The sequence below is a fragment of the Schistocerca serialis genome, chromosome 2 (genome assembly GCF_023864345.2).
Source record: "Schistocerca serialis cubense isolate TAMUIC-IGC-003099 chromosome 2, iqSchSeri2.2, whole genome shotgun sequence".
Lineage (NCBI taxonomy): Eukaryota > Metazoa > Arthropoda > Insecta > Orthoptera > Acrididae > Schistocerca > Schistocerca serialis.
This window is the reverse complement of record NC_064639.1, coordinates 873,926,248-874,070,426: the sequence shown is the minus strand read 5'-3', so window position 1 is coordinate 874,070,426 and position 144,179 is coordinate 873,926,248. Positions and strand designations below refer to the sequence as shown.

Genomic DNA, 144,179 nt, shown 5'->3' with positions numbered 1-144,179 from the left:
CGTGGTAGGGAAACTAGAAAATCTGAAAAGGGAAATGCAAAGGCTCAATCTAGATATAGTAGGAGTCAGTGAAGTGAAGTGGAAGGAAGACAAGGATTTCTGGTCAGATGAGTATCGGGTAATATCAACAGCAGCAGAAAATGGTATAACAGGTGTAGGATTCGTTATGAATAGGAAGGTAGGGCAGAGGGTGTGTTACTGTGAACAGTTCAGTGACCGGGTTGTTCTAATCAGAATCGACAGCAGACCAACACCGACAACGATAGTTCAGGTATACATGCCGACGTCGCAAGATGAAGATGAACAGATAGAGAAAGTGTATGAGGATATTGAAAGGGTAATGCAGTATGTAAAGGGGGACAAAAATCTAATAGTCATGGGCGACTAGAATGCAGTTGTAGGGGAAGGAGTAGAAGAAAAGGTTACAGGAGAATATGGGCTTGGGACAAGGAATGAAAGAGGAGAAAGACTAATTGAGTTCTGTAACAAGTTTCAGCTAGTAATAGCGAATACCCTGTTCAAGAATCACAAGAGGAGGAGGTATACTTGGAAAAGGCCGGGAGATACGGGAAGATTTCAATTAGATTACATCATGGTCAGACAGAGATTCCGAAATCAGATACTGGATTGTAAGGCGTACCCAGGAGCAGATATAGACTCAGATCACAATATAGTAGTGATGAAGAGTAGGCTGAAGTTCAAGACATTAGTCAGGAAGAATCTATACGCAAAGAAGTAGGATACGGAAGTACTAAGGAATGACGAGATACGTTTGAAGTTCTCTAACGCTATAGATACAGCAATAGCGAATAGCGCAGTAGGCAGTACAGTTGAAGAGGAATGGACATCTCTAAAAAGGGCCATCACAGAAGTTGGGTAAGAAAAGATAGGTACAGAGAAGGTAGCTGCGAAGAAACCATGGGTAACAGAAGAAATACTTCAGGTGATAGATGAAAGGAGGAAGTACAAACATGTTCCGGGAAAATCAGGAATTCAGAAATACAAGTCGCTGAGGAATGAATTAATAGGAAGTGTAGGGAAGCTAAGACGAAATGGCTGCAGGAAAAATGTGAAGACATCGAAAAAGATATGATTGTCCGAAGGACAGACTCAGCATACAGGAAAGTCAAAACAACCTTTGGTGACATTAAAAGCAACGGTGGTGACATTAAGAGTGCAACGGGAATTCCACTGTCAAATGCAGAGGAGAGAGCAGATAGGTGGAAAGAATACATTCAAAGCCTCTATGAGGGTGAAGATTTGTCTGATGTGATAGAAGAAGAAACAGGAGTCGATTTAGAAGAGAGAGGGGATCCAGTATTAGAATCGGAATTTAAAAGAGCTTTGGAGGACTTACGGTCAAATACGGCAGAAGGGATAGATAACATTCCATCAGAATTTCTAAAATCATTGGGGGAAGTGGCAACAAAACGACTATTCACGTTGGTGTGTAGAATATATGAGTCTGGCGATATACCATCTGACTTTCGGAAAAGCATCATCCACACAATTCCGAAGACGGCAAGAGCTGACAAGTGCGAGAAGTATCGCACAATCAGCTTAAGAGCTCATGCATCGAAGCTGCTTACAAGAATAATATACAGAAGAATGGAAAAGAAAATTGAGAATGCGCTAGGTGACGATCAGTTTGGCTTTAGGAAAAGTAAAGGGACGAGAGAGGCAATTCTGACGTTACGGCTAATAATGGAAGCAAGGCTAAAGAGAAATAATGTCACTTTCATAGGATTTGTCGACCTGGAAAAAGCGTTCGACAATATAAATTGGCGCAAGCTGTTCGAGATTCAGAAAAAAGTAGGGGTAAGCTATAGGGAGAGACGGGTCATTTACAATAAGTACAACAACCATGAGGGAATAATAAGAGTGGACGATCAAGAACGAAGTGCTCGTATTAAGAAGGGTGTAAGACAAGGCTGTAGCCTTTCGCCCCTACTCTTCAATCTGTACATCGAGGAAGCAATGATGGAAATAAAAGAAAGGTTCAGGAGTGGAATTAAAATACAAGGTGAAAGGATATCAATGATACGATTCGCTGATGACATTGCTATCCTGAGTGAAAGGGAAGAAGAATTAAATGATCTGGTGAACGGAATGAACAGTCTAATGAGTACACAGTACGGTTTGAGAGTAAATCGGAGAAAGACGAAGGTAATGAGAAGTAGTAGAAATGAGAATAGCGAGAAACTTAACATCAGGATTGATGGTCACGAAGCCAATGAAGTTAAGGAATTCTGCTACCTAGGCAGTAAAATAACCAATGACGGACGGAGCAAGGAGGACATCAAAAGCAGACTCGCTATGGCAAAAAAGGCATTTCTGGCCAAGAGAAGTCTACTAATATAAAATACCGGCCTTAATTTGAGGAAGAAATTTCTGAGGATGTACGTCTGGAGAACAGCATTGTATGGTAGTGAAACATGGACTGTGGGAAAACCGGAACAGAAGAGAATCGAAGCATTTGAGATGTGGTGCTATAGATGAATGTTGAAAATTAGGTGGACTGATAAGGTAAGGAATGAGGAGGTTCTACGCAGAATCGGAGAGGAAAGGAATATGTGGAAAACACTGATAAGGAGAAGGGACAGGATGATAGGACATCTGCTAAGACATGAGGGAATGACTTCCATGGTACTAGAGGGAGCTGTAGAGGGCAAAAACTGTAGAGGAAGACAGAGATTGGAACACGTCAAGCAAATAATTGAGGACGTAGGTTGCAAGTGCTACTCTGAGATGAAGAGGTTAGCACAGGAAAGGAATTCGTGGCGGGCCGCATCAAATCAGGCAGTAGACTGATGGGAAAAAAAAAAATTCTTTGAGGAAATCAGCCCTGCAGTTCGCAAGGAACTAACACAGCACTTGCATGGTGCGATTTAGGGAAATTGTAGAAAACCTAAATCATGACGGGGGGACTTAGACAGTCAGCGTCTCGAAGGCGAGTCCAGTGTGCTAACCACAGAAATACCTCGCTCGGTTCTCAGATCCAGTAGCAATAGAGGACTCTCGTATCCTGTGTATCAATAATACCAACCGGTTTAAGCATTGATTTTAACTGACTCCAATCCCCAATCAAGGTTACGTTGTCCGTAACTATAAATAGCACTCAAGGTCAGAGAGAGCGGGAAAGAAGAGGTGGACAGAGAGTTTGAGGAGGAGGAGGTGAACAGGGGGAACGGATAGAGAGACCAAGACTATCCAGACACCCCCAAAAGCGCGCAGCCGGCCGCGGCGGTCTCGCGGTTCTAGGCGCTCAGTCCGGAACCGCGCGACTGCTACGGTCGCAGGTTCGAATCCTGCCTCGGGCATGGATGTGTGTGATGTCCTTAGGTTAGTTAGGTTTAAGTAGTTCTAAGTTCTAGGGGACGCGTGACCTCAGATGTTAAGTCCCATAGTGCTCAGAGCCATTTGAACCAAAAGCCCACAAGCCACACAGCACCCCGGTAAATGCCAAACGACGCATAGCTTGGTGTAAGGAGAGTAAACACGGGGCGATTACAGTGGAAAAATGTTGTGTGGAGTGACGAATCACGTGGCGATCCGATGGCAGAGTGTGGATATGGCGGATGTTCAAAAATGGTTCAAATGGCTCTGAGCACTATGGGACTCAACTGCTGAGGTCATTAGTCCCCTAGAACTTAGAACTACTTAAACCTAACTAACCTAAGGACATCACAAACATCCATGCCCGAGGCAGGATTCGAACCTGCGACCGTAGCGGTCTTGCGGTTCCAGACTGCAGCGCCTTTAACCGCACGGCCACTTCGGCCGGCAATATGGCGGATGTCCGTTGAACGTTATCTGGCAGCTTGTGTAGTGCCAACAGTAAAATTCGGAGGCGGTGGTGTTTGACGTGGCCGTGTTTTTCATGGAGGATGCTTGTGCCCGTTGTTTTACGTGGCACTATCACAGCACAGATCTATATTGATGTTTTAAGCACCTTCTTGCTTCCCACCATTGAACAGCAATTCGGGGATGGCGAGTGCATCTTTCAACACGATCGAGAACCTGTTCATAATGCACGACCTGTGGCGGAATGGTTACACGACAATTAAATCCCTGTAATGGACTGGCCTGCACAGAGTGCTGACCTGAATCCTACAGAAAACCTTTGGGATGTTTCGGAACGCCGACTTCGTGCCAGGCCTCACCGACAGACATCGATACCTCTCCTCAGTGCAGCACTCCGTGAAGAATGGGTTCCCATTCCCCGAGAAACCATGCAGCACATGATTGAACGTATGCCTACGAGAGTGGAAGGGTAAAGTTAGCCCAACATCATATTGAATTCCAGCGTTACCGCCACGAACTTGTAAGTCATTTTCAGCCAGGTGTCCGGTTTCTTTTGATCATATAATGTATTTAACCATTTTAAGGCATTTTTAAATGTCGGGGTGCGGTAGGAAAAAGTTTTACGAGAAAATGCTGTATTGTTTATTATAAATCGCAATGCTTAGAAGGAGTCGTGTGGACGGCGTGTTTCTACATCTGGAAGCTGACGTCTATTCAGATTTCGCGCCAGTCGCATAAGAGAGCTCCAGTAGCCCCACTAGGAGGATGGAAATCAAGTTTGCCTTATATACACGCTGTAAAGGTAGCGAACGTCAATTATCTTTGAGATTGGACGTTGTGAGTTAACGTTCGTCAAGAATGGCTTCAACGCGACAAAGACGCCATTATCAACCCCTCGCTGTAGCCACTGTACATAACTGCTGGTGGTGGTGGTGAGAATATATCGTTTCTAGAATACCGCCCTCCGGACGGCCACGTGCCACTAGCAAGACATCAGTGGAGTCAGGAAGAGCTGACTGGAGGGCAGGGTGGAGGTCTGTTGTGTTCTTCGATGAAAGCTGGTTCTGCCTCGGTGCCAGTGATGACAGTGTATTGGTTTGAAGGATTCCGGTTGAGGGCCTGCAACCGACCTGTCTGCGTGTTAGACACACCGGTCCTGTAACTGGAGCTATGGTCTGGGGTGCGATTTCAAATGGCAGAAGGAGCACTCTCGTGGTAGTCCGTCGCACCCTGACACCAAATTTGTACGCCAGTCTGGTGATTCGACCTGTTGTGCTGCCATTCATGAACAGCATTCCAAAAGGATAACACTCGCCCACATCACACTGTTGCATCCCAACATCCTATACAGAATGTCAACCTGTTCCTCTGGCATTCTCGATCACCAGATCTGTCTCCAGTTGAGCACGTATGGGACATCGTCGGACGACAACTCCATCGTCGGCTACAGACAACAGTAACCGTCCCTGTGTTGACCGACTAGGTGTTAGAGGCATGGAACCCCATCCCACAAACTGACATCCGGAATCTGTACAACGCTATGCATGCACGTTTGCATGCATCACAACCATAGGTGGAAGCACAAGCGGCCAAAGACACTACTAGCTAGGGCATATCCACCTGTGGTAAACTAACATACACAAACAAGCGACAAACGTCGGCAAGCCCCTGCATATCAGCAACACTGACTGGTAACTGCCAGCTGCTGTCAGAGCCGACAAGCAGGCCACAGTAGGGACACCGACGAGCTCGCCCACTGACGCACAAACAAACCGCGAACATTACCTTACACTGTGCATCCGATATATGACCTATCGGACACAAAAACAATAATGAACCTAACTGCTGCAGGTTGCTGACGCTGAACGAGAGCTCTACACCGCCACCCAGCGCCAGGCTCCGAGCAACACAACCGCACAACGTCAAAGGTATCGACATGCATGATATCCACTAGTAACAAAGCCTACCCTTGCACGACCTATCGCAGGCAGCAAGACATCCGCTACTGTTCTTACCACCCGACCTAACTATCGCAGAGCTTTTTCCCTTTGGCTCTTGGCACTTTTTTTCCTCTGCCCTTCAAACCGCTACCCTTCGTTCGACTTCGACCCAATCTATCTCCAGATGAGCGCGTATTAATGGTTAACCTGAACCAGACGTACGCAAACACCGCAGTACCCACATCCTGCGACACCTCACTTTAGTGAATACTAACCCTCATGCAAAGATGGCAGCAGACCTATTGAGTTGGCCATCATGCCGGTGTGGGCGTGGAGGGGCTCCACCTCTTTTTAAAAAAAATTAAAAAGCGTTTGCATGCTTGTATTCAACATTCTGGCGCGTACACTTGTTGTTAATGTACCAGCATTTCACATTTGCAATGGGTTATGTTGAGATTACATTGACCTGTGATCTTGTAATGTTAATCACTTAAATATGTTACCTAGATAAATGTGTTTCCAAAATTTCATTATTCTACATTAATAATTTCTTGGTGCTGCAATTTTTTCCATCAGTGTATATATTTCATACACTATTATTCACAATCGTAAAAAAAGTTATTCTCTCTCTATACAGCACGCGGACTGCAGTATTTCACCAATATCTCTTTTATATTGACGATGTATCGCAGTCAAAAAAATGGGCACAACAATTAAAATTCAGTGTTTTCGTCTGTAACTTCAGCTTGTATGGATTTAACACTTACGTTGTAGTAGTTGCTGACGTTGTTACTGCGTGGACACATAAGTTTGTACTTTGTTTTAAGTCATTCACATTTGTACTATGCTCACACAGAGAGCTTATAAAGTCATTTAATCCAGTTTTAGCATACAGTTTCCAACCAGTCTGTCGAAGTACATAACGCATCATATAGACCACATGGATTCATAACACTCGAAAAAAGTAGAGAAATGGATGAGTCACCAGACGTTGCGTTGAGTGTTGTGCCCTCGTACTGTTCGATGTGGATGCCTTAATGCCAAAGAGACAGATGTCGAAAGGAGTATGAGACAAATCATACACAGTCGTCATCTGGACGTTGATGTACTACATGTACCGCATAGCTCGTCTCGTATAGTCTTCGTAAACCCTGCTTTAGCATCGTATTTGATATTCTCGATTTCTGTTAGTCCTACATCACAGTCACTATCTACTTCTATACCTATATTTACAAGTTTGGATCAGCTGGAAGTCAAATTATATGTAGTAGACTGCGCCTATGTAGCTGTGGATTGGCGGGTTGTGTGTCCTGCTCGGAAATATCAAGTAACTCATCTGCATGCTGCTGTGGCTTCACGGTTCGTTGTGCAGCAAACAGTTGTATCTCCTTCTCCAGCATAGCAGCTAGTGATGCATCAGAGGGCTGTTTCGCTGTTGGAAAAAAGTAAGTATTTGTGAAATTACACCCATAGCAGAGGATAATGAGAGAGGACTGTGGTAATGTACTAGTAGTAGTACTAGTTGTAGATCTCAATGGAAATAATTACGTCTCCTGCTCATAAATAACAGGTACTCCATCCATGCACTGCAGCTTGAATAGAGTTAGTGAAAGCTCGAATTATTTCATGCCTTGTTCCAATATACCAAGTAGTGCACCCTCAAGATCCTGTTGAAAAGGAAAGCTTAAATGTTACTGAAAACGTAAGGGCTGATAATAGGGAGTGAGAGAGAGGTATGGCTTAATGATACCTACATGTCAGATTCTTCTTCTTCTTCTGTCTTGGGGCAGTGATGGTAGATGTGTTTGGAAACAATAGCGTCTCCTGCTCACAAACATCAGTTAGTCCACTCACATACCGCGGCTCGATGAGCGGTGGTGGTGCAGACAACAGCCTTTTGAGTAGTTCTGTTTTCTGCTCCAATATGTCAGCTAGTGCTGCATCAAGGGAGGGTTACGATGTTGGAAAGAAAAATCGTAAGCATTTGCGAAAACATAAAGAATAATAATCTACAATGAGTGAATGCCTAATAATTATTACATTTAGTTACCTTCTTTTTATTCTGTCTAGATTGGGTGGTAGATCTTCTGTTACTGTTGCCAACACTTCGCAATGCGCTCGCTACACTGTACAGAGCGCGAATGTCGGATGATTAGTAGATCAGAATTCAGTTGGTGAGTGGCAGAGGTAAGTATTTTGGACTGGAGGCAGCGGTGTTGTGTGTGTGTGTGCCTGGGGGGGGGGGACTGGGGGGGAGGGGGAGTCTGTCCCTTCGTCCCTTCAGCGCCATGTAAACTGGTAGGAAATTCTTGACTATCCATTTTTAGACATAAATCTTTATAAATGGACAATAAATTATGCAAAGGCGCGATGAGTAATATCTGCTTGCTGCACTCATTTCCTCAGCCAATAGGGCAACGTCTCTTTCAATGTCTTGCCATTTAAACGTAATGCAGTGCGTCCTAAATCCTAGACAAGCAATTAAATCATTATAATTTTTAAGTCAATAACGGTGATATAAGTGCCATGTCATTAATTACAGTAAATGGGCAATAAATTACACTAACTGGACAATAAATTATAGCAGTAACACGATAGATCATTAATAAAAATGATGGAGGTAAGGAGGCTAGGCCAGGTAGTTGACTTGTATAGAACAATAGACCCCTTTACCTTGGAAATAAGTTACACAAAACTGCGGAGACCATAGTCTCTGGAGGACAGTGGCCTTTGACCTTGCTGGTTAGGAGAACAGCGTGCTCTTTGTCTTAGGAGCGGAACTTATCCACTGCTGGCACACACAAGTGTAACTTATTGCATATAAACAGGCAAATGGGCCCCACTACTGTTATATTACAATATTGACGATAAATCGCTGCCCAGCGTTAACAATTGTAAAGTATCAAGAAGCAACCGTCCGAACCGAAGTGGAGAGTATGGAACGCATGAGTCAAACAGTAGGAAATGTGAGCGCTACGTGGATAGGAATCTTTTACACAAAAATAGCGGTTTACAGACATTTATTCTACAGATACTTCTGACTAGCACAATTTGTCGTGGGATCGTTGTGGAGATGCTCGATGGACTCCAATGGTGGTTGCTACCCGAGAGGCGTTCCATATCATGGAGAAGTTTACAGTTGCAAAAATCTGAGGGAGTACGTTCTGAGGAATATATTGCTTTCTCCCACAATGAGAAATTAGAGAGAGAGTTTGGTTTACACGGACAGTTTTTCTATCAACGTGAATCTAGCAATATTGCTTTCTCCCACAATGAGAAATTAGAGAGAGTGTTTGGTTTACACGGACAGTTTTTCTATCAACGTGAATCTAGCATGGACACAGGTTAAATGTCAGATGTACTCGTTAGATGGCAGCCCTGACGCCGGCTACGAGCGCTTTTCGCTTGCTGTGTTAGAAGATAAGTAATTTAGCTAGTAATTAATCGTTTTTGCTGTCTCTTCTATAGTATTTACGTGCATTAGCGTCAGATACATGTGATAAATTAAAGGTTTCAGTTTTTATTTCCGTCTGAATAAGATAAGCGAAGTTTCTATTTATGACAGTTCCGGGTGTACGCAAACTTTGTTTACATTCTTAACTGACGTTAAATGCGCGGGATCATCAATTAATTCAGTGCACAATATGCAGTATTTGCGATTATTAGTGTCATTTAGGCTTGATACATTGACGGTAGCAGTTTTTATACGTTTTATTAGGTTCTTTTTTGCGTGAACGTAAACGTTTGTTTACAGTATCGATACGAGGGTTAATCAGTTTAAGTTAGTATACAATACTCACTATTCACGTTTATTAGTGTCATTTAGACTCGATACATCGAAGGTAGCAGTTTTTATATGTTTTATTAGGCATAGTGATACTGACAGTGATTTCTAACCTCACTTGTATACGTTTGACTAGCGCAACCTGTGACCAGTAACAGTTAATCAAACGTAACGTACGTGATAAATTAGTATTACACAACAATATCTGAGTAAATCAGTGTTACAACACAACTTCTGAGTCCTTCCTACAGACGGTTTAGGTAGCAGAAAGTTAAAACTCACCTCGCCGTCTTCTTAAATTCCTTAGCTTGTTGTGGGCTTTAGTGATCGTGTAAGCCCATCGGTTCCTATGAAGCAGAATTTGTATTTGTGCTTTACATTCTGAACTCTTATTGTTAGCTAAAGGTTTTGTTTTGTACCTGCATCTGTCAGTGTACAATACCCAGTGTTTACGTTTATTAGTGTCATTTAGACTCTGTACATTTAAGGTAGCACTTGGTACGACAAACATATTAGGAAGTTGCTGAGAAAGCAGAGAATTCTGCACAGTCGTTTTAAACGTAGTCACTACCCCGCTGACAAACAGAAATTATGCGAAATGAAAGCAGCTGTCAGAAAGACAATGAGAGATTCTTTTAACGAATTTGAAAGGAACATTTTATCTGCAGATTCTAAAAATAACTCCAAAAAATTTTGGTCGTATGTAAAATCTATGAACGTTACAAATAATTCAATACCTTCTCTTGCTGACGGTACGGATAATGTAACTGCTGATGATAAACAGAAGGCCGAAATTCTAAACCTACCTTTCAAAAAGTCCTTTACGATAGAGGACTGCAGCACCATTCCCCCTTTCAATTATCGAACAAACGAAAGGATGGCTGACATAGTGTTAAGTTCCCTAGACGCCAGGAAGGTATCTGGCCCAGACGGTAACCCCATAAGATTTTATGTTGACTATGCTGCAAATATAGCACCATTCTTATCCGTCATCTGTCAGAGATCATTGGAACGGCGGAAACATCCACGGGACTGGAAGAAGGCCCAGGTCATAGCAATCTATAAAAAGGGTAGAAAATCGGATGCACATAATAACCGGCCAATTTCACTGACATCGATTTGTTGTAGAATCATGGAAGACATTTGTTTTCAGACACAATGACCTTTCTAGACTCTGAGAAGCTGATCTGCAGAAAACAGTACGGTTTTAGGAAACAGCGGTCATGCGAGACACAGCTGGCCCTCTTTGTACATGATATACAACAGGCTCTAGATGCCAGCTCCCAGGCTGATGCCATATTTCTCATCTTTCGAAAGGTGTTCGACTCAGTTCCGCACTCTCCCCCGCTATAAAAAGTGCGCACTTACGGTCTATCTGATGACATATGCGGTTGGATAGAAAGTTTTCTAACAGACAGGGAGCAGTTTGTCGTCCTGAACGGGGTGACTTCAACGGAAACAAGCGTAACCCCAGGGCAGAGTAATAGGTCCTCTGCTTTTTATGATTTACATAATAGATCTGGTTGATGGTATTGATAGCGGCCTTAGGCTGTTTGCCGATGATGCTGTAGTCTACAAGAAAGTAGTATCACAGGAAAGTTGTGAACAAATCAATGAGGATTCGAAGAGAATGAATGCGTGGTGTAATGACTGGCTGTTATCTCTCAATATTAGTAAGTGTAACCTACTGCGTATAGCAAGGCGAAAATCCCCATTAATGTACGAGTACAAAATAAATGCCCAGTCTTTGGAAGCGGTAACGTCCGTCAAGTATCTGGGTGTGACTGTTCGAAATGATCTCAAATGGAATGATCAGATTACACAAGTAACGGGTAAGGCGAACTCTAGATTGCGGTTTAGTGGTAGAATCCTGAAGCGATGCAGTCCTTCAAAAAAGGAAGTAGCTTACAATACGTTAGTTCGTCCAGTCTTGGAGTATTGTTCGTCTGTATGGGACCCTTACCAGTTGGGTCTGATTCAAGAGGTTGAGAAGGTCCAAAGAAGAGCGGTAACATTCGTGACTAGTACATTTAGCCATCGCGAGAGCGTTATAAATCTCATAGAAAGTTTGAAGTGGGAAACACTTTCAGATAGACGGAGCGCTAAACAGAAGGGGCTGCTCACTAAATTCCGAAATCCGATCTTCACCGAGGGTGTAGAGCTTATATGATTACCACCACCTATCAAATCGCGCAATGATCACGATGCAAGCATAAGGGACATAAGAGCTCGTACTGAGGCGTTCAGAGAATAGTTTTTCCCTCGCGCGATCCGCGAGTGTAACAGAGGGCGCGAAATGTACCTTCCGTCACACACCTCTTGGTGGCTAGCGGAGTATATACACTCCTGGAAATTGAAATAAGAACACCGTGAATTCATTGTCCCAGGAAGGAGAAACTTTATTGACACATTCCTGGGGTCAGATACATCACATGATCACACTGACAGAACCACAGGCACATAGACACAGGCAACAGAGCATGCACAATGTCGGCACTAGTACAGTGTATATCCACCTTTGGCAGCAATGCAGGCTGCTATTCTCCCATGGAGACGATCGTAGAGATGCTGGATGTAGTCCTGTGGAACGGCTTGCCATGCCATTTCCACCTGGCGCCTCAGTTGGACCAGCGTTCGTGCTGGACGTGCAGACCGCGTGAGACGACGCTTCATCCAGTCCCAAACATGCTCAATGTGGGACAGATCCGGAGATCTTGCTGGCCAGGGTAGTTGACTTACACCTTCTAGAGCACGTTGGGTGGCACGGGATACATGCGGACGTGCATTGTCCTGTTGGAACAGCAAGTTCCCTTGCCGGTCTAGGAATGGTAGAACGATGGGTTCGATGACGGTTTGGATGTACCGTGCACTATTCAGTGTCCCCTCGACGATCACCAGTGGTGTACGGCCAGTGTAGGAGATCGCTCCCCACACCATGATGCCGGGTGTTGGCCCCGTGTGCCTCGGTCGTATGCAGTCCTGATTGTGGCGCTCACCTGCACGGCGCCAAACACGCATACGACCATCATCGGCACCAAGGCAGAAGCGACTCTCATCGCTGAAGACGACACGTCTCCATTCGTCCCTCCATTCACGCCTGTCGCGACACCACTGGAGGCGGGCTGCACGATGTTGGGGCGTGAGCGGAAGACGGCCTAACGGTGTGCGGGACCGTAGCCCAGCTTCATGGAGACGGTTGCGAATGGTCCTCGCCGATACCCCAGGAGCAACAGTGTCCCTAATTTGCTGGGAAGTGGCGGTGCGGTCCCCTACGGCACTGCGTAGGATCCTACGGTCTTGGCATGCATCCGTGCGTCGCTGCGGTCCGGTCCCAGGTCGACGGGCACGTGCACCTACCGCCGACCACTGGCGACAACATCGATGTACTGTGGAGACCTCACGCCCCACGTGTTGAGCAATTCGGCGGTACGTCCACCCGGCCTCCCGCATGCCCACTATACGCCCTCGCTCAAAGTCCGTCAACTGCACATACGGTTCACGTCCACGCTGTCACGGCATGCTACCAGTGTTAAAGACTGCGATGGAGCTCCGTATGCCACGGCAAACTTGCTGACACTGACGGCGGCGGTGCACAAATGCTGCGCAGCTAGCGCCATTCGACGGCCAACACCGCGGTTCCTGGTGTGTCCGCTGTGCCGTGCGTGTGATCATTGCTTGTACAGCCCTCTCGCAGTGTCCGGAGCAAGTATGGTGGGTCTGACACACCGGTGTCAATGTGTTCTTTTTTCCATTCCCAGGAGTGTATGTCGATGTAGACATGTTGGTGCGTTCCGCCTGTGTGTCCGGCAATCCATTTGGCACGACAAATTCGCGGGTTGCCTACATGGCATGGACCCGCTCTGCACCAGGAGACAATCTTGCAGCAGTTCCACTAGGCAGCCCCAGCCGCTCCTCCAGGGGTAGCGGACAGAGAGGAACCTATTTGCATCCGTGCCCCAAATGACATAGATATCTTGCCGCGTGGCGATATTAAGGCCCGCACGCAGCAGGCAGTTCACGTCGAGCCAGAGCTACAGACGCTCATCCGTTCCACTACGTTGCCTGCTGCCGACCAGCTTCCTCTTCGACAGACACTGCCTGGCCTCTGCAGCTCCATCACCAGTCAGGACTTCGTTGTATGTTGTCGTAACCTGGATCACGAACTCTGTTAGAACATTGACTGTCTTCTGTTTTTCCAAGGATGTATATCACTGAGCACGTACTAAAACTAAACTCTTGCAGAACTTGGTTACCGTATGCAGTAGTAGAACTTCGTAAATATTCGTTGGTGGAAACTTGACCAAGTACGAGACTTTGAGTTGCTGGACTAAGGCCTTCAGCCTGTCAGTCATTTTTGGATGTTAATTTGTGTGTTTGGTTAGTCGCAGCAGACTAGCATACTATCTTTCCCAATAGCTATATTTGCGAAAACTAGTGACTTTAGTTCCAGTTGCGGCAGATTCTTTAGTACTCTCCATCACATACTGTAAGGTTGTGTGCAGGTGGTATACATATGATTTTCGATATAGTCAATGTCGTCCACTGGGCAAAAGCTGTGTATGTTGAATAACTCTCAGGTCAACGTATTAGTAGCGAGCAAACAGCTACAATGTCATCTGCGTGTCACCTAGAGGCTTCATTAACTATACGAAATATTGTACATTAAATGTTTTTGCCTCTCGAAATCGTCAGGTAGGCAAACCTGCAACTGGTGTTGGGTCAGTACTATAGAGTACTAGTTTTTCGACCCGGCTTCTTGGTTTAGTGGCTTCATTGGTGTAGTAGCAACATACTTACTCAAACCTTCGTCGTGTAGCAGTCTGTCCATTAACAAACACTGTACGGAAATCGGTATACTAGCTCCACAAACAGACATAAAAGCGCAGCACATGACTTTATACAGGGTATTTCAAAAATGACCGGTATACTTGAAACGGCAATAAAAACTAAACGAGCAGCGATAGAAATACACCGTTTGTTGCAATATGCTTGGGACAACAGTACATTTTCAGGCAGACAAACTTTCGAAATTACAGTCGTTACAATTTTCAACAACAGATGGCGCTGCAAGTAATGTGAAAGATATAGAAGACAACGCAGTCTGTGGGTGCGCCATTCTGTACGTCGTCTTTCTGCTGTAAGCGTGTGCTGTTCACAACGTGCAAGTGTGCTGTAGACAACATGGTTTATTGCTTAGAACAGAGGATTTACCTGGTGTTGGAATTCCACCGCCTAGAACACAGTGTTGTTGCAACAAGACGAAGTTTTCAACGGAGGTTTAATGTAACCAAAGGACCGAAAAGCGATACAATAAAGGAGCTGTTTGAAAAATTTCAACGGACTGGGAACGTGACGGATGAACGTGCTGGAAAGGCAGGGCGACCGCGTACGGCAACCACAGAGGGCAACGCGCAGCTAGTGCAGCAGGTGATCCAACAGCGGCCTCGGGTTTCCGTTCGCCGTGTTGCAGCTGCGGTCCAAATGACGCCAACGTCCACGTATCGTCTCATGCGCCAGAGTTTACACCTCTATCCATACAAAATTCAAACGCGGCAACCCCTCAGCGCCGCTACCATTGCTGCACGAGAGACATTCGCTAACGATATAGTGCACAGGATTGATGACGGCGATATGCATGTAGGCAGCATTTGGTTTACTGACGAAGCTTATTTTTACCTGGACGGCTTCGTCAATAAACAGAACTGGCGCATATGGGGAACCGAAAAGCCCCATGTTGCAGTCCCATCGTCCCTGCATCCTCAAAAAGTACTGGTCTGGGCCGCCATTTCTTCCAAAGGAATCATTGGCCCGTTTTTCAGATCCGAAATGATTACTGCATCACGCTATCTGGACATTCTTCGTGAATTTGTGGCGGTACAAACTGCCTTAGACGACACTGCGAACACCTCGTGGTTTATGCAAGATGGTGCCCGGCCACATCGCACGGCCGACGTCTTTAATTTCCTGAATGAATATTTCGATGATCGTGTGATTGCTTTGGCCTATCCGAAACATACAGGAGGCGGCGTGGATTGGCCTCCCTATTCGCCAGACATGAACCCCTGTGACTTCTTTCTGTGGGGACACTTGAACGACCAGGTGTACCGCCAGAATCCAGAAACAACTGAACAGCTGAAGCAGTACATCTCATCTGCATGTGAAGCCATTCCGCCAGACACGTTGTCAAAGGTTTCGGGTAATTTCATTCAGAGACTACGCCATATTATTGCTACGCATGGTGGATATGTGGAAAATATCGTACTATAGAGTTTCCCAGACCGCAGCACCATCTGTTGTTGAAAATTGTAACGACTGTAATTTCGAAAGTTTGTCTGCCCGAAAATGTACTGTTGTCCCAAGCATATTGCAACAAACGGTGTATTTCTATCGCTGCTCGTTTAGTTTTTATTGCCGTTTCAAATATACCGGTCATTTTTGAAACACCCTGTATATATCCTGGATAATGCAGCTACCCCTACCGATCGGATTTATGCAACACGCAATGCCTTCAAAAACCATATGCGAGACTTCCATATTCTTATGCTCACGACATGCAAACTATTAGTCAAACATAAAAATCGACAGGACTTTTTTGCAGGAAATTTAATGTAGTTAAAATGTATGGTGGGATACGTTTCCCCTAGAGGTCGCAGTATTCGAATATTGAAGAAAAATCTACAAAAGTGACGCATTTTTCTCGAATAACTCGAAAACCATGTCCTCCAGCGAAAACGTATTCCAGTACAAAACTTAAATACATTAAATTTCCTACAAAAAGGCCCCGTTCATTTTTTTTGTTGGATTACTAGTTTGCATGTAGCAAGCGAGGAAATATGAAATTCTTGCACGTGGTTTTTAAAGGAACTTGGCGTTGCATAAAATCCATCGATAGGGGCAGGTGACTCAACCTGTGTGTATAGATTGTCATTATACACTCTTCGTGTACTATGCATATTGGGATATAACCTACTAAGATCGTCTGGTTAAATGTAGCGAAGAATCTGATGGACCTAACATTGTGAGATGAAATACATGCATGAAAAATAAACAAACAAATAAATAAATAAATATATGCCATATCACTCCGAACCAGGCTGGAGGTGCACCCCGGTAAAGTTGCAAATGAGGCAACAGTGACCCACTGTAGTCAAATGATGCTGAAAGAGCGACGCTATGCCCACAATAGCATAGCTATGCTATTGTCGTTGAATGAAAAGCAAGGATGTAAATACAGAGCTGTTCCTCTCGCAGGCGTTTTCGCAGACAACCGACGTAACGTCATTTGTCGAGCCCACACCTAGCTGTCTGTCTGTAGAGGTTCCGCACGCCTCATTTCGTGGCAGACTGCGGCCTTACACCTCAACGGCCGCCGAGTTCCGAGTGACGGCGGGATTTGCATGAGAAAGCAGACCCGAGATCCCTTACAATCCACCTGCCACTGCGTCTATGCTTCTGCTGTAAGCGCCTTGTAGCGGAAACAAACACCATAAATCACTTGCTGTTCTCCTAATTCATTCCTGTTATCGGATACACACAAGCAAACTCATGAACACAAGCACAAACACACACACACACACACACACATACTGGTACACATGGGCACGTCGCCTGTGTCATAACATCCACATTATTTAATGAAATGTCCTTTCAACAAGGTTTTTCACACATCATGTCGAAGCTGTAGAGCCTGATTTAAAAAGGATTTTATTTACATCCAGAATTCTAGAAAGCATGACGTCAGAAACTGTTATGGTTAACCAAAGTATCCAATAAATTGCAGAGAACTGTCAAGGTAGCAATATTAATTTCCTTTATTACTTGAAGACTAGTTTTGAAACCAAACTGACCATAAAATCATCAATTATAGCGTAGATTATTGGATAATTTGATAATAAGTTTAGATTCGAAACTGCTCATCATGTAAGAAAGAAAATTGATATTGCAACTTCGACGGTTCTCGGTAATTTATTACAGAATTTGGTTACAGAAGATTTTTTGGACTTTGCATCACCAGATTGCAACGTACTTGGGGGTTCGGGGTAACAGATAATTTTGAAAGATCAGTCGTCAGTGGAAACCAATCTGTTGCAGCCTAACCACCAGCGGGCTAGAACACAATCTTAAACCTGTTTATGACCTGTTTGCTAACATAGCGGTTCTGATATGCAGTGTTATTTTGTGCCCTTAAAGAAGCATTATTTTTATAGATAGCCTAATGACAGGATTATCTGTGTAAGTGTGAAACGGGTACAAAAAGACGTACTGATTGTTCAGTAGTAAATGCCAATTGCAGAAAATGATGACCAATGCGTAGAGGAAACGTAGGAATGACCAATGCGTAGAGGAAACATAGGATATAATAGAGAAAATAAAGGATGATAATCAAGGATACTGCAAAACAGTAGTGAGTGACTGAAATGCCATGGTGGGAGAAGGATTCATGTACGCAATCATGGTCTTGGAAGGAGGAATAACAGAGGTTAACGGCTTATTGACTTCTGGAAGGAAATAGTGCTGGTAGTCGCAAAGACGTGGTTCAAAAATCGCAGAAGACGGTTCTGTACGCTGAACAACTAACTGCTTAGAGAAACAGGGCACACAAGGAAAATGGCTAAAAGAGGACTGCAACAAAATTGAGAAACTAGAGGGGAAGGGAGGACTTGATTTATTGTACAGCAGAGTAAAGACAACAACATGGAGTCAAAGACTAGGAAGTGGCACTACGGAAATTCTCATTAAAGTCTAAACTGTAGTGTACAAACATCGAGATGACGTCCTACGGATATTGGAAGACCATTTAAAAAGCTATATGACATATCACAGAATCCTTAAAGAGTGTGAATGATGAGGATAAAGGATCAGCAATCATAACGGAAGAATTTGAAATAGCTGCAATGAAAAATGGGATATCAGTAAATATGGTACCAGGAGAAATACTGAAATATTTGAACCAAGAAGGGGTAAGAGAAATATTGAGATTATGTAACAAATTATGCAGTGATGGTGACCAGAGGACTATAAGAAACGGCAAGGAACTATGAATGCAGAGAACACGGGACAGATAGCCTCATTTCACTTGCAGCCAAAATTATCTTAAGAATAATAATTAAAACACTGGAGAAGCTACTGAAGGAAAATGTGGCTGCGGAAAATATGTTTTAGACGGAATACAGGCCCAAGAGCTACAATATGGCTCTTGCAAATTTTGGGAGAGAGGTTTTTTTGAAGTGGAATGTGTTTTATAAACCTGGAAAAAGGCATTTGATAATGTGGCTTCGTATAAGTTTGCAACTATAATAACAGAAAGAGGAGTGGACTGATAAACCAGATGACTTATAAACGCATTGTATTTAAATCAGAAAGCTTCAATGTAAGTGAGAGAAAGAAGTACCCACTTAAAAGAACTAGCAAAGTGAGTAAGAGATCGCTGCCGTATGTCTCCTACACTTCTCAATCTCTGTTTAGAAAATGTGAGTGATCACTGTCCACTACGAGACAACAAATAAAAATTGGTGTTTCAGGTTTGCAGACGACGTGGTGCTTCTAGCAGCAGATGGAAAAGAGAGGACGTAGTGGGTGTCACAGAAGTTACAGGAAAGATTTTTGGAATGAAAGTCAATATAAAGAAAACAGAAGTTATGGCACTAACGGGAAATAAAAGCGTAAATATAATTCTGAATGGGAAATATTAAGACATGTGCGAAGATTTAAATACCTCGGACGATGGATATAAATCGACTGGAAGGGCAGCAAAGAAATTAAAACCAGGATAGCACTGGCGAAAGAGACATTTTGTGAGAAAAGGCGAATTTTCTGCAGCAATATGGCCAGAGATATGAGGGAAAGACTAATGAAACGTTTGTTTTGTATAAATTGTCTTCCTGCGTGGTGTTGAAAGATGGACACTGTGGAAGGAAGATGTAGTAAGCATGGAGACTTCAGAGATGTGGACATGGCGGAGGATGGAAAGAATAAGATAAACAGACAGAGCAACACATGAAAAGACATTGAGAAGAGTGGGAGAGCAAAAATAATTACTGCATGTAATAAAAACAAGGATAAGACACTGGACTGCACATACACTCATCACAATAAAAGTTTTGCATCACTCCAGTTCCCAGAACTCCTGAAGATAGACGTTGACTGTGGATATTGTATCACAGACACAGTCGCTTTGAATGTTCAGAGATGTCACTAAACCCACGCAAACATGTAAACCACGATGCGTAAGCAGTGCCCATTAGACGGAGGGGGACCGACAGCCGATCAGTTCCAGTCATTCCATCAGGAAGGAGGTACATGTCTCGTGTTGTCTGTAATCCAACCATGCCTAAACGATCAATACCGCGGTTCGATCGGGTCCGCATTGTTACTTTGTGACAAGGGAAGTGCCCAGGCGTATCGGAGTGAACCAAAGCGATGCTGTCCGGACATGGAGGAGATACAGAGAGACAGGAACTGTCGATGACATGCCTCGCTCAGGGAGCCCAAGGGCTACTACTGCAGTGGATGACGGCTACCTGCCGGCCGAAGTGGCCGCGCGGTTCTGGCGCTGCAGTCTGGAACCGCGAGACCGCTACGGTCGCAGGTTCGAATCCTGCCTCGGGCATGGATGTGTGTGATGTCCTTAGGTTAGTTAGGTTTAACTAGTTCTAAGCTCTAGGGGACTAATGACCTCAGCAGTTGAGTCCCATAGTGCTCAGAGCCATTTTTTTGACGGCTACCTATGGATTATGGCTCGGAGGAACCCTGACAGCAACGCCACCACGTTGAATAATGCAGCCACAGGACGTCGCGTTACGACTCAAAACTGTGCGCAATAGGCTGCATGATGCGCAACTTAACTTCCGACGTCCCTGGCGAGATCCATCTTTGCAACTACGACCCCGTGCACTGCGGTACAGATGGTCCCAACAATATGCCGAATGGACCGCTCAGGATTGGCATCACGTTCTCTTCACCGATGAGTGTCTCATATGCCTTCAGGCAGACAATCGTTGGAGACATGTTTCAAGGCAACCCAGTCAGGCTGCAAGCCTTAGACACACTGTCCAATGAGTGCAGCAAGTTGGAGGTTTCCTGCTGTTTTGGGGTGGCATTATGTGGAGCCGACGTACGCCGTTTGGGGTCATGGAAGGCGCCGTAACGGTTGTACGATACGTGAATGGCATCCTCCAACTGATAGTGCAACCATATCGGCAGCATATTGGCGAGGCATTCGTCATCAAGGACGACAATTCGCGCCCCCATCGTGCACATCTTGTGAATGACTCAGTTCAGGATAACGACATCAAATGTTCAGATGTTCAAATGTGTGTGAATTCCTAAAAGACCAAACTATAGAGGTTATCGGTCCCTAGACTTACACACTACTTAAAAGAACTTCAACTAACTTATTCTAAGAATAACACAAACACCATGGGAGGACTCGAACCTCCGGCGGGAGGGGCCGCGCAATCGGTGACAGAGCGCCTCAAACCACGCCGCCACTCCGATAACGACATAGCTCGATTAGAGTGGGCAGCATGTTCTCCAGACATGAACCCTATCGAACATGCCTCGGATAGATTGAAAATGGCTGTTTATGGACGACGTGACCCTGCAACCACTCTGAGGGATCTACGCCGAATCACCGTTGAGGAGTCTGACAATCTGGACCAACGATGCCTTGGTGAAGTTGTGGATAGTATGCCAGAACGAATACAGGCATGCATCAGTACAGGAGGACGTGCTATTGGGTATTAGATGTACCGGTGTGTACAGCAATCTGGACTGCCACCTCTGAAGTTCTCGCTGTATGGTGGTGTGTGTATGAAATCTTATGGGACTTAACTGCTAATGTCATCAGTCCCTAAGCTACACACACCCATGCCCGAGGGAGGACTCGAACCTCCGCCGGGACCATCCGCACAGTCCATGACTGCAGCGCCTGAGACCGCTCGGCTAATCACACGCGGCACCCTTATGGTGGTACAAAATGCAATGTATGGTTTTCATGAACAATAAAAAGGGCAGAAATGATGTTGATCTCTATCCCAATTTTCTGCATAGGTTCCAGAACTCTAGGAACCGAGGTGATTCAACACTTTTTTTATATGTGTATATTAAAAATGAAGCAGGGACGTAGATAAAATATCTTACAGGTATACGTGTATGCGAAGTGGAGGCGAGGCGAGGGAGGAAAATATTTCAGATCCTGGGTCATGACGTAGAGGTAGATGTGACAGACTGTTGCATAAACAGTAACATTAGACGAAGGTTACATGGGACAGCAATATGCACATATACAGATGGCAGTAGCATCGCATGCACAAGGTATAAAGGGACAGTGCATTGGCGGGGCTGTCATTTGTACTCAAGTGATTCAGATGGAAGGGTTTCCGAGGTGATTATGGCAACACGATGGGAATTAACAGACTTTGAATGCGGATTTGTTGTTGGAGCTAGAAGCATAGAGCATTCCATTTCGGAAATTGACAGGGAATTCAGTATTCCCAGATCCACAGTGTATAGAGTGTGCCGAAAATATCAAATTTCAGCCATTAGCTCTCATCCTGGGCAACGCAGTGGCCGACAGCCTTCACTTAACGACCGAGAACAGTGGCGTTTGCGTAGAGTCGTCAGCGCTAAGAGACAAGCAACACTGCTTGAAATAGCCACAGAAATCAATATGGGGCTTACGAAAAGCATATCCGTTAGGACAGTGCGGCGAAATTTGGTGTTAATAGGCTATGGCAGCAGGGCAGCGACGTGAGTCCCTTTGCTAACAGCATGAAATCGCCTCCAACGCATCTCCTGGGCTCGTGACCATATCGGTTGGACCCTAGACTACTGTAAATCCGTGGTCTGGTCAGAGAATTCCTGATTTCAGTGGGTAAGGAGTCAAGGTAGGGTTCGAGTGTGACGCAGATCCCCAAGAAGCCATGGACCCAAGTTGTCAACAAGGGACAGTTCAAACTGCTAGTGGCTCCATAAAGCCACGGGTCGTAACACATCTGAAATGTAACGTCCACTGTTGAAAGTGCAGTCAATGCAAACGAGAAGTGACAGAGACGTGTAGCCAATGGCACCCCATACCATCAAGCCGGGTGATACGCCAGTATGGCGATGGCGAATACACGCTTCCAATGTGCGTTCACCGCGATGTCGCCAAACACGGATGCGACCAACATGATGCTGTAAACAGAACCTGGATTCATCCGAAAAAAATGACATTTTGCCATTTGTGCACCCAGGTTCGTCGTTGAGTACACCATCGCAGGAGCTCCTGTCTGTGATGTAGCGTCAAGGGTAACCGCAGCCATGGTTTCCGAGCTGATAGTCCATGCTGCTGCAAACGTCGTCGAACTGTTCGTGCAGATGGTTGTTGTGTTGCAAACGTCCCCATCCGTTGACTCAGGGATCGAGACGTGGCTGCACGATCCGTTACAGCCATGCGGATAAGATGCCTGTCATCTCGACTGATAGTGATACTCGGCCGTTGGGATCCAGCACGGCGTTCCGTATTACCCTCCTGAACCCACCGATTCCATATTCTGTTAACAGTCATTGGATCTCGACCAACGCGAGCAGCAATGTCGCGATACGATAAAACGTAATCGCGATAGGCTACAATCCGACCTTTATCAAAGTCGGAAACGTGATGGTACGCATTTCTCCGCCTTTCACGAGGCATCACAACAACGTTTCACCCGGCAACGCCGGTCAGCTGCTGTTTGTGTATGAGAAATCGGTTGGAAACTTTCCTCATGTCAGCACGTTGTAGGTGTCGCCACCGGCGCCAACCTTGTGTGAATGCTCTGAAAAGCTAATCGTTTGCATATCACAGCATCTTCTTCCTGTCGGTTAAATTTCGCGTCTGTAACATGTTATCTTCGTGGTGTAGCAATTTTAAAGGCCAGTAGTGTATACCGACCATTTTTCTGGTAATGATTAATGATTATGTTCGACTACTTTGAGACCATTTGCAGCCATTCATACACTTCATGGTCACAAACAGTGATGGAAATGAAGAACATTCTGGACAATTCTAGGGAATAATTTGGTCATTTAGATTGCCCGACATGAATCTCATCGATCATTTATGGGACATAATCGAGAGATTAGTTTGTGCACAAAATCTTGTAGCAACAACACTTTCACAACTATGGACGCCTGTAAAATGAGCATGGCTCAATATTTGTGCAGGTAACTTCCAACGACTTGCTGAGTCCGTGGTACGTCGAATCGCTGCATTACGCTGGGCAAAAGTAGGTCCGACACGATATTAGGAGGTATCCCATGACTTTTCTGCCTCAATGTAGTAGCCAGTATGTAAGTGGGCTGCTTCTGTTTTGGCATCGCTATGTAGCTCTTTGCATTGGATCTCTGACTGCGCTTTCTTTGTAAGAGACTCTGTGGCTGGTCGGACTAGTTGTTGGAAGTTAATCGCCAGTACTGCTGGGCAGTTGGAAGTTAGTCGCCAGCAGTGATGGAAGTACTGTTGGGCAGTTGGAAGTGAACAGCGAGCAGTAATAGATGTTAAATGTGAGAAGTTAGCATTGATGGAGGGTGGAGGTCTGAAGTGTTAGCGTAGGCTAACGATCTGTACGTGTTCGACTTGGAGACTGAATATAGTACTAGATGTCAATGACGATTTATATTCGTGCTTGAACTGGATGTTACATTATTAAGGTAAAAAATACATTATTCGGTTTGCAACAAAATCTTTCCTTTGCTAACCACGTGCCTATTAGTAGTTAGTGGCTTTAGTAGTTAGAATCTTTTATTTAGCTGGCAATATTGACGCTCGCTGTATTGCAGTAGTTCGCGTAATGAAGATTTTTGAGAGGTAAGTGCTTAATGAAATGTGTAGGTTATTGTTAAGCTTTCATTTTAGTCAGAGCTATTCTTTGGAATTAATTATTTGAAGTCAGGTTGTAATTTTTTTGAGCAGTCAGATTGCGTTGCGCTAGAATATTGTGGGTCAGTGTTGACATGATAAGAAAAAGTAAAGAGAAAGTAGGCTCAATACGTTCAATTTTACTCAGCTGTTTCAGAATCAAATAACGTAGAAGTTTCACCTTCTCAGTTATTCAGCAATTCAACTACAGACACGCTCATTTAAATAAAGAAGTTTCGAATATTTATAGATACGAAATATCCATATCTGGGTATCAACTACGCGGATTAGTGTAATATTGCGCTAAATGATTAATATTTAGAAATCATTTTTTAGTGATGAATAGTATCAATTATAGTGGAAGTAAACATGCGGCATCTAATACTGTAGGCAGAGGAGTCCGCAAAAATTTTTTCGTGGGGGAGAAGATAACTTTGATATAAATGAGATTCACAGTTTCGAGGTGTGTCATGTCACAAGAGCTGATTTTTATAAGAGATACAAAAAACTTATTAAATCCCAGAGAACTGACGGTGCACTCGTAAAGGTGACGTTGACAGAACAGTTTAACGAAAATGACGGCCAAGAAAAACAGAGGATGACGCATGCTAGTACACAGAGGATGGCAAACCGTGCGCCGCAAGTGTTCAGGTGACGGAGCAGAGGGTCGAATTCGCAAAATACCGGTGGACGAAGAGATGAGAGGAATAGGCAAGATGGCGACAGACACCATGTTGTAGTATGGCGAGAGAGAGGGGTGGGGCGGAGGAGGGAAGAGGGAGGGGGAGAGAGGAAGAAAAGAAATTGGAAATTTGTGGAAAGTTCTATGGGACCAAACTGATGAGGTCATCGCTCCCTAGGCTTACACACTACTTAATCTACCTTAAACTTACACTAAGGACAAGGCACACACCCATGCCCAAGGGAGGACTCGAATCTTCGACGGGGAGAGCCGCGCGAACCGTCGCGAGGCGCCTTAGGGAGAGAAGAGAGAAATACAGGGCGTGACAGCAATGTGTGTGCTCCATCGCTGGCCTCGCATAAAGAAGAACTGTGGAAAAGCTCGAAAATACATGACAAAAGGCTATTTTTCCTAGAAGACTTATCACTAGAAAAGGGACATGACGAACTCAGTGTTCTGTACTGGCGGTCGGAAGGGCAAGACGAAATTGACGAATAGACAGTGGCAGTAAAGAGTTGAAGTGACATCATAGATTCATGCGTTTGGAGTGAGAAAGAAACGATGTCTTGATGTCACTGAGAGACGGAATAAGCGTCTTTTTGGTGAAGCCTATTGATATTGGCAGGTTGTCGCTCGCAAGAAAGTTTTTACAGATGGGCCGCAGGAGCTAAAGAGTAATTTATTACATTCAACAGGCGCTCCAGATGAGCTCAATTTACCGTCCGCACCCCTTTCCGACGATGGGGATCTGAGAGACACGTTCTGACTGCCCCTGTGTCACATAGCCACGTAAATGTTTTTATAGGGTTTAGAGGGCTACACGCCATGATACCACACGCCTCCCACGCCAACACCAAGGAGGCCTTGCTAGTGTGCGGCGTGAGGCTGCAACCGAACCGCGCGCTAACGAAACCAACGACAAAAAAAGTTTACGTAGGGCCGCTTCGTTGACACAGAAGCTTATGTGAAGTGAAGAATGCGGCAGATACTGCCCACTTTGAGGTGCACCACGGAACTTTAGGATACGCCCTCAACCATTAGTAGAAAACAATGCTGTTCCGTCCACAGGCGAAAGAGCTACTGCAGTTAGATTGTTGTCGGCCGATCACAAGTGTTTCCATACGCCGAAACGTCGGGAGACAGAAATGACATCTCATTCTGATGCAGATTACTGCACAGTAGATGATGTCGAGTGTACGAGCTATAATTCAGAGGTAGATGAGCAGAGCACCGATCGAGATACTTAGGTTTAGAGACAGGAGCAGAGACAGCAGTTGGTGGAAACGATAATAGAATTCAGACAGACGTTTAATTCCTATGGGTAGACTTTCACGGAGCACTTCACAAATTAACAGTGGCGTGTCATCGTATACAGGCAATGATGGCGTACCTACTTCCCTGGAAACACTGAAAGCCTGCCAGGGAAACGACACAGACGCTGAACGCTGCATGTTCATAACGCGGACCGCTTCGGAATGCGTGAAACCGCCCAAGGTTAACGCTAGAAATGACAATGAGGCAGACGGAGCAAGGTTGGAACCTATTCAGGATAGCCTGTGCGAATTCTGTTTTTCGACTCTCGACTTTACGGCTGGCTTCAGTCGTGTTGAGCTCGATGCATCCTAATCAAAGTACGCTGCTTTCCTGTTCAAGGGTGAACAATCGGTTTACAACAGAGTACCATTTCGCGATAAGGACTCGAGTTTTGTTTTTTTGTGGTACCTGAATAATCGCCACATAAACTAAGGATATTTTGCGTCGCCTCTATCGACATTTCAAGAACGCATATGCCACATAAGGAGACAAAAGAAGCTGCTGGCGGTACTTAAGAGGTATGGTGTGACTCTCACGCCTGACAAAGCGAACCTGTGCATGAATAGGGACCTATCTTTGTATTTAGATCGCGTCAGAGGGCATCCGTCCGGAAATGGGGAAAGTAATGGAATCCAGCATAATGGAACGGTCATCGCATCTACGAGAATCGAGCCAGTTCTTGGTCCTGATTTCACTGTATAGAGGCACTTTGTCAAATTCCCACCGGTGTTGAGTTCCATATGCGCACTGTTGAAGAAGGGCAAGAAATAAGCTTGGGATATAAGGATGAAAATGGATTCATGGAGATAAGGATTGCATTCCATGACAACATATGTCTAGCACATCCTCACTTCTTGGCACCTGTCCAACTCTTCACAGATGTGACAACACGACTCGCCGGAGCCTGCTTGCAACGGAGAATAAAACTGGGAGATTGCACATGGCGCCACATGTAGCGAGAAACTACTAGACATGTGGGCATGGTACTTCACTACAGAACTGGAAATACAGGTTCTAAATCAAAAGACTCGTCTATACACTGACCACTTGTGTTCAGTCATTCCGAAAAACTCTCAGGCACAGGAGTGGCAGAGTGATACAGTGGGCCTTGCCAATACAGGAACAAGATGTCGAGACTGCATATTATCAGGGTAAACACAAAAAACTTGTCGAAGTTGAAATGACATTCGCGCGGGAAGATGGTAATGACCATAGAGATTGTGACAATAATCAGGTAATATTGTCAGTGTTACAGTTCTTGGACCAGTTGTGCATCCAAACCACAGGATGGACTTAGCTGCCGGATAGGATCATAGGAAAATATCCTGAGAGTAACGGAATTTCTGCAGTATAGGCCGGCCGCGGTGGCCGAACGGTTCTAGGCACTTCAGTCCGGAACCGCGTGACTGCTACGGTCGCAGGTTCGAATCCTGCCTCGGGCATGGATGTGCGTGTTGTCCTTAGGTTAGTTAAGTTTAAGTAGTTCTAAGTCTAGGGGACAGATGACCTCAGCTGTTAAGTCCCATAGTGTTCAGAGCCAGAGCAGTATAGGATGGATGGAGAGGATGCATGAACGAGAAATACAGCCTTACTGTGCAAGGTCGAGTGGAGGGCATGTTTTCGGTAACAAATGATCAGAGTGAAGTCCTTTGGGCTTACCACATGAGCACAAATAATCGTCCATCAGTATTTTGATGTAACCTTCTTTTGTGGTGAATTTTATGACTTAAAGCCTGACATATCTTGTGAATGCACGCCCGGCCACAAAAATGGAGAATGATTATGAGCAAATAATAAAAGGACGTGCTGAAAAGTAATGCCTCCAAATTTAATATGTAAGAAGTTTTAAGGTTTTGTAAATAAAACAAAGCTTATTTAACATTCTACATCTTTGTTCTTCAAGTCTGTATATTTATTTCTCAACATAGTCACCCTGGCGACGAATACTTTTCTTCCAACGAGAGACCAGTTTGTTGATACCATCACTGTAGAAAGTTTGACTTTGTTGATGGAGCCACAACCTCACCACTGCTTGCACTACTTCATCACCATAAAAGAGAAGTTCTAGAAGGTTTTTTTTTTTTTTTTTAAGTTTTCGAAACATATTACAATCGGACAGGGCCAAGTGGGCGCTGTATGGAGGATAATCGACTACAGGCGTCGGATTGTTGCAGGTGTTATGACTCGTGTGTGGTCTGGCATTGTCATGCTGAAGCAGAGGGTGCTACGTGTGTTGACGAAGTCTTAGAATTCGAGACTTGACTACAGTGTGCCGTTTCTCACCCACCAATGTAGTTACGTTACACACCGCCATGTTACGCGGTACAACTAGGAGCCCTCTAGGGGTAGAGAGGATGGCAAGTGTGTAGGGACGAAGAATAAAGATGCAGAATCGTAAAGACCATTGTTTTACTTAAAAAAAACTTTAAGAGTTATCACATAAAAAATTCAGAGATATTACATTTCAGCAAACCCTCGTATTTAATTTGACCTATAAACGAAGATTAAAAATATTGTACACAGAAAAACCGGACACGTGCGAGTACGACTTGCACTCTGAGGGTTGCGCACCAACTTCCATTATATATGTAGGTAATATTCACCTCGTGTGGCTCCATAGCGTGGTGCAAGTCGTCCTGTTTGACGCCGCTTCGGCGACTCGCATGTCTTTAACATGTTCCAGATATCCAACTGCAGAAGTGTAGCGTGCAATCCGAACCACGTGTTTTTTTTTTTTTTTTTTTTTTTTTTTTTTTTTTTTTTTTTTTTTTTTTGCGACTCATCACTTGGTTGAATGGTAAAGGATAAGTGAAAACGAAGAGTGGAAAATCCCTGGTCTGACGGCGATTCAATCTTGTGACCTCACTGTCTCCAGGAATGTACTTTACTATAGTCTATTTTTTTCCTTTTTTCCATTTTATTCGGCAGTGATCTCGGCATTTGGTATGGGCAGATGTCGCATGACACCCTTTCAACTTCGTCGTTGAGTACCTCACTCAAATATTTTATTACATTGCGCAGTCACGCTGTGACCTAACACACTGAGCTACCGTGCCGACAGTGCTAGACCACCAATCCCGACACGTATATAGTGAGATCGTCTATAGATTTTGGTGAGTAAATTTGCTAATATCAAAATATGTGACATAAATGGCCGTATGTTTTCACTGCATTGATGTAGATGTTCGAACTTTTCACATCACCAGGGTATCGTAGACTTAAGAATGTGACGTAAATTTCAAACTGATACTTAAACTCGTAACCTGGAAAAAGGGCTTTTAACAGTCGGGCAGACCCCGCCGCAGCCGCAGTGGTACACAACCCCACGAGGACTACCGCAGTCCACTTCACCCCTCCGCCGCCCCAAACCGAACCACTGTTTCAGGGTTACTGTGCGGTTCGGCCCCGGTGGATTCCCCCCCCCCCCCCCCCCACCCCAACCCCCAGGGAACGTCTCACACCAGATGAGTATAACCTCTATGTTTGCGTTGTAGAGTAATGGTGGTGAACGCGTATGTGGAGAACTTGCATGCGCAGCAATCGCCGAAATAGTGTAGCTGAGGCGGAATAAGGGGAACCAGCCGAGACAGATGGAAAACCGCCTAAAAACCATCCACTGACTGGCCGGCTCACCGGATCTCTACACAGGTCCGCCGGGAGGATTCGTGCCGGAGACCAGGTACTCCTTCCCAATCCGGAAAGCCGTGCGTTGGACCGAACGGCTAACCGGGCGGGCTTTCGCTATGACATACTAGGGAACCATTGTACTGTATCGGAACATTATATTTTATTGACATGGAGACTCCAAAAAACTATAAAGTGCAGTGCAACACCCGAAAAAAAAACAGTGTCTCTCTTTTCTTATACTACAATGAAGTGCCGAAGAAATTCGTATAGGCATCTATAATAAAATACAGAGATATGTAAACGGGCAGGCTGCGATCGGCAACGCCTATATAAGACAACAGATACCTGACGCAGTTGTGAGATAGGCTACTGCTGCTGCAATGACAGGTTATCAAGATTTAAGAGAGTTTCAACATGGTGTTATAGTCGGCGCACGAGCGATGGGGCACAACATCCCCGAGGTAGCGATGAAGTGGGGATTTTCCCGTATGATCATTGCACGGGTGTACCGTGATTATCAGGAATTCAGTAAAACATCAAATCTCCGACATCGCTGCAGCCGAAAACAGATACAACAAAAACGGGACCAACTATGACTGAAGAGAATCGTTGAAAATGATAGAAGTGCAACCATTCCGCAAACTGCTGCAGATTTCAAATCTGGGCGATCAACAAGTGTTAGCGTGCAAACTTTCAACAAAACATTATCGATATGGACTTTGGGAGCCGATGGACTACTCGTGTACCCTTGATGACTGCACGACACAAAGCTTTACGCCTCGTCTAGGCCCGTCAAACCGACATCGAACTGTTGATGACTGGAAACATGTTGCCTGGTCGGACGAGTCTCGTTTCAAATTGAATCGAGCGGACGCGTGTGTGCGGGTATGGAGTCAAACTCACGAATCCATGAACACTGCCTGCCGGCAGGGGACTGTTCAAGCTGATCGTGACTCTGTAATGGTGTGGGGTGTGTGCAGTTGGAGTGACATGGGACCCGTCATACGTCATTACTGAGCATATCTGGGACGATTTGCGACGTGCTGTTCAGAAGAGATCTCCACCTCCTTGTACTCTTACGGATTTATGGACAGCCTTGCAGGAATCATGGTGTCAATTCTCTCCAGCACTACTTCAGATTCGTGTCCATTCTATGTCGTCCTGCGGCACTTCTGCATGTTCGCGGGGGTCCTACACGATATTAATCAGGAATACCAGTTTCTTTGGCTCTTCAGTGTATAACATAAAAGACTACAGGGACCTTTTTTACCTTAAGGATCAGCAATATTTCGCTACAGTCTCCTGGCGTAGCTACTTACCAATAGAAATAGTTACAGAACTTCAAAGAAGTGTTGGTTATTTTCGTTATTTGCAGACACCACATATTTAAATAGGGATTACATCTTATATACATGCAGGGAGTATCCCATTTAACAAGAAAAAAGTTTGCAACATGGTAACTTTTGGGGAGATGACTGCGAAAGTAAGTGGATAAGAGTCAACATTGACTTAAGACCTCATTAAGCGTGTGCGAGAGGTGGCTTGTTTCAATTGGAAGTTCGACAGACAGGCACAGCTCAGGTTAGACATGGCGACACACTGCGAAAATGTGCTGACGCCACTGCACCGCTGTAGACAGCTGGTAAACAGTAATATCGCCTATCACGTTCAAAAGTATTTCAGTTTCGCAAAAATTAGCGTCATTTTGAAGGGTATCTGAACGAACTCACCATAAATTGACAGTGTGTTCAGAAGTGTCCAAACGATTTGTTTGATGACTTCATAACTTTACATTATTTATCGTAATCCACAATGAAACCATTTACGTTATGGATACAGGTTAATGATATGGTCGATGTTTCACAAAATAATGCTTGATGTTGCTACAAACCATTTCATTTCGTCACGCAACTCACATTTCTCGTCAGTACATTGTTTTCATCTGGGCGCAATATGACCCGCTACTGATTCCTTTGGATATCGAAGCAGGCAGCAGTCGATATGAATTCAGTGTCAAAACGTTTTTAGTTGTTGGATCGAGTCATAACTTGTCCTGACTTCTGTGAGGAAAGCAAACATGCGTTCTTGTCGTGTCAGCGAAGTATGGCATGCTTGGAGATTACGAAAGAATTGATTCGCTGACTAAACGAAAATGTAGGTAATAAAGCCAGCTAGACTCCATAAGAAATTTGTCGTTTGAAGCTACATGTGTCTTCCAGAGATTTCTGCACATCATCGTACTGTAACGTCTCCATTTTGAAATCTCTTGGTGAAGAAGAGGACAACTGCAGACATTTCAGTAGTCTAAATTATGACAGTTGGTGAGCCAGCTATGAAGCGTGTTAACATTAATGATGTTAATCTATCACGGGTTTGCGTGCATTCAGCTTTCAGAAAGTGAATGTATGCTGTCATAATAGCCAGTCATGATGGGTTCGAGTATAGTTGTTTCAACATCAGAATTCAAAGCACATTGCTAGCAATCATCAATGGTTAACTCTTTAACACAAGGCTGTTTCACACACTTCACTCTGCACATTACACAACGTGATTCTGTCTCGAGTCCATAATTTTACCTCATACCTCACAGACGAACAAATTCAGTAACCTATTAACCATTCAAACCTAAAGTATCATAACCACCTGATATCCTCATAACATAGTTTTACAATGTTTACTGTAAAATTCTTTAGTATGTATTCGAAAGAAATGTGCTTAAGGTGAGTCTTTCAGAAATGTAAGATAGCCATTCCTACTGTTATTGGTTTATGAAACAGATTATCAAGTCTCTTTAAAGCAAAACCAACTAAATTTTCGTTAAAAACGACACTTCTTTAAAAAATTCAGCTTCTCGGTTCCTACCTTACCTGGATATCATTAGTTTTTAGTCTTTTATCTTTCGTATAGTTTGTACGGTTTTACCAAACATACGTCAACTAAAATTCGAAAGAAAAAGCTCTTCCATTTCGCTGAAGAGGAAATATGTATCATACTAGACCATAAAGTGAGCACTGCTATGTGGAGTCATTGCTGTGAGTGCAACAGTTGATTTAACAGTAATCAATAACTTACTGTAATGCAATAAGAAGTTCACATGTTACAATACATATTTGTATTATTTTTTTTTTTCTGTACGACGTCTGTCTTATCCCATTTAACCACTTTACACCATGCTGTGGGTATACGTACGAAAACGAGCACTGTGTGTTCGGGTCAAGGAAACAGGAATGCTTCTGCTTCCACGTGAAGCATCTGGGTAATGGTGAAACAGCAATAGGCACTGGAAGAGTTTGGCACAAGAGAAGGGTAGCGGTACCAAATCTTGAGCGCAAGACATGTCAGCCTCAAATCTGAAGCACCAGTGCTGGTTTATTTGACTGCAGATCAGTGATGATTGAGTTTCTTAACAGCGGCACTGTGAACTTGATTTATTGTGGGAAAGAGAACAACATGGCTACAGATGATACAAACTAAAACTTTTGCCTCAAATGTCACAAGGAGAAAGCTGTGTATGTACAAACGTGTCAGTTCCTATTAGCAAGGTACCATGCAACGGAACTGTAAGAGATACTGGGTGGTTATAACTGTAGTGCAGCCACTCGCAGAGATCCAGTGTGGGCTATAATTGTCGTATGGCAACGAAATTTGACAAATATTACAATGCGCTAATGTGAAGCGATTTCCGACAAAAAATTAATTTTGTATTAATGTTCGCTATCTAAAAGAAGATTACTGTTACTCTTTGTCTCATTCACATGAGTGTTTAGTTCACACATATGAATTCATTGGTTTAGGTTCTGATATGAAACTTTTACAGAAGTCAATGCGAAGATAATATAGACGCTCAAAAAAATTACTTAGTACATTCTGCTCACTTCTGTCTTTTGAAGAATATGACAAGTACGAATGTATTTATCACATCGTAGTGATTTTGTTTCAGTACAACCTACTGATTATTTGCTACATTAGGATCATACACTGAAGAGCCAAAGAAACTGGTACACCAGTCTAATATCGTGCAGGCCCCCGCGAGCACGCAGAAGTGCAGCAACACGACGTGGCATGGACTCACCAATATCTGAAGTAGTGCTAGAGAGAATTAACACCATGAATCAGGCAGGACTGTCAATAAATCCGTAAGAGTACGAGGAGGTGGAGATATCTGCTGAACAGCACGTTACAAGGCATCCCAGATATGCTTAATAATGGTCATGTCTGGGGAGCTGGGTGGCCAACGGAAGTGTTTAAACTCAGAAGAGTGTTCCTGTAGCCACTCTGTAGTAATTCTGAACGTGTGGGTTGTCGCATTGGCTCAAATGGCTCTGAGCACTATGGGACTCAACATCTTAGGTCATAAGTCCCCTAGAACTTAGAACTACTTAAACCTAACTAACCTAAGGACATCACACACACCCATGCCCGAGGAAGGATTCGAACCTGCGACCGTAGCAGTCCCGCGGTTCCGGACTGCAGCGCCAGAACCGCTAGACCACCGCGGCCGGCGGTTGTCGCATTGTCCTGATGGAATTGCCCACCTCCGTCGGAATGCACAATGGATATGAATGGATGCAGGTAATCAGACAGGATGCTTACGTACGAGTCACCTGTCGGAGTTGTATCTAGACGTAGTAGGTGTCCCATATCGGTCCAGCTGCACACGCCGAACATCATTAGAGAGCCTCTACCAGCTTGAACAGTCCCCTGCTGACATGCAGGGTTCATGGATTCATGAGATTGTCTCCATACCCGTACACATCCGTTGGCTCGATTCAATTTGAAACGAAACTCGTCCGACCAGGCATCATGTTTCCGGTCATCAACAGCCAGTGTCGATTTGACGGGTCCAGGCGAGGCGGAAAGCTTTGTGTCGTGTAGTCATCAAGGGTACTCGAGTGGGCCTTCAGCTCCGAAAGCCCATATCGATAATGTTTCATTGAATGGTTAGCACGCTGACACTTGTTGTTGGCCCAGCATTAAAATCTGCAGCAATTTATGGAAGTGTTGCACTTCTGTCACGTTGAACGATTCTCTTCAGTCGTCATTGGTCTCTTTCTTGCAAGACTTTTTCCGATCGGAGCAGTGTCGGAGGTTTTATGTTTTAGCGGATTACTGATATTTACGGTACACTCGTGAAATGGTCGCACGGGAAAATCTCCAGTTCATCGCTACGTCGGAGATGCTGTGTCCCATCGCTCGTACACCGACTATAACACCACGCTGAAACTCATTTAAATCTTGATAATCTGCCTTTGTAGCAGCAGTAACCGATCTAACAACTGCGCCAGACACTTGTTGTCTGATACAGGCGTTGCCGACCGCAGCGCTGTATTCTGCCTGTTCACACATCTCTGTATTTGAACACGCATGCCTATACCTGTTTCTTTGGCGCTTCTTTCGTATTCCAGTTTTCCCACAAAATTAAACTCAGTGTCGTTTAGATTATTGAGGCAGATGAAGGTGTGAAATCGTGGTTATGTCAAATATTTACTCAAACTGTAACAGCGAGAGAAGCAGATTTTTTAGTGATCAGCACATGGAAATGTGTGCTTCCGAATTTACACTGAAAAACAGTTAACATTTAGCTGTAACTGTATACGGATCCCCATTGGGAAACTTTTACCTGTTTACGAGGAATATGGATTCCTTACTGTGCCATGTGTCTAACAGCACCAAGTAGACTTAAATACAGATTATCTAAAGGATTTTGATAGGAAAAATAATATAGTAACCTTATTCTGATCCTACAATTTGACTTTTCCGGAATGGGTGGATAAAGACAGCAGGACCCTGATTGACGTTTTTTTTTAATGAAGTTCAAAGGAAGAAAGTAACTGTTTACTCAGTCAGAAATGCTGTCTCTTACCGTCAGCTGGGATCAATAATATATTACCTTGCAGTATGGATACTCCTCAATGGTAATCAGTTAGAATAATTAATGACTATAGGACAAATGTTTTTAAGAACAGTTTACAAGAGATGACATGGTATGAAATTTATAATGAACCAAATGTCAACATAAAATTTAATCTGTTCCATGATAAATTCATATAATTATTCGTAAACTGGTTTTTGCTTAAAATAATCAGAAAGCACATTAAGCAACTACGAAAAGAACCATGGATCACTAGAGGATTTATAAAGAATCTTGTGAAAGGAAAAGGGAAATTTATCTGTTGGCAAGAAGAAACACAGATCCTGAAGTAATTACAGGCTACAAAAATTACTTAAAATTACTAAGAAAGGTTATTAAAAAATCAAGGAACATGTACATAATATCAGAAGTCAGTAGTTACGACAACAAACATAAAGCTGTAAGGAATGTAGTGAAATGAGTGACGGGACAACCTACCATACAGCAGAATAGTATCATTATTGAACTGAATGGGAGGGGTATAAACGATGTGTCACAGGTAGCAAACGTACTTAGTACTCATTTGCATTTACGTCTACAGGGCTACTCTGCAAAGCACACTTTAGTGCCTGGTAGAGGTTTTATCGAATCACCTTCGCAATAGCTCTCTGTTATTTCACTATCGAACAGCACGCTGAAAAAAAAAACAAAAAAACGAGTACCTATATTTTCCGTGCAAGCTCTATTTCTCTTATTCTATTATTATGATCGTTTCTTTCTATATTAGGCCAGCCGGAGTGGCCGAGCGGTTCTAGGCGCTACAGTCTGGAACCGCGCTACCGCTACGGTGGCAGGTTCGAATCCTGCCTCGGGCATGGATGTGTGTGATGTCATTAGGTTAGTTAGGTTTAAGTAGTTCTAAGTTCTAGGGGACTGATGACCTCAGATGTTAAGTCCCATAGTGCTCAGAGCCATTTGAACCATTTCTATATTAGATCGGGGTCAACACAATATTTTTGCATTCGAAAAGAAAGTTGTTGATTGAAATTTCGTGAGAAGATCCTGCTGCTTCGAGAAATGCCTTTGTTTTAATTACGTCCACCCCATATACTGTATCATGTCCGTGATACACTCTATCCTATCTTAAATATAGCAGAAAGCATAGGAACAAATAATTCAAGAAAAATATCACAGCACTACGTTTAAAAATTAACTATCATACAGTTCAGTCATATTGATATATCACCAACTTCTTCTTCTGAAATGAAGAAAATTATGCATGCTCTTAAAAATAAAAGAACATCTGGTTCTGATGATGTTTTTAAAATAGTACTAAAAATTTATTTTCTTATAATAGGCCCAGTTTTTCCTTAAATATGTAATGCACACTAATTCAAGGTAATTTTCCAGAGAGACTGAAATACGCCATTTTTAAAGACCTATTTAAGAAATGTGATGGAAGAGATGTCATTACTGCAGACCTGTTTCACGGCTGACATAGGGTTTTAAAATTTTTGAGAAGTTGATGTATTTTAGAGTAGTATCTCACCTTAGCAACAATAACATCCTCAGGAAAACACAGTTTTGGTTTCCGAGGAGTTTCCCTACTGGGAATATCATTTAAATGTTCACTCACTAAATGTTACGAGCATTAAATATTAAAATACCGCCGGTTGATATTTTTTTGCGATCTATCTAACGCATTTCACTGTATGAATCACAGTATTCTCCTAGATAAATAGAAGTATATGGAAATGTTGACATAGCCAACCAATGTATAATGAATATCTAACCAAAAGAACGCAGGAGGTACTATTCCGTAATTCAGCCAATACAGTCTGGTGACATAACTCTGACTGAGGAGAAATCATGTATGGAGTTACCCAAGGCTCAGTCTTAGGTCCACTATTGTTCCTCATATATTTAAATGACCTATCGTCTAACATACAACAAGCAGAACTAGTTCTTTCTGCATATGACACTAGTATTGTAATCAATCCAAGCATATATACAGAAACACAAGAAATGGTAAACAATGTCAATAAAAGTATCATTGACTGATTTCATGTGAATGTTCTTACTCTCAAAAGAAGACAACATATTTGGTTCTTTAACCCAAGGGGTACAACACCAATGATAAGTGTAACACATGATGGGAAAATAACAATTATGGTGGAAACATCAAAATTTTGGCATTAATTTGGTGAGCGGTGTTCCGAATCAAGTTGGCTTACATACAGAAACTTGTCACATTACAATATTCCATAGCCACTGTCGGAAGTTGCCTGATTCTGATAATGAGTGTTAATGATTAATCTAGTAAGCGTGAGAGTAGTATCCGGCAAATTCTCGGAACAGTCAAATTTTGTGTATTTTGTTTTTAGTTATTCCAAAGGTACGTAAGACAGATTCTGTACTTAAATCGTTGTGGAGGAGTTAGTTTTCGTCTCCTTTCTTGAAAGTTATTTGCCAGATTTCCCTTTTATCCAACAGACAGATTAAATGTTGTTACATTTTGCGTAAACAAGGTTATTACTAGTGGGAAGATTAATTTGACGGGGACGTCCTCTTTCGCTACATCTCCTCAACATGCTAATGGAATATGAAAGAAAATCAGTAACATTGGTCAGATATGCCCTCCGCCATGCGCTGCGCAGCTTCATGCCGCATATTTATGTAGATGTAGATGGGGAAGGACAATGGTAGTGCTCTCTTGAAAGGAAGCTTAAGCAGTTTAGGAAAAAACCAAATCTTTGTGGACGAATCGGTTTCTGAACTCTAATCCCTGTGACTGCGAGACAGGTTTTTATTAGTGCGACTAATAGCTTCGTTAATTTGCTGTTAATGTTAACTGATGATGATGGCAGTGCTTTTTCCAACTGAGGTAGTGCCTCTCCTCCATCGGCGTTGACGTCACATGGTGATGGAGCGTGACCTTCCTCGTTTCCGTGTCATAGCGAGCGCACTGCTGTAGTTTGTGGTTGCCGGACGTATTTCACCTGAGCCGTCTTCTGCAGGGCACCTTACCTGTCTAATATGGTGACAACACTTCTTTTGCCTCTGAGCTGAAGGACTGAACGAAGAGCTTCTGAATGTGAAGTGCTGAGAAGTCGGTGACGGACGCATTTAACTTGCTTGCTACATCTCCAGCACAGCCGAACGCGAAACAGTTGATTCTTGACTGTGTGAATGGCGTTTAAGGCCTCTTACCTCGCGTACGTCACTGAAGCAAGTGTACAAATGACTTTAGAACTACTGAAAACGTCGTGGTACTAGAACACGATACCTTAGCGTCGCGAAACACTAGATAACGTTCATCTACGTACCAGCTTAAAGCTTACTTCCGGGAAGAGACGCGATTGTAAAACCTCGTTTTTGGTGGAAAATTCTCTTATCTACTGAGCTATTTGACGAAACGCTGTAATGGCTTCAGTTCTGCCAATCCTTCGATCCTGTTCTCTGAACTCCACAGTTCACAGATATTCTCTGGAATACCTAGCTCGACTAGCGCTCCTGCGAGAAAAGGTGTTGCGGAGGAAGCCACTGCCTGGGGGATTGTTTGCCAGAAGTGAAACTGAAAGACTGGATCGTGATCTGCACAACGATAGCTCAGCTGGTTAAGTGCACTGTCCAGGTAAGGTGAGTACGGAGGATAGTCATAAATTCTTAATTATCACACCTAAAGAATAAAATTCATTAAATTTTTCTTGCAGGCGCATATTGTAACGCGATGGCTAGGTGTGCTATATATATTACGACGATGTAGTTCTGTTCTCTCCACTTCAAGGAGTAACTATATATTTGGTTCACTTACTGGTAATTTGAGAAAGAGGACAGCAAACGAAGTAAGCTAAATTCATTCAGTTATGAAGACAGACGAAGTGGACGATGGCGGGTTCGTTTAAGAGCAGCATCGTTAAGAATTACCAATTCTACTATTTGTTACTGAAATTATTACTCATTTCAACCACTTTTAAGGATACACTATTTGAACAACACGTTTTCTGTGTTCCAGCTTCTTTACAAGGCTGTCTCTATCAGACACAAAATGTGTTTAGTGTAGCGAAGACGTTCGAAGGACGGCCATAGTTCTCGCAGTATGGTATGGAAATGAGCGTTTGGCGTCATTGGTCGGGAAACCCCTTACGGGGCAGGTCCGGCCGCATTGGTGCAGGTTTTATTACATACGACGCCACATTGGGCGACCTTCGCGCCGGATGGGGATGAAATGATGATGAAGACAATACAACACCCAGTCCCTGAGCAGAGAAAATCCCTGACCCAGCCGGGAATCGCACCCGGGCCCGTAGGACGGCAATCCGTCATTCTGACCACTCAGCTATCGGGGCGGACTGCAGTATGGTGTCAGCTAGACGGCTGGAAATACAGGTCCGTTTGTGTAGGGTTGCGATAAAGGGGGTATTCCAATAGGCCGCCCACCTTCCTACTGACCAAGACGTCCAAAACGACAGACATCCGCCCTTCTCCATTTCCATCATAAAATTGGATATTCCTGTGAACTCAATTCGGATGTTGCAAAAATCGTGACAGTTCTTCTTTAACCGTTGGTCCGCGCTACAAAAGTGTAATCAGCATATCGCCAAAATACTTCTGGCTTACGATACTGCAGTGGCTGTGCTGTTCAGAAGTATGAGGCCACATTCCTTTGGACATGCGTGTATTGCAACCGCTCGCGATATACAGGAATCCGGTTTCGAGTCCCAATCCGGCACATATCTTCATTGTCGTCATTTCATTATACAGCCAATGGTTGTCCATATTCACAACTGCGAATACATTACAGGTACCTCTTGCTTAAGTTCTGCCGAACCCAGTATCCTCTCCTCAAAATCTTCCATAAAAAAAAGTTTGCTACCAGAGGGGAGAGAGGACCATCAATGGCAACAGCGTCAATTTGCTCAACAAATTGGCTGTTCAATAAAAAGTAGGTTGTGGAAACGGCATGATGAAACAGCGATGTTTAATTCAACGATGACTATTTTGAACAAACTGAAGGTTTTGCCATGTATGGTCTTCTCCCCCCTCTAGTAGCAAACATTTTTAAAGATGATTCAATGGAGAGGGTACTTCATTCGCCAGAACATGAATCAAAAGTCTTCTGCCGATATGTTAGTGATACTTTTCTAGTGTGGTCCCACGGCTGAAGATCAACTGTGACGATTTCTTCAGCATATGAATTCCATTCATGAGAATATCCAGTTTACGATGGAAATGAAGAAGAGCGGCTATCTGCCGTTTCAGGGTGTCTGACTCAATCGGAAAGCATATGGTTCACTGCTGCACTCCGTTTACCGTAAGCCCACACATACAGACCTGCATTTAGAAGCGTCTAGCTATGAGCATCCTTCACAAACTACAGGCGTCCTTCGAGCGCTTGTGCACTGGGAACGGAGCTGCAAAACCACAATACGTAACAGCTTGGCAGATTAATACTTTGTGACGGACCGAGACTCGAACCTTTACCTTTCGGAGGCAGGTGCACTACCTACAGTGTGTTCCCATCAGACCTTTAGGAGGAAGAAGCAATACAATACATAAGGTAAAGAGGAGAAGGAAACGTTCAAGTCTAGGGCATTCCTCCCAGATGTTTGCACTATTTCGTTGAAATTAGACAGAATGATAAGGAAACATTATGTTAATTTTTCGGCCACCTACAAATATTTGCATTCTTCTCTGGTAAAGAGCGAACGGGGAATGCGAAAGTCTGGAATCTATGGATTACAGTGCCAGTATGGCAAAGCCTTCTGTACTGATTGCCCTGGGGAGAACAATATTTATTCGTATGGAATTACGAACAGTACAATGAATTAAGACTTTAATGATTCTTGAAAGAGGTACGTAAAATGAACAGGAAAAACATTTTTCATTCAACGCAATTGTATTTAAACACAATATAGATTTGTCATGTATATTGTCCTTTGTTATATGTCAAAAATATTAATAAATGTGTAATAGTTGACTTATTTTATGTAATTACTTTGTCTGGTCTCTATCTTGGATGAGGGTAGACGTGGGAAACATTGTAAGTGTACTTATGTTGCATTTTGCCTGATTGTATTTGTTTATTTGCTCTTAAAACCTTTATCTTTAGCATCCATACATGTTAGGAAACTAATCACTTAGTTTTTCAGAATGTCAGGATGCGAAATACAGCGCGAGCCTATGAAAGATTGTTGTCGGTCATTTGCACGGTCGCAACATCTTATTTGAATATTGCCAATATTAAATGGGACAGAGCCGCGGCAATAACTTACAAAGTTGACATTTTGATTATGTTATTTAACTTCAGTGTCATTTTAATTTATTTGCAAAAGTTAATAACAGTTTTCATTAAATTTTGTGGTTGCCACTTATCGGCTACCTTTTATCTCAGCTATATAAATTCACAGAAATTAACTTAATCCAAAATGATCAGTGATAAACATGCCACATAATAATATTTCTCTACGCGAACCCATGACATTAAAGCAGTATTAGTTTCAATGAAACAGCAACGCAAAAAGAACCTGAGATCTCTTACTAATATACGAGCTAGTACGATGCTTCACACCGTTCTTTACCTGTGTCATATTGCGGGTAAAACCTTCAAATAATATTTAGATAAAAAAGACTGTAATTTGCGCGTGATAAATTGTGTGGTCACCTTAGTTTGTCTGGCGTCATTTGATGTGTAGCTATACGTATATGTGTCTACAAATGATACAGTTTATGGAACAGCACATGTATACACAATTAAAGCGCACAACTTGACGTACGGAGCAGAACAACATACACAGATATTAGAAAAACAACACACTACGTTGTTCAGACCACACACACAGTACGTGAAAGGTGTGTCGAACATGATCGCCACACCCGCATTTCACAGCCTTTCTAGTGATACTGAGCATTGTATCTTCACAGGACATTCGACGGATTACTCTGCCACTCTTGGCCTCGGCGAGATACTTCTGTGATTCAGTTTTTAAGGAATTTGTGCACATACGGAAGATCTTATTAATCGTGACGGCGGCTTTCAAACCGATAACGCATGGGAGCTGCTGTTCTTCAGAAAGAAAATATTTTATGCCTAATGATATGTTTAGCGACAGTTAATTTTACTACTTATACTTAACTGCGCTTGCCCGGATCTAGACAGGTGTTGTGCACGTAGCATCGCCGTTACACATGTGCCTGCGCGCTATACATGAAACACTATTCGAATACGGCGCCCATGTAGAGGCTGCCTATGCGCGTGCGTCTCCGCGCCAATCTTTGATGTAAAGTTAGTGATTTGAAATAGCTGTCTCCAGTCTAAAACACTCACCTGAAGATGGCGCGCTGGTTGACAGCCGAAATATCGTGGACGTCATCCGACTGCAAACCCAAAATTTCTTGGAATACTATTTACTACGGGGAAACTTCAGGAATCACAAAGTGTGACATATTTTAAAGTTATTTCTTTCACATTTTACTACAAGTACACGTCTCAGTGAAGCGAGAATAGTCAACTGTCAGTTCCAGAAGTTGTTCAAGAACCATCCTCCATGAAGGTTTCCTAAAATTACTGCAACCAGTTTTATCCCATTTCGAACCACCTAGCTGTTCATCATCAGACCACAAACACACACACACACACACACACACACACACACACACACACACACACACACACACACACACACACTCCTCCCACATATCCTGCTTAACATTTCATTATCATAAATAAATAAATCAAAGTGATACTGTGATGTTAATTGTTTATTTCATAAGTGTGGATCAATTTTAGTTGAACAAAAGATAAATGAAATGTCAAACAAAATTTCGTTGCTAAAGTTGTGGATCCATTACCTTCCAAACTCATTGTTTAATACATTTTACAAATATCACATATCAGCTTTGCCATGTAACTACATGCTATTTTTGCAAGAGAGAAATAGATACATACTTGCTGTCGTCAGTGTGTATTACAAGAGCAGAACAAAGCGACTCTATGTCCTAACACGAGCTCTTTGACATAACTTTGGCTGTAGTCCTTGGTTTAATTACGTTTTGTAAAGCATGCGGAAGTTGTTACTTGTGGCTAAGTATGTGAAGTTCAGTACAATTAACGTCACTGGAAAACACTCATTATAGTTTGCAGAATACTGTGTGTAGCAACAGCCGACCAACGGATATTAGTAACTGTAAGTAACGCAACAAAATGGTGCTCATAATGTGATTAATTCTCGCCGCACTCAGTACTTATATGCATCGTTTATACATATTATCACAACTACACGACTCTCACACTCCTGTGGACAATCAATAAATATGTGCCATCTGATGATGGATCGCTAGGCGGTTCGAAACCGGTAAAGGGGTAATAAAAATTGAAGAACAAAACAAAAGGCGACTGGTTGCAGTAATTCCTCGACGCCTTTCTTCATGACAATCGCGGTAATCATCATCAACAATGGATAAAAGTTTCATTACCTGTGATTTCTGCGGCTTAGGAATGAGCTTTCAAAGTCACCAGATGTAACACTTTGAAGCAATGGGTACCCTCCGACGACTCTTTGAAATACTAATGCTCATCCCAAGAGATTGAGTAAATATGTCAGAGTTTATCCCGTTTGCGGTGAGCTCAGCCGCACTGGCAACAAATATTTTACGTTTATACCGTTCTGCGCTCTGGCTCTAGACGGGCAAGTCGGACCCGATCAAGCGCAATGTCATCCTCCGGCAGTGGCGTCACTGGATGTCTTGTGGTCATCACAGCGCTCCCACTGCCGTAGTCAGTTTTCGCGACCTGAAACCGTTACTATTCGCTCGAGTTGGCCTCGGCGAGGTTGAATGCACCCCAGACCAGTCTTCTCACCAATGAAAAATATCTAGCAGCACCAGGAATCAAACCCGGGTCTTCTGCATGGCAGTCAGCCGCGCTGACGACCCAGCTACAGAAGCGGGCTTTTACATTTTTAGCACCCACTTAGAGATTTTAAGAAAAAGTCATTTTGAGAGGTTTCTATTTGACTTGTACGTTCATGAAATGCTCTAAATGCCTAGAACACGTTTGTTCTACAGAAATGAATGTCAGGTCTATCACAGAAGTCACGAAACAACATAGATACAGAAATTCTTCCAATCCATATTTGGCATACAGCAAACCAGTGCTTACAGTATTGGTTAAAAACAGTCTTGGTTGCAATTTTAGCTGGCCGCAGTGGCCGAACGGTTCTAGGCCCTTCAGTCTGGAACCGCGGGACAGCTACGGCCGCAGGTTCGAATCCTGCCTCGGGCATGGATGTTTGTGATGTCCTTAGGTTAGTTAAGTCTAGGAGACTGATGACCTCAGATGTTAAGTCCCATAGTGCTCAGAGTCATTTGAAGCATTTTTGCAATTTTATTTTTTTATTTTTCAACGACGCGTTTCGCCTTATGTAAGCATCTTCAGGTTATCTTTTCAGGTGGACGCGAGTGACACCAAGATCTGCATAACGCATTTCCGTTCACAGGAGCGAGTAACAGAATTTTATGCGTTATGCAGATCTTGGTGTCACTCGCGTCCACCTGAAAAGATAACCTGAAAATGCCTAAATAAGGCGAAACGCGTCGTTGAAAAATAAAAAAAAACTAAAATTGCAACCAAGACTGTTTTTAACCAACACAGATACACTTTAAATACAATTAAATTCACAAATTACTTTCAGTTTCGTTACAGAGTCTGATACCACACATTTGTCGTTAGTGACCAATTTTGTTTTGTAGAGGGTCTGTCTCAAATGTAATAGAACCCAGTATGTTGTCCTCGGCGGCGAGTGATCATCAGAGAGAGGAGTATCGTGAGGAGTGCCCCAGGAATGTATGATAGGACCGCTGTTGTTCTCTCTATACATAAATGATTTGGCGGACACGGTGGGCATCATTCTGCGATTGTTGGTTGATGATGCCGTGGTGTACGACAGGGTGTCAAAGTTGAGTGACTGTAGGGAGATACAAGACGAATTTGACAAAATTTCTAGTTGGTATGACGAAACGCAGATGGCCCTAAATCTAAAACTGTAAGTTAATGTAGATGAGGAGGAAGATAAAACTATTATATTTCATTACAGTGTTACTAGTGTCGTTCTTTCAAAGCCAAGTCGTTTAAATATCTGGGCGTAACGTTGCAAAGCGATATGAGATGGAACGAGCATGCGGGAACTGTGGTAGCTAAGGCGAATGTTCGACTTCGGTTTATTGGGAGAATTTTAGGAAAGATTAGTTCACCTGTAAAGGAAGCAGCATATAGGACGCTGGTGCGACCTATTCTTGAGTACTGCTCCAGTGCTTGGGATCCGCACCAGGTCGGATTGAAAGAAGACACTGAAGCATTTCAGAGGCGGGCTGCTAGATTTGTTACCAGTAGGTTAGCACAACACTTAAGTGTTACGGAGATGCTTTGCAAACTCAAATTGAATCCATGGAGGGATCTATGTTGTTTGTCGTATGTAGCAAGGGAGTATATATATTAGGTGTAAGAATTCATATGTGCTTAGAAGGAAGCAGGTTGCAGTAAACCTATCTAGTGCCCGCCCGGTTGGTCGTGCGGTCTAACGCGCGGCTTTCCGGGCGGGAAGGAGCGCCTGGTGCCCGGTGCGAATACGCCCGACGGATTTGTGTCGAGGTCCGGTCCGGTGAACCGGCCAGTCTGTGGATGGTTTTTAGGCGGTTTTCCATCTGCCTCGGCGAATTCGGGCTGGTTCCCCTTAATCCGCCTCAGTTACACTACGTCGGCGATTGCTGCGCAAACAAGCTCTCCACGTACTCGTACACCACCATTACTCTACAACGCAAACATGGGGGTTACACTCGTCTGGTGTGAGACGTTACCTGGGAGGTGGCCGAACCGCACAATAACCATGAGTTCGGTGTGGGCCGGCGGAGGGTGAAGTGGACTGCGGTAGTCGTCGTGGGGTTGTGGACCACTGCAGCTGCGGAGGGGACGGAGCCTCTTCATCGTTTCTAGGTCCCCGGTTAAAATACAAATACAAATACAAACCTATCTAGTGAATCTTAATTTATGAATTATAGCTTCACCATCATCAACATGGAGCCCACCACCATAGTTTATGGGATCAAGACGCGACCGTAAGTGCCGGAATTGCCGAGATTATAGCGGGAATTCAATTAAAACTCGCCTTCTCGCGGACCAACTTCGTGACGTCACGCGCTCCACCTGCCAGTTGTCGCAAGCTCTGTGTCCCGCAGAACCTCCCACCTCACCTCCGCGGATGGCGCAGCGCCGTATATAAGAGCGGCCCGCTGCGCCTGGAGGCCAGACGACGAGCCGAGACCAGCCCAGACGAGAGCGGAGACCAGAGGGCTGACTGATGGATCGCTGGCGGGGCCGGGTGGCGGTGGTGACTGGCGCCAGCGCGGGCATCGGCGCCGCAGTGGTGCGCGCCCTGCTCCGGCACGGCGTCACCGTCGTGGGCGTCGCCCGGCGCGCCGACAGGGTGCAGGTGGGTGTGGGCCACCCAGTTACAGCTGGAGAGAAGGAAGGGGGTATGCCCTGAAGATGGTCACGCCACTCCGCCAGCTTTTCTAGAGCAGATTACAGGCACCAAGGCCTGGACTTATATCTTGGTCTCCCTCTACGATTTCGCCTCCCCTCCTCACACATACACACACACTTCCCTCCAGTACTAAAGTGGCGATACAATGCTGTACCTGAATGTGTCTTATGGACCGAGCCCGTCTTCTAGCCATTGCGCCATAAATTTCCTTTCTGCCCAATTTTATTCAGTACCTCCTCATAAGTTACGTGATCTACCCATCTAATCTTCAGCATTCTTCTCTAGCACTTCATTTCAAAAGCTTGTACTCTCTTTTTATCTGAACTGTTTATCGCCATTGTTTCGCTTCCATACATGGCTACACACTAGACAAATACTTAAAAAGCTTCCTTACTTAGATCTGCATTCGATGTTAATAATTTTCTCTTCTTCAGAAACGCTTTTCTTGCCATAGCCAATGTACGTTTTCTGTCCTTTCTACTTCAGACATCATCTGTTATTTTACTAACCAAATAGCAAAACTCATGTACTACTTTGAGTGTCTCATTTCCTAATCTAATTTCCTCAGCATCACCTGATTTGATTCGACTACATTTCATTATCCTTGCTTTGCTTTTATGACGTTCATCTTACTCGTATATCCTCCTTTTAAGATCCTGTCCATCACATTCAGCTGCTCTTCCAAGTTCTTTGCTGTCTCTGACAGAATTACAATGTCACTGGCAAACCTCAAAGTTTTTATTTCTTCTCCTTGGACTTTAATTAACACTCCAAATGTTTCTTTTATTTCCTTTGCTACTTGATGCATGTGCAGATTGAATAACAGCGGATACAAGTCTGCCTCACTGCCTTCTCAACCGCTGCATGCATTTCATGCCACTCTCATTACTGCCGTACTAATCGTGCATAGCTTTTCGCTCACTATGTTTTACCACTGCTACCCTCAGAATTTCAGAGGGTGTATTCCAGCCAACGTTGTCAAAGCTTTCTCTAAGTCTCCAAATTCTGTAAATGTGGGTTTGCCTTTCCTTCAACTTATCTTCTAAGATAGGTTGTAGGTTCGGTATCGCCTCTCGTGTTTCTGTACAAATTGTACATAGCTTTTCGCTCACTATGTTTTACCGCTGCTACCCTCAGAATTTTAGAGAGAGTCTTCCAGTCAACGTCGTAAAACGTTTTCTCTAAGTCTGCAAATGCTGTAAACGTAGGTTTGCCCTTCCTTAACCTATCTTCTGAGATATGTCGTAGGTTCAGTATTGCCTCACTTGTTCCAACATTTCTACAGAATCCAAACTGATTGTCCCAGAGGTCGTCGTATGCCTGTTTTTCCATTCTTCTGTAAGGAATTCGTGTTAGTATTTTGCAACCATGACTTATAAAAGTGATAGCTCGGTAATATTCGCAGCTATCAGCACCTGCTTTCTTTGGAATTGGAATTACTACATTCTTCTTGAACTCTGAGGGTATTTCACATGTCTCATACATCTGGCACACAAGATGGAACAGTCTTGACATGGCGTCTCTCCCAAGGCTGTCAGTAGTTCTGATGGAATGTCGTCTACTCCCGGGGGCCTTATTTCGACTTAGGTCTTTCAGTGCTCTGTTAAATTCTTCCCGCAGTATTATATCCGCCTCGATTTCTATAACGTGACCTTTCACTTAATGTCCCTCCTTTCAGCTTTCCCTTCGTTGTTTAAGACTGGTTTGCTGCTGTTTCTCCGGAAGCCTGTTTAGTTTTCATGTAGGCGGTATCTACTTTTCCCGTAGTGAAATATGTTTCTAAATCCTTACATTTGTCCTAGTAATCCAAAACTGAGTTCATGTGAATATGAGCAATCATATCAAACCACCAGGCATGACAGTGTTCAATCAACGTGGATTCTAGCCGTTTGCAATCCAATGGGAATGTGCGCCCAGTTTGTTTCTGTCTTACTCGAAACATAAGACGTCGAATAAAGGCGCTCTCCGTAGAATAAAGGCTTGCTTCTCTGCCAGTTGTACCCCACCTTCTCTACTGAAAAAAAATACCTGCACAGTAATGGAATGTGTAATATACGTCTGTTGCTGACGTGAACTGCAATGAGAGAACAGGAAAATTCTAGTACTTGAGGTAGCCATTCAAGAATTTTAAGATCAACTTATTAAGTTGGCCTAATTCGTTTAAGTAGGAAAATGCATGACGAGGAGAATGAATGTAAAGAACGTGACATGTTGCTTGACTGTGTCAAGTAAATGCATAAATGAAATAGTTCACAACATACCTGTGATTCATACTTGATTTTTTGTTGATTCGCACTACGAAACTGCTATAACTTTCACGTGTTGGACTTGCGTCTGACTTGTAGCTATCGGCTATTTGTGTTTTTGTGAGGCGAGTATGTTTCGAGACTCGGAACAGATCCCACTTGCCGTTACTTCATGCGAATGGTGATATAGTCAGTTTAGACATACTCCCTACTACTGATTCTTTGTAAGTGTCTTGCGATTTATATTTTGATAAATTTCCTTACCGTTTGGCTATGTATTCTCACTGCCTCTGTTACTTGTTCACTTTTCTGAGATCAGTTACATTAAATTACATTTACACGTTCTTTACATTCATTCTCCTCGCCATGCATTTTCCTACTTAAACGAATTAGGCCAGCTTGATAAGTTGATCTAAAACGTCTTGAATGGCTACCTCAAGTACTAGAATTTTCCTGTACTCTCATTGCAGTTCACGTCAGCAACAGTAGAAAACACTACGTATGTTATACATTGCATTACCGTGCAGGTTCTTTTATTTTTCTCAGCAGAGAAGGTGGGGTACAACTGGCAGAGAAGCAAGCCTTTGTTCTACGGGGAGAGCCTTTATTCGACGTCTTATGTACATAGTCGTACGATGTCCAAGGATGCCGTTGTCGATACGCTTACTAAAGACAGCTATTAGCGGGTCATTTCCCGTGGCTGCGATATCAACGGTCTGTATTGTTGAAGGTTCTGGTTGTTGCAGTTGTGTACCAACAGCTGGGAAATCCCAGGCAGAGAGTGCGTGCTTGTGAGACGTTGGAGTGAGTCATTCGGTGGCCAGTGGTCGATAGTGGCGGTTGGGATGCGGTCCAAAAATGCCGACAAGAAGAATAAATAGTTTGAAAGTGATAAGAGGAAAGAGTTGCGACAGTAATGGAATTTTCAGGGTAATCAGTTTGGTCAATCTAAGTATGAAGAATCATAAATTTTGAACAGTCTGAGGATCACAGTGCGATACATGAATGGTAGTTATTAGTAGCAAATTTATTTAATTTAAATATGTAGGTAATTTAAACATACGTAATGAGAAGTAGGTGAAAAAACAGACTTACGGGCTTTGTGGGATGAGCTATGTTAGAGTCAGAGAGACAAAGCAGGGACCATAAGCTTTCTGTACATGATATAATATTCTTCGTTTATGTAGAATGGCTTTAACCATTTCAAAAGAACTGTTAAATATAGTTCCCTATGCGTGTAGGGACCTGTGCGTAAGGTGATTTAAGCGCACGATTCAACTGAGTATCTGCAGAGGTACCTGTTGCAATAACACATATTAGTCGTCCGATTGCCGTGAAATTTGTAACGTCCCGCAATTTCCGATCTGTTAAACCATTTGACCGTCTGATCGCATAGTCGATTTCCGGGAACAGGATTATTTTATTCTAATAGCACCGAATCAAAATGGGGAAACATATAGGGGAGAGTTTTGAACCATGGAACAAATTTCAGACTTTCGTCCCTGATTTAAATGTAATATATTTTCTTAATGCATTTTTAAACAATGACCTTCAGAATCCAGTGTTGCAGTCTTTTTCTGAAAATATCAAAATTACTAATACCATCGTGTACCTAGGAACAAATTTTAAAGCGTTGCAAGCGAGAAAATATTGTCAACACTGTATTTAGTCATCTCTGTGTTAAATTATGACACACCAATAATAAGTGAAATCGAACTAAGCAGAAACATCAGCAAAAACGGTTTCACGTTCAACAAACTTTGAAACTGTAGCTATAAGAAACTAACACAAATTTCCATTTTCATGACAGGTAAGTTTTTAAGGCACTAATTATACAAAATTGATCTGCAAATATCAAATGCTGCATGGTAAAAGGCCTAAGTGATGCATTACCGACAGAGTATGGCTCAGCCGTTCACACATTATATAAATAATGTTAAAAATATATAGAACTGTACTTACTATAAAATTCTATAACTGAAGAATTAACAGCATACTCAAAATAGCACGTAAACATGTATAGCTCGAAACATTTACAAATATCTCACAAAACACAACCTCATGCCTAGCAACAACAAAAACAGTAGAAAATGGCGGAAATTGTTTACTGTGGTCTGTAATGCGCATTCTTTCATGTGATTCTACAGTCAGTGAGTAGACTGAAGTATCGACCAAAAAACATTGTTTGTCACATTTACACTATCCTCTTGTGATATTCGCTATTTTTGACTTCATTAAAACAGCAAACACGAGTAGTTAATACTTTCAGCCAGAAGGCAAATACTTGTTTGTAAAGAATGATTAATATATAATAAGGCGTCGCATGGCGACGGTGGAATTTTCTAGATAATGTAATTAGTCGTCTTTGGGCGGCAATATAAACAGAAAAGTACGGATGGATATGCGATCCTTCACTATTTTGTTCGCTGGAGAACAAATGAAGCCTTCAGCGCTAAAAAGACTTGTACTGTTTTTCTGAAGTAAGACGGACGCAGATTTGTGGCGGTCTGATCTAATTATTTTTACTAAATAAATAAAAACGTGTTCCGTCTAAGTTTTGAGTGAAGTGTAGGAAGAAGAACTGTTGTAACTTACCGTGACGAAGCACGAGCGACTCAAGAGGACAATGGCTATATAAAAGAGCGCTCAATGGACATGATACGGACATAAAAAATCTACCGTCATTGTAGTATTAAGCTTAAGGTACGATATATGTTTTAGTTATAATAAATATTTGTTCTGGGAATACTGAATCATTTAGCAGTGCTCATTCCTATTATCTCCTCAGTATTATTTTCATTTTAATTATGCATTTTGCTAATATTACAGACTCCAAGATCAGCAGTCCAATGTGCGTGTTACATTGATAAAAAGAAAACTGTTTTATCGTCTTCTTGCATCAGCTTTAATATTGAATTTCTCTTTTGTGTGATGTTACAGTTGTTTTTGTGCCCTTAAGAACTTTCTGGTCCCTTAGGAAATTGTTTTGTCATAACAATAACTTCACAACCGGGTATGATCGCATCTACGATCATGAAGTAATTAGAAAGACGATAACGCAATTTCTTATTCAACAGCACGCTAGTTGTGACTGCCTCAAGCCACGCGAAACCGCAAGTAAAAACTATTCACATCTCATAATGCAATATTTTATGACAATGGTCAATCCATGATTCTTACGCCAATTGTGATTGATAAAACAGTTAGTTAAATCTCAATTTCCAACTTTCCATTGAATAGCAACATCACTTCTATTTTGTAACATCACACTTGGCGCCCGAACAGGGACTTGACCAAAAATTAGATCAAATTCTTGGAAAATTTTCTATGTGTTTGTGTTAATAAATGTTCTGTCGTTTCATGTACACATCGTATCTCTGTGAGAATAACGGTCAATAATGCAGTTTAATTACCGAGAGAAAAGAAAAGAAAAGAGACGTGAATTTGCTGAGACAACATAGCGGTATTCAAGCCATCAAAAAGTAAGTCAGAATTTTGCATACGCAGTGTAGTGCTTCAGTAGCAACGTTGCTTTTCCAAGTCGATCCACATCCTTTCTATCTCCTTCCCGCTATAGAAAATCTGCTTTATTTTATCTTTCAAAGTAAAATTCTTCGTAGTCTGATAATAGAAATTATTTCTCCCCATTGTTAGTATAGCTGTATTACATTTTCAACATGGTGGATAGTGTGCGCAATTTGCAGTGAAGAGCATCTTCATTCATTTGTCTGAAACGTTTAGGTTCCATCTTGTCTTCTTGCCAGATAGAATTTCATTTGTTGCTCATGCGAGAGTGGTGCTCTTAGCGGACTCACCACGTCACTGACAAACGACGAAAGCCTTACGTAGCACGTGATTTACTAACGAAAATGGCAGATAGTAAACAGAGACAGGCGACAACAGGAGACGGGAGTGAAGACGTTAATAGTATTCCATACCCTTTACGATCGCGAACGGTAGGTTCCCGTGTGGAAACTGAACTAACCATGTCTGTAACAGGGGAAAGTGACCCTAAAGTCCAAATTCTTCCCGCTGCAGCTACAAATGACCTCGGTGCGTTAATGGAAATGCTGAAACAACAGTTTGACGCAGTAAATGAGACTATAAAAACACAAAATGAGACTGTTAACGCCCGATTAGATGCTGTAAGCGAATCAGTAAAAACACAAAATGAGACTGTTAACGCCCGATTAGATGCTGTAAGCGAATCAGTAAAAACACAAAATGAGACTATAAAAACACAAAATGAGACTGTTAACGCCCGATTAGATGCTGTAAGCGAATCATTAAAAACACAGCTAGGCACAATCAAAACAGATCTGCATAAAGAAATTACGGCTGAATTAAATACCCATTTGGGTGAGGTGCAAACTAAGATCAGTGATCAAATTCAGAAAATGCAGAAACAGGTGAAAAGTGAAATAGCTGAAGTATCTGGAACATTAAACACAAAAATTCAGGCAGCTACCAAAGAAATAAACTCAGTTAGAAATGCAGTATCTGACATTGAAGGTGTAGTGGAGGATCTGTCGAGGCAGATAGACTCAATCAATATTGAAGAACAGGTTAAGAGCACCGTGAAAGCACACGCGGAGGCATTGTCGGAACACTACGGTGAATGGATAAAGGGTAAAGATATTTTTATCGAAAAGAAGGTCAGGGAGGAGCTTAGGGAGACTGTCAAGGATGTAACTTATGAAATCTTAGCTGCCCCTGGTAAGTCGGGAGACACAGTGGTTTCCGAATTGGGACAGATTCGGAGGACACTTACACGGGATCTTCCCGAGTGGAAGCAGCAAGTAGTGGACGAAGTCAGAATGCTGAGAAACTGGGTAGAAAATCCATACACGCATACGCAAACTATAGGGAACAACTCTTTAGACGGTGACGAATTTCAGTCAACTCCTTATCGTTCACCGCCTGATTACATGCAAAACAACAGTCCTGTTGAGTCCCGAGTAGGGAAACTAAATGATCCGCCCACAATTGTGAGTTTAATGCAAGAGGAAAGTGTGATTAAGCATCGCACTTTTCCTGTTTTTCATCCGCAGAAGCGAGAAATACACCCCATCGTGTTCCTAAAGAATTTTTCCGGCATATTTCCCAGGAGCTGGACAGACAGACAGCGTATTCAGTTCGTCACTGGCTTTATTTCTGGTGATGCAGCATTATGGGGAACGGAAATGGTAGACACGTGTAGGAATTATGAAGAGTTTGAGAAAATGTTCTTGGCAAAATTTTGGAGTAATGGGGTACAGCAAAGATTAAGGAAGGAGGTGTATGGTGCGGAAATTTTCAATGAGAAGCATGGAAGTCTCCGGCGATACTTTGAGAAGTATCTAGCAAAAATTAAATTCTGGGATTCTCCGATTTCTTCCAAGGACGTAATTATGATTCTCAAAAGCAAACTCCCTGTGTCTATTAGAGAGAAATTAGTAAATGTGTCCGAAGAAGACACGGATGTATTCCTTTCTGTGCTGGATTCCTTAGATTTAATTAGCGAGGATGTGCGCTCCAAGGTTGGCAGCGGCAAATTCTTCCCTGGCAGCCAGCAGAATGCATCGCACGCGGACAACAATGCGCCCAAGGAGAGAGCGAGCTACTGCGACCGCTGTTACCAACCTGCCAGCGGTTATCAAAACGCAAACGGCAATAACTTTAAACGGAAGCAGAAAACCAATTACAGTAATCAGCAGAGATACCACCCAATTTACAACCACCAGGTACAACATCAGTACGGAAACCCACCCTTTAATTCTGCGCCTGAGCAGTATGGAAATTCTCCACAAACTAGTGGTAATTTTTCAAATGGGCCAGTGTACAATCAAAGTTATAGGTCGAAATATAGCAAGTGGCATGGGCAAGGCGGAGGCCACCCAGCACAACATAAGAACAACTATTCACAGGATAGAGGACCGCGGAACAATTTTCAAATGGCACCAAATGCGAACTTTCCTTCACAAGGAAATGGTTTTGCCGGCAACCAAAAGATCGGGCGACATCAGCCTTCTCAAGTATTCTATTCACAAGTGAATGCACCCAGTGGATTTGACCCCTTTACACCGGCATTTGTACCACATAACCAGCACCAATATGAAACGGAACAAACACTTAAGGCCATGAATGACAAACAGGTTAAACATCCTGCGGAAAATTAGAGGCAGCACCTTTCAGCCTCCTAGAGGTCGCTGCCGGTTCCACTGGTGGGGGTACTAACGAATACTCTGATTCTGAGTATGTTAATGCGATACGGTACGACCATGAGACCGACTTACGAGATGACCTTGCACCTGACCTAGAAGCTCAAGACATTAATGACATTTATGATGAACAGGTCCAAGCTTCGATTAAGATTTATATTGCCAACATTCCTTTCACAGCCATTGTTGATGCAGGAGCAAACATCAATGTGATGTCATCATGTCTCTTCAGACAGGTGTCTTCTGTTTCAAAAGTTTTATCATTGCCGATTCAGGGCTGCTCCATATCGCGAGCGACTGGTCCATTGAAACAGAGAGTTGGTTTACAGACACAGCCTCAACTGCAGATAGAATCTGTTTTGGTTTCTTGCTTCTTACGTACTGGAAATTTCCTTGTGTGAACTGTTAATGATAAGTATTGTGTTGGACAGCGCACTGACTACATGGTAACGGCTACTACATGTAAACTTTAAGTATTAAATGCTATGTATGGAAAAATTGTTTATAGTGATGGACATTGAACTGATATTTCTTCAACAAGCTGAAGCAGGAAATAGGGGTTGCACCAAGAATTTCAATTTAATTTTAAGTTAGTATTAAGAAAAAAAAAATGCTTGCGAGGCGATTGCCCGGAGCTATATAAATATGTAAAGGTGAGAAATGGAGAAGGATGCGTAAATAAGCACTTCTCTCAAGGTACAAGAATATTTATAGATTTATTTTTAGTAATGTAAGTACTTGAAGTTCTGTAGTAAAAGCCCAAATTACCTGCTTAAAAAAAAAAAAGGTACATGGTCAAACAGTCCAGACAGTGGACAGGAGTAGAAGAAATAGCTTAAAGTTCAGTTAAAGCGTGCTGTTAAATGGAAAAACAAGTGGTAACCCGCATGTGTTCACGCAAGGAGACAAAAAGCTGTAGTAAACTAAGTAAGGTGAAATACAGTACAAATGGAGGCAAACCATGAAGCATCAATAATGTAGCGTAAGTACTCCACGAGGCCATTAATTGCTATGAAAGTAAACTATTTCCCTGTGATCGGAGCCCAAGGTAAAGAGTATATGAGGAATGTTAGCTGACGAATTGATTTCAATAGAATCGAGGTACTAAATAACCACACAGCAAGCCACCTGTATCATAAATAAGTCCAAGTAAAGATCTTCAGAAGATCTGTAGTGTAATCTAGCGACCATTCAATACCCTAATTGAAGGCTAATCTAAAGAACAAGCAATGCAGTGATATTTAAACTTAATATTGACTATAACCTGAGTAAGACGTAGAAGTAGCAAAGCATGCTGTAAGGAAGGAGGTTGAAGTTTATATATGTGCCTATGTTTATTAAGATAATTTTATTTACATGCAGATTTTATTGCAAAAATGTCTCCTAAGACACTCCTCTTATGAAATCCATTTTCCTTCTGCCCGTTCCTTTTGATCCTGGTTCATTAACCCAGACCAAGGGTCGACTTGTAAAAGGCACGTGTGCTTCGAAGCAAAGCAGTGCTTATGAGAAATGAGACACGTAGCGTGATGAACTTCGCTAGCTTTGGTAATGTTTGTTATGGACCGGTTGCGTAAACCCAGTGAACTGTCGGTAATTCCATTCATGCAAAAAAAAAAAAAAAAAAATAGTAGACACGCGTTACCCTATTTTTTTTTAACAGAGAACGATTGCTGAGTACATGAAGCGAAGAGGGAGAACTATTGTTATCCAGTCTGCCCTCAAATATAAAAAAAATTTGGCAAGCACAAAGGAAAGCACAAAAATAAAAAAAAAGATTCAGCGTTAAATGTGTACTCGTTAAGTAGTAGATATGCTGCGTGGCAGTAGAAAATGATCTTGGGTGCACTAAAGAATAAATGCAACGAGTGTTGCGAAACCTGTAGTTTTCATAATGAGGAGATGAGCACTTAAAAGAAAGTTTGAAAGAATATTTTTAGGTTCACTAGTGAAAGCAAATCTTGAGATATAAAGAGTCCATTCATAAAGCAGTTGTTCACTGGACTTAACAAAAGGAGTGACCATTAATTGTAAATATTAGCTCGTAAGTGATATTTTGTAAATAGTAGAATATAAGTCTTTCTATACCAGTGGAGGAAACGTGCAAAATTGGTTGTTTTGTAAATGAACTCTATCGGCGAAGGAACTAAGCACGAATGCTGTGTGAAGATGCACACTAAAGTGCGACGTGCATAATAAAAATAACTGTTCACTGTATACTAGTGGTAGTGTTGTACTGCAAGTGTAAAAAAAAGAAGTCAAGGCTACGACAACAGGTGCAACGCAAAGTTCAGTGTTGTTCTAAGTGCAGCGACAGCTAAAACATTCGTCGTCACTTACCTGTGAGCCTCATGGGAGGCAGTTGACAGAGAAGTATGGAGGCAGCTTCAGTGTCTGGCTCCTCCGATGGAAAACGCGCGCGAGGTGTTTGTATCGATGCACTCGTGTGATACGAAGTTCACAAAAAAAAAAAAAGGAGCACTCGACGACCACCAGCTCTGTTACAGCCTGAGCGCGAACGGATACTGAGTGTTGGAGCTCACGCAACACTGTGCAGCCGCTGTGAGTGGCTGACGTGTGGGTGACGAAACAATAAAAACTTTAAACTGCTAACCGCCATGACTTCCATCGTACATACTGGAGGAAAGACATTTGTACACTTGTGTGACTACATTTTCATATGTAAATTATGCAATTTTCTTGAGTTAAAGTTAAGATGAGTGAGAAGTAGATTGTTAGATTACTCAGACCTTAAAGCCATTAATACCGGCACTCCTGAACACTGCTAAAATGAATTATAATCCTGTCTCTTGATGGACAAAGAAAATGAATGTGCACTATAGGAAGACCCTAAACTCCAGACCAGTCCCGATCCTTAATAAATGTATCCAGTAGCTTGTAAGTCATACTAATAATTTTCCACTTCTTCTGTTTCATATTGTAAATAAAAACCCGGGAAGCCACTTGAATTCCTGGCACCACAGTGGAAAGGACAGATGTACTGCATGATGAACGCCGTAGACAGCTAACACAGAAAGTGAAAGCATCACGAAGTGTAGTGCTACGTTATTAAACTGTAATTGAACCACAAGGAGTCAACAGATGCTCGAACATTGTCCACTCTAGTTTAGTGAAAATAAGCACTCACTGTACTCATGTATTAGTTGTTAAGCTCAAGAGAAAGTAATTCCTGAATTCTATCCCCTGAAGTGCGAAATGAACGTTCACTTATTGTTATAAGCAAATATGGACCAAACTTAAATATGCACATAAATGTTAATTTTGGTATTATGGAATGAAGTGACTGATGAACAAAGAATGAAAAACTTTATTTTGAAAAATGATAAATATCTGATATATGTTTATAAATGTGATTTCAATTTATGTACTTTGTACGCCAGTAACGTTATGTAAATGTCACACCAAAAATCACGAATATCTCATGAGGACATGAGGATCGAGGTAATCCTTCGGCATTCCCTCTCTCCTCATGGGAGGCAATGTGATATTCGCTATTTTTGACTTCATTAAAACAGCAAACACGAGTAGTTAATACTTTCAGCCAGAAGGCAAATACTTGTTTGTAAAGAATGATTAATATATAATAAGGCGTCGCATGGCGACGGTGGAATTTTCTAGATAATGTAATTAGTCGTCTTTGGGCGGCAATATAAACAGAAAAGTACGGATGGATATGCGATCCTTCACTATTTTGTTCGCTGGAGAACAAATGAAGCCTTCAGCGCTAAAAAGACTTGTACTGTTTTTCTGAAGTAAGACGGACGCAGATTTGTGGCGGTCTGATCTAATTATTTTTACTAAATAAATAAAAACGTGTTCCGTCTAAGTTTTGAGTGAAGTGTAGGAAGAAGAACTGTTGTAACTTACCGTGACGAAGCACGAGCGACTCAAGAGGACAATGGCTATATAAAAGAGCGCTCAATGGACATGATACGGACATAAAAAATCTACCGTCATTGTAGTATTAAGCTTAAGGTACGATATATGTTTTAGTTATAATAAATATTTGTTCTGGGAATACTGAATCATTTAGCAGTGCTCATTCCTATTATCTCCTCAGTATTATTTTCATTTTAATTATGCATTTTGCTAATATTACAGACTCCAAGATCAGCAGTCCAATGTGCGTGTTACATTGATAAAAAGAAAACTGTTTTATCGTCTTCTTGCATCAGCTTTAATATTGAATTTCTCTTTTGTGTGATGTTACAGTTGTTTTTGTGCCCTTAAGAACTTTCTGGTCCCTTAGGAAATTGTTTTGTCATAACAATAACTTCACAACCGGGTATGATCGCATCTACGATCATGAAGTAATTAGAAAGACGATAACGCAATTTCTTATTCAACAGCACGCTAGTTGTGACTGCCTCAAGCCACGCGAAACCGCAAGTAAAAACTATTCACATCTCATAATGCAATATTTTATGACAATGGTCAATCCATGATTCTTACGCCAATTGTGATTGATAAAACAGTTAGTTAAATCTCAATTTCCAACTTTCCATTGAATAGCAACATCACTTCTATTTTGTAACATCACACTCTGTTCTGTGCAAGCCACTGTCGAGAATGGCAACGACAACTAACTCATACACAACATTTTTGGTATGGAATTATTTATGGATAAAATGATTAAAGTTGGTACTGATCTTTCACGGAAATACACTGACTGAATAATGTAATTGCTTGAAATGAACTACGATAATTTTTAAGTAATACCGTCCCCCGTCCACGCGGACGAACTTCAAAATAGTTTGGTTATTGCAAAGACGCTCATAATCAACTATTGGGGGTACAACTACGACATTTTGAATCATGCCTGCAGATACAAATGTTGCTGCGATTATTGAACATACGGTATCGAAATCAGTATGTCAATAATTCTGACAGAATATTCTTAACGCTACAAAACGTGCTGCGATTACTGTAGCATCGCAATAACCGTGAACCCGACAATACACAGACGTTGCAGCACACTAACACTTACCTTTAAAAAACTATGTTTAGATCAATTAATCAGGTACGAAAATTAAAATCATCGGACTTGTAAAACTCATAATTTTCTTTAACCTCGCTGAACCACTGTACACCAATCGATAAACAACAAAAATATTAAAAAGCTTTGGAAGGCGAATAACCGGCTTGGGTTTATGGAAAGAATTTTCGGGAAGGGTGGTTCATCTGTAAAGGAGACCCTAGTGTGACCTATTCCTGAGTAATGCTCGAGTGTTTCGGTTGCTCACCAGGCCGGGTTAAGGGAATTAACTAAGTGCGAGGCAGGTTACTAGATTTGTTACCGGTAGGTTCGAACAACACAGTGTTAGGAAATACTTCCGGAACCGAAATGGGAATCTCTGGAGGGAAGGCGACGTTCTTTTCGGGGAAAGCTGATGAGATAATTTAAAGAACCAGCATTTGAAGCTGACAAGAACGATTATGTTGTCACAAGCGTATGTTTGGAGTAATGACCGCAAATATAAGTTGAAAGAAATTAGGACTCGTACAAATGCTCATAGATATCCGATTTCCCGCCACTCTATTTGCGAGTGGTACAGGAAATGACACGACTAGCGGTGATACAGGCCATCCTCCGCCACGCAACGTACGGTAGCTTACGGAGAATGTGTAGATGTAGATGTAGATGTACCTACGACATACGAGGCGCGACAATAAAGTAGTGAGACTGATGTGAAAAAAAAAATGTGGCTTACCGTTTTAGTCTAGTGCTGTCTCTGTCAAAGTAGTTCCCTTCTGATTGCACACACTTTTTCCAGCGCTTCTGCCATTGATGGTAACATTTCTGGAACTCATATTCTGTAATATTCTCCAAGACCCTCGTCACAGCTTTTTGGACATCTTGTGTTGTTTGAAAATGGTGTCCCTTGACCGACGTTTTGACTCTTGGAAATAGAAAAAAATCGCACGGAGCGATATCTGGTGAATAAGGTGGCCGTGGTAGTACTGAAATTTATTTTGAGGTTAAAGATTGCTGTACTGACAGAGCAGTATGGGGTGGCGCATTATCGTGATGCAGAATCCAATTATCAGCAATGATGACACGGACACGAAGAACTCTTTTACGAATTCTTTCGAAAATTTCTTTGTAGTAGTATAGGTTAACTGTTTACCCAGGAGGCATCCACTCTTTATGAAAAATTCCCTTGAAATCAAAGAAGCACACAAGTATGCATTTCACTTTTGACTTTGACATGCGAGCTTTTTTTTGGTCTTTGAGCACCAGTGCGAACTTTGCAGTTTCGTCTCTGGTTCGGACTGAAAAAACCAACTTTCATCACCAGTGATAACACGGCTCAACAATTCTAGATTGATTTCTGTTTGCTCTAACAGATCGGCTGCCACATTTTTCCGTGTTTCTAGCTGTTGTGATGTGAGATTTTTGGGGACCATTTTTGCACAAATCTTTCTCATACCAAGTCTTTAATTATTATTAGACGAACAGTTTCTCGATTGATGTTCAGTTCTTCTGCAATCATTTTCAAGGATAATCTTCGGTCAGATCATAAGAGTTCACGCACCCTGGCCAAGTTGACATCGGTCCGTGAGGTTGATGGTCGTCCACTGCGGTCTTCATCTTCAACATTCGTTCTGCCTTCACTAAACATTTTATGCCAACGAAAAACTTGAACTCTTGACATAACCTCCTCTTCAAAAGCCTTTTGAAGCTAACCGTAAGTTGTCGTCGCGTTTTCACCCAGTTTAATGCAAAAAGAAATGGTATAACTTTGCGCAATATTATGCAGTTCCATTTTCGTGACGAGAGACACAAACACGTGTTAACTTATTACAGCACAACTCATGACTGAGCAGTTGCATCGATATGCCACTTGGACTAGAAGCAGCTTATAGACCAAGGTCAAAGATATTGTGCTTACGCAAGCCTGCAGGTTTGCCACATCTTGCAAAGAAAATCAGTCTCAAAACTTTATTGTCGCACCTCATATAGTGTGTTACAGAACTTTTTTATTGTAATTAAGTCATAAAATTGTTTAAGCTTTGTAAATATAAAGACTAGAACCCTATCAGAAGCTGTGCGACTTTGCCAGAAACCGTTAATTTCTATATAAATGAACAATGATCCAAAGGCAGAAAATAAGTCTATTTTGCATAAATAGAGATTGTGGATTCTTTGTGAAGAATATCTACTGTTTTCAAATTTTAAAAACTCTGGTGGTAAATGTGCGATCACTGTGTAACGCAAATGTTTTCAACCCATGGATCGGTTTCAGGCATTCGTTGATTGTAATTTCGCTCAAAGGATCAACCAAGCAAGGAGGCGCTATTGCCAGCACACTGAACATCGGTTCAAATCCTCGTCGGGCTGTCCAGATTTAGATTTTATGTTATTTCCTTATATCGGTTAAGGCAAACTCCGCAATAGCTACTTTCAAAATGACGCGATGCTACTTGTTTCCACACCATTCCCTAATCCGAGCTTGTTCTCAGTCGCTGACGAATAAATTCCGCATTTTAACTACCTAAAAGTCAGCGGAATATGCAAGCATTCATGACGTACAAATTATATAAATATGGCTTTAAACCTAAAATATACCCTCATATAAGTTTATTTATAAACATTTGTTGATTTTTATGTACCATGTAACACGAAACTCATTTTTGAACAAATTGTGAGTATAGTACATACTTTTTGCAGTCTTCGAAACTAGCTGGCTCTTATTTTCGAAATGTCGCTGTGTGTCCAAAAAAAGAAAACAAAGCACCAAGTAAGTGAAAATCATAGAACCTATCCAAATAATAACACCACGTTTTTACTGCCGCATACTAATTGTTTAAAATATTCCAAATCCTGTCAATCTTCAGTTTCTAGCTTTGGTTCACTATCTTTAAATGTTGTGACTGTCCCAGAAAGACTGTCACTAATTTTGTACATTGTAAAATTTCCAGTTTTCCGCTGGAGTACACGTTGCAATTTATAGTTTACTTTGTCAGACACACGACCACGAGCTCGACCCGACTATATCTGCACTTGCTGCACAGTATCCAGGGCGTCACATAGTTCAGTACGAGCAGCTTCCTGTCGTGAAATGGCTTTTGATGCCACTGAAAAGTTAGCGTTGACGTACGCCAATTTCCCATCCAGGGTATCTCTAAAGACCTTTCTCTATCTCTCTCAGTTTTCATAGCACTTGATTCATCTCTATCAAGCTCAGAAAAGATTGTCTTTATTTTGGTGTAGTTGGTGCAATAATACTTAGCAGCATTAAGCCAAGAACCCGACATCTGCATCATTATTCTGCAATTCACAATTAAGTGTCTGTCAGAGGTTTCACGAGACTGCATTTAAGCTGCTTCTCTACCGTTCCACTCTCGAACAGCGCGAGGGTAAAGCGAACACTTAAATCTTTCCGTGCTAGCTGCGATTTCTCTTATTTCATTATGATGATCATTTCACCCTTTCCAGGTGGGTGTTAACAAAATATTTTCACACTCTGAGGAGAAGTCCCTCACCGCACAGCAATACTCCAAAAAAGGACATACAAGCGTAGTACAGACAGTCTCTTTAGTAAACATGTTACATTTTCCAAGTGTTCTACCAATAACTAGTAGTCTTCGGTTTGCTTCCCTCACAACGTTATGTATTTGATCTTTCCGCTTTATGTTATTCATAATTAAAGTTTTAAACATTGCTGCGTGGTCAGCGATCGCTTACAAAGTAAAATTGAAGCAATAACAGCCCTCGGTCGCAAAAATTAAGTCTCTTGACCTGGTTTCGGCACAACTATGAGTGCCTTCATCAGAAGTAAAACGTGAGTCTGATGCTATCTGTTGCTCGACATATGTTAGCAGCCCGTAGCGGCTTGCCTTCCACGTATTCTATTTTAAAAATTTTGTGACTAAAGCTTTATCGCTAGATTTTTGTTTTATACGTGACAAGCCAATTTGAATGTTTTACTTTTGATGAAAGCACTCATAGTAGTGCCGAAACCAGGTCAAGAGACTTAATATTTGCGACCGAGGGCTGTTATTGCTTTAATTTTGTTCCTAATTGTAACCCCTAAGTATTTGGTTGAGTTTAAAGCCTTTAAATTTGTGTGACGTATCGTGTAACTGAAATTTAGCGGGTTCTTTTAGTACTTTGTGCACGACTTCACACTTTTCATTATTTAGAGTCAATTGCCACTTTTTACATCGTACAGATATCTTTAGTAAATCGTTTTGATCATCTGATGACTTTTCAAGACGCTAAATGACAGCACCATCTGCAAACAATCTACGAGGGCTACTCTGTCTCCAAAATTGTTTATTTACATCAGGAACAACAGAGGGCCTGTAACACTTCCTTGGTGAAAGCCAGATATTCGTTCTGTTTCAATCGACGACATTCTGCCAGTTATTACGAACTGTGATCTTTCTGGCAGAAGATCTCGAATCCATTTTCACAACTGAGACGATACTCCATACACACGTAGGTATTCACTCGTACCACTTTCCAGTCTTTGGGTACGGATCTTTCTATGAGCGAGCAGTTGTATATGATTCCTAAAATGGAGCTATTGTATCAACATTTTCTGAAATGACTGACTCGTATACGATCTGTACAGGAGGCTTTGCCTTTCTTGAGAGTTTTAAGCTGCTTCGATACATGGAGGATGTCTACATCTAAGTTACTCGTGTTGGTAGTTGTTCTTCATTCTAATTCTCGAAAATTTACTCCGTCTCCTTTTGTGAAGGAATTTAGGAAAGCCGTTTTTGTGACTCTGTTGCAGTAGTTCTGTCATCACAACACCACCATTGCTATCGTGCAGTGAGAGTACTGATTGCGTCTTGCCACTGGTATACTTTTTATACGAAGAGTATCTCTCTGGATTTCCTGTCAGACTTCGAGAGGTGCTCATGCCTTGAATTTATGCACCCGTAGCATAGCTTTCACATAGATTATCTTAGCACAGGAAATTAATTTGCCCACGTCAGTGTAATTTGATCTCATGTGCCAGGCACGTGACGTACACCATACCGGGATAGAGAATCTGAAGCCCTTTGGCTGCTTTAGCCATGTACGAAGCAGCGACACGTTGTCTGTATTCACACCATCCGGCCACACTAACTTCACGAAGTTACCAAGCAAAATGGCACTTGTCTGGTTGTTTACCCTCGAGGGAGCTTCACGCGTTAGGAGGAACATTTTTCCATGTCCGTCAACTTAAAGAACATTTGCAACGTAACGCTCACCAATGTCGATGGTTTCATCTACGGGCCTCCATACCTTCTGGTCTGCAACGCCGATTCAAATTTTGTTGAGCAACTCCATGCAGCACACGGATAAATATTTCTTTCTCAATGTAGATTGATCTGGAACTCGAGGAGTTGCTTGGATTCCTCAGTTTCTTCGATCTCATGTTGCAAGACACACGAGTCCTTGAAGAACGACTGAAGCGTTGAAGATGGACCCATCTGTTGAAATAACAGCGTTTGTCGGCTGCCATTTTCAGCACTTCACTTCAGACAGTTGCTGCGTTTGTCGTTATTACAGTGTTGGTACTGCTCTAAATTTAGCTTCACACTGTTTACAAAGTAATATTTTTCCGTCAGTGGCTAAGAACTTCTCTCTAAAATCACGAACAAAACCTCGCCACTTCATGAAGTTCTAATACTTTGCTTTCGGCGTGTTGAACCAGACTGAATTTGCATTCAGTCTGAACAGTGTGACCACGAATGCGATGTTTATGACATCGGAAGTCGCCTTTGTTGGCTTCGAGTCCTTGTCTATTATAACCCTGATAAAGAAAACTTTGTACTTGTTTTTGTGTTTATTTGTGACAATATCCCTTTAAACAATCTTGTGCGACCAACATTCGCATTTTTTTTTATTTGTGTGTTCTTAAAGATACAAAAAATATATGTATTTTTGGCAAAAGTTGGCCGAAATATGACGTATTAGTAAAAACGTTGTAAATATGACATCATATGCTCAATGAAAATACGTTTTTCTGCACTTATAACTGAATTAGTGCATGAATTCTTGTAAATTTTGGCCTATAGTTCAGGAGAAAAATATGACCGGGCCGTACTAAAGACGTCGTTGTGTTGTTGCTTGCTTCCCACTGTGATGGGGATGTGTAGAAACTGATCCTTGATCTTAATATCAAATTAAATTGTTTCAAGGTTAACAGATCGCGATGTAGTTGGAACGTCATCCGTCCAGCCTGTGACAGTCTCTCAGAGGTTGTCAACATACGTTTTGTTTTTAAAACTCTTGACTTTGCGCCATATATCCGTCATGTTAGCACAGACATTTACAGAGGCACTGGACCATTTCCAGGCCCAATTTTTGCAATGTTTCTAGAATCGCTTCTCTCTGCCATCGAAGAAGCTGCATTTTATGTACATTTCTCCGTAGGCTGATGTTTGAATTTTTTAATGTTGATATTTTTAAAGTAATAGCGCAGCAGTATTCCAGATTCCACGACATCCTTTGCCAGTTATTACACGGACGGTGAACAGTTGTCCTCGGAAGTAAAGATACCTTTCTGCATGTTCACATCGAGAGCTGACAAGCTCAGAAATGCCATGATTTTTCATTCACTTCCGTCTCTTTCGCAAGCTTTTGTTTCAGTATCTGTTGCGTTTTGAATCGAGTGAAATATTATATCTGTGGAGCCCTATTGTTTACAGAATTCTCACATTTCAGACGTTTTGTGAGACATTTCTAGCTTTCAGGAAATTGCCAAGACCCACTCGTACCCTGGCAAGCTGCACGCAGTCGAAGCGGACCTGAGCAAGGAGGGGGACATACAGGCCGCCTTTCGCTGGCTCAAGGATAACCTTGGCCGCGTCGACATCCTGGTCAACAACGCTGGCGTCTTCTTTGACTCTCAGCTTACAGGTTAGTCAGCTTACCTCGACCAAATGAGTGTCATAGCTAGCAAGTTTAGCTTAGTTTATTTAAGTAGCCTAGATATTTGTATGTTGTCTGCATCATACGATAACCCGCTATGGTGCTGAACAAGCCAGATGATCTACAATTCTGATACCGTTCCTCAGGGACAGTAACGCTACAAGCCGACTTTTCACACAAATGTGATTCCACAACAGTGGAAAATAAACGGCCTCTAGAAAACGGGACTCTTGTCATGTAGCAGGCATATAGTTAGAAAAAATGACTTTGCAACACAGCACTTGTCTGACACACAACATGCGAACAACGGAATAAATGTTAGCCCAAATGGTATCTAACCAGCTCCCAAAATCAAGAACCCACATCAGGAGCCACCATCTCTAGTAAAATCAGCATGTTATGAATCTGTTAGGTAGGGTCCATACAGGGAACGTTTGAAACAATCAACGAGAAGAAAAATGTAGCGAACTCAAACGAAACAGAAGCGAATATTTTGTTGTTGATAATGAAGAAAATCATTCGAAGTCGGATACAAATTTTTTTGAGGGCAAAGCTTCAAGTTTACTATCTGAAGAAAAAGCATATTCTACAGTGATCGTTCATCTGAAGACTAACATAGGCAAATGGGCAGAATGCATGGAATGTTAGCTTAGGGTTTCAGGAGAATTTTAACTTGTTTCGTATGCCCTGACTGCGTTTCGTTTGCACTATATACGCAGAAAATGTTGGGGAAGCAGTAAGGAAAAGAATATTATTATTTTAGGGTTTAATCATCTGAAATGACGTAATGCCATCAATGGTCTACATCCAATTCAGCAAAGGCAAGACTATAAAATTTGTGATCTTCAGAGAAGGTCTGTTTATTAGCAGCCCTATGGGCTCTGAGGCCAACGGCCTTGCTGCAGTGGTTCCCATCGGATCACCGAAATTAAGTGCTGTCGCGCTTTACTTGGATGGATCACAGTCCGGGTTTGCCAAGTCGTGTTGGCAGGTGGGGTGCACTCAGCCCTTGTTAGTCCAATTGAGGAGCTACTTGACTGAGAAGTAACGCCACCCGTCACGAAAACTGACAACAGCTCGAAGAGGGGTGTGCTGAACTCATGCCGTCCGTACCCGCATTTGATGACGCCTAAGGGCTAATGATGACGCGGCGGCTGGTCGGTAACGTTGGGCCTTCAAGGCCTGTTCGGATTACGTTTGTTTTAAGGGCTCTAAGGCCAGCAACCTGCAAGCAGTGGGAAACAGTTTGTGAGCATCCAGAGAAATTGACTCATTCTTGAGTTGGACTGCGATTACAAACGTACTTTCCATACAAATATGAAATAAGAAGTTACCCTGCTGAGGCGTCGACCTCTTTCCTAAGCCCGACCCTCGAACGAGAGTGCGAACTCGCATTCGGGAGGACGACGGTTCAAACCCGGGTCCGGCTTTCCCGATTTAGGTTTTCCGTGTTTTCCCTGAATCGCTTAAGGGAAATAGCAGGACGTTTTCTTCGATAGGACACGGTCGCTTTCCCTAACCCGAGCTTGTGCTCCGTCGCTAATGACCTCGTTGTCGACGGGCCGTTAAATACTATCCTTCTCCTCCTCTCCTTAGACTCTTGAAGCCGGCTAGTTACCCCTGTCCCGCGTTATCTCTGTTTCCACTTCTCTGCACGGTGATGTTGAACGCCGCACCTGCTGCCGCTTCACCACACTGAAACTATCATGCTGGACAAATGCCAGGACGCCGCGTCTCGACGCCTGCGTATGCTGAGACACCCTGGCGGTAAATGACTGTTTGTCATGTACCCATCTGTGGCTCAGTGTGTTACGTTCGGCGTATCCCAGCAGTATTCGAGTTACGCTTGCAACGCAACAACGAACTATACAATGTAAATAGTAAATAGTATTGAGGAGATGCGAACTCTTAATTACTTCAGCGAAATGCCAGAACCTCGGACGCTGCTATCACGTACCTGTACAGTTTTGCACTTACACAGGATGTTTCCGTAAGAGTGTGCAAAAATTTAACAGGACATAGAGAACGCTCCATTGAACAATTTGAAACAGGGAATCTGGGACCAGAGAGGCCACCTTAAGGAAATGTGGAAGTAAACATGTCTACCCCTTTCTTCATATTTTCGCGGCGCAAATACTGATCCATAAAATTTTGGGCGTGCAGCCGCATAAATTTATGCGGCTCCAGGCCCGAAATTTTTATGGATCATGTCTACCGCTTTGTCTAACATTACTGTTTATCAGCTGATTTACAACTAACATCCGTACAAGTTTACACGTACTGAGTTGTTTATTTACATGTACATTCTGTATTTTCTGCAAGGAAACGAGGAGGACGAACCTGATTACAAGGAAGTCATGATGTGAGTTTTGTTTACTTTTGTGCGTGGCCATCTTCCGCAGCAGCTGTAATGTAATTAAAAAGAATTACACCAGACGTGTTTCGCTTTTATTTATAAAACATATTCCGTGGTTACTTGTGTTTCTTACATATTCTGCTCCTTCCCTCCTTGCAAGCAGCGGTTGGTGTCGAAGAACTTCATTCCATATTTTCACTTGGCACTTTTTGCCGGTCTGCAGTATTTCTTGAGCCGCACTGCATTATTTACACTTCACTTTCTTAAACTGTTTCTCATGTTTTTCGACGCCAACTGTTGCTAATAAGGAGCAGAATATGTAAGAAACTGCAACGACCACGGGAGATGCTTTATAAGTAAAAGCGAAACGCGTATGTGTAATTCCTTCAATTAGATTGCAGTCAGCTCAAGACGGATAACCGATAGTAACAGATTTGTTTACTTAACTTGTCCATAAGGTGACTCTGTTGTATCGTATTTATACTATCCGTATGACAGAATGTCCTATGAAGAAACGACAGACCCATTCATTACTCAGTGCTATTCAGAGACGCACAGTGCGATACGACGGAGCAGTATCGGTATTTCCTGATCACTAGATTGGAAGGGGAGGTCCTATTCCATAGCCTGAGAGGTCACGTGACCTGAATCACCTTGATTATTTCCTATGGGACATCTAAAGCTTCTTGTGTATGAGACCCCAGTGGATATGAAGATGGAATTACTTGCCAGAATTGTATCTGATTGTGATGTGATTCGAAACGCAACAGGGATATTTGTCAGGGTGCGTCAGGACCTTGTTCGCCAATGTCACGCTTGCAGTGAGGTTGATGGCCGTCAGCTTTAGCACATTTTGTAAGATACAATATAAATGATACGTTCATTGTGTCAATGATGTGATTTGCAGTTAACTGTAACTAATGTAAATAAAAAAGTACGCTCTAATGTGATTTTATTCTTATTATCTCCTTACGTTGGCTTCTCCGAACCCAGGATCCCGGCCTCAAATTGTAGAGTGGAGCAACCTCTATTTTCCGTTAAGTTTTTGCACTCTCTTACGGAAACCCCCGGGTATATTGGTTATTTGAGTCAGAAGCATCTCAATGTTCAGAAAGGCATATGTTATACAGGGTGGTCCATTGATCGTGACCGGGCCAAATATCTCACGGAATAAACGTCAGACGAAAAAACTACAAAGATCGAAACTCATCTAGCTTGAAGGGGGAAACCAGATGGCGCTATGGTTGGCCCACTAGATGGCGCTGCCATAATCAAACGGATATCAACTGCGTTTTTTAAAAAATAGGAACCCCCATTTTTTATTAGATATTCGTGTAGTACGTAAAGAAATATAATTTATTTAGTTGGACCACTCTTTTCACTTTGTGATAGATGGCGCTGTAATATTCACAAACATAGGGCTCAAAATTTTAGACGAACAGTTGGTAGCAGGTATTTTATTTCGGTTGTTCCAATGTGATACATGTACCTTTGTGAACTTATTATTTCTGAGAACGCATGCTGTTACAGTGTGATTACCTGTAACTACCACATTAATGCAATAAATGCTCAAAATGATGTCCGTCAACCTCAATGCATTTGGCAATACGTGTAACGACATTCCTCTCAACAGCGAGTAGTTCGCCTTCCGTAATGTTCGCACATGCATTGACAATGCGCTGACGCATGTTGCCAGGCGTTGTCGGTGGATCACGATAGCAAATATCCTTCAACTTTCCCCACAGAAGGATTCGAACCAGCGCCCGTAGCAGTCGCGCGGTTCCGGACTGAGCGCCTAGAACCGCTAGACCACCGCGGCCGACCCGCCCGTTGGGCATTTTAATCAGAATAGCCATACATCAACACGATATCGACCTTTTCTGCAACTGGTAAACGGTCCATTTTCACACGGGTAATGTATCACGAAGCAAATACCGTCCGCACAGGTGGAATGTTACGTGATACCACGTACTTATACTTTTGTGAATATTACAGCGCCATCTATCACAAAGCGAAAAAAGTGGTCCAACTAAAACATTCATATTTCTTTACGTACTACACGAATATGTAATAAAAATGGGGGTTTCTGTTTAAAAAAAAACGCCGTTGACATCCATTTGACCTATGGCAGCGCCATCTAGCGGGCCAGCCATAGCGCCATCTGGTTTCCCCCTTCAAGCTAGGCGAGTTTCGTTCTTTGTAGTTTTTTCGTTTGATGCTTATTTCGTGAGATACTTGGCCCGGTCATTATCAATGAACCATCCTGTATATGAAACAACATGTTGTAAATATACGTAATCACAGAAAATCAGAAATGTTTATAAGTAAAATCATTACAATGAGAAGGAAGCAAATAGTCTAAAATTGTGACATACTGTGCTGTCTCCGTTGTCATCGTGTGTTGTTTTACCACTGGTGTGAGCTGCTCAGAACCGAAGGTACCAGCTCTTGTCAGGACGTGCTAAGAGTCTTGGTTTGTCGACTGACCATACGATATTATTTATACACCTACAGAAAATCCCTGTGTGATTAGTAAATTAAATGATTCATAGAACTGGAGCTTTCGTACCATGATATTACGCTAGGTGTTATTAGCAACTTAGAATTAAAATTAACGACAGTCCACATGAGCTCATTAGCTGTTTATTGTAAAATTGTTAATCAAATGTTCTTCCTACCGCACTTAGGTACACTCCTAGATCCATATTCACTCTTACTAAGGTCTACTTCCACTTACATTCTAATTCTAAGCCTGTTGCTATCGACCCCTACAACTGCGGTTCGTTTGATTAATCATTTTAATTACTTTAATGAATGTTTTCCTGGCACTTGATCGACCGCATTTTTTCTTTAAAGGAATTTCCACACCAATATTTACTCGGTTTATGGATTTTATTTAGTACACCGACCATCGCTGTTTAACAGTCTTTTAGTTTGATGATGACCGTTGAGGGATCACTCAGTATTGTTTATAGCTGCAACAACTTGGAACATGGTAATTCTCATCAAGCACGAAGTAATCACTTGTAAGTAATGAATATGAGAATCGATGATCAACAGCACCTACAACATAGTATTTCTAGCAAAAGTTTCTTCAAGTGTTGAGCCAAAACAAGCGTTGTGTCCCTGTAAGAGGTACAGAGGTGAGCGAGTGTGCCGAAATTAACCCCAGTTCACTACCACCAGTACCACGTCATCGTAACGCTCCTTTGTTTAACATACAAAGGATTGCAACATTATCTAAGAGTGAAACTAAATTTAAAATAACTTTTCCTAACTTCTTATGCATACGTATATTAATGTTAACATTGTTAAGTCTCACAACGTGGAAATGACTGTGTTAGGCAAGATATACGATCTTAAGAAAAAATAAATGGCGCTGCATAATAAAAATAGAAAGCTAAAAATTGATCAGAATATGCAAGTGTATGTCGCAATTAAAAGTTACAAGTCTCAATTTGATCTGAGAAATGTTTTGGTCGAAATCAGCGTTTTTATGAAAAATTGAAGGCGCTGAACATTAGAGTCAGAAAGATGAAAATTCATATGTAGCCTCAGTTTCATACAAAAACGTTAACTAAAAATGGTTCAAATGGCTCTGAGCACTATGGGACTTAACTTCTGAGGTCATCAGTCCCCTAGAACTTAGAACTACTTAAACCTAACTAACCTAAGGACATCACAAACATCCATGCCCGATTCAGGATTCGAACCTGCGGGCGCAGCGGTCGCGCGGGTCCATACTGTAGCGTCTAGAACCGCTCGGCCACTCCCGCCGGCAAAACGTTAACTATGTGACAACAATAAGCTACCTCTATTAATTTTCGAGTCATTTCCTAAAAACCAAATTTGGAACGAAAATGTCCATCTTCATGATAGCTCATGTGTTTGGTGCTTGAGGCGCTCAATTTCGCGGTTATCAGCGCCCGTACAAATTTCCAACCTTTGCTCAGACCAATGTCGCCACTTTCATGAATGATGATGAAATGATGAGGACAACACAAAACCCAGTCATTTCGAGGCATGTGAAAATCCCTCACCCCGCCAGGAATCGAACCCAAAACCATGTGCTCTCGAAGCGCGAACGCGACCGCGAGACCACGAGCTGCGGACTCATGGTAGACTATTCTCTGTATTTGTAATGGAAAGTTATAATTACAGCACTCAATTCATCCATGCAATAATAGAGCTGTACCAAGATTAAATACTGTATTGTAAATAACAATGATCACAAGGAAACTTAAAGAGGTTGTTCAGAGGTCATGTTTTACTGTCCGTTCCTTTCTAAAAACACCAGCCAGCAAAGTTTAAATGCAGTGAGCTAAAACTTTTTCAGTAACTTAAGCGAACTTAGCTCTGTTTATATAAAAATTGAGATTGTAAATTATTAAACTACAGAGCTGTCAATTAATATCTGTCCGAGGTAGGGGCCATTAGGTGCTGCGTTTGCAAGTACGGTAGCTCAGCGTGTTCGATCAGAGCGCTGCTCGCCCTCTGTAATAAAAAACTGAGTAAAGGAATCAACGATCACCTTGAACGGATGTCTTGTGACGTTCACCCAGACCAAACGCAACGAACAATACCGAACAAAATGAATAAAAGCGGTTCTAGGCGCTTCACTCCGGAACCGCGCTGCTGCTACTGTCGCAGGTTCGAATCCTGCCTCGGGCATGGATGTGTGTGATGTACTTAGGTTAGTTAGGTTTAACTAGTTCTAAGTCTAGGGGACTGATGACCTCAGATGTTAAGTCCCGTAGAGCGTAGAGCCATTTAGCCCATTTTTGACACTTGGAACAAAGATATCACTCTTTTCGCGTCAGTTCTACTCCTGCGTGCGTATTGCTTCAGAGGACATCAGACCTGGGCAGACTTGAGGGCGTTTTCGCCACAAATAGGAAGCGAACTCGTGAGGACTCTACACTGTCCTCGACCGCTTACACTTCATGGCAGTAAATGTTTGTGTGCCCCCCCCCCCCCCCCCCCCCTCACAATGTTGACGAAACCGTGTCGCAAGTGACGAAATTATTTTCCACTTTTAAGGTGAGCAATTCCCTTTTGGTGATTAGACGTCAGGGCGATAGACCATCTGACCTGGAACTTACTGTAGAGGCCCACTCCGAACTGTTAACAGTGCTTATTCCGATAGGTGTATTATTATTATCATTAGGGATATTATTATATTTTATGCTTTTGAAGTTTTACACAATATACATGCATCAACAAAGTTTTGTATCACCCCAGTCCCCAGAACTGAAGACACATGTTGACTGTGGATATTATATCACTGACACAGTCCCTTTGACTGTTCAGAGATGTCACTAAACCCACCCAAAGATGTAAACAACCATGCATGACCAGCGCCTATCAGGCAGAGGGGGTCCGACAGCCGATCAGTTCCAGTTCCAGTCATTCCACCTAAACGGTCAATACCGCGTTTGATCGTGTCCGAATTGTTACTTTGTGCCAGGAATGGCTCTCAACAAGGGAAGTGTCCAGGCGTCTCGGAGTGAACCAAAGCGATGTTGTTCGGACATGGAGGAGATACAGAGAGACAGGAACTGTCGATGACATGCCTCGCTCAGGCCGCCCAAGGCCTACTGCTGCAGTGGATGACCGCTACCTACGGATTATGGCTCGGAGGAACCCTGACAGCAACGCCATCATGATGAATAATGTTTTTCGTGCAGCCACAGGACGTCGTGTTACGACTCAATCTGTGCACAATAGGCTGCATGACGCGCAACTTCACTCCCGACATCCGAGGCGAGGTCCATCTTTCCAACCATGACACCATGCATCGCGGTACAGATTGGCCCAACAAAATGCCGTATGGACCGCTCAGGATTGGCATCACGTTCTCTTCACCGATGAGTGTCGCATATGCCTTCAACAAGACAATCGTCGGAGACGTGTTTCGAGGCAACCCTGTCAGGAAGAACGCCTTAGACACGCTGTCCAGCGAGTGCAGCAAGTTGGAGGTTCCCTACTGTTTGGGGTGGCATTATGCGGGGCCTGACGTACGTCGCTGGTGGTCATGGAAGGCGCCGTAACGACTGTACGATACGTGAATGGCATCCTCCGACCGCTAGTGCAACCACATCGGCAGCATATTGGCGAGGCATTCGTCTTCATGGAGGACAATTCGCGCTTCCATCGTGCTCATCTTGTGAATGACTTCCTTCAGGATAACGGCATCGTTCGACTAGAGTGGCCAGCATGTTCTCCGGCCTGGGATGGATTGAAAAAGGCTGTATATGGAAGACGTGACCCACCAACCATTGTGAGGGATCTACGCCGATTCGACGTTGACGAGTGGGACAATCTAGACCAACAGTGCCTTGATAAACTTGTGGACAGTGTGCCATGATGAATACAGGCATGCATCAATGGAAGAGGAGGTGCTACTGGGTATTGGAAGTACCGGCATGTGCAGCAATCTAGACCACCACCCTTGAAGGTCTCGCTGTATGGTGGTGCAACATGCAATGGGTGAATTTCATGAGCAATAAAAAGGGCGGAAATGATGTTTATGTTAATCTCCATTCCTATTTTCTGTACAGGTTCCGAAAATCTCGGGGCCGAGGTGATGCAAAAATTTTTTTGATATGTGTATTAAAAAGTTAAAACTCATAAACTTTTGCATTTATGTTAATGGTTCCTGATCCTGCTGAGTAAATAACGAGTAGGAACATTTTCATTCAGTGATCACAAAGAGTAATGTGGCCTTGCAGACTGGAAATTATGGTCAGTATGTTCCCCTTTGCTTTCTGGCTGACAGCAAAATAGTTTTCAGACTCTTTGAAACGCTGAAAGTAGGTGTAAAGCACATATAGGCAGATTACGTGTCTTTCATAACGACATAAAGCATCAAAACAACAGTGTGTTTAAGAATGGCTCTGAGCACTATGGGACTCAACTGCTGAGGTCATTAGTCCCCTAGAACTTAGAACTAGTTAAACCTAACTAACCTATGGACATCACAAACATCCACGCCCGAGGCAGGATTCGAACCTGCGACCGTAGCGGTCTTGCGGTTCCAGACTGCAGCGCCTTTAACCGCACGGCCACTTCGGCCGGCAGTGTGTTTAAGATTACGGCGTTTAGCAGTACCTATACAGAATAGCATTTGTGGTGAAAGTTGTTTAAGGCTTTTTTAAAAAAATCTTCTACGATTTTTTATTATACAAAGAACGTAATTCGTTTATAGAGAAACACACATTAAGATGGACCTTCAAGGTGCGAAACCGATAATGGGTCTTTGAAAGGACTAGTACAGTCATATGGACTTTCATTCATTTTAATTCTAATTTTCTAATAACACCTTGCATAATATTGCAGCCAATGCCATCAATTATGTTTTATGTTAGGTGTTTTTGTCCCACCTATAGAGTAGTTCGCAATAAAGTAAAAGTAAACTTCCACGTTCTGGTCCAAGACAGGCCAAACTGGACCGCCTGATCGCTGTCATTCTCTGCCAATGACGTCATCGAATCTAGTACGGAGGGGAATCTCATCAGCACACCGCCCTCCCCCTGACTATTGGGTTTCCTGACCTTGGTATACAAATCGGTCAAATAGTTCCTGAGTGTACCTCGTACCATTACTCCTACCAAAGAAAAATCCCGGGAATCGAACCAAGATTCTCTGACTGACAGGCAACCACGCTGACCACTCAGCTATTGCGACGGACTGTTTGGTTAATACTTCGATACTTGAAGACGACTTAAGTTAATGGAAGTACCCAAAGTGATTTCGTCACAAAAATCAGGTCACACGGAGGACGTTTTCCACAACAAAAATATCTGAGAGCTATAGAATCGGCAAGAGTTATTATTGACATGCAAATGCAGGAATATTGAACAATCTGATTTGAGAGAGAGAAGAAAAACCTTAGAAATTTTTCACAATGTAACCATATTTGAAAATTAATTTGCAATGCGAATGTAAAATGACTCGTTCCACATTATTACGATCTATCATGTAAAATGAACCGCAGAGCATGTAACGAACTAACAAACTTAATATTATGCCAGACAATCGAGCAGGACTCCAGAATGGGTCGCACCAGTGTTGTATACGAGGCCTTTTTCATACATGAACTACACTTTCTTAAAATTCTCCCAGTAAGCCGAAGACGACAATTCACCATCCCAACTACCGACGTTAGGTGCTCGTTCCGTCTGATGTCGCTTTGCAACGTTACGTTGAAATATTTAATCGACGTGATAGTGTGAACCAGCGCATTACTAATACAGTATTCGAACATTAGGAGATTGTTTTACTTACTCATCTACATAATTATTTTTTCTGTATTTACACTAATTTGTCATCCATCACAAGTAAGATTCTGAATAATCCTGTATCTTACCTTTTTTTTTTTTTTGTCATCAGTCTACTGACTGGTTTGATGCGGCGCGCCACGAATTCCTTTCCTGTGCTAACCTCTTCATCTCAGAATAGCACTTGCAACCTACGTCCCCAATTATTTGCTTGACGTATTCCAATCTCTGTCTTCCTCTACAGTTTTTGCCCTCTACAGCTCCCTCTAGTACCATGGAAGTCATTCCCTCATGTCTTAGCAGATGTCCTATCATCCCCTTTCCTCTCCGATTCTGCGTAGAACCTCCTCATTCCTTACCTTATCAGTCCACCTAATTTTCAACATTCGTCTACAGCACCACATTTCAAATGCTTCGATTCTCTTCTGTTCCGGTTTTCCCACAGTCCATGTTTCACTACCATACAATGCTGTACTCGAGACGTACATCCTCAGAAATTTCTTCCTCAAATTAAGGCCGGTATTTGGTATTAGTAGACTCCTCTTGGCCAGAAATGCCTTTTTTGCCATAGCGAGTCTGCTTTTGATGTCCTCCTTGCTCCGTCCGTCATTGGTTATTTTACTGCCTAGGTAGCAGAATTCCTTAACTTCATAGACTTCGTGACCATCAATCCTGATGTTAAGTTTCTCGCTGTTCTCATTTCTACTACTTCTCATTACCTTCGTCTTTCTCCGATTTACTCTCAAACCATACTGTGTACTCATTAGACTGTTCATTCCGTTCAGCAGATCATTTAATTCTTCTTCACTTTCACTCAGGATAGCAATGTCATCAGCGAATCGTATCATTGATATCCTTTCACCTTGTATTTGAATTCCACTCCTGAACGTTTCTTTTATTTCCATCATTGCTTCCTCGATGTACAGATTGAAGAGTAGGGGTGAAAGGCTACAGCCTTGTCTTACACCCTTCTTAATACGAGCACTTCGTTCTTGATCGTCCATTCTTATTATTACCTCTTGGTTGTTGTACATATTGTATATGACCCGTCTCTCCTTATAGCTTACCCCCACTTTTTTCAGAATTTCGAACAGCTTGCACCATTTTATATTGTCGAACGCTTTTTCCAGGTCGACAAATCCTATGAAAGTGTCTTTGATTCATAATCAAAACGTCTTCGGTCCCGGGTTCGATCCCCGCCACTGCCTAAATTTTGATAAATAATCGGCATTGGCGGCCGAAGACTTCCGGCATAAGAAGTCAGCCTCATTCTGCCTTGTCAAAGAGGGCGGAGGAGCGGATAGAGGTTCAGGGCACTCTCTTGTCCTAGGGGTGGGAAATAGCCCCTAAAGGCGGAAGAATCAGCAATGATCAACGACATGAGGATGCAGAAGGCAATGGAAACCACTGCATTAAAGACACGTAACGTGTATCCACAGGACATGTGGCCTGTAATTGAAGAAGTGTCATGATGATCTCTCCATTGGCAAAAGATTCCGGAATAGTCCCCCATTCGGATCTCCGGGAGGGGACTGCCAAGGGGGAGGTTACCATGAGAAAAAGATTGAATAATCATCGAAAGGATAACGTTCTACGAGTAAGAAGCTTGAACGTGGTAGGGAAACTAGAAAATCTGAAAAGGGAAATGCAAAGGCTCAATCTAGATATAGTAGGGGTCAGTGAAGTGAAGTGGAAGGAAGACAAGGATTTCTGGTCAGATGAGCATCGGGTAATATCAACAGCAGCAGAAAATGGTATAACAGGTGTAGGATTCGTTATGAATAGGAAGGTAGGGCGGAGGGTGTGTTACTGTGAACAGTTCAGTGACCGGGTTGTTCTAATCAGAATCGACAGCAGACCAACACCGACAACGATAGTTCAGGTATACATGCCGACGTCGCAAGCTGAAGATGAACAGATAGAGAAAGTGTACGAGGATATTGAAAGGGTAATGCAGTACGTAAAGGGGGACGAAAATCTAATAGTCATGGGCGTCTGGAATGCAGTTTTAGGGGAAGGAGTAGAAGAAAAGGTTACAGGAGAATATGGGCTTGGGACAAAGAATGAAAGAGGAGAAAGACTAATTGAGTTCTGTAACAAGTTTCAGCTAGTAATAGCGAATACCCTGTTCAAGAATCACAAGAGGAGGAGGTATACTTGGAAAAGGCCGGGAGATACGGGAAGATTTCAATTAGATTACATCATGGTCAGACAGAGATTCCGAAATCAGATACTGGATTGTAAGGCGTACCCAGGAGCAGATATAGACTCAGATCACAATATAATAGTGATGAAGAGTAGGCTGAAGTTCAAGACATTAGTCAGGAAGAATCAATACGCAAAGAAGTGGGATACGGAAGTACTAAGGAATGACGAGATATGTTTGAAGTTCTCTAACGCTATAGATACACCAATAAGGAATAGCGCAGTAGGCAGTACAGTTGAAGAGGAATGGACATCTCTAAAAAGGGCCATCACAGAAGTTGGGAAGGAAAACATAGGTACAAAGAAGGTAGCTGCGAAGAAACCATGGGTAACAGAAGAAATACTACAGTTGATTGATGAAAGGAGGAAGTACAAACATGTTCCGGGAAAATCAGGAATACAGAAATACAAGTCGCTGAGGAATGAAATAAATAGGAAGTGCAGAGAAGCTAAGACGAAATGGCTGCAGGAAAAACGTGAAGACATCGAAAAAGATATGATTGTCGGAAGGACAGACTCAGCATACAGGAAAGTCAAAACAACCTTTGGTGACATTAAAAGCAACTGGAATTCCACTGTTAAATGCAGAGGAGAGAGCAGATAGGTGGAAAGAATACATTGAAAGCCTCTATGAGGGTGAAGATTTGTCTGATGTGATGGAAGAAGAAACAGGAGTCGATTTAGAAGAGATAGGGGATCCAGCATTAGAATCGGAATTTAAAAGAGCTTCGGAGGACTTACGGTCAAATAAGGCAGAAGGGATGGATAACATTCCATCAGAATTTCTAAAATCATTGGGGGAAGTGGCAACAAAACGACTATTCACGTTGGTGTGTAGAATATATGAGTCTGGCGATATACCATCTGACTTTCGGAAAAGCATCATCCACACAATTCCGAAGACGGCAAGAGCTGACAAGTGCGAGAATTATCGCACAATCAGCTTAACAGCTCATGCATCGAAGCTGCTTACAAGAATAATATACAGAAGAATGGAAAAGAAAATTGAGAATGCGGTAGGTGACGATCAGTTTGGCTTTAGGAAAAGTATGGGGACGAGAGAGGCAATTCTGACGTTACGGCTAATTATGGAAGCAAGGCTAAAGAAAAATCTGATTTACATGTTCCCTTTTGATATGCTCTGTTGCCATCCTTGTATGCAGCTGAATGTAATGCTTCTTTTTAAAGAAAGTGATATAACTTTACCAAAAAACTAAACAATATTTTTTGAGATAATTTCTTTTATTCACTCTTTGTTTCTGTGCAACACTACGTAACATCATTACGTTGCTTGTGTTATCAACTAAGGGAACAATTCCTGCTTCCTCAGTTTAGAACAAGAAGTTATTCACTTAAGTCTCCAGGTTTTGCTCACAGCTGTTCTTGATGATAAAACTTTGAGTCGTTTGACCGCAGCACGTTCCTTTTCAGATTTCTTCACTAATCGACGCTTCGACCCCTCTGCTGGAACCTATATTCAGTATTACATTGGTGTCCCAGGATAGCCGAATGCTATCGAGAGACATCATCGTGGTTACTTATAAAAGGCTATTTTCCGGGCCTTTATTGGAGAAGTGGAGTTACGGGGTAAAAATCTCCCAGTTGCTAATCGTGCACCGTCGTCATTGGGTAAATGCTGAAATCACTCACTGACCAAGAGGGGAGGAGACCAAAATACTATTGTTGTGCCGCCTCCATTGCTTCCTGGTAGCTGTTTACTTTCCTCTCTCGCCGTGGCTGTGTGTTTATGTACTGACAGCGCATAGTCACGAAGACGGTGCTATTACACTCATTCTTCGATATTTGGACTGTTCCAAGGACTTTACTTCTGTAAATACTACTTTATGCGACCAGCGCGCGTACGTTCTTAAAATCCGTAACCTCTTACACTCTTCTTGGTGCTCCGCTACCTCTGACGTTAAACTGGTTTACGTCTTCTTTAACGCGTTCTTTTACTATCTTTCCAGTTTCGCCGATGTATGCTTTGCCCGAGAAACATGTCACTTAATACACTTTTCGAGCGGAACGACCTCCTCCGTGCTAACCAGCCTGAATTTCGAAAACACCGATCACATGAAACATAACTTGCGGTTTTCTCACATGACATCCCGAAATCCATGGCTCAAGGCAGTGAAGTGCATGCAGTATTAGTCGATTTCCGAAAAGCATTTGACTCACAAGGAGAGGTCCCCAGCGGTGGGATCGACTTTTTGTAACCATCTATGCGGTGATGTAGGTTAAGATACCAGGTATCAAACCCTTCAGCCATTTATCCTAGTGTGCTCTCGTTTGCGACTAATTTAAAAAAAAATCGGAATTTTGCGTGATGGTCAATGACTTTGAAAATGACACAATTCCAACAGTGGTGTTATGGTGTAGTAGATAGAATAGTAGCTTTTTTTTATGCAGGTGGTTATGGGCTCGAATCTCGTCAGGAGCAGTAATTTTTTTATTGTAAAATCTTTATCGATATGACTTTGATCGTTATTTTATTCTATTAATTGTTTCAAATGTAATTTCTTTCTATTCACTTGTTTCATTTTTTCTTTACGTCATTCTTTTTCCAAACGGAATTTTTGTGAATTTGAATTTAATTATACTTATCTATTATAAATTATTTGAAAATTACGATCTGCCAGTTAAAAAATAAAACACGAAATAATCTATTTATATTGACTGTGCAATGGTGTGAAAAATGTATTTTTCGTTATCAGATGTGCAGTTCTTTCTGCACTGTAATCATCATATTAACATTTATAACATTACCTAAAAATCTATAGCACTATGGACAAAATAACGCAGATGAAGGTTTAAATGAAAGAAGATTGTATAAGTAAAACGAAATTGAAGCAAAATGAGAAATAGATATAGTGAACGCAATAATGTGGACAGAAAAACCAGGACGAGATAACAAAAGAAATTAATTTGAAATTAATACATAAAGTTAATCAAAAATTTCAGGTGGAAAATGAATGATAGGAAGAAAAATGAGAGCAAATGAATAAGTTGATATTATAATTAAAATTATGTGACAAAGGAATGGAAATAAAAATTGCAGTTAAGTCAATTAATTGAATGAAATGATGGTGAAAGTCATGTCTATAAAGATATGCAAGTAAAATACAAAAAAAAGTTCACTGCTCCTCACGAGATTCGTATTCACAACTTCCTGTATGTGAAGCCATTATCCTGTCCATTACACGACACTACAGCACTATTCAGTGCACCTTTTTTGACGCTATTGAGTGACAGAAAAAATTCCAAAGTAAGTTTTCATCAGTTACTCGCAAACGAGGCCCAATCAGGGTGAATTGCTGTAATGTGTGATACCTGGGATCTTAACCTACATAACAGTATAGATGGCTTCAAGAAGTCGATCCCATCGCTGGTGACCTCTCCTTGCCAGTAGCTCACTTCCATTTGTTATCAGAAGTACCATCGTATGGGATATCAGACGAAATTTGGAACAGAAGTGAGGATTTCTTTGTAAGAAGGACGCAGCATGGTTGGAGCACAGTCATCGTATGGTTCAAATGGCTCTGAGCACTATGGGACTTAACATCTGAGGTTAACAGCCCCTAGAACTTAGAACTACTTAAACCTAACTAACCTAAGGACATCACACACATCCATGTCCGAGACAGGATTTGAACCAGCGACCGTAGTGGTCGCGTGGTTCCAGACTGAAGCGCCTAGAACCGCTCGGCCACAACGGCCGGCGGAGACTCATCGACATAAGTAGAATATACTTTGGGCGTATTCCAGCGAACTGTGTTAGAGCCTTTGCTGTTGATGTTGCATGTTAATGACCTTGGGTACAATGCTAACTTCTCGCAGATGGCGCAGTTGTCTTTAAAAAAATGTTCAAATGTGTATGAATTCCTAAGGGACCAAACTGCTGACGTCATTGGTCCCTATACTTACACACTACTTAAAGTAACTTATGGTAAGAACAACATACACGCTCTCGCTGTTTATAAAGTTCCCCCTTTTGCCCCCACCTTCAGAAGAAAACAGAGCACCTTAAACGAATAGAGACAGGACGCTCATATTCACAGGACATGTACATCAGTATGTTCTGTAGAAATGATTAGCTTTCCAATCACCTTGGTTCGGGTAGCCTAGGTGGCACAGGATTCTCCATGGGTCCTGAAAACTTGTTCCATGCGTGATGGCATTGGCACGTGTGAAGGCGCGAATGGCGTCCTGTGGTATAGCCATCCATGCTGCATTTCGTCTGGTTCCAACGTTCATCTGTCGTGGTTGGCGTTGGGTCACAGCACTGCCCCCGTCATTTCACCATATCCCACATATTTTAGATTGACGACAAGTTTGGTGATCTGGAGGGCCAGGACAATAGGCTGACATCCTGCGGCAGCAAGAAGGCACATGTACGTGCAGCAACATGTGGTCGTGCATTCTCTTGTTGATAAATGGCAGCTGCAGAATGGGTTCGGCTGTGGGTCGCAGGATGTCATTCACGTAGGTCAAACTGGTCACGCTACCCTGGACACGCGGCGACTGTGATTTGTGGTTATAGCCAATTGCACCCCACACCATAAGGCCTCGAGTTGGTGTTATATGTCTTGTGTGAATGCAGTCAAATGGTTCAAATGGCTCTTAGAGGACTTAACTTCCGAGGTCATTAGTCGCCTTGAACTTAGAACTACTTCAACCTAACTAACCTAAGGACATCACACACATCCATGCCCGAGGCAGGATTCGAACCTGCGACCGTAGCGGTCGCGCGGTTCAAGACCGTAGCGCCTAGAACCGCTCGGCCACCTCGGCCGTCGTGAATGCAGTCACTGTGATGCGGCGCCTCCCTGTCTGCGGCGACCCAAAATGCGGCCATTATATTCTAACAAACAGAACCTGGATTGTAACGTGCCAACTGGCGGTACTCAAGATCGAAATCACGACGACAACGGGTCGTACTGTACCAGCGACTAGGCGCTAAGTCCGGAACCGCGCGACTGCTACGATCGCCTCGGGCATGGATGTGTGTGATGTCCTTAGGTTAGTTTCGTTTAAGTAGTTCTGAGTTCTAGGGGACTTATGACCACAGATGTTAAGTCCCATAGTGCTCAGAGCCATTTGAACCATTTTTTGTACCAGCGTCGCTATGCCGCAGATGTACGGCTTCCTGCCGCGCAAATTTGGTTGAGCCAACCAATCGACCACCACAGCTTGAATTTCGTAGTTTTTATTTTACAGTCGATGTTATGACTGTGGATCGCTATTAGTTTTCAGAAGATTCCAGTCGTTGCGGAGCGCCTGGCAAATACTCGAAGTCTAGGTCGTACCGTTGTTGCACTCTTAAAAGACAAATTGAAGACAGATCAACCCTTGGGTAATTAGTACTGCAGCAATCATAAACATTGACGAGACGGCAGACTCAAATGTCGAATAAACAACACCTTTACTCTACACAACGTCGTAATCGTGCAGGACACTACTACACCACGAATAGACACGCTAAAACACTCCAATGACACTGACAAACAATATCGAGCAGCTATCACGAGACACAGATTTCGATAACAACTCCCGTTATCTTACTATTGGACAAACAAAATGCCAAACCACTTTAAATACAATACCTGTTTATATTATGTCAAGCTAAATGTTACTTCTAGCTTGCAATTGTTCTCACACACCACAAAATTCTCACAACGCAGCACACTATCTCTGGAAAAGTCTCGGAATCTTTCAATTACTTACAATATTTATATCCAATACATCGTCAAGTTACCACCAATTCACTTTAAGTTGCTTTCACCGATATCCATAAGGATTAAGATAATTGATGTTGCTCTTATATCCCTTTCTGTTTAGTCCCGCGTTGCTATGTAAATAATACGACATAACGTATTCCATAGATTTACCAATCTTTGTTATTAGTATAATCGCTGAGTTTTCCGTGATAACTTTCTACAACTTCAGTTCTAATTGAAGTTACTTAGGACACTCTTTCCATAAATTAAATCGTTTTAACTGTTTAGCGTATCTACCCTCTGAGTATTTAGCGTGGATCAACTCAATTAAGGAACTTTTTGATGAGGCAAGACTTACAAATACCATCGTAAAATTGTCATGCAAAGCGTTACTAATATCTCTGAAAATGAACCTTTGCATTCCTCACGAAATGTAACTACACACAACAGCTACTAATTGAGCACACGTAAAGGTTTCTTTTAACCAAATAAAACTGGTATTTATTGGGTCTATGTATCTCAATACAATATGCCAGCAGAGACTACCACACCCCACAAAAATGGAAATTCAATAATAAAAAATAAACAAAAATCCTAGGCGCCACCGCCTTCTTAACCCTAACCTTAAGTAACAATTTAACTCAATACTGTGCCTCTTCAGGCGTTAGCAAAACGCGATCCGCCAAGTTCCCTAAATTGCAATAAGCCACTCATCACTTTGATTAACAAAGTTTTCGTTTAGTTGCGTGTTGTCTGTAAAATGTTCCTTTTATTCTCGTCGCTTGTCAACTCAACTATTGGTGCGATCTGTCATATTACAGTGAAAAAGTTCGAATCAATACGAGCCAATTCTAGGTCCGCTGTTTGATCGTGGTATTTAAACAGAATGTGTTCGAGGCTTTCCCTTATCGACAAACACCAATCACTACCAAACCACCCCAGCAAAGCAGCTAACAACCCAATTACCTCTGGGTGAGCCGTGACCACTAATCATACCTCACTGACAGGATATCGGTTTCAACGATTCCCAAAAACTCATCAACTGCAGTCTCCTTCTCTCTAACACGGCCCACGCTGTATCTATCACAGCAAACTATTCCTTACTACCTAAATGTCCACAGGACGACAATAAATCGATCGCCCTAGCACATAAATTCGCCAAAACCAGTGTCTCATCCGCGACTATTTATAAAACCTCACGGAGCCTACGTACATTTCATAGCTCAGCTTTGGGAGGAAACTACCGTCACAGCCACGTATATGAACAGGGGCCAAAAAGACAAAGTATCCACGCTGCCTCCGTGAAGTGCACCAAATTAAGATACTGCTTCTACCAGCAAAACTTCTTTCCCTCTCCCAAGCCTTAAACACTAACTGCGATGCTTCAATACACCACGCAAAGGGTCGGTATACTATCCGACCTACACGTACCCAGATATATAGTCGGTAAGAGGTCTACTCGGGAACTAACTACCTTCTTACGTCATACAATAGGAACCATTTACACGAACAAACACCGAGCGAGGTGGCGCAGTGGTTAGACACTGGACTCGCATTCGGGAGGACGACGGTTCAATCCCGCGTCCGGCCATCCTGATTTAGGTTTTCCGTGATTTCCCTAAATCACTCCAGGCAAATGCCGGGATGGTTCCTCTGAAAGGGCACGGCCGACGTCCTTCCCATACTTCCGTAATCCGATGAGACCGATGACCACGCTGTCTGGTCTCCTTCCCCAAAACAACCAACCAACCACGAACAAACACACAGGGCTACGCCAACTTTTGACAATTAATTAATTATTCGTTGATGGTGTCGGTTCTCTACGACGCGTCGCTCAGGCACCATCTCTGGACCCAGCGATGGCGAGTTGTTGCATCGCTGAAGTCGCGCGCGCTCAACACCTGTTTTTTTTTTTTTTTTTCGTAAACGGTCTCGGGTCATCTATAACAAGTCTTGTCGCCCTTAATACATCGTGCACATATATTTATAGTAACCGCCAGGTGTTATTAGTAGTTTATCGGGTCGGATACCCATCAATTTTAAAGGCGAACGTGACCCGTGCGTTTTGACACAGCACAAGATTCGTCCGAAAACACTGAGTCAATTCCTGCTCCAGTGACATCTATCCATACACCACTGCCGTCTAGCATGTTTCTGCTCATTCGTCAACCGTAGAGTAGAAAGTGGACGACGCGGACGTAACCCATGTCGTAATAAACGGCGACAGTCACCCCTGGTCTTGTACGGGGTGTTCCACTGCTGCGCCAGAGACAAGAAGGACGCATATCTGTCCTTTAAAGCTATTCGGATGAATTGTCAGTCTTCTTGGGGAATGATCTGGGTGCTGCGACCTGCCCCATCTCATAACGTTCTACGGCCTACCATGAACCCGTTGCGCTGTCGAAACGTTTCGTCCCACACGATCGGAAATTTCCCTGATGGATGCATCACTTTCTCTCATTCCAATAATGTGCCCTCTTTCAAACACGGTGATTTGACGGTACGGTTCGCGCATACGTCTTCGGTTAAACTTGCATGTCTCCTCAAGTCATACTGACCCATTTCCCTAGGTTTGTAACGACAACGAGCGCCGCAGGCAAATTTTACTATTAGGTAGTGTTGTGGCATGTTATCGATCTGGCCGAGCGGTTCTAGGCGCTACAGTCTGGAACCGCGCGACCGCTACGGTCGCAGGTTCGAGTCCTGACTCGGGCATGGATGTGTGTGATGTCCTTAGGTTAGCTAGGTTTAAGTAGTTCTAAGTTATAGGGGTTCAAAATGGCTCTGAGCACTATGGGACTCAACTGCTGTGGTCATAAGTCCCCTAGAACTTAGAACCACTTAAACCTAACTAACCTAAGGACATCACACAACACCCAGCCATCACGAGGCAGAGAAAATCCCTGACCCCGCCGGGAATCGAACCCGGGAACCCGGGCGTGGGAAGCGAGAACGCTACCGCACAACCACGAGATGCGGGCATAAGTTACAGGGGACTGATGACCTTAGAAGTTAAGTCCCACAGTGCTCAGAGCCATTTGAACCATTTGTTATCAATATTGACCTTGAATCCGCGCACCGACATGGTTCAAATGCTAATCATTTCTGCAGAGCATACTAACGTACACGTCCTGTGAATATGAACGTCCTGTCTCTAGTCGTTCGAGATGTTTTGTTCTTTTTTTCAGAACATGAGTGTATTTACAGTCTAATTTAAGCCTAGTCAAGCTCAACCACAAATATTTTTTCTATTATTCAATTCACTATCTCCTCATTAGTTACTCAACGTATCCTGTCTAACTCTCAACGTTCTCCTGTAGCACAGCATTTTAAAAGCTGTTATTCTCTATTTCTTTGAACTGTTTCTTCTCCACGTTTCGTAAAAGGCTAAACTGTAGATAAATATCTTTGGAAAAGATTTCCTACAATTTAAAAGTGTATTAGATCTTAACAAATGTCCGTTGTTTAGGAACGCATATTATATATCCTCTTTACCTCGGCCATCGTCAGTTTTTTTCTAGACTGATATTATTTCAGTTAAAGAATGTAAGTTATTTATTTCATTCTGTGACCGGTTTCGATCTCTGCTCCATGTAACTGTATCCTGCTCTCATCACGGAGTAAAATGGTCTGATGATGATCCTATAAGAGCTCAAAATCGATTACACAATGAAGTAAGTGACTTACATACCATCTAGACTGCTTTTATTGAAATGATTTTATCAAAGTTTTATCGATAGCTGTTTTTTCCACTGACAATATTCCAAAAAGTTCTTGAGTTATTTTGCTACCCAAATAGTAAACATCTATTTCTTTTACTATCTCATTTCCTAATTTAATTCTCTCAGCATTGCCTGTTATAACTTCACTATGCTCCATTACCCTTGATTCAGTTTTGTTGATGTCCGTTTTGTAAGCATTTTTCACTATACTATCCATTAGTTGAACGAATCATTCAGGTCCTTACCGTATCTTACAGAATTACCATATCATTCGTAAATCTCATTTCTTTTCTCCCTTAAAGTGAATTCCCTTTCCAAATATCTCATTGGTATTCTTTCCTTCTTCCTTAGTGTAGAAGTTGACACAAGATGAGGGTACAACATGTCTGACTCCATTTTCTACTACGGCTTCCCTGTCGTAATTTTAGACCGTTACATGTTTTCATTAATGTGACAACGGCCTATGTTCGACGGAAACCACCCCCGCAGATGACATGTGGCAGCACTAACAGTGGAGAATGGAAAGCGTGTGGGCGGGAGGGGGGGGGGGGGTGGAAAACAATGCAGTCGTTGTCGTAATGCGGAAATGGGAAATGGAGGGATTCGTCTGACATCCAAAAGGGCATGAGCACTGGCTTTCAGGCCAAGGGTGGAATTATTTCCGAAACGGCTAAGTTTGTTAACTGTTGGCGAACCGCCGTGATGAAAGTATACCGTCCATGGCAAAATGGCACTGTCCAAATCTGGCGCCGAGGCAACTAAGGTGCACCACGGGGCATAGATGACAGGGGGGAACGAGGGCAATGGAGAAGTGTACGGGCGAACTGAGCAGCTGACCGCCTACATGAGCCAAGGGTTTCCAACGAACGTTGCTGCGTATGAGTTTCCGCAGCAGGTGGCTGGTTCTTGGAATCTTGCTGACTGCTGCTCATCGGCGACGAAGGCGCCGACACCGCAATTGGACGCCCATTCAGTGGCAACAGGTGGCCTTTTCAGATGAATCACGTTTCATGCCCCATCGGACAGATGGCCATTCTTGAGTAAGGCGTGAATAGTCTGGGAGCAACCAAAGCGGAACGTTCAGATCTAGAGAACATTTTTTTGGCATTCGCTGGGTGATCTCGTCATTCTAGAAAATACAATGGATCAACACAAATTTCCATTTCTCTTTGAGGACCATGTCTACGCCACATGCAGTTTGTTTTCCCTCCGCACAATGTTATTTACCAGCAGGACAACGCAGCGTGTCACAAAGCTCGAAGTGTACATGCGTGGTTCGAAGAGCAGCAGGATGAGTTTATCGTAATCCCCTGGCCACCAGATTCTGGGTTAAATCCCAGTCTAGAATCAGTGGGATTACTTAGATCGTATGTTCGCGCTGTGGGTTCTAAGCCGAGAAACGTAACGCAGCTGGCCACGGCACTGGAGTCGGCATTACTGCACATCCCCGTTTGTACCTTTCCGAATCTCAGTGACTGTTCCTGCACGCCTCGGAGCGAACTGCGCTGGAAAAGGTGGTTACTGAGGCTTTTGACACGTGGTCATATTAATGTGAATGCACATTGTATAAATGCAGTCTGGTTTCTGCTGAAATCGTAGAAAACATGGCGCTTGCTGCTGATTTCAAAAAGATTGCCTTTCAGGCAATGTAGAATAATTTAGATAACTCTGATACGTGATACACACCGTTTAGATAGTAACCGTAGCTGTTTGCGTTTTCGGTATAGTCTACAGTTATCTCTTCCCTGGCTCAGTATCTACCCAATCCTCGATTTTCTTTGCCGAAAATAGTATAGGAAATAATCGGGGGACAACCGTACTGCCAAAATCGGGTCTCCGTAGATAGAAACTGGTGAGCCGAAACATAGGGACCACTGCCAGCGCGAAACTGAATGCCGCTTGCGAGCGTTGTAGATACTCGACGCGCTAAAGGAACAGAGACGAATGGGGAATGACACTAGCGACGTTGCAAGCCGCAAATGTAATTCACTGACGCAAGCGACTGTGACATAGTCAAGCTTATTATGGCCTGGCAACTGGGAACGTGCATCTAGGAAAAAGCTATGCTGGTCGACTGTTGGTGCGCCCACTACTGCCGTGAGGAGCTGTGGAGAACGGTTGAAGGATAGTGACACGGCGAGTCGGTGACAAGGTGTTGGACGTCGACGTCTCATCACGGAACACGGATGCCAGATTTGCCAGCCGTATAAAGCAGGGTAGACAGCTATCTGTGGCAGGTCTGCCGACAGGGTACAATGCTGGTGCAGGCACAAGTCTTTCCGACATCGTCGATGGTAAATGCAGCGCAACCGGAATAAACGGGATTTGACCGTGGATCAATGGAAACGTGTCACATGGTATGGTGAATCACTTTTGTCGTTACAGCAGGTCGTCAGTCGTGTCTGGCTAGGCCGTGATCCAGGTAAACGGCTACTGGAAACATGAACCTTGCCGAGGACGGATGCAAGTGGGGGACAGCATTATGCTATGGGGGACACTCGATGGGTCTTACGTGGGACCTGTGGTACTAACCACAGTCGATTGCATGATCGTTGATGTAGGCCCCGTGTATCCCTTCATGTTTAGTTTGCTACCGATGGAGACGGCATATTCCAGTAAGATAGAGTTCCTTGTGAAAAGGCCAGAATTGTGCTACATTGGTTCAAGGAGCATGATAGTCGACTCACAGTGATGGCTACCAAATTCGCATGATCTGAACGCTGTGAAGCACATCTGGGAAGCTATTAGGTGCCACTTTTGGCCCAAAATCCACTGGCTCGTAACTGGCGTGACCTGGGCGTAGAGATCTGGCGTCCACAAACCTATCAAGGACTTGATGAATTCATTCGACGCTGAATCGGATATGTATTTCGTTCCAAACTTGGACCAGTAGATTATTAAACACGGTAGTCAAGATGTTTCGGGTCATCAGTGCACTGTGGGGAGACTATTGTGTCAGACAAGGCTTACAATGGGTAAAGCTTGTATGTGTGTCTGTGTGTGTGCAGAGGGCAGCACGGAGGAGTTCCGCCGCATGCTGGAGGTGAACGTGCTGGGGCTGACGCTGTGCACCAAGGAGGCCGTTAACCTGATGCGCGCCAAGGGCATCGACGACGGCCACATCGTCAACATCGGCAGGTGACGCTCGCCTGCCTTCTCCCACCGCTTGCTGCTCACGCTAATCATTGCGTCATTACTTATTGTCTGTTGTGTGGTTGCAGCGTGGCGGGCCACTGGCTACCCGTCATGTCGGAGGGCGCCTTCTACTACGGCACCAAGCACGCGGTCAGGGTGCTGTCCGAGGGCCTCCGCCGCGAGTTCCTCCAGCGGGACTCCAGCATGAAGGTCACCGTGAGTACTCCCACCAACCTAGCATCTCTGCTGAAGCAATAGAGCAGACTCCAGTTCTCTGCTGCTCCGCCTGGTGTCTACATGTATATTTTACAAGCAGTTATACTACTGCAGATCATTGTACAACTTTCTGACCCACTCGTAAATAGAACGAGGGAAAAACAAATCTCTATAAGCTTCCGTATCATCTGCTATGAATGACGAGGACATCGACGAAAGACAGTGAACTGTCTCTTTTTCTTATTTTCTGGACAACGATCAGTATTACTATCAGTCCGATGATGTTGCCATGGGAAGCCTGTAAACTCCAGCTGTTGCAAATCCCTTCATGGAGAATTTTGATGATATTGCCTTAGACACAGTGCTATTAAAGCCTAGTTGTTTTTTTCGATTACAATGACGACATTTTCGTCACTTGTCCCCATGTGACAACCTCTACGAGTTCTTAGATAATTTCACCGGTGCTAACAGTAACATCCAGTTAACCACGGAGGTAGGAGAAGACAATGCATTACTCTTCCTCGTGGCCCCGGCGGAGGTTCGAGTCCTCCCTCGGGCATGGGTGTGTGTGTTTGTCCTTAGGATAATTTAGGTTACGTAGTGTGTAAGCTTAGGGACTGATGACCTTAGCAGTTAAGTCCCATAAGATTTCACACACACACACATTACTCTTCCTCGCCTCGTGTCGCGCAAGATATGCTGCCTGCTAAAAAAACACAAGATCAAATCGATTTCAGATATCCGACAAAAATCTGGCAATTTCGGAGACTAGTTAAAGACGCAGCACGTCTCAGAACACATGGGGCCTACAAGAAAACTTGCTATAGTGGGCAGTCTTAGACCGGACAAACACTACGCACTATGGAACAACGCAGGAAGGAGCATGCGAGTTTTTACCGCCTGCGCTACTCCGAGAAAGTCGATTTAATAAGCATGCTTTACAAAACGGTCACCGGATCAAATTTCACGAAACCTCTCTCGTGGCTTGCACTAACAAGTCCTGGGACTGTGTAACAGAAGAAGCCATTGAAATACGTCACCGATAACATCCTTGATAGAGACGAAGGCTTGCAGCTCAGCGCAACGTGGGATACAGGCGATCGCGCGGTTGAAGCGAGTACACCGAGTGCCGAGTCAGCGTATGGATATATATGGCGATGCCGCAGGCACCAGTGACGTCACAGCCGGCAGGTAGGGTGTATCAGGACGTACCATCAGCCCACTGGCAGTCATGTACTTCACAATGGCCAAGGAGCGCTCGGCCGAAAGCTCGTGTAATTTTGAACTCTTGACGCCGCTAAAAACCGAAGAACGTTTTATTCAAGCATTAGCTATGGCCGATTTGTGCTCCGAGCAAAATTCTACCAGGCTGGCTCTGAGCACTGTGGGACTTAACTGATGAGGTCATCAGTGCCCTAGAACTTAGAAGTACTTAAACCTAACTAACCTAAGGACGTCACACACATCCATGCCCAAGGCAGGATTCGAACCTGCGACCGTAGCGGTCGCGCGGTTCCAGACTGTCACGCCTAGAACCGCTCGGCCACCCCGACCGGCTACTCTACCAGGCAACTTCCACTTTCATTCTCGTTCTCCTACTATTTTTCGTTATCTTCCGTTTGCTACTATAGACTTCCAATCTCCAATCTCCAATCACGATTATATTTTCATTTTCCTTATCAGTCTGAATAACTTCTTTTATCTCATCGCATATTGTTTCAACCGTTTCGTGATGTTTGGAGCTAGTTCTCACTACTTAGGGGGTGTTCCCTTCGTGTCTATTTTGGTTAGGATAATGTGTGAGCCGGCCGCTGTGGCCGATCGGTTCTAGGCGCTTCAGTCCGGATCCACGCTGCTGCTACAGTCGCAGGTTCGAATCCTGCCTCGGGCATGGATGTGTGTGATGTCATTACGTTAGTTAGGTTTAAGTAGTTCTAAGTTCTAGGGGCTGATGTCCTCAGATGTTTCGTCCCATAGTGCTTAGAGCCATTTGAACCAGCTAGTATAATTTTTATTATAAATGAAACTCCTCCAGCTGTACTTAAGATTTTATATTTATTTGGCTACTGGTTTCGACGTTGCATCAACGCCATCTTCAGCCCCGTACTAGAAGTCCGCGGTGCGACCAACACGTGCAGTAACTAGTGTCAGACACCAGTTACTGCTCGCCATCCATGTGGAGCACGTGTTGTTCTCACCGTGGACTTCTAGTACTGAGCCACGCACAATTGATTTCATCAAAGTGTACGGGCCTGAAGATGGCGTTGACGCAACGTCGAAACTAGTGGCCCAATAAATATAAAATCTTAAATACAGCTGGAGGAGTTTCATTTTTAATAAAAATTATACCAGGTGTGTCCTACCATCGTCCAATTTAAATATTGATGTACGAAGGTTTGATAATTTCTGCTACTGTGGTTGGTGTTGGCTTCGTGTCCATTTTGGCTAGTACAAAGCATTCAATACGCTGGTCGTAATAGCTTACTGCATTCCTGTTTTCTAATTCATTATTAGATCTTCTACTGTACTACCTCTATTTGATTTTGTTTTGATCACCGCATACTTACCTGACCAGAAGTACCATTCTTCCTGGAACTGTAATTCAGTCATTCTCATTATCTCCAACTTCAACATATCCATTTCTATTTTTATGCTCTCTAATACACCTCCTCCAACATTCCATGCTCCAATGTGTAGAATGAGTTTTGTTTCCCATGATGACAACGTCGTCCAGAGAAGTCACGCCCAGAACTTCGATTAATACAATATTTTACCTCAGGATTATTGTATCCAAGATGATATCGTCATCACTAAGCCAGAGAGTAGGCTGCTTGAGATCAGGCTGTAGTTTCAGCTTGCTTTCAGTTTTTCGCAGTACCAGCACAGCATAACCAAGTTGGCTAATGTAAAAAGCTCATCTCAGTCGATCATCCTGGCTGTTGCCCCTGCAACGTCTGAAGAGACTGCCGCCCCTCTTCAGCAACGACACGTTTGTCTGGACTGTCTGCAAACACTCTTCCATAGTGATTGTACCTGCGGTACAGCTATCTGTATGATTAAAGCACACAAGCCACCTCACCTCGGCAAGGTACATGATTTGTGTAAAGGGCAGGGGGCAGGGGTGTAGTTTTCAATGTGGATCATTATGTGAACCATACAGTTCTACTTTCGCACTGCCTTTGGCTGAAAAAAAAAAAGCCTGTAACTACCATCTCTGTCGCTATAATGATTAACGGCATCTGTGCACAGGTCTTAGAAATTTATACATTGTCATTCATGTATAAAACTTTCTTGGTGTTTAAAAAGCGCAGGTCTGTGTAATGCTTATTTTTCTCCAATATTCACCATGTTTGGTACCTCCAACTTTCACTCGAACGGGAGGCCACTTGCACATTGATGAAATTTGATAGATAATCTCTGCTGCCGAAACAAGAAAGGAAAATATGCGGTTTTTAGCGCAGAGGGTTGAGACATCATCGTTTCCAGTTGGCACCTTTTCATTGCGAGGTATCTGCAGCAGTCTCATCATAATATTCATCCCTCCCCCCTCCAATCTTGCATCCATTGCTGTGTAAAGGTGTCTTCCTAACTTGTCGTGTGTCATGGTCTTCAGCTTTTCTCGACTATGTTCGTGAAGTCGTCGTTTTAATCTTTTATTATCTCCTTGTTAATAACCCTCTTGGATCACCTACCATCAAGTTACCTGGTTCCATGCTACGTCCAACTATCTTTCATGCCCATCACACAGTTATCCTTTCCCTCTAGTATGTTCCCTGATCTGTTTGCTTCTTTTGTTGTTCCTCCTAGTAACTGCCAAAATGCGTCTCAACATTCGTCGTTGAAATACTACTGCCCCAGGTGAAAACACAGTATGTTATCAGCAAAAAGAAAATTGTCCAGTTGTGTTCTATTAACAGTGATCGCTTCATTTCCCAATTTACGGATCTGAAATTATCCTCAAGGACTTCTGAGAATAGTTTTGATGATATAGGCTCTCTTCGCCTAACTCTTCTTTCAATCTCACTGTCCCACTATTCAGCGGTTGTCCAATGCTGCGCCACTCTAGCGGCGTGCTCAGTTACTATGTCATAGGAATTTCGAAGTGTACCAACTATGCAGACGAGTATATGCAAGGAAACGAAAAAGTAATTACATAACTTTACTTGTGGAGGCCGGATAGCAGAGCGCGCTAACGCACCCGCTTCCGGGACACGGGGAGTCGAGCCTCGTGTCGAATTCACCTTGCGGATTAATGACGTGTGCTGGTATATCGGTCAGCCTGGTTGTAGTTTCAAAGTGATTTTTCACACCCAAATAGGTATAAAGGGCGTTCAAAAAGTTTTTCACAGTAGTCTGTAATTTTTTCATTTTTTTGCAGGAGGAGAATGAAGTTTTTGTGAACATTCTTGGAACATTTAGCTATACATTGAGCCTACTCAATGTAGCCTCCACCAGCTGTGACGCATCTGGCCCAACGTTCTCTCCGTGATGTAAATGCACTTTGGTAAAATTCTGGGGATTGACTTTTACACCATCGCTTGACACCGGAAATAAGGTCTTTCTCACTATCTAAGGTTTTACCGCGCAGGTGGGTCTTCAGACGACCAAAGAGGTAAAAATCAGACGGAGCCAAGTCGGGACTATAGGGAGGATGAGGAACAATTTTCCAACCCACTTTCCTGATTTTCTCCTGCTTCATAAGGAAATAAGGTCTTTCTCACTATCTAAGGTTTTACCGCGCAGGTGGGTCTTCAGACGACCAAAGAGGTAAAAATCAGACGGAGCCAAGTCGGGACTGTAGGGAGGATGAGGAACAATTTTCCAACCCACTTTCCTGATTTTCTCCTGCTTCATAAGGGCTGTATGGGGTTTGGTATTGTGATGGTGTAGTCTGATGAGCTGACCCTGAAGCTGTGGTCTGTTGGTCTTGATGGCACGTCGGAGTTACACACAGTAACAGTCCTGGTTAATTGTGGAACCAAATTCCAAAACGTCAATGAAAATGACACCACATTGATCCCAGAAGAAGGAGGCCATCACCTTTCTGCGTGCTGTTCGTGAAAGTCTTGGTTTCTTCTTCCGAGGGGAATCTGGATGACACCACTACATGGATTGGGTTTTGCTCTGTTTCGGACAAAAACAACCATGCTTCATCCTGGCAGAGTCATGGCCGTTCTTGAACAGGAACTCCATCACCGACCGTTGTCGCAACATGACATCTACTTCACGGTCCATTATGGCTCAACTATAAATGAAAGAAAATACTTTTGTATACCACCTTATAGCTAAATGTTGCAAGTATGTTCACAAAAAATTTCATTCTCCTCCTGCAAAAAATAAAAAAATGAGAGACAACTGTGCAAAACTTTTCGAACGCTCTTTGTACTTACTGGGATGGTACCCACTTTCCATCTCAGTTATACTTCAGGCACACGCTGAAAACTTTAATGCACTTGAAAATCAGATCTACACCACACGCCGTGAGATGGGATGGTACATAGATTCCTTCTTGGAGAGAGTGGTGGCGTCAGAAATGACGCCCACCACTGCCAAGATAGCATGGTGGACCAATAGGAAACGAAAAAATAGCAGTGGGAAAAGAAGAATTAAAACTTTATGACGATCTTCACATTTTGTTTATTTTGAAATAAAATCATGTTTATGTACATATAAATTGTACCTTAAGTGCGGGTAGCCGTGGTGCATGGTTTAGTTGACTTCATTTGCCTTGCAGGAGATCAGCCCTGGTGTGGTGGCCACCGACATCTTCGACAAGCAGCAGCTCCTCTCGCGGGACGTTGTCCTGAAGCATCCGCACATCATGCCGGAGGACATCGCCGATGCCGTCATCTATGTCCTGGGAGCTCCGGGTTCTGTGCTAGTACGTACGTGCCAACTCTGGAAACTTTAAACCTATCAGCCAACAACACCAAGTTCAGAGACTGAACAACGTTGTGTATTGATAGGCTCTGTCATTTTCCTCATTTCCCTACTACTCTCTATTGTATAGTAAATAATAAGTCATGATATAAAGACCATTGATTATTAACAGGATAATAATCATATTGGTAGTAGCTGTCTGCGGGAAAGATCAATTTGGGTTCTGGAGAAATGAAACACATGACGGAATAATGACCTTACAAGTTATCTTAGAAGATAGATTGAATGAAGTCTTACCTACATTTTTAGCCTTTGTAGATTCAGAGAAGGTTGTTGACTACTCTGAAACTCTGAAGATATTGTTTTCTGATCTTCAGTACAAAGACTGGTTCTCCAGGGACCGCAACCGTTCGTAAAATTTGTTGACAAATTATTTAATGAAGCAACGTGTTTCGAGGTATAAATATCATGTTCAGGCTACAATGGCAATAAAAAATTTAACAAAAGCACACATTGATACCAAAGTTGTTTTCTGGAGTCTTTGCATGCAGTAGTTAGTTAGTTTCATATTTCAAGGATCATTTTGTCTGGTAAATCGTAATTATATGGAATGAATCATTTTACTTTCACATCACCAATGAATTTGTAAATGTGGCTACATGCTAAACGACTTTTCATTTTTTAAATGTTTTATTTTATTTTTTCCAACATACAGATGTGACTCAGTAATTCCTACACCGCACCTTTTACACGTTACAATAATAGAAATTCTTCTATGGAACAGAAGGAGTTGTAAAGGAGAAACTATTTCATTTTCATTTTCAAATTTTACTTTTCTCTCTCTCAGAAATGTTACATCCCTGGATAAGCGATCGAAATTTTTTGTTGCAGTGTTATGCACCACTTTTGGTGCTAAACACAATCTTAACGTGGAATAATGAATGTCATTATCCCTTCTGCTTTTGCACTGGATTATTTACAACAAACTTAATGAGGGAATAAATACAATGTGAAGCAGTATTCACAAGGCCCAACTCTTTAAACAAGTTGATCGTGGGTGAGCACCACGTATTATTATTTCATAGCTTTTTTGAGCTATGAAGACTTTCTTTCTTAAAGATGAGTTATCGCAGTACATTACTCCATACGATATTATAATGAAAATATGCAAAATATGTCAAATGACATATGTCTCTCCTCAAGATGTGCATTGATCGTAAGTGCAAATGTGGCTGGTGACGAAATAATAAATAGGGTAGAAACTTCAAAACTTGTAGGTGTACCCGTCGAAGATAATGTGAACTGGAGAAGCGCAGTTTACAATATCATCAATGTGAACACCTCAAAATTTTGAAGTTTCCACCCTAATTATTAATTGCTAACCATGTATTACACTAACCACTGGTGTAACACCCCTAAATGTACAGAACTGAATAAATGAGTCTTTTTAAAATTAAGAGTAAGTGCATTCGCAGAAAATCAGTGGTACTGTTAAGAACAGTGTTTAAAAATTCTTATACAGGTCTCACCTAACTCTGCCACCTATCTCTGAAACAACAACAGATATTCAAAAACGGTTTTCACCAGCATGAACGTACGGCGGGGCCTTAGGAAACCAAATACTATGTGAAATTTAAAAACGTAAACAAATGCTATTTTCAACACAAACTTGTGTATTTTTAAATGGACGCCCCCTGTTATTTCGTATGCAATCAATAGCATGAAAAATCACAAAAATAGTGGCGTTGGTTGCATCGCAGTACGTCAGTTCCATCTCGAGAAATTGCGAAGCGAAGTTGGCGCTTTAAATAAAGGAAGCGCACACCTAGCGCACCTCCTGAGACTCAAACGTGCACCTCACGCTGCCAGTGTCGGGTGCTCACACAGTGGGATAGCGAAATGACAACTTGAACTACAATTATAGATAACACATTGGAATTCACTTGCTAAGCACAATTACTAGTGCGCTGTCACCCACAGAAACTGTATTGTTGTGCATTACGTCCAGCATACAAAATACACCCATATCTTGACCAATGAAACTGTGTCACGTCAACATATGTGCGAAGTGCCCTCCGCTTGCATCAATACACGTTTGCAGACGGGTAACGAGAGAGTGTTGCACAGATTGTAGAGTTTCTACAGATTTTGCCGCACACGCCGCAGTAATAGGATGTTGCATATCCTCTACTGTCGTTGGAGGTTCTTGATACGGTCTGTCTCTCACTGCGCCGCAGAGAAAGAAGTCTAATGGCGTCAAGTTGGGGGACCGCCCCATCCTCGTATTTGGAAATGTCGCATCTAGAACGTCTTTGGCAACTTTTGCACTGTGTGCAGGACATCCATTATGTTGGAATCACATTGATAGGCGTGTTTCCAATCCTAGATCCTCCATAAGGAGCTCTAGTATGTGTTGGAGAAATGATGCATATCGCTGTCCATTCACTGATCCACGGTAAAAGTAGGGACCTACAATACAGTTAGTAACAGTACCGCACCAACCATTGACACTCCACTGTCGTTGATGAGCAACTTGGCAAATCCAGTGGGGATTTTGCACGGACCAGTAGTGCGTTTACGCAGATTCACATTAGCATGATCTGTAAATGAAGTCTTGTTTGTAAAGAACGTATTGCTTAGGAATACGGGATTACCTTGAAACTGCTGAAGTGCAACATGACACAATGCAATGCAGATTTCAAAGTCATTCCCGCACAGTTCCTGGTGCAGTGAGTTATGGAACTGATGAAACCGATGCCGATGCAAGATTCTGCACGCACTACTGTGGCTTATTCCTGCACCTCGTGCAATTTCTCTTACACCCACCTGAGAATTGTGCGCTACAGCAGCCACTACAGCAATTTCGTTTCCATTACCAGTCGCTGGCGTTATACGTCGACGTTTTGTGGGAGCTCAGCTTCCAGTTTCCGCGAGTGTCTTGCAGATGTTGCCAATGGTTCGATGTGACGTACACCGCCGATCTGGGTGGCGTTCAGCATGCGGTGTCACAGCTGCAGTTGCATTTCTGTGACATTCGCCATAAACTAAAAGAATATCTAGTTTTTCTTCATTACTGAAGGCCGGCATATCGACTAGATGACGGCAAACGTAACAAGCCACAAGAAAACAGGTTTTAATGTGGAAACTTATGCGAATTACGTTATAGTATGAGAACATTTCAACAGACTGGGTAAGGAGTCCTTGTACACTGACAGGATACAGGCGCCAGTGCAGGCAATCCCTGCTGTGAGCACAGTACTACATGCGATGCATTACGTTAGAAACTGTGACGCCGTTGCTATCCTTTACAAGCCACACATTTCAGAACTTATGAGGTTTAGAAACGTGAAACCAAGTGTGTTACCACTAATTGTACCTCTTGTTGCCATTCCGCAACAATAAACATTATGCGCAATACATCCATCATTCTCATACCACATTACGTGACACATTATAAGAGGTGGACCGGTTCAAGTAAGGTACAGCTCAATAAGGGGCTACACTATCCCCCTTTAGCAGTGCCATCAATGAAATGTGGGGCAATGATGTGTTGTCATACAATACCACACCATACATTAACACTCCACTGACGTAGTACGTCAATCACATCACGATTACCGGCAGCGTGAGGTGCACGCTTGAGTCTCAGGACGTGCGCTAGCTGTGCGCTTCATTTATTTCAAGCGCCAACTTCGCTTCGCAATTTCTCTGGATGGAACTGACGAACTGCGATGTAACAAACGCAGTTATTTGCGTGATTTTTCATGCTATTGACTGCATACGAAATAATGGGGGGTGTCCATTTAAAAATACACAAGTTTGTGTTGAAAATCGTATTTGTTTACGTTTTTAAATTTCAGATAGTATTTGGTTTCCTAAGCCAACACCGTACGTTCATGCTGGTGAAAACCATGTTTCAATATCTGTTGTTGTTCCAGAGATATTTGAGATGGCAGAGTTAGGTGAGACACCCTGTATATATAAAAATGATCCACGAAGATATGCAAATATTTTAATATGTTCCACAAGTAAAACTAAAGAAAAAAGTTGATATAAACATGGATCCGCAAATGTTTAGTTACAGAGTTACAGCTAATGAAAGATTTTGCCTTAAATTTAGCTACTTCGCTAATATGAAGCCATCGAAAAACTGTACGAGGTGAAATTAAAACAAGATTTCCATTTATTTTGTTGTTATTGATCTTGTGAATGCGATTAAACATGTCCCAGACGTGTATTTGCAGTAGTTTTCAAAACATCAAGACAAGCAAATAAGTAATTTCGTAAAATTTTTAATTTATTAATTACTTGGCCTAATTTGTTTTTTTAAATTCCCGACAATTAAACAAATTTTTCAACAGTAGTTGTAGAGAATTCAATTTTGGATAAACTGATGGTAATAACGTTAGCTGAAACTGTATGAATGTGTCAGATAATCTGCTTTTATTAATAGTACAGCACACGTGAATTCATGTTAAATCGGAAAAAACAAAGTTGTGTTAAGGAAGTTGTACAGTGTACATATAATTTCACAATCATTCACAATAAATGTTCAAAAATATCTCCACCGAGTTCAGTGCATTCAGCTGCACGTGTATGAACAGACTTCAGTTTCATACGGTTGTTCTTAATTTCGTCTGTTGCATTCACAATGCGAGCAAGTAATGCCTGACGTGTATTGACTTTGTCCTCAAATTGTCGTTCATCCATCCCCATAAAAAAATATCCATTGGTGTTACATCGAGTGATCTGGGTGGCCACAGACGTGTAGCACCACGACCAATCCATTTTTGGGGAAAATGTAGTTGGTGTAAAGTGGTGGCGCGCCGTCATGTTGCAATTACATTTGCAATCGCGTAGCAACTGGAACGCACTCGAGCAAGCAGAGCATTTCTTCTTGAAGGAATTGTAAATACGTCTCGCCAGTTAGACGTCCTGGGAAAATGAAAGGTCCAATAAAGTGTGTGTTGATTGTAGCACACCCCATATTTAGACTAAATCGCTGCTGGAAATTACGTTGCACTGTTGCATGTGGTTTTGCTTCAGACCATACGTGTTCGTTATGTAAATTTTTTATACAATCTCGAGTAAACTGTATCTCATCAGTAAATAAAAATGTTTCTGTGTAACTGCGGATTAATCTTCAACCAGTTGCACAACTCCAAGCGAAGGGCAGGATCTCCCAGATGCGATTGATGCACTTTTTGCTTATGATAAAGATACCTGTTATTGTACTTCAGTGTACGCCATACCTTAGACTGTGAAATGCCTAATCGTTGAGAGACGCGTCGTGTATTGGTACCCGGGCTGCGTTGAACGGCATCCATAATATACTCATCATAGTCTTCACGTAACGAGCGCTCGTAATGATTATGAACGCTAGGTAGAGAATCTGTTTCCCGTAATATTTGAAATCCTCCACTAATGACTCGTGCATTCGGAATCCTCCGAGATGGATACGTACACGACATTCGTTAACTGCATCCGTAGAATTACCATCACATTTGCCATAAATAAACATCATATCGGCGTATTCCTCTCTCGTAAATTTAAAAGGCATCCCTATTTCATAAATAATCTGCAAACTACGACAGTTACTATGTGGTTTCACATAAATACACTGTTGTTATTATGTTCTTTCACTGAACAATGCAGAAAACTAACTCGTTTCAAGGTTAGGAAACTCACTAACGTTGTCAACAATGAGAAACGTTTCTGCATTCTCAATGGAAAGTAAACAAATTTACTTGTATAATAATCTTTGATTCTCTGGATGTTCTAGAAAACTACTGCAGATACACGTCTGGGACATGCTTTATTAGTTTCACGAGTGGAAATCGTGCTTTACTTAACCTCGTACAGTTTTTCGATGGCTTCATATTAGCGAAGTTGCTAAATTCCAGGCAAAATCTTTTAGTAGCCGTAACTCTGGTGTCATCTAAGAAAAAAATTGCTTTTTATATATTATACGATGGACGAGAGTTTACATATATGAGAAACACAGGTAGATCTAAGATTGAGCCTTGCGGAACCCCATAGATGACTTCTCTTGAGTCAAAATAACATCCGCAGACTATTTTGGTTGAATTACTAAGTACGACTGTCTGCATTCTTTTGGCTAGCTGCGACATTATCCATTGATTCGTCATACCATAAAACTCATAAAAATTCAATTTATGAAAGCGAATGATGTGATTGACACAGTCAAATGCCTTAGGTAGGTCGCTGAAAACACCTACCGGCGTTGTTTTACTATTTAAAGCTTGTAAAATTTGAGGAGTGAACACGTAAATATCATTTTCAGTAGAGTAGCTCTCTGAAATACAAACTGTGATTTACTGAGGATATTAGTTTTGCTCGGTGAGATACTGTTCTAGAATATATCACCTCAAAATTTTTGGAAAATGATATCAGTAGTGAAACAGGTTGTTAGTTACTGACATCTCTCCTATCATCTTTCTTAAATTGGAATTTGAACACGATATATTTCAGTCTCTCTGGAAAAATACCTTGAGTTAATGATGCATTACATATTTCAGATAAGACCAGGCTTATTTCCCGGGTACAAATTTTTAGTAATCTATTGGGAACACCATCAAAACCAGATGAGCTTTTATTCGTTAGTGGAAGGTCTGTTAGAAAAGTATCCGACCTTTTTATTTTGACCTGACCAGATGGATTTGAATCTAGCATGCTTGCAAGTGCCGACCTTCAGCCTTCATGCGAAATCGTCCAGTCTGTCGATAGCGTCAGTTGCTGGTAAGCAGCATTGAGTGAGTCAGTGTGTAGTGCTCGCGTCAATTTTCATTGCAATGGAAACGAGAAACTATTGGAGCAGCGCTACTGCATCATATTTTGTCAGAAACTGGGCGACAGCCAGATGGAGACTGTTCGGAAGATTCAGACAGCCTTCGGTGCTCACACAGGCTTCGGTGCTCACATGACATGCTGGACTCCATAAACAGTGACTCCACAAACAGTGACCCCGACTTCGTTAGCACCATAGTCACTCGTATCGAGTGTTGGGTGTACGGGTACGACGCGGAAACCAAATCCCAGTCATCACAGTGAAAGCATTCCTCATGAAACCAAAGAAGGCCTGTCAAGTGCGCAGCAACCTCAAAGTGATGCTGACTGCTTTCTTTGGCTCCTGCGGTGTGGCTATCCCGTTCTTCCTCAAGAGCCGAGACGAAAGAAAGTAGCGATGTTGGGCTGTGGGATCTGTAGCGATGTAAATGTTGTAACTCATCCCGAACGTGCTCCATTGGGTTGAGATCGGAACTCTGTGCGCGCGAATCCATTTCAGGACTGTTTCCGTCCACAGACCATAGCCTCACAGATGCTGCTTTCTGACTTGGTGCGTTTTCAAGCTGATACCAAAAATCATCGTTTCCGAATTTTTTGTCTATTATGCGCACAACAAAATGCTATAAAATGTGTTCTGGTCCTGCCGCGTTAGGCGCAGGAAGGAGACCACATCCTAACCACGAAAAACACCCCCATGCCTTACTTAACCTACCTTCTTAGTACTTGACATCGGAACTAGACTTGGTAAAAGGTATCGTTTTCCAGGAATTCACCAAATTCAGAATCTTCCATCGTGTTGCCACAAGGTATAGCGTGATTCATCCTTCAAATCGGTTGTTTTCAGTCATCCACTGACCAGTGGCGTCGCTCTCTACAACTGCAAAAGTGTCACTCAGCATTGAACACAGAAATGTGTGGCTAATGAAGAGCTGCCCGACGATTGTACCCTGTTTTTTTGTAACTTCACTGGGCTTGCTGGACTGCCAGTAGCACTTGGGAACTCAGGAGTACTTCCCCTCTCAGATTTCATCTGATTTGTACAACCATTCTCCGCAATGCTCAACGGTCCCTGTCCTCCAGACATGAGGTCTGGCTGATGTTTATTTAGCTGTGGTGGTTCCTTTCCATTTCCTCTTCACAATCACATCACTAGCAGTCGGCTTGGACACCTTTAGGAGGACAGATACGTCTCTGATGGATTTGTTACTCTGCTGAATCCCATATTTAGTTCGCACCAAAAGTTACTGAGCTCCCATGACCTATCCAGTCTGCTGTTACTGCTTCTCTGTTGACTAGAGAAACTCCCCGACTCCTTTCACATTGGGGGTCTACCTCTCGTGACATCATCTGACCAGTTCTGCATTGCATAATGGTGTCCAGATACCACAGATAGTGCGCATGTACGAGCAGGTGACTTCCATATCAAAAGAGAGAGGAGGTACCTGTTGCCCGGAATGTAATTGTAGAGTTAGTTGCTGTACTGCCATCTGTCTACAAGTGTTACAGTCCGGAACAGTCGCTGCCACACCTGTCATCAGCATGTTGTTGGCTACAACGGAAAGGCAGCCACAGTTTTGCGCATATCCAGGTACCCACGGAAAAATTACAAATGAATTAAAAACAGTCTTGACCGCAATAAAAATATTTACAAATGATAGAGCACAGCAATTAGTAGTCCTACATTTGCAGATTTTATTTACCAAATCTAGATTTCGGCTAGCACCTAGCCATTATCAATACACTATATCGTAGTATCATTGCATGTCGGCTCCCGTCTGTCACAATTCTGTAGTCATGAAAGAACTGTGACAGACGACCGAACAACAGCGAACTGACATGCATTGATACTACGAAACGGTGCATTGATAATGGCTGGTACTAGCCAATATCTACACTATTGGCCATTAAAATTGCTACACCAAGAACAAATGCAGATGACAAACGGGTATTCATTGGACAGATATATTATACTAGAACTGACATGTGATTACATTTTCACGCAATTTGGGTGCATAGATCCTGAGAAATCAGTACCCAGAACAACAACCTCTGGCCGTAATAACGGCCTTGATACGCATGGGCATTGAGTCAAACAGAGCTTGGATGGCGTGTAGAGGTACAGCCGCCCATGGAGCTTCAACACGATACCACAGTTCATCAAGAGTAATGACTGGCGTATTGTGACGAGCCAGTTGCTCAGCCACCATAAACCAGACGTTTTCAGTTGGTGAGAGATCTGGAGAATGTGCTGGCCAGGGCAGCAGTCGAACATTTTCTGTATCCAGAAAGGCCCGTAGAGGACCTACAACATGCGGTAGTGCGTTATCCTGCTGAAATGTAGTGTTTCGCAGGGATCGAATGAAGGGTAGAGCCACGGGTCGTAACACATCTGAAATGAAACGTCCACTGTCAAAGTGCCGTCAATGCGAACAAGACGTGACCGATACGTGTGGCCCATACCATCACGCCGGGTGATACGCCAGTATGGCGATGGCGAATACACGTTTCCAATGTGCGTTCACCGCGATGTCGCCAAACACGGATGCGACCATCATGATGCTGTAAACGGATCCTGGATTCATCCGAAAAAATGACGTTTTGCCATTCGTGCACCCAGGTTCGTCGTTGAGTACATCATCGGGGCGCTCCTGTCTGTGATGCAGCGTCAAGGGTAACCGCAGCCATGGTCTCCGAGCTGATAGTCCATTCTGCTGCAATCTGCTGCGAACTATTCGTGCAGATGGTTGTTGTCTTGCAAACGTCCCCGACTCAGAGATCGAGACGTGGCTGCACGATCCGTTACAGCCATGCGGATAAGATGCCTGTCATCTTGACTGCTAGTGATACGATGCCTTTGGGATCCAGCACGGCGTTGCGTATTACCCTCCTGAACCCACCGATTCCATATTCTGTTAACAGTCATTGGATCTCGACCAACGCGTGCAGCAATGTCGCGATACGATAAACCGCAATTGGGACAGGCTACAATCCGACCTTTATCAAAGTCGGGAACGTGATGGTACGCATTTCTCCACCTTACACGAGGCATCACAACAATGTTTCACCAGGCAACGCCGGTCAACTGCTGTTTGTGTGTGAGAAATCGGTTGGAAACTTTCCTCATGTCAACACGTTGTAGGTGTTGCCACCGGCGCCAACCTTGTGTGAATGCTCTAGAAAGCTAATCATTTGCATATCACAGTATCTTCTTCCTGTCGGTTAAATTTCGCGTTTGTAGCACATCATCTTGGTGGTGTAGCAATTTTAATGGCCAGTAGTGTAGATTTGCGAAATAAAATCCGCAAATAAAGGACGACTGATTCCTGTGCTCTATCATTTGTAAGTCGTATCGTAGTCGCTGAGGGCACCCACGTTCCTAATGAAGAGCAATGTAATAAAATCTTTGTTTGCAACGGTTACTTGTTTCTGCCAGAATGTTACCATCTTCAGACTATTCATACCATGCTAGTAGGCTGTGGCGGTGAATGGAGCAGCTGTGAGACTCCATGAACGTCATCTGTTGAGTTGACGTTTGTGGAGGTACGAGTTCCGTTTACCGCCACCGCCTACCAACATGATATAAATAGCCTGAAGATGGTCACATTCTGACCGAAACCGGTAATCATGGAAAACAATTATAATTTTATTACGGTCAAGACTGTTTTTAATCCATTTTTAGACTATTTTAGCCAGACCGTTGCTATTCTCCACGACAAATGTTCTAAAAAATTACCCACGGTACTGCCGGGGGGGGGGGGGGGGGTGGTGGGGGGGGGGAGGGAGGGGGAGGGGGGCATGTCAGAGATGGAGCGTCCCGTCCGCTGGGCAGTCACAATACGGCAGCTCTCAAATGTATTGTCTTGTCCTTCCAGTGCTCCAGTGTCGCTATCAGTGTCATGTAAAGACGTGCCAACATGCCAGTTCTGTTTCTATGCCGGCCGGAGTGGCCGAGCGGTTAAAGGCGCTACAGTCTGGAACCGCACGACCGCTACGGTCGCAGGTTCGAATCCTGCCTCGGGCATGGATGTGTGTGATGTCCTTAGGTTAGTTAGGTTTAAGTAGTTCTAAGTTCTAGGGGACTTATGACCACAGCAGTTGAGTCCCATAGTGCTCAGAGCCATTTGAACCATCTGTTTCTATGATAGATAAATATTTGTATCTGTGATATCACCACGGAGACATTGTGGATCTGGTTCTGGTAACGACGGTGCTGTGTTAATCAAAGGGGAGAGGGGGAAATTCGAATATGTCCCTGTTGCTGATGTTGCCTCTAGCATGCACTGCTTTGTCGTTTTTGCTGCTGATAAACGGCAGTAATTAATACTCAATGTCGATAACGGGGATGGAAATTGTTTGTAAATGAGGGGCGGGCTTGCGTACTGCTCAGCGTCTTACATCCTTAAACCTACGGTTAGAGCTGATTACTTTGCGACAGCTCCTTCATTACGTCAACCACTTACTTACTGGCACTTCACTTCATAGCTGGACCGCGACGTGTTTTGTAACTATTGACCCCTAGCTGTCACTTCCAGTACTCGATGATGACTTTCACACTTTTCCCACACATCCTTCGTTTGACATTACCTCTATAGCTTGTGGGCTTCAGTGCCTGTAAGTTGTTGTTTTTCAATTGTGAATCTACATACGATTCCAACTCCTAACATCCTTGGTCGACCGGTAGAGGCAGGGTGGCACGGGGAACAGATCCTTCACGGCGCTGCCAGAGTGCCTCGTCACGCAAACAAGTTTGGCCTCCACCGGGCGTCGCCATGTGGGTCCAACACGCCTCGTGAAGTCACGTATTTTCAAGTCTTTCGACTTGGGACCCATTAGCGATATCGCTGGCGCAATGGCTAAACGGGATTCGATATTAGAGACGATCAGACTTAATCGCACGGATGGTGGCTTCGCACAGTCAGGTACTCGACCGTCTGCGTGAATAAAATCTTGGATTTAGATTATGTTCTGTTCGCTGCAAGTTATTATTACGAGTCAGATTTCGTTTTAAATAAGAAAACGTTTGTTTGGAATTTTTAATCACTAACAGTTAAGGATCGAGTCATCTTCTTCAGCCGTAAAAAAGTGGAATGTGAGCGCCAATGAAATGGTCGGTGAACGCTGTATCAGTCACCGGATGGATTATTAGCTGATGAGTAACTTCTGATAGTGACCGCATAAGAGAAATGGTGACCCCACATTATGAAGTATTTTCTCTATGTGGCTGTACTCAGTTCAAAAGGCAGAATGTGTTTAACATTGCTGTCATTACAGGTCTTGTGGGGAAATCAAAGTATTCGCCGACAGCGAGAATAAATGAAGGGCTGAGAACCAGAGTGGGCGAAATCCAGTTTTCATGTTTTTGAAGCTCACGGCATCTATGCATTGTTTGCTGAGTTAAGGGGGTTTTCTGCTCTAGAAGCTTCAAAAAATGAATTTTTTATTCCATTTTTCGATACTTTATGATACGGAGAACATCTGGACGAAACCGTTTTACCTGCAAACTGTTGGATATAGTCTAAATACATGATCATCGGACCGGCAGTCCCGCGTCGTCGAGCGCCTACGGACGGCGCTCGGAGGCAATCAGACCTGTATACGAAGACCTATCGAATGACAGTTTACTGGAAAAATGTGTTGGCGCGAACTCTCAAATCTCTGACGAGTCGATAAATTCGCTGACTTGGACGCTTTCCCCAAAACACATATATTCCGGTAAAGAGTTACTTGAAATTGCAAACAGTTTGGCTGCAGCTATCTTCAGCGACAGTTTCATGGGAGTCGCACAGACAATGAATGTCATGGGCATTCATCTTGGCAACACGGCGTTGGAATTTTGCAGAAGGCGCAACGCGGACCGCCTTGTACTCTCAGAGCGCCTGGCGTCTGCGGCCAGTAAAGAAGCCAGATCTGCGGCCCGGGAGGAAGCGGTGCACGCGAACGAGATGTACGAAATCGAGGAAGGCCCACTGTATGCTCCAGGCATCGCAGACTGATGCTATCTCTTTCCAAAACTTCAATTGCGATTTCCTAAAAGTCACATTTTTTTGCTGGGTGTTTAGACTGTCGAAAAACTTTTTAGACAACATAGTCGCGTGGAGATAGCAGCGATTGGTTTACTTATAATCAATCAATCAAAATGACAGACACAATCGCGTTGTTTATTTTGTCGCCAACCGGTTTCAACCCGCGATGGCGTCATATTCAGGGTAATTTACACCATTTGGTCGCTCGCTGGAGTTGTCACCCTGCCTGTGCACGGTTGGTAACTATGCCATCCCAACGCGGGTTGAAACCGGTTGGCGACAAAATAAATAAAGCGATTGTGACTGTCATTTTGATTGACTGTCGAAAAACTACTCTGCCGTTCTTCATACCGCTTGGCTACTTCTGTAGAGAATTGAAATGCTTATGGTCGGGTCCCTAAACTTTAAACAATTTTCAAAATATCTATTTTTATCTACATTTGAAGGCCCAAACAAAGTCGATTTTTCTTGCTTTCATCAAATAACAGCCATTTTGCGAAAAAAGACTTTCACTTTTCGGAGGTTCTGACTATAACTACACTCGTATGTTTTAATAGTTTTTTAGTCTGGTCTGTTTCAGAACACCCAGTTACCAGAATCAGGTCCACCCGCCCACCGGTGCACGACATGCATTATGATCTTCGGCGCCATTTTGTTTAGTAACCCCTCAATATTTTTGGACACAAAATTTGTAAATGCAGATAATAGACAGATGAATAAGAATATATAAGCATTGTTTGACTTATCTTTTGATTTCACCTCACAAAATGTTGAAAACGAGGTAAAAATCGAACCTCTAGAGCAGAAAACTGCTTTAAGCCCTTCGTGAAACGGTTGGGGTGGTTCAAACCCCTCATAATGCGAGATAATGACAGAGTAAAGAAAAGCCTCTCTATGAAATTTCAGTTCCCTTAAGAGCCGTAGTGGGCAATATCCAAGCAGCCAATCAAAACAAACGACTCGTATCATGTGGTGTAAACATTCAAGACGGCCGACATAAGGCAAGAAAGTAGTGAAATAGTTAGAAAAGCAAGGGAACGTATGTGAAATTGTGATCAGTAAATGAAAAATACTTGAAAAAGAAACAAGGGTAAAGAGTACGTTAATTCAAATGGAAAATGTGTATCTGCGAAAACATACACACACAAAGATTGTAAATGCTGCTTGCACTATTTCGAACGTTTGGGCAATACAAATAACCGGGCACATGTGCATGACACGTTCTGGTTCATTGGTGATTCCGAATAGCAAAAGGTATATCGTTCAGGGATGGTTGATGTAATGAATATCAAGGGACGTCGTGAGGATACTAACTCAGAAGACAGTCGTGAACATTCACATGTTTATTACATCAGATTGCGTGTATGTACCATCTCATTGAATTTAACAAGCCAGGCACTGGTTCATAGACATAATTCATTCGTGATTATATTAAACAGCGTTAACAGTATATTATTTAGTTACAGTGGCGTTTTGTTTTTTCTACGGTGACAGTAAAGTCAGACTAAGCAAAATCACATTTCTCAATTTGCATGGCATTAGTTATGGGAGGTTATCACGAATTAAAAGTCTTCCTACGGAGACAAGTCATTACAGTAGTGTAGATAACGTTAAATGTCAGTATTTATCGCAAAAACTATAACAGAGCAAATCTATGAACTTCATTATAATTTGTACAAGGAAATAAATAATTGTTAAAGAATGCTGTTACAGAAGTTCGTTCGGTAATAAGTTCAATTAATTAAAAAAAAGCAAAATATGATACACGCTCTGTTGGCTCTCGAATGAGAGTGAGTGTAAGTCAGGAGGGAGAAACTTCTCAAAAGTTTAAATGGGAGTTGTATAAGGGAGTGCGGAGAAAGCACAAAATGAGATGACAGCAGACATTACGAACTCTAAAAACAGTGATGTTGTGCACAATATAACTTTTGCCATAGAGCAAACAATACGTCTGCCCCTTCTAACTACAAATGTTTAGTTTTATATAAAAACATTTGGATATACAATGTAGAATGCATGATTGTGAACATGATTCAGGACAAATGTGTTTGTGCGGAGAACACACTTCTCAAAGGGGTGCTAATGACTATTATCTTACCTCAAATCAGTAAATACAAAAGCTGACCATTTACTAACATATTCTCACACGTGTGGAGGATGAAACAGGAACCAGCACATATCTCCGCTGTGGACCTATCTTGTCCACCACACTCAATTGAAGATTATAGATAAAAAATTTCTAGAAGCAGGTCATTATTTCCTCCCAAATGTCAGGAACTTCAGTAGTATTGCATCTTGTAAACGCAAAGCCAAATCTTTGTTTTCAGTAGGTGATTATGTGGCTCTCATAAAACATAGCAGGAGAAAGAACTCTTTCACAGTGAAATAAATAAATCAGTTAGACTCTTTGGATATCAAAGATAATACAAAACGTAAATTTTCAAGGCGCTAGGAAACTACAGATGGACAAAAGGGCAATGGTTAAAAATTACGAGTTGGTGGATGAAGTTTAAAACTTATGGAACTGTGAAAATTAAATTCAGCTGTTCATTAAAGGAAATAAACCCGGAAAATTATTGACAATTCGCCAGTGGAAAGGGGCAAAAACACTATGAATGTTACACCTGGCGTTCCTTCCACATGGTATCTGTCACGATCTTATAAAAATAGCTAAAACTAAATATGAAGACCTGGTGTGTTTGTTACTTTATATTCCACCAGTTTCATATCAATTTTTAGAGAATTTAAATGTGGAAAACTAAGCTTCAGGAGGGTGTTTGGAGATGGCCCACAGAAGCTTTTACTAGTTTGACTACAAAAACTTTAGAGCTGTAATGGGCCATCTCCAAGAGTCTGAAGTATGTACTACTATTTTTAGGATAAGATATTTGTTTTTCGGTTTCATATTTCAAGTAAGATTTCATCAATGTCTGCTTTCTATAATAATTTATAGTTTCAAGTAATATGCATTCAATAAATTGTGTGATGTACTAAACTTTAGGTCCGTTTTTCTCAGTTTCAAGGAAGTGGCATTTTACCTACGCTGGCTCTTAGCCCCACAAATAAAACGCTTCGCATCAGATGTTACAAACCACGCTTTCCACAACACGAAATGGTAAATGATGCATCAATTTGACATATAATTAACTGTACCGACATTAAGAAAAAAATTATTCTAACAAACATTTTCTTGCTGGCAAACTGAGCAGCTTCGTGATAGTCATTTAATGACGCAGTTGCCACCTATTAGTTAGATACTAACATCTCTTGCGCCACTCCTATGAAACTGCTAATTGTATTCCAGATGCTACTTTACAAGAATCTGAACACAGTAGTACTTTTATCACTACTTCGAGCAACACTTTGCCACTTGACGCTCCAAAAAGTGATTTTCCATGTCCCTCATCACCCCTCCCCGACCTCAAAGAGGCTCAGATTATTTCGTATTTTGTTTTGACTGAGAATATAAGTTTCTGTCTGGTTCAAGATTATGAAATATCATACTGTGATTGATGTCCTGAAATTGTTAGTTCACCTGTGAAAGGCAATCGTTACGTTTCAGGTGCACGAGATGATGGTGATGCCAGTCAAACAGAAGCACCTGAGCGAACTGTAGCAGACACGCTGCCTACTTGTGGTAGCCTCTTCAGTATACGACAAAGTCGACGTAAATTGCAAACATAATCAAAACTCACAAGTCATTTGCCATATGTTCTTAACCCTTCGGCACTGAAGGAAAAATTTTGAACAATGTTTTTCGAAGCAGTGTGAAGTCCTGAATACAACAAAGAAATTATATATACTTACCTGTATTTATTTAAAATGGCATGCTGCTTGTAAGGTATCAAATCAATTCATTACCTAAAATTTTACTTTATTTTGGTGTACATCAATACAAACACATACACCGAGGGGCCAAAACATTATGACCAGATGTTTAAAGTATGTTGTTCCACTTTTCAAACACAGTACAACAGAGATTCTGCTTGGCATGGATTCTTCAAGTCTTTGACAGGATTCCCAAAGTACATGCAACCAGATTACCCACAGGTCAAGTAGCTCCTGGCAATTACAGGATGATGTTCTACGACCTTGCAGCTTGCTCTCGATATGTGCGCCAGTGGGTACAGATCAGGCACATTTGATGGCCGAGACGTCAACGTGAGTTCACTGCAGTGCCTCTCAAACCACTGTAGCACGATGCTGAACCTGCAACACGGACACTTATCCTGCTGGAAGATGTCATCCCCGTAGGGAGAGACTTCAAACATGAAGCACATAGGTGGTCCACAATAATGTTAACGTAGTTCGCTACTGTCATGATGCCTAACCCTTGTGTACCCCATAGCCTAACTCTGACCTCACCAGCTTGAATCTGTGGCGTGGTGCATGCTCCATGCTATTCTCCTGGAAGACGGCGTGTAAGGATCCAACCATCAACCTAGTGTAACAAGAAATGCGATTCATTCGACAGTTGACATGTTTCTATTGGTCCACTGTGGAAATTCAGTGATGCTGTGTCCACTGCAATCGTAACTGACGATGTCGTTGGGTCAACATACAGGTGACAAGCTTCTATTGGTCCACTGTGAAAATGCAGTGATGCTGTGCTCACTGCAATCATCGCTGACGATGTCGTTGGGTCAGCATAAAGGTGACACATTTCTATTGGTCCATTGTGAAAATTCAGTGATGCTGCGCCCATTGCAATCATAACTGATGATAGCGTTGGGTCAACGTAGGAACACGTAGGGGTCGTGAGATGTGGAGCTCCATGCTCAAGAATGGCCATTGAACCGTGTGCTTTGAGACACTTGTGCCTGCACCAGCATTGTACTCTGTCGTCAGATCTGCCACAGATCTCAGTGGGGAGTCCTCCGACCTCTACCTTGATAAGATTTGGACGTCCAGTACCGTACCGCCTACTCGTTATTTCACCATTTTTAACCACTTTCCGTAAGTGCTCACGACAGTAGTACGCCAACAGGCGATCAGCTCCGCTGTTTCAGAGATTCTCGTTTCCAGCCGAAACGCCACAACAATGTGCCCTTTGTCAAAACCGCTCGTATCAGTGGATTTCCGCATTTGCTGCCCGTATCTTCGCTGTACTGACTGCTCATTCGTCTATCTTCGGCTTACGTTCTTTCCTTACTGCGTCACGTGCCCGCAACACCGCTAGCGAGCATTCAACCTTGCAGTGGGCAGTGGTCATAATGTTTTGGCTCATCAGTGAATATATAGTTTTTTTGTATCTGCCAAAAAATCTCACGTCCAGCGTCTAAGTTAACACGAAACGAACGTCCTACTACAGAAAACTAGTGGTTGTGTAAGGTATTTGGATTTTTTACTCTAGCAAGAGGCGTGATCAGTGGGCGACATAACTAATATCGTAACACAAACTGAAACAAGGAAATAACATTTATTCACAAAAGTACCATGAAACATTCATCTTTGAGTGATGAAAGTTGCATGGCTTTGTAGTCAAAATCCTACACGCAAATCTAACAAAAGGCCTTGAAAGAGAGCTGTAGACTCTATAGAAGTTCAGTCTTGACTGCTGTATCTAAAAGTTCTGAGTTCTGGCTCTGAATATTCAAAACTACTTAGATAGACACTGTGTTCACAGCCCGAGGATCACTGATTTATAGCAGCTGGATATGACGGGAGCATTTGCTGATCTGCGTCGCGTGGAACTGAAGACATCTGGTTGCTGGTGAACTATGGGAACTGGAATCGTTGCCAACTGTGCCAACTGGCTGAGTGTGGCAATGCTTCTCCAGTTATCCATGACAGGAAAAACGACGTCAGTGTGCGCTCTATTTTGCGGAAGAGCAAAATCGTTCCAGGTACCAGTAGCCTCTGTGGGAGCTGACATAACTATAGGCGGATGGAGCGCGCTATTTGAATTTGCGTGGCGACAGATTGAAAGTGAGTAGCGTCAGGAGTGGAAATTGCTTGGATAGTGGCGCTGTGTACCACACGACTGCGTACGCAGCAGTTTTTTAAAAGTGAAGACTACAAGAAATTGATCGAAAATTGCAATTAGCTACATGGCAAGTAGCGGTGCGTATCTTAAAGCTGAATGGCAATTAGTGATGTTGAAAAACAATAGCGATCCAGGAGTTGTGAGGTTACACGTCACAAGAACATGACATGTGAACCAGAAAAACCATTTTATTTTTTAAAGAGTGCTCCAGATAGTTACTATATTTCTGTAACACGCGAAGTGTGAAATGAATGCAAGTGAACAATACACTTTTAGAATTATACATTGAGTAATTTATTTTGAGATATCAAGCCGTTGAGTTTCACCACACTCCAATGGTTCTGTTTCAACATACATTAAATGAAGCACAGAATGAATTAAAACAAAGAGAAAAACAATTCATATAACGAGCGTTACATAATAATGAATTCACGACGAATATATATTAGGTTATTGTAGCAGAGAAGACAATGAATCATTATAAAAAAACACTTCGAAACAAAATCGGCAACGATAAAAATGTATAAATGAATTTTAAAGAACATTGAACAGTTACCTTCAACAACAAGTAGTAAGTTTAACTCTGAAAATCAAAGCCAACACAAATAATACTCATAAATTACCAACCTGGATAAGACCTGATAAACAGTCATAACTTTACATGGACAAACATTTAACCTCAAGCAATGTACATAGCTTGATATTAAGTTTAGATTACAGAGGCTAGTTCCATAAAAGCGTGTTTAAATACAATGTGACGACAACGTCCACATTGTTTCAAATAAGACAAGAAAGCTGAACTTGCCTTTATGCTGACTGCACAATAGGTTACGAAAACAATTCATACAATGCTCATAAATTATTAGCAGTGGTCAAATCCAGTAGACAGAAATAACAATGACATAAAATATTGATTTGAAGGCGTGGTGTCTGTTGCTTCGGACATGTCGAAGAGAGAATACACCATACATTCATATAACTGATTCTTCTCTATGGACAATGAATCCACCAAATTCAATGCAGATGCACATTTAAGTACGACCTCCTGCTGGAATCTCAAAACAGCGAGCATGGAGGGCATGTCCGTGTGACGCAGTGGTTAACGGAACTGCCTAGTAAGCTGGAGATCCTGGGATCGAATCCCAGTCTGGCACACATTTTCACTCGTCGCCGCTGATGCCGCACAAAGTCCTGTTGTAGCTGATATCAATAGTCCCTTTTCTTTCTCGTCCTTCCACCTTCAATTTACACAATAAAAATACTTACCAACGTAAGTTATCGCCCCCTTTACCCTCTCTTTTAAATAACACCGCGGTTAACTCGGTACAAAAAGGCCCTACGGTATAGTGGACAGCTCCGAGGAGCAGCTCGTACATTCTACATATTAAGACCTCACCAGACAAGTCCATACGGCTCAATCATTCCACTTTGCGCATAATTTCTGTAGATACCAAACAGTAGAGGGAAGAACAAGACCGTATTACTCAAAAACCAAGCGACTTGTTTCTGAAGCATATAAACTGACACAGTTGCGCTCCACAAAAACTACGATTCTGTGACGTAGTAAATGCTAAGATTACTGGTAGTATTAGTAGCGTTGGTAGGGAAAGAGACATAAATGAATATGTAAGAGAGAAAATGGGAGCCGATAACTGTTCTTTGTTTTTGTGTATTTGTTTGTTTTACACATAATTAGAACCGTTCTGCGTTTGTCGATTGTGCATTTTGCATCCTTCCAACGTAAAAATTGCGTTTTATAGGTAATAAATTTAGTTGATCGCGTAAGTTCTACACTTATATGTAACCAAAGCAAGTACTGGAAATGAATGTACAGTTTACGTGTGCAAACATAAAAATACGACAGAATCATTGTTGTTCTTCTGTACTCAATGCATCATTCTTCATCATGATCAAATGCAAGAATTTCCTGTTTTTACTGAAGTGCGAATGTTTTTTTATATTTTATATAAGCTCGACAAAGAGTTGAAGCGATGTTTGGTTCGTTTTCGTTTCCCGTATTTCGTTAATTTTATTTCCATATTTTTTTGAGGAAATTGTGTCTTCTAGCACTGTGTGATGCATGTGTATTGTTTGTTTTTATTTTTACTACAACATCCACCTCTTTTACGTTAGAAATCAACAAAAATTTTCTAATAAACAGTGAATTAATCGTTGGCTGTTTCATTTTCGCTATAAATATGGTTAACTTTTAAGTAACAGACTCGAGGATAACTATGAAGAATAAAAGTGTCCCGCAGGCTATACGACCCTTTACATTTCCTTACTCAGTTTCTAGGCGGTTCTCCACTTCCAGCTTCTAGAAGAATCTAGTAAATCTCTGAGCAACGCAAATAAAACGATCGAGATGAGGTAAAGCGCGATAGGTATGCAACACACCTATCGTGTAGGTAACGCAGAAACGCTCTTAAGTAACCAAAGCTACTAGGGAAACTGCCACAGGCTGCACTTACTTATGGTAGCCTACGGTAGATTACAACTGTATTAATTAACAGATTAGCAACACATACTCTCTCTCAAAGTTATATGTAGCTCCGGCAGTTTCTTATGGCGACCATGTCCCACGTAACTTCCAGCACTTTTGTTGGACGGGCGTGCTCCAGATATCGTTGGCCTGGGACTGGGAGCGAGCTGATGCGGGCCGTCGTTAAGTCAGCGCGGCAGAGCGCGGAGATGCACCCAGGCGAAACTCGAAGCAGGTCGTTGCTTGGTTAAAGGCAAAGGCTATATCGCGCTTTCGATTACACAACGAAACAGCAGACGGGTAAAGTGTATCGTAAACAGGCATCTCTTGGTCGAGATATCGATATATACTGTCTATGAAAAATGCCATTGTGGTGAAGTAAATACACGGTCCAGCAACACTAATGTGATCACCACCTGTGTTCGACGTCAACGTGTAATAACCACTTTCAGACAGCAGATAGCAGCATTAGCAGAGGAGGGTATACAAATAGTGTCGGGGAAAGGGGGGGGGGGGAGGGCGAGGAAGTGGGGGCGCGGAAAACAGTGCAGACATTGTCGAAATGCGGAAACGAAGTAATTTATCTGATATCCAAAAGGGCATGGCCGATGACTTTCGAGAAAAGAATGGAAGTAAAGCTGTGAGGACGGGGCGTGAGTCGTACTTGGGTAGCTTAGATAGTAGAGCACTTGCCCGTGAAAGACAAAGGTTCCGAGTTCGAGTCTCGGGCCGGCACACAGTTTTAATCTGCCAGGAAGTTTCATATCAGCGCACACTCCGCTACAGAGTGAAAATCTCATTCTGGAAGAATGGAAACGTTCCGAGATGGCTAAATATCTAAACTATTTGGGTGCCGCCTTGGTTAAAATATACCGAGCATGGCAAAATGGCGCAATGCAAAACCGGCGCCGAGCCAACTGTATGCACCGCGGCCATAGATGACAGGGGTGAGCGACGACTGCGGAGATGTGTATGAGCGAATAGACGCGCAACTGTTGCGCAACTGACCGCCCAGATGAATCAAGGGGCTACCAAGTGTCCCCTCAACGACCGTTCAGCGAGCGCTGCTGCGTTGGGGCTCCGCAACAGGCGCATGATTCATGCATCCATGCTGAGTGCTGTTCGTCAACGATGATAGCTAGAGTTTGCATACCAGCGCCACAACTGGACCTCCACTGATCGGAGGCAGGTAGCCTTTTCATAGGATCCAGGCCGGAGGAAGGAGTGATATGGATTGAGAAATATTTTCATGGAATTCCCAGTTTGTTTAATAAGTTGTCCTTGTCAGCAAGTGTTCATAGGAGACAAGAGTATCGTCGGGAGGGCAAGAGGCACGTGTAATAGGATAGCTGTTATTTTCAATATACATAAATAATCTGGGGGACAGCCGGCCGAAGTGGCCCTGCGGTTCTAGCCGCAGCAGTCTGGAACCGCGAGACCGCTACGGTCGCAGGTTCGAATCCTACCTCGGGCATGGATGTGTGTGATGTACTTAGGTTAGTTAGGTTTAACTAGTTCTAAGTTCTAGGGGACTAATGACCTCAGAAGTTGAGTCCCATAGTGCTCAGAGCCATTTGAACCATTTTTGGGGGACAAGGTGAACAGCGATTCACGGCTGTTTCCGATGACGCTGTGTTGTATGGGAAAGTGACGTCGTTGAGTGACTGTAAGAGGATACAAGACGATGCAGGAAAAATTTCTAGTTGGTGTAATGAATGACAGCTGGCTCTAAATGTAGAAAAACGTAAGCTAACGCGGATTAGCACGAAAAACAATCCAGTAACATTCGAATACACCACTAGTAATGTTCTGCCTGCCAGAATCACATAGATTAAGTGCTTGGGAATAACGCTGTAAGTCGATATGAAATGCAATGAGTACATCAGGTTGCCATTTGGGAAGGCGAATGCTATCTTCATTTTATTGGGAGAATCTTGGGAAAGTGTAGATCACGTATAAAAGACGGCGTACAGAACTCTAGTGCAACCCATTCTTGAGTACTGCCAGATTTTTTGGGATCCGCACTAGGTTGGATTTAGGGGACTCCGTACCAGCTGGTATCTTGAACTAAATTTTTTTTCTAATCTACGGAATTTACCATTTCCGATGATATATATATTAAAACAAACACTGTGTGGGCGTGACCACTTTCCAAGAACATGAACAGTTGAAGGTAAGATTTGTCAGTTACTTAGGAGATGGGTATTCAAAAGCTTCGAAGCAGTGTGGGCGTGACCAATTTCCAAGAACATGAACAGTTGAAGGTAAGATTTGTCAGTTACTTAGGAGATGGGTATTCAAAAGCTTCGAAGCAGCTGAGGAAGAGATGCCATACAGATAAGATATAACTATCACTAAACTGGAGTACATAGATCATGTACTAAAGCGAATGGGTATGAGGCTGCGACGACTGAAAAGTGCAAAGAAGGAAAAGAAATTGGAAGATGGCAGAGAATTTCATGGTAAGAAGAGACTCGCAGGATCTATCATAGATAAAATCCAAAATTATCATGGCATGGCCATCAGGCAAACGTTAGTAGCGTAGAAGACACGAGAAAAGCTGTTTGGGCAGTTTTGTCCCATCCCCTTTCAACAGACGACAACCCCACTCTTCGCCTGTCCCCTCCAGGAAGTATTCATGTTGAATATACATCAGAGCACAGCAAAATGGTGAGAAATTTATTCACAAACCAGCTATACCTTTTGCCATAGCGTTTCAGAGATTTTGTCAGATGTAAGAGTATCGAAGAAATGTGTTCATGGCCGCAACTAGAATCACAGCGAGTCCATTAACAGCGTAATCTGCGTCAGAAACACCAAGAAAGTGTTTCTGTCAAATAGTACTCTGCATTTTAGGGTCTTTGATGTAATGGCAACGTTCAGTGAACGAAATGTTGCCAGGTATGAAGTCCTGGAAACACTGCTACTAAATGCTGGTCGTTTAACAGTGAAACAAACGTTAAATTTAGATAAAGAGAAAGTTACTGCATCAGAGAGAGCTATTAGCGACCTTTAAACAAGGGCAAAACTACGCAGATGAGCAGGAGAAAGGACATTGCAAATTACGTGGAAGAGGATAACGTCAACCCATCTTATGGAGCTGGGATGCACTGACAACTTTAATCGCTCTTTCCCTTAACTTGTATTTTTTAATAATAAAGTGTACTTTTTCTTAGCTTCTTCTTGCCAGAATTTGTTCAGTTTTGCGAGATATACTATTCTGAGTATTGTGCATATTTTAACACAGGGACATTCCTATTTTGTTAATCTCGGATAAGTTAGAGCCTCACTTACAAAGAAAAATGAATACATATTTTACTAAAATAATTGAAATCCTAAAATTAATCATTATTTTTAGAAATACTTCTGATAAAGTCGTTAGGAATGTGTAACCTACAAGCCACATTTCTTTTACAAATTTTTATTCCCAACAATTTCTGATAAAAAGTACCTTTCATATGAATAAATTTTACACTAGTTAAGATGTTGATTACCAACCTTCCCGGACCCCCTTAAACGAAGACATCGGAGCAATTCACAGACGTGCTGGTAGATATTTTACCGGTAGGGTCCATCAGCACGCAAGTATTACGGAGATTCTTCGTAAAATCAAATGGGAATCCCTGAAGGGCAGACGGCCCTCTTTTCGCGAGGCACTGTTGTGGAAATTTAGAGAACCGGCATTTGAAGCCGACTGCATATCGATTCTTCTACCACTAACGTACATTTCGCGCAGGGACCACAAGGATAACATGAGAGAAATTAGGGCCCATACGGAGACATATAGACAGCCATTCTTCCCTCCCTCTTGTTGCGAGTGGACCAGAAAAGGAAATGACTAGTAGTGGTAATGGTACCCTCCACCAGTCACCGCACTGTGGCTTTTGGAGAATGTACATAGATGCGGACATAGAAGTGCTAGGTACAATATGTACGTCAAAGAATGCTGCTGAATATTTTTTCGGGAATTTCAGACCCTAAACACAGTGATCTATACATGACTTATGTATCAGCTAAACTACACGTAGTCGACGTAGTAAACAAGGGTACTGCGATTTGAAATACAATGGTTAGTGTCCGTTTCCATTCTTCCGCAATCCGATGTTCTCCGTCTGGAATGAGCTCGTCGCTGCAAGTTTAACATTAAGCTTCCTTCCCCTTTCAGTACGGTCAAAATCACTCTGAATGCATGGCCAAGACTGTTTTGTGGGAAAGAAAAATAATGCAATACCACACAAGCGTCTTCTAAGCAAACTGCGCGCCTACGGAATATCGCCTAGTTGTGCGACTGGATTCGTGATTTTCCGTCAGAAAGGTCACAGTTCGTAGTAATAGGCTGAAAGTCATCGAGTAAAACAGAAGTAATATTCGGCATTCCGCAAGGAAGTGTTTTAGGCCCTCTGTTGTTCCTGATCTGTATTAACGACATAGGAGACAATCTGAGTTGCCATCTTAGATTGTTTGCAGATGATGCTGTCATTTACCGTCGTGTAAAGTCATCAGATGATCAAAACGACTTGCAAAATGATTTAGATAAGATATTTGTATGGTGTGAAAAGTGACAGTTGACCATGAATAAAGAAAAGTGCGAAGTTATTCACATGAGTACTAAAAGAAATCAGCTAAATTTCGATTACGCGATAAGTCACACAAATCTGAGGGCTGTAAATTCAACTAAATACTTAGGGATTACAATTATAAATAACGTAAACTGGAACGATCACATAGATAATATTGTGGGAAGAGCAAACCAAAGACTGCGATTCATTGGCAGAACACTTAGAAGGTGCTACAGGTCTACTAAAGAGACTGCGTATACTACGCTTGTCCGCCCTATTCTAGACTATTGCTGTGCGGTGTGGGATCGGCATCAGGTGGGACTGACGGATGACATCGAAAAAGTACAAATAAGGGCAGCTGCTTTTGTATTATCGCGAAGTAGAGGAGATAGTGTCACTGACATGATACGTGAATAGGAGTGGCAATCATTAAAACAAAGGTGTTTTTCGTTACGGCGGGATCTTCTCACGAAATTTCAATCACCAGTTTTCTCCTCCAATTGCGAAAATATTCTGTTGGCGCCCACCTACATAGGGAGAAATGATCATCACGATACAATAAGAGAAATCAGGGCTCGACAGAAAAATTTAAGTGCTCGTTTTTCCCGCGTCCCTTTGGAGAGTGGAACGGTAGAGAGACCGCTTGAAATTGGTACACTGTAGCCTCTGCCAGGCGCTTTATTGTGAATAGGACAGTAATCACGTAGATGTAGATGTAGAAAATCACACTGTTGTATCTATACCAGGATTAACTGCATCTACTGCCTGTGGTATGACAGGACCAACATATGCTGTTAAGTGAGTAGAGGCTGCACTCCGTCTGACCAGTTCTGATGTTATCCGCGCACCGTTTACAGGCAGTTGGAGCAAAACCCACAGCACCCTTACAAAGAGTACACTGTGTCCCGACCTTCCAATAAAGCTTCCAGTCTGCACATGCAGCGGGAGTGTGGCGGAACGTACGTACTCGTAGCTTTGGTATCGGACCGGACTGAAGCAGAGAGCCCGCCGTGAATGTAGAACTGGTTGACATTCGGGGACCACTTGACATTCTATTGTCGTCTAACGCCCACCACGCATTACTGTGTACACAAGCAGTATTGCAAATTCCAGCAAGTGACAGGGTCGCAGGGGGCCAACCTTTGAGTAAGAGAAGGGCGGAGGAGCGCCCCCGAAAGGTCAGGCGTGAGGCCCCCGCGGGCAGCGGCGGTTCCCACGCGTGCACTCAGCGCGGGGGATTCGCCGGGCTCAGGGAGGCGGAGGAAACACTCCACACAGGCTGCCCACGCTACAAGGCAGGGGAACCCCCACTCTGCTGCAGCGCGAGAGAGCGCACACGCTCTTTTTTTGTGGCAAATGCCAGGGGTGGTGATGCTGATGTGTGAGGAGGCACAGGATTACGGAAATGTTACAGTGGAATAATAGACAGATGCAAACTTTTGATTACCATACAAATGAGTTACTGTGTATTTCACGTTAAGCATGTAAAACCTTTATGTTTTGAGACGCAAAACCCAAATACACTACTGACCATTAAAATTGCTACTCCAAGAAGAAATTCAGATGATACACGGGTATTCATTGAACAAATATATTATACTAGAACTGACATGTGATTACATTTTCACGCAATTTGGGTGTATAAATCCTGAGAAATCAGTACCCAGAACAACCACCTCTCGCCGTAATAACGGTCTTGATACGCCTGGGCATTGAGTCAAACAGAGCTTGGATGGCGTGTACAGGTACAGCTGCCCATGCAGCTTCAACACGGTACCACACTTCATCAAGAGTAGTGACTGGCGTATTGTGACGAGCCAGTTGCTCGGCCACCATTGACCAGACGTTTTCAATTGGTGAGAGATCTGGAGAATGTGCTGGCCAGGGCAGCAGTCGAACATTTTCTGTATCCAGAAAGGCCCGTACAGGACCTGCAACATACGGTCGTGCATTATCCTGCTGAAATATAGGGTTTCGCAGGGATCGAATGAAGGGTAGAGCCGCGGGTCGTAACACATCTGAAACGTAACGTCCACTGTTCAAAGTGCCGTCAGTGCGAACAAGAGGTGACCGAGACCTGTAACCAATGGCACCCCATACCATCACGGTGGGTGATACGCCAGTATGGCGATGACGAATACATGCTCCCAAGGGTGTGTTCATCGCGATGTCGCCAAACATGGATGCGACCATCATGATGCTGTAAACAGAACCTGGATTCATCCGCAAAAATAACATTTTGCCATTTGTGCACCCAGGTTCGTCGTTGAGTACACCATCGGAGGCGCTCCTGTCTGTGATGCAGCGTCAAGGGTAACCCATCTGTCGACTCAGGGATCGAGACTTGGCTCATGATCCTTTACAGCCATGCGGATAAGATGCCTGTCATGTCGACTGCTAGTGATACGAGGCCGTTGGGATCCAACACTGCGTTCCGTATTACCCTCCTGAACCCACCGATTAGATATTCTGCTAACAGTCATTGGATCTCGACCAACGCGAGCAGCAATGTCGCGATAGGCTACAATCCGACCTTTATCAAATTCGGAAACGTGATGGTACACATTTCTCCTCCTAACACGAGACATCACAACAACGTTTCACCAGGCAACGACGATCACTACTGTTTGTGTATGAGAAATCGGTTGGAAACTTTCCTCATGTCAGCACGTTGTAGGTGCCGCCACCGGTGCCAACCTTGTGTGAATGCTCTGAAAAGCTAATCATTTGCATATCACAGCATCATCTTCCTGTCGGTTAAATTTCGCGTCTGTAGCACGTCATCTTCGTGGTGTAGCAATTTTAATGGCCAGTAGTGTAATATTAATAATAATTTACACTAAATTAATTATAAAACTGCCTAGATCGTGAAGGCACGTTTATCAAAAGTGACCAGTTTCGATCATCACATGATCATCTTCATACTGACAGACAATTGCCGTGCACTATCATCTTTCAGCGGATCCTGATCCATGCACAGCCAGTCAGATCCATGCACAGACAGTCAGTATGGCTGAAGGTCTGAAGATGATTATCTTTTGATCAAAATCACTCACCTTTTAACAAATGTGCCTATGCAACCTAGACTGTTTTATAATTAATATCAATTACAGCGTGTTTCAAAAAGAATGACCTCATTTTGGGCGGTAATAATTACGAAACATGGGTCTTGCCGGTAAGGAAATGTGTGTTGTTTGAATGGGCGTGGCCTAGAGTTTCAGAAAATCGCCGTTAGATGTCAGTCAATGCGTCTTATCAGTTTGCAGTCAGTTAGAAGGAAGACGGCGTCCGCTCAACAGAAGGTCTTTTGTGTGCTGCAGTTTGCAAAGAGTGTGTCAGCGATTCCGGTCCAGCGTGCTTTTCGTCGGAGTTTTGGCATCGATCCGTCTGCATCCAAAAACATTCGTCGTTGGTATCGCCAATTGAGAAAGACAGGATGCTTGTACAAAGGGAAGAGTCCAGGTCGATCTCGCGCTTCTGATGATATGGCTGAAGGAATTCGGCAAACTCTGAGCGGAGTCCTCGAAAGTCTACTCAATGTGCAAGCAGAGGACAATGCCTCAAGGCGTCGTTTGGTCTATAAACCACAGAGACTACAATTAGTGCAAGGTATTAGGGTTGGTGATGGAAGGAAACTGGCTGACGTCAACAATGCTCTGCTAGAAGACGTGGAAGACGAATCATTTTTACCATGGTTATTTTTCAATGATGGAGCAACATTTCTTGTTAGCGGTAAAGTAAACGTCATAAAGTGCGCATATGGGGATTCTAGAACCCTCATGACATTATTGAGCACGAAAGAGACTTGCCTAAAATGAACGTTTTTTGTACCATTTTTGTCCGCAGCTCGTGGTCGTGCGGTAGCGTTCTCGCTTCCCACGCCCGGGTTCCCGGGTTCGGATCCCGGCGGGGTCAGGGATTTTCTCTGCCTCGTGATGACTGGGTGTTGTGTGATGTCCTTAGGTTAGTTAGGTTTAAGTAGTTCTAAGTTCTAGGGGACTGATGACCATAGATGTTAAGTCCCATAGTGCTCAGAGCCATTTGAACCATTATGTACCATTTCTCTTGAAAAAGTGTACAGTCCATTGTTTTTTGAGGAAAATACAGTAACTAGAATGAGCTGTCTTCAAATGCTGCATTGTTGGATTTTACCACAACTCCACCGTACTTGGGTCACAACGTACGTCATTTTCTCAATGACGCTCTACCTTGCCGATGCCTTGGCGTCCGCTGGCTGCCTAAAGCTTCATCGATTGCTGGTATGAGCTGCCATTTTCCACACTAACGCCCAAAAAATATCGACAGCGCTACAGATCGATTGAATTGTGACCTGCAGTGTGGGGTCTTTCCGTTTCCTGCCTGTATATGTCATTTCGTATCCTGATCATGAAAGGAATAACGATAGGGTTTAACATTTTGTTACATACTTGGAGCATTCATCCTCGCTGCTACAATTAACAAATAATCCTGTTATTTCCAACAGCTTCCCAACACGATGGTTACGCAACTTGAAGAGGTATGAGTCTCGAGAATCTCTGCTTCCTGGGACCTTTAACCAGATCGTCCACGAGCGCATTGGCGTTGAACGGTCCACCACAGACAGAAGCGAGGCTCATGGCTGAATAGTAGATAGTGCCACTCAATGTCCCAGTAAAGTCTGGCTCTACACCCTTGCAAGTCTTTCACGTATGATGTCTGTGGTAGATGATGCATGACAACTCAGTGCCTCAGTGTAGCTCCCAGTAATCTCTCCCGACGGTTACTTGTGACCCTCTGCCTGTAACCCCTGCACGTGTTTCAGCTGTTGTCATTTCTCTATTCGTCAGATTCAGTAGAACAGTCCTACTGTTTTCTCGTGATGTAGTCGATAAAGTCCTCCTGGACGGATCCATGCCTACTCTTCCTGCCACATTGCTGTCCTGAGTCAGACTCAGAGCCATGGACTACAGCCAACTGTGCCCTATGTCAGTATTATGCTCCCTCATGCCAGTGATTCGACCTTCGTTCGAGAAATGACGATAATGTGCATGTTCTCGTCCCCTGTGAGTGCTGAGTTGCTATCTCCTACCGAAAAGTTCTAATGACGTCACACCCACCCAACAGGAATACGTACTCTCACCGTTCTTCAGTTGTAGGAACGGCTTTTTTTGTTCTGAAGATAAGTTCGTATATGGACGAAATTTTAACCACGCCCACCTCACATGGAAAAACTGTGGGACTGTTTGGTGGCGTTGAGTGAGTGGTGTAACACTTTCCACTTTCGTTAATTTGGTGGGGGGACTACAACTGACAACAATAAAGCTGAGTAGAAATATTTACCTCTTTGTTGTGCAGGGACTTATTGTTTAGTAATAAGTCAGACCTGCTGAAGTTAACTCACTGCTCCAGCGTAATCCAGTTAAATAAATCTGTGCAGAATTGTTGTGCATCCGCCTTTTTTTTCAGGCTTTTCTCAGCTGGGGAATGAGGACAGTCGCTTCATGGCAGGTCTTACTTCTGAAAAACTGACTTAAGGTGACGACTTTCAGCGTTAGCGAAAGACAGAATGCACAAAAACAAACGATGCTGCATTGGGCGAAGTGCGACAGGAGATTGCCCAGCCCGATCACCATGTTTCACACCAATTATAGAATGAACAGTTCACTCTGGGACGGAATGTGTGCTGTTATGAAACTTACTGGCAGATTAGAACTGCGTGCCTATTCAGGACTGTGCCCTTACCGAATCAGCCAGGCGTGAGTCAAGTGCAGTGAGGACTGATCACGAGTCGTGCGTGGCTATTTCAGTCAGTAGGAGCACGGCTCTGCAAGGATATTGTTCCGTGTTCGAGTTTGTGGTCCAGCTCACAGTTTAAAATTGGCACGAACTATTAAAACACAATTTCTACATATGGAGTCATCGAAAGGCATAGGTATATTCAGCTGAGTTGAATTACATAGACTTAGGCAATATCTGAACAAGGATGTATATATTTGTTTTATCGACTGAGAGAAGGCATTCGACAGAGTCAACTGGAGTAAACTGCTCAGAATTTTAAAAGCTATTGGTTTGGACTGGAAAGAGAGAAGGTTAATGAAGGAGATGCACACAAAGCAAAAAGTGACTGAGAAGGAAATGAGGAGATGGAAGAGATGAGCATTGGAAGGGGTGTAAGGCAAGGATGCCCTCTATCACCAAAGATGTTCAACATACGTGGAGAAGAAGTGGTGGATAACTCCGTAGAGGACCTAAAGGCATTGTAATTTGAGGAGAAGTAATGAAGACAATAAAATACGCGGATTTTCAAGAAGTACTAGGGGGATCAGAAGAGGAGCTACAGAAGATGCCGAACAGTGTTGCAAGATGGGGCGAGAAGTATGGAATAATGAAAAACAAAGGAAAGACATTAGTGATGAGAATAAGCTAGAAGGAAGCACCAGTTAACATATTCCTAGGCGGAAAAACGCCCGAACAAGTAAAATCCTTTCGTATCTACGAAGTTTAATGACACGGAACGTAAGCTGCACAGAACAAATATGGATGGGTTTATCTATGGAACAGAGGCCATTTGAAAAGTTGAACTAATTACTAACAGCTAGAGGAATTCGAAAGGAGCCGAGTAAAAGATTCGCTAAGATATGAAAAAACCGGCAGTCTCGGTTGCAGTGTTAAAATTTCTTATTATTTCCCAATGACGTGTTTCACCTTTATTTAGGCGTCATCGGATTGGCTGATATTTGATAGCGATGGTTTCATGGGATACCGCGCATAAAATGTGCCAGCAGTTGAATGCCCCTTGTCAAAACTTTAAGGGACTCCATAAAGGTTCAAAATCAAGAGATGTTCAATTTTTACATTTTTGCATTTTTAAAACCTACAGACTTTCCCCTTTCAATTGATATGTAATTTATTCAGTTCAGAAGACTACAAATATTTTTAAAAGATTTTTGAAATATGTTCTGCATGGGCGTGCCCCACTGTGGCGTGTTAAACTGCTGTCAAATGTTACACTCATTTATCTACAAGCTCATCATTCACATTTTAGTGATGCGAGAGAAAATAAGTGTTACAAAATAAGTGTTGTGGCTAATCTGTGATAGTTCGATATATATCGTTCGCTCGATCGTTGTGTGTTTCATATTTATTTATTCCTTTGTAATCCTGAAAAATATTCGTAGTGAATTCTGTTCATTGAAATCTCTGTTATATTGAAGGTTAACCATGCGTAAATGTAAAGTGACTGCCGGCCTCATTCCGGAACCGCGCTGCTGCTACGGTCGCAGGTTCGAATCCTGCCTCGGGCATGGATGTGATATCCTTAGTTTAGTTAGGTTTAAGTAATCCTAAGTCTAGGGGACTGATGACCTCAGATGTTAAGTCCCAAAGTGCTTAGAGCCATTTTGTAAAGTCACTAGAAATCCTCTGAAGACTTTTAAGAAAAGGAGAAATGTTGGAAAGCCGATGGTAGGTGTTGTTACCGTAAACAAGAAAGACGATAACCAAGTATGTGAACCTAACCTTTGCTGGTACACCTGGCCATTGCAGTGACAGTGAGAGAGAAAGTACTTCGCAGAGGAAGGTTGGTTCTGTTAGTGAAGACTGTGAGTGTTTTATGGGCGAAATGGATGTGAACGAAATATTTGATATGTCAATTCTCAACAAAAATTTTTTGCTAGAGAAATGGAACTGAAGTGTGGTAAGTGTTCATACATGACCACCTTTTGGGACAGTGTTGTAGTAACTCCAAATGAAGCAAATGGTAGCAAACCCCATAAGCGCACAACATTAGATTTTTTTACGCCTTGCGGACGATTTTTAAGGGTGCTACTGTGGGTGCAGTTTTCTGTGGCATGATGAATATTTCAAATCCCCCATCCAAGTTTAATAGATTTATAGGGTCTAAGGCAGAAGATGTCTGTATAGAATCTATGAAGAAAGTTGTGGAGGAGGCAGTAATAGAAACCAGTGGTAATAGAGACTTGACTGCAGAATTTGATGGTACCTGGCATAACATCTCTTCATGATGTAGTGTGTTACCGGTATGTATACAGAGAAGGTATAAGATGTAACAGTAATATGTAAATATTGTAAGCGTCCACAAAAAAGAAAGGTACACATGAAAATAATTGCACAACTAACTATAGTGGCAGTAGTGGGGGAATGGAAGTGGCTGGTGTTGCTAGTATACGAGGATTGCCCAGAAAGTAATACACCGCCTTTTTTTCTCAGCCTAAAGCAATGCTGCGAATGCGAGACGTTAGTTATGGATTATTTAAAGCCTCCTCAGTGAGCGTGCCAAGTTTCCGCCACTTCCGACAGATAGCGTAGCTGCAGGACAGTTTCAAAATGGCGTCTGTAGGTGATGTACGTTACAAGGAACGTGCCGTCATTGAATTTATCGCTGGGAAAGAAACTGAGAAATATTCACAAACGCTTTTGCAAAGTCTATGGAGCATCAGCTGTCGACAGAAGTATAGTTAGTCGCTGGACACGGAGGATCAGTCATCACAAGGCGGTTCGGCGGAGCTCCATGATTTGCAGCGCTTGGGGAGACCATCCACAGCTGTCACACCTGACACACTTACCTAGCCCCTCGGACTTCCACTTGTTTGGGCCATTAAAAGATGTTGTTCGTTTACGAAATTTTGAGGACGACGAGGAGGTGATTCATACAGTGAAGCACTGGCTCCGCCACCAGGACAAGGACTGGTACCCACAGGGCCTACATAGCCTTGTTTCGTGTTGGAGGAAGGCCATAGAACAGGATAGAGATTACGTGGAAAAATAGGGTGGGTAGGTAAAACACCATTCTTTAGTGTGTGTAATTCTCATTATGTTCAATAAAGAACTGTTGAAGAAAAAAATGCGGTGCATTACTTTTTGGTCAACACTAATATTTCAACGTTCTGTTGTGCGCAATAAAGTACGATATGTGATTACCTTGGTGACATTGATTCTAAAAGTTTCGAACATATTCAAGATCTGAAGTCCTATGGTGATGATGTAATGCAGAAATTTGAGTGCATCGGAAACGTATAACAAATGGGATCAAGACCTCGGCGACTGAAAGCTTGGTTGTGTACCAAGCTTTCAGTCGCCGAAGTCTTGGTCCCATTTGTTATACGTTTCCAATGCAAAAACTCAGTGATGGTAAAGGGTTGGTTGGGAGTGGAAGGTTAACTTGTTTAACTGAGTATCTGCAATTTATGAAGTGTGTATTCTGTGTTGTTCCAACTCCTTGATGTATGGCAAGAAAATTAGAGTTTTGTAATGTATGTATGAAAAAAGCGAAAGAATATGTTGAAATTTTAAATTATTATAATATGAATATGTTTATGAAAGAAGTATGTGTGTTAAAAGCTGGTTCATGCTTAGGGCACTTGTATTAGTAACATGTAAACGCTGTAGGGAAGTCCCTCCACAACGAAAGTGGCATGGCAAGATGTAAAAGGTGGGTTGGGCGGTCTTACTGAACAGCTGCTTTGTGTGAATTTAAGATGTGATTTATCTTTATTTGTGTTATTCATGTCAGTCAAGATACAAGCCCCTCATGTCCAAAATTAATTCTACACTTCATGTAGTGATGATTCAGTATTTTGATTAAGTAATGCTAATGATTGTGGCCGTCATTAGTATGAGCTCAGTGCAATTTCGATCTCCATAATATACTGGTGTGTGTGTTACTGGTAACTGCTGCTACACACAGTACAGAGTGCGCTGTGTCAATTTGTATCCTGTTTGCTATTCAAAGGGAAATCTCAACAAAAGTAACTTGAATGGCTAATATCCGGTTTTCTCAAATATATATTTCCGAAGTAATGTGCCTAATTAGGCTGGCGACCGTTCATTTTTTTCATTCACTTGTAATTTTACACTTCTTTTAATTTCCAAGGTTAAGGCCCGTTTGTTTTTACTGTCAACTTCACAAAATTCGCAATTATTGTTCGATACCCTTTTCCATTAGACACATGCACGGTCGAACTTTGAAATCCTCTCACAGGGTAACATTTTCGTGATTCACCGCACGTTAGTGTTATACGTAGCTTTTCTCGTGACAGAACTAAAGGTTCAGTTCCCAGGAAATAGTGTTATAAACTGTCAGTGTAATTGACAAAATACAGAACGTTTATGGAGTGGCTATTAGACAAAACACACACACACAGTCGTTGGCAGCTCGCTCATTGTTCGAAGGGGTGCTGTTTCGGATGATATGGTTAGTTACGTTTTATGGGATCTCCTGATCCATTATCGCCAAACACTGTGTATACAGACACTTAATAAATTACTGGCTGCCTTACTCACCATCACTCATCATTACAAAAGTATCAATGTGCCAGCGCAGCCTTAGGTAGCAGCTAGTCACGTGTATAAAGTAACTGGAAGAGTGTTTCTGGGATAACTCAACAACAAAAGACGATAACAAAATCAAAACATGAAAACCGCCAATATTTAATGAATGTGACTTCTGATATTGTTTTGGTAGATTATGATGTAATACTAAACTGCGTCCTTTTTGGTTCTGCCTCCGATAGTCCCACGTGATATTAATATTTATTTAACGTAGTGTAGAAGTCAGCTGTTCAAATAAGCGTCATGGTTTAGTATGAACGTTAGATTTTTGTATAAACGTTAGATTTTCCCAACGTGCAACCTACTGCATGTAAGACAACATTGGCCAAAATGAGATTGGTTAAGGTGATGTGATCAGTGCCGCTACTAATGGCAAGTGTATATCTACGTACACTGTCTAACAGTTGTCACTGCCCATGCACTGACATCTAAATTAAAGTGAGACTAGCGAAGAATTAGTATGGTTGAAATAAAATTCTCGTCATATTTGCCTCACACAATTAGTAAATAATAGGTTTGTAGGCCGTGTTATTAAAATTAAAGCAGCAGTGCTGTATTAATAACTAAGTTGAAAGCAAAAAAGTGTTTCTTTAACATGCTGCTTCAAAATGCTACTTCTGAACAATGTTTTTTTGAGATAAAAAGTAAATACGAGTTCCTGACATTCTACGACTTTTGAAATGGAGAGGAACTGCTTCCTCCTTTCGCACTGAGTCTAAATCACGCGCATCTCATTTTTTGAGCATGAAAACCAAACTAGGGGGTATCACAAAGAAACAAATTTGAAAAATAAGAGCCTCCACAAGTATCATATTTTATTTCTGGAATAAAAGCGATAGTCGCATGTTTTACGTAAACTTCATTAGATTACAGTTAGAATGATTAAAAGTTATCTTAAAAACTTGTCGTTCAATCAAGCAGACAAAACTGAAAAAATCTGCGAATTAAATAATGGCTTCTCGTTTTGCTTGGTCAAACAAATTAATCGCCTTGTGATAAGTATGTGTTCTACAACTAATCAAAATGACGATAAATAGATACGTATTACATAAAACATAAATTTTGTGTTAGTTGTATAATTATAAATATGTTGAACTGGAACAAGGAACGACTGACTACACAAAAAAGAAAGTAATCCTTCGAATGAAACCAAGGCAGGAACGGAGGAACTAGCCCAAGGAAGGAGAGCGCTAAACGAGACCATGGTGGCTCAAATGGTTCAAATGGCTCTGAGCACTATGGGACTTAACTTCTGAGGTCATCAGTCGCCTAGAACTTAGAACTACTTAAACCTAACTAACCTAAGGACATCACACACATCCATGCCCGAGGCAGGATTCGAACCTGCGACCGTAGCGGTTGCTCGGCTCCAGACTGTAGCTCCTAGAACCGCACGGCCGAGACCATGGTGGGAACAAGGGCAGCCGAAGTGAATGGTGAATTCCGTTCAGTTAAGTGACCCATTCCTTTGGACCCGTTCATATGCTAATGGTCCACCTCTAGTCTCTCTCTTCTGTCTCTCCTCGCATAAGAATTTTTAATGCCAATTCTTAGCTCAATATCTACATAAAAAATAACACAGTCGCTTTACTGTCTGATGTAACATACCTTAGAAGGTATTCACTGAATTGACCTACTTCTTTCGCAGTCGAAGGTACGCTCTGACGTGATCGCAATTTTATTTCTTGAGTAATTAGCTGGAAGTGCTGATTTTTGCGAATCCGCGTGAATAGCGCTCGTCCACATCACTAGCTATGCGCAAACACGCAGAAGTACACGGCTTACTCTCGGTATCACATGGCGCTCTCTCACTGAAGGATGGGCAAAAGCCGCATGGCCTTGCACGTGGGTGGGGAAACGTGGACTCTATCTACATAGCTTCGACGCAAATGGCACTAATTGGCCCCGCAATTGAGAATTAGAATTTCTCTTTACACATGGATTTTCTATGTTTCCTATGGAGAGTGAGTGTGCTGTATAACATTGATTCACTAAGTGTTAAAACAAAATTACGAAAATTAAAGTAATAACAGAGTATTTACTATTGAGAGTACGTTTCAGTTGTGGAACTGTATTTTCCGTGATATAATAACTGATGAATTAATGGTCGCTTTCAGTTAGCTGCTAAAATCGCACTGACGTTTAGGCATACTTAGCACAGAACAACTTAAAAAGATTTACACTGAGGAGGGTGTCAACATACTATAGTTTTTAATTTTGTTTATAGTTAACAAAGAAACATCAATCCAGCTACACCGTGGACTGTCATAAGTAAATCGGACAAACGAACTAGCAGGGCGTGCCACATTTGATAATATGAACAGAAAGAGAAAGGGAGCGCAAGGTGTAGCGTTGAAAAGAGGTGGGTATTACTCGAATAGATTTCTATTTGAGTAATTATTCGAATGAGTAGATCATTCAAACAAATTTATTCAGCAATAATTTATCTGTGAGTAAAATAATCAGTAACATACAATGCCACTGTATTTTCTTCGTTTACTTCTTGAACAGAAATAGTATTTGTTCCCTTGCCTCAGTGCACTTTCTGCTTGATAAATAGCTTATTAACAGTTAGTCCAGAACTCAGTGATATAAGTTCCTGACTAACAAACTTAGGCTTAGGGTTCCTTACCCGGTAGATCTTACAATTTTCTAGGGTCATTGCTTCTCTCACCTACAACAATGACAATAAGGGCATACCACCACGCCTAGTAGAGCACTACAGTGCTCAAACTATTCTTCAAGATGAACACAGCTGGATGGCATCAGCAGTTTGGGCTATGAAGCACTGGGCAGCCACAGTGATGAGCAGCCAGTTTAATCGGTCGTGACCGAGCAGCCGTGCGAGATGAACGTGGAGCATGTTATGCCTTTTCTCTCATAACAACTCCACTGATATATGGTATAAATTACTGTTGACTTTGTAGTAGAGTCATTCAGAGCCCAGTAGTACCACCGCGAACCGGCGATATGCTACACAAGGAAATGACATGGAGCCACCAGGCACAGATGCAGGTCCGAGCCCCCACAGCTTCCTGCCCTGAGTCTGCACCCCCAGACTTGGTGCCACAGAGCAGCGGGCCTGCTGGTCCACTTCAGCGAGAGCCCGACTCCTGCCAGGGGGGACCAGGTCACAGTCCAGGTGCTGTAGCTACCTACCGATAATATGGTGGGCGCCTCTCTTCCTGCTCACCTTGGCCGTCAGAGTGCGGTCATTCGTCTTCGCAAGATTCTTCACTGACTTTGGTCTTGTGGCGGGGCGAAAGCACGTCTTGTGGCCAGATGGATGGGTGCTAGCTGTCAGCTGACTGACTTCCAGGACACCCCTGTGGGGCAGATGCGTAATCGCATCCACAACATGCAGTGAAACCAACTATCAAATGAAGTATTAATCCCGATAGCCGATTCTTGCTGTGTCTCATTGGACTGCCATCGGCCTCATCCCTCGATCACTTAGCCTCCTGTCAGTGCAGCCAACCCACGCCATCTCCAGGGTCGGCTACATTTTCAAGGGAAATATTACAGCTCGAATGACTAAAACGTGTTGAAATTACTCTTAAAATTGGGATTTATCTCTGTTCTAATACCCATCCAGACGATGTACCTGTAAAACACTGCACTCAGGTATAATCGATATTTAAACGTTAACATTATTAATCATGACTTTGAAGAAACAATGACGTAACAAATAATATTATCAGGAGACTCAATATAGGAAAATAGGGTGTACTATTTGATCAAAATCCAAGCACTTTTCTCAAGAAATATATATTAAAACATGTTCTACTTGCAGACTCATATTCCCCAAAACAGGAGTTGCTGTGTTCTTATACATTTTTTTTCGTATTTATCAACGAACTACGAAATATTAAGTGTCTGAAACATAGAGGAGTGGAAAACGGTGCACACTTGACAACGACAACGTGAGGACATGCTAAACCCTCATACATACTCCGGAAGCCACCATATGGTGCATAGCGGGGCGTACATTGTACCATTACTAGTCGTTTACTTTCCTCTTCCACTAGCAAATAGATCGAGTGACATACGACTTTCTATACGCCCGTAAGACAGCTAATTTTTCTTATCTTCATGGTCCTTACGCGAAATGTACGTTGACGACACTAAAATCGTGTTGCATTCAGCTTCAAATTGCGACACTAGAAATTTTTGTAAAAAAATTGCCCAAGAAGAACGACGTCTGTACTCCAAGGATTCCCATTTGAGCGTCCCGTAACACTCGCGTGTTGACATAACTTACCGGTAACGCAAACAAAGACAGCTTTAGCACAGATTCAACAGAAGTCAAGACTCTTGTTCGACCGATTCTTGAATATTTTTCGTCAATCTGAGACCCTTACTAGGTAGGACTGACAGAGGTAGATACGATTTAACGAAGAGCGGCGCTTTTCGTCAAGGAATGGATTGGTCGCCTTCGAGAGCGTTGCAGAGGTGCTCAACATATTCCAGAGGCAGACGTTACAAGAGAGGCGCTGAGGTCCCTTCAAAAATACTGAACCATGCTGCCTCTATAGTCGTCCAAAATTACGAAAGTGTTGCCGGTTCAGGAGTTTGTGCACAAACTGTGCCCCGTAAATTCATATCGGGTGATCTGGATGGCGAAATCATTTCCTCTAATTGTCCTGAATGTTCATCAAACAAGTCGCAAACAGTTGTGTCTCGATGAATTGCGCATAGTCATCTATAAAAATCCATCCTTGTTTGTGAATATGAACTTCATAAATGGCTGCGAGTTGTCTCCAAGTAGCCAAACATAACCATTTACAGTCACCTATCGGTTCAGTTGGACTAGAAGACGCAGTCCATTCCTTGTAAACACAGTCCACATCATAATGGAACCACCATCAGCTTGCATGGTGCCTTCTTGACAACTTGGCTCCATGGCTTCTGCGCCCTTACCAACTGAAATAGGAACACATCTGACCAGGCCACGTCTTTACCTAGTCTAGGGGCCAACCGATATGATCACGAGCCCAGGAGAGGCGCTGCAGGCAACGTCGTGGTGTTAGCAGAGGCACTCGCGTCCGTCGTCTGCTCCCACAGCCCATTAACGCCAAATTCCGTCGCACTGTCCTAAAGTATACGTTCATCGTATATCCCACATCAATTTATGAGATTATTTCACGCAGTGTTGCTTGTTGTTAGCACTGACAACTCTACGCAAACGCCGCTGTTCTCTGTCGTTAAGTGAAGGCCGCTGGTCACTGCGTTGTCTTCGATGAGAATTAATGCCTGAAATATAGTATTCTCGGCACACTCTTGATGTGGTGAATCTCGGAATATTGAATTTCCTAACGAATTCCGAAGTGGAGAATTACATGCGTCGACTTCCAACTAGCATTCCGCGTTCAAAGTGTGTTAATTCCCGCCGTGCGTCCATAATCACGTCGGAAACCTTTTCACATGAACCACCTGACTACAAATGACTGCTCCGCCAATGCAGTGTCCTTTTATATCTTGTGTACGCGATACTGCTGCCATCTGTATACGTGCATATCGCATGACATTTGTCACATCAGTGGAAAGTCGTAATGCAGTCCAATGGCTGCCTCACGCCTAAACGGTCTTCTGCCACAGTTCGTTCGGGAGATAGTCCCTGGGCTCCACTCGAAAATTTTTGCTACAGCACCTGGATTCTGTCGTTCTCACAACACGAATGGCGGTGCTGCTTTCAAATACGCAGATGTCTGCTACGTACAGATGACTCAAGTGGTTTAAATGTGGTGGTTTGTTCACCTTTACTATAATAATAGCATGCTCAATTTTCCCATGCTTAATTTTCGTGTCAATTTGTTTAATTTTTCTCTAGAATATTGATATTTTTGTGATTTTTTGCCCTAATTTACTGAAATTAGAGTAGTTTCCAATGATCAAAGGGTGGTTTTCTCGTTCGCATAAATCCCCGTTTGCTGAATAAGTGATGGGGAGTTGGAAACCGCAGCGTACGTTTAAATCAATTCTGCCAGCTGCACGCGGCTGCATTAGCGGCTAGAATTATTCACTGCACTCAAAGAAGTCACATTTACATGGCGGCTCATCATTAATTGCTGAATCAGGACGGTAATTAACTCAAGTCTTGTAGCGAAAGGTCAGTAACGGGCAGAGAAACCCATGCTTGGTGCCACTGGTAGCGCTAACAGAGCGTCTAGATGGTGTCGTGCCCTTCAAACATTTATTCTTCCTTCCATTATTTTGTACAGTTACGTTAACAAGTCACACCTAAATTAAATAAGAATGAAGTTGTCCCTTAATTACAAGCAAGTGAGAGGAGATGATGCAGAAATGTTCTTTATAGAAAATACATAGCACATGTATCCTTCAACAAAGTGTAATGTGAACAGATAATTTCTATATTCCTCAGTGGCACTTGTGAAGATATTGCTAATCGCGAGAGATAAATTTTGCCTTCTTTCTTTACTTTTGCTTCCTTATACTCTGTACGTATTTCTTTGAAGGTCTAATTTTTTTTCGTTCTGTACTATGAAACGCGACTCAGATTTTAGTAGAGAACACAGAATTGCAACATGTGTTCGATCTTCTTTGTATTTCTTTTGCTAAATGAAATGTGTAAAACAAAATTAATACGCGGAACTGTAGTATACACTGTGAGGCGAGAATGAAATCGGTAGTGGCAGTTGAACAGTGATCAGTGATGTGGTGTAGATGCGTGAGTTGTGAACTGTTTAGTACCGCGTCTGATGAAACGACCCACAATATTATGCCAGAGCTCTTATGTTTTGGACACAGTTTGAACTAAATTTTGAAGTGCAAATTATGAAAGGGAGTATTTGAAAACTGCTAGCTTCGTGGACTGTTATGAACAGAATAGGCAGTGATTGTCGTTGTTAGAAATGTTTTGATCTGGCTGAGTAGCACAAACTAATATACTTCCAAATTCTTATCTTGTTTGCAGCTTAATGAACCGCCACAATCGTTAAAACATTAACCGCAGATGTGGACACATGTAAACTGTTTGTTGTGTTGGGACTGTCTTCGCCGGAACTGCGAATTCGCGATCGTGATATTCATGCTAAAATCGAATGAACTGCAGCTTCGCGATCGGCTTATTGAACTGAATTTTTTACTATTTGCAAACCTTGTATCGAATGTTAATAACAGCGCCATGTGTCTAAGAGACCTTACTGTCGTGCATATACGAACCTTGCTCTGCATACAGCAAGAATTGCGTTCTACCAGTCAGAGGTCAAAAGAATGCGATGAGGGACAATACCACCACCAGGAGCAACTTATATCAAGGAAGACGATGTAGCCTTTGCAATTACATGACAGATGAAGCCGCTTTAATTACGCTGCCAGTATGAACAAGCCGTCGCTGATGTCGCATCATGCCAACCACTAACAGATAATCTGCAACTTAAAACTCTCGTTCTTTCTGTCTGTGAGCCAGAACTGTTAAAAGAATAGAAAAAAGTTTCAATTTCTCTTTTTTGTGATAAGTCATTCCCAGTATTTGTTTTTCTTAAATAAATTTAGTGTCAGTTAAGAGTGTCCCAGTTTTTGATGACATTGTTGGTTTCACTATCAGCAGTAGTCATTGCCTCTTACCAGCTCCATCTTTCTCTTTTATGTTATTATAGTAGTTGTTACATGTGTTCAAAAGTATCTTTTGGAGGGATTTGTAGTTCTGTATCTGTGCTGGTTTTTTATCAGACACATTTACCTGTTTTTGTTGAGCACATCTGTTTTGTTGAGGTATGTGGCGACTCGCTTAAGGTGTCGTGTCAGCCGCTGAATTCCGAGTACTACCCAGTCATAGCAAAGCTGCTCGTTCGCTGTCGGTGGGAACTTTAAATCTGATAGCTGTCCAACTCTGCGAAAGGTGTTTGCATTTAGTACCAAGTCATATTACCACATGTTAATGACCAGGTGCGAGATTATTTGACTTTCACAATCATACCTGAACAGAATTCACTCTTTTCCATTGCTACTTATGAGATTAATTACAGAATTATTTCGCGATTTGTATTCTTTTGGAGTTCATTACCAAATTGTGACATAACAGCTCTCATCAAGTGCGGAAGTAAAACACGTACTTTTGACGCAAATAATCGAAATACACTTCATAAAGGTTTTCCAAATCAGCTATGTAAATTCTTGGTCAAAATTAGGCAGAGTTAGACCTCATAGAATCGGTTTCTTCACATATGGTTAAATTTTGTTATACAACTCACATACTTCACATATGGTTGAGTTAGGATTAAATAATATGGCATGTTATGGGTGCTATGGTTAAATTTAGTGAGACGGCTGAGCCACATACTTCACACGCAGAAACTATTAAATGTTATATCGTCTTCAGTTCTTTCTCCATACCAATATTTTACTCTATTTACTTTTGCGGGGAATGCAGTGAAGATTACTTTAGGTTTATATACCGTACGTCTTTGACCGTGCAGTGGCTGCTAACGACTTCTCAATGAGAAATATCCATACTTCTGATTTCATAGTTGTGAATATGGACATTTAATTCTGAGAATTCCGTGCACAAAGGCAATAAACACACTCACGCACTGAAACGCCAAAGAATCTGGTATAGGCATGTGTATTCAAATACAGAGATACATAAACACGCAGAATACGGCGCTGCGGTCGGCAACGCCCATTTAGCACAACAGGTGACTGGCGCGGTTGTTATCAAGATTTAAGTGAGTTCGAACGTGATGTTATTGTCGGCGC

General features: G+C 42.7%; 1 protein-coding gene across 1 annotated transcript; it reads left to right on the top strand.

Annotated features, from left to right (window-relative positions):
• Positions 1-47,237: 47,237 nt before the first annotated feature.
• On the top strand, positions 47,238-112,075 carry LOC126456487 (farnesol dehydrogenase-like). The gene is made up of 7 exons (XM_050092238.1): positions 47,238-47,412; positions 50,416-50,473; positions 67,581-67,753; positions 93,053-93,182; positions 93,266-93,395; positions 99,130-99,280; positions 111,834-112,075. Exons 1-7 carry the CDS (start codon positions 47,238-47,240, stop codon positions 112,073-112,075), a joined length of 1,059 nt encoding a protein of 352 aa, XP_049948195.1.
• Positions 112,076-144,179: the final 32,104 nt, after the last annotated feature.

What these genes read in the sequence shown, in the direction of transcription:
- LOC126456487 (XM_050092238.1), top strand. Translation starts at nt 47,238, where the DNA reads ATGGATCGCTGGCGGGGCCGGGTGGCGGTGGTGACTGGCGCCAGCGCG. An exon ending in CTTTGACTCTCAGCTTACAG is followed by an intron (nt 67,754 to 93,052) that starts GTTAGTCAGCTT and finishes GTGTGTGTGCAG; the next exon opens with AGGGCAGCACGGAGGAGTTC. An exon ending in CACATCGTCAACATCGGCAG is followed by an intron (nt 93,183 to 93,265) that starts GTGACGCTCGCC and finishes GTGTGGTTGCAG; the next exon opens with CGTGGCGGGCCACTGGCTAC.